The sequence below is a fragment of the Pagrus pagrus genome, assembly GCF_965226575.1.
Source record: "Pagrus pagrus genome assembly, chromosome: 5".
Classification (NCBI taxonomy): Eukaryota; Metazoa; Chordata; class Actinopteri; order Spariformes; family Sparidae; genus Pagrus; species Pagrus pagrus.
This window is the reverse complement of record NC_140189.1, coordinates 3,448,233-3,591,962: the sequence shown is the minus strand read 5'-3', so window position 1 is coordinate 3,591,962 and position 143,730 is coordinate 3,448,233. Positions and strand designations below refer to the sequence as shown.

General features: G+C 39.5%; 8 protein-coding genes across 10 annotated transcripts in view; 4 read left to right on the top strand and 4 right to left on the bottom strand.

Annotated features, from left to right (window-relative positions):
* Window positions 1–27,712, top strand: part of sec24b (SEC24 homolog B, COPII coat complex component) — a 30,204-nt gene extending 2,492 nt beyond the window's left edge. The window contains exons 4-24 of one of the 2 annotated variants that reach the window (XM_084353159.1): window positions 2,010–2,141; window positions 7,752–7,835; window positions 8,951–9,114; window positions 9,613–9,797; window positions 10,224–10,326; window positions 12,856–12,982; window positions 13,076–13,185; window positions 13,423–13,535; window positions 13,696–13,814; window positions 14,219–14,274; window positions 14,401–14,607; window positions 15,442–15,565; window positions 16,158–16,316; window positions 16,743–16,916; window positions 17,691–17,801; window positions 18,037–18,212; window positions 18,772–18,909; window positions 19,234–19,338; window positions 22,402–22,494; window positions 23,103–23,206; window positions 26,707–27,712. In XM_084353159.1, the coding sequence (XP_084209285.1) occupies window positions 2,010–2,141; window positions 7,752–7,835; window positions 8,951–9,114; window positions 9,613–9,797; window positions 10,224–10,326; window positions 12,856–12,982; window positions 13,076–13,185; window positions 13,423–13,535; window positions 13,696–13,814; window positions 14,219–14,274; window positions 14,401–14,607; window positions 15,442–15,565; window positions 16,158–16,316; window positions 16,743–16,916; window positions 17,691–17,801; window positions 18,037–18,212; window positions 18,772–18,909; window positions 19,234–19,338; window positions 22,402–22,494; window positions 23,103–23,206; window positions 26,707–26,821 (2,699 nt within the window). In that variant the 3' untranslated portion in view covers window positions 26,822–27,712. The remainder of the gene's footprint in view (window positions 1–2,009; window positions 2,142–7,751; window positions 7,836–8,950; window positions 9,115–9,612; window positions 9,798–10,223; window positions 10,327–12,855; window positions 12,983–13,075; window positions 13,186–13,422; window positions 13,536–13,695; window positions 13,815–14,218; window positions 14,275–14,400; window positions 14,608–15,441; window positions 15,566–16,157; window positions 16,317–16,742; window positions 16,917–17,690; window positions 17,802–18,036; window positions 18,213–18,771; window positions 18,910–19,233; window positions 19,339–22,401; window positions 22,495–23,102; window positions 23,207–26,706) is intronic. The other variant, XM_084353160.1, reaches the window with a different exon arrangement.
* Window positions 27,713–43,804: 16,092 nt separating this feature from the next.
* Window positions 43,805–52,983, top strand: hopx (HOP homeobox). The gene is made up of 2 exons (XM_084352994.1): window positions 43,805–44,164; window positions 52,710–52,983. Exons 1-2 carry the CDS (start codon window positions 44,015–44,017, stop codon window positions 52,785–52,787), a joined length of 228 nt encoding a protein of 75 aa, XP_084209120.1. The 5' UTR covers window positions 43,805–44,014; the 3' UTR covers window positions 52,788–52,983.
* A 6,992-nt stretch (window positions 52,984–59,975) lies between these two features.
* spmap2l (sperm microtubule associated protein 2 like) lies at window positions 59,976–68,395 on the bottom strand. Its single transcript, XM_084352637.1, has 7 exons — window positions 68,332–68,395; window positions 67,029–67,085; window positions 66,426–66,560; window positions 64,270–64,392; window positions 61,615–61,777; window positions 61,086–61,220; window positions 59,976–60,622 (listed from the first exon to the last, which is right to left on the bottom strand). Exons 4-7 carry the CDS (start codon window positions 64,389–64,391, stop codon window positions 60,491–60,493), a joined length of 552 nt encoding a protein of 183 aa, XP_084208763.1. The 5' UTR covers window position 64,392; window positions 66,426–66,560; window positions 67,029–67,085; window positions 68,332–68,395; the 3' UTR covers window positions 59,976–60,490.
* A 398-nt stretch (window positions 68,396–68,793) lies between these two features.
* On the bottom strand, window positions 68,794–75,889 carry arl9 (ADP-ribosylation factor-like 9). The gene is made up of 4 exons (XM_084352599.1): window positions 75,428–75,889; window positions 71,777–71,954; window positions 71,508–71,683; window positions 68,794–70,561 (listed from the first exon to the last, which is right to left on the bottom strand). The coding sequence occupies exons 1-4, from the start codon at window positions 75,665–75,667 to the stop codon at window positions 70,385–70,387; spliced, it is 771 nt and encodes a 256-aa protein (XP_084208725.1). The 5' UTR covers window positions 75,668–75,889; the 3' UTR covers window positions 68,794–70,384.
* A 787-nt stretch (window positions 75,890–76,676) lies between these two features.
* LOC311257746 (snRNA-activating protein complex subunit 1-like) lies at window positions 76,677–78,009 on the bottom strand. Its single transcript, XM_084353593.1, has one exon. The coding sequence runs from the start codon at window positions 77,937–77,939 to the stop codon at window positions 76,857–76,859; it is 1,083 nt and encodes a 360-aa protein (XP_084209719.1). The 5' UTR covers window positions 77,940–78,009; the 3' UTR covers window positions 76,677–76,856.
* Window positions 78,010–79,340: 1,331 nt separating this feature from the next.
* On the bottom strand, window positions 79,341–90,326 carry srp72 (signal recognition particle 72). The gene is made up of 19 exons (XM_084353592.1): window positions 90,203–90,326; window positions 89,579–89,699; window positions 88,726–88,846; window positions 88,410–88,553; window positions 88,059–88,170; window positions 87,934–87,965; window positions 87,170–87,294; window positions 86,924–86,981; window positions 86,635–86,766; window positions 86,394–86,522; window positions 85,936–86,008; window positions 85,460–85,524; window positions 85,192–85,287; window positions 84,697–84,800; window positions 84,312–84,389; window positions 83,612–83,749; window positions 83,425–83,462; window positions 81,976–82,135; window positions 79,341–80,428 (listed from the first exon to the last, which is right to left on the bottom strand). Exons 1-19 carry the CDS (start codon window positions 90,300–90,302, stop codon window positions 80,248–80,250), a joined length of 2,007 nt encoding a protein of 668 aa, XP_084209718.1. The 5' UTR covers window positions 90,303–90,326; the 3' UTR covers window positions 79,341–80,247.
* A 759-nt stretch (window positions 90,327–91,085) lies between these two features.
* LOC311257645 (leptin receptor overlapping transcript-like 1) lies at window positions 91,086–98,818 on the top strand. Its single transcript, XM_084353388.1, has 4 exons — window positions 91,086–91,192; window positions 91,880–91,955; window positions 93,726–93,912; window positions 95,382–98,818. Exons 1-4 carry the CDS (start codon window positions 91,177–91,179, stop codon window positions 95,496–95,498), a joined length of 396 nt encoding a protein of 131 aa, XP_084209514.1. The 5' UTR covers window positions 91,086–91,176; the 3' UTR covers window positions 95,499–98,818.
* Window positions 98,819–101,057: 2,239 nt separating this feature from the next.
* On the top strand, window positions 101,058–114,440 carry LOC311257281 (uncharacterized protein). 2 transcript variants are annotated; one of them, XM_084352822.1, is made up of 8 exons: window positions 101,058–101,249; window positions 102,747–102,904; window positions 104,760–105,016; window positions 106,122–106,209; window positions 107,384–107,496; window positions 108,118–108,270; window positions 108,487–108,571; window positions 114,203–114,440. In XM_084352822.1, exons 1-8 carry the CDS (start codon window positions 101,159–101,161, stop codon window positions 114,239–114,241), a joined length of 984 nt encoding a protein of 327 aa, XP_084208948.1. In that variant the 5' UTR covers window positions 101,058–101,158; the 3' UTR covers window positions 114,242–114,440. The 2 variants fall into 2 exon arrangements, with proteins under 2 accessions (XP_084208948.1, XP_084208947.1); XM_084352821.1 differs by having other exon boundaries at window positions 108,484–108,571.
* The last annotated feature ends 29,290 nt before the right edge of the window (window positions 114,441–143,730 follow it).

Below are 143,730 nucleotides of genomic sequence, written 5' to 3'. Positions count from 1 at the left end.
TATGTATGCATTTGTATGTACAAAGTTCACAAACTGCCATTGTGCAGTTAATCTTCTAAATAAAATATGCATTGCAGCTGTTGTGAAGGAATCATTTAATGTAGTATAAAGTAAAGCTGTAAGTCCTCTGTTGTGATTTTTGTAAAAATGTTCGGACCAAAAAACCTTTTTTACAGTTAAAAGGTCAACATGAAATGCTGAGGACACACTAATGCAGTAGTTTTAGAAGTTGTCCTTTCATTTAATCTTTTATTTGGTTGGATGTGTTTCTTTTTTTCTAACCTGCTTGACTTTTCTGTTTAAACATAATGTTTTTATAGAGAAAATGACATTTGCTGGTGCAGATTCTCCAAGGAGCCTTTTGTTTAGATATACAGTTTGAATGAGTGGAATTGTGCTCTAAATTTGCAGTGCATGTGAATGGCTTACATGGTTCACAGCTGCACTACACGTTATCTGTTGCACACATGCACACACTTTCAAAAGTGCAGGTGTGAGTGTCTATACAAATTTGAGGCGTTCAGGTTCTAACCAGCCAGCTGCTGGTTTACTTTTGCCATGACCTCTGAATTTTTTTTCCACTGTCTCTCTGACACCAGCAGCACCTGCATTAAATCATAATTTGAGTTGCAAAAACCAAATGACTTTGAAGATTTGCATAGTTTCGCCAAGAACAAGAAAGGAAGTATATTTTAAGAAGTGTTAAAGGACCAATGGCCATAACATTTCTCCAGATTTTTCACTCTCTGTGGCCTTTAAAATGTGTTTACCTAAATCAGTTTCCTCTGTCCCAGTAATACTGGCCTGAGGCAAGAGAAACAGGTTATACAATAGCGAGAGATTAACAGGACAAAAAAGGACACACCTCTCTTATACACATGTATTAAAAGGGACAGTGTGTTGTTAAGTATTTGTACTGGTGGTTAATTAGTGTTAAATCAAGTGGTCTAATTATTTTAAGCTGGGTTAAAGCTATACGGTAAAACTGAAAGCAATAGTTGATTATTATGGCCAGTTATTGTGGTGCAAATAGAATTTTTTATTGTGATACATTTCAGTAAAAAAAATAAAAATAAACTGCCCTTATACAGCCTGTCTGGCATAATCCAAGCCCAGAGATCAGATGTTATTTACACCCTTGACACACGGTGGAGCTCGTGTGCACACTTCAGACAGGGTGCGTCCTAGCGCTTTTAGTTTAGTAGCTACTTTAAAGATTTCGGCTTAAAAATTTGAGACCTCAGGGCTTGGACTAGGATTATCCCAGACAAGCTGTACTTAGCCATTTTATGTTTTTTATGGTTTAATTTACTTTTTAAAACAAGTCTCATGCTACTCTAGGTGATCACATCAGCTGTTTTCCTTCCTCCTTTTCCTTCCTTTTTAGGTGAATTTTTATTTATCTGCAGCCACTCCAATCACTTTGACACATATATGATGCTTTTTTAAAATACTTCTTAAAATACAACTTCTCAGTTGGCCTAAGATTTTACTGGTTTCATATGTAGACTTGGATATAGAGTTATCGCTAAGCAACACACCTTGTTGCAAAGTAGGCTGTGACTCACCCTTTTCTCAGTACCTTTTTCAGTTTTGCTGGAGGGTCTTTAACTCTTGTTAAATAATAATCGATAATATTGGTTTTGACTGGCAAAACTGGTCTACCACCTGCTACTTTTATCAAAGAATAGAAGTTATAGAGACTGTCCTTACTGTCACTTCAATCATATACAGCTAGTACACAAGGGAATGAGACAATGTTCCTCCTCGAACATGGTGCTACATAGCCTGCACAAAACTACAGAAAGTGCTTGTGTGTGACCATGTACAAGACCTTGCAAAAATATTAGTTGTACCAAAAGATAAAAGTTAATTCATGGCTTCAACACATGCGTGCACACACATCTCATGGAATGAAATTTACTGCCCCTCCTCCGCTGCTCTTTCTGCCGTCGATTACTTCGTCTTGACAGTTTTCTTCTGTACTTTCCCACTCCCCCTTCCAACAGGCATGCAGTATGGATATGTTGCTAATAGTGGAGCTAGCTCTGCCTCTGCCACCACCTCAGGCCCAGCCGCAGCCCCCTCGTCATCCAGCTCTGATGATGATGATGATGAGGAGGAGGAGGATGAGGAAGCAGGTCTGCTTGAGCTTTTTCCCCCCCACAACTTATCCCCATAAACTCCTTCAGCTCTTTGTATCCCCTCTAAACGAACCTCCATCCATCGTGTTTACCTTTGGGTGTGTTTCCATCCCCAACCCAGGCAGCGTATTCTTCTGTGTCTGATGGCCATCTGTCACTACCAACACGCTTAATCAGTTTGCCGCTCATCATTCGTACCTTCCGCTTTCTAATGGGCTAATCAGATTTTTTCCCTCCCCTTCCTGCTGCCTCCTCTACAGCTTTCCAAAGTTCACCCAGTGCTCACCGTCTTTCACCCTCACACTCATCAGTACTGACACTGAATCATATTTTAAATCTGTGCATACACTGCTGCTCTTCTGTTCCATCACTGAAAACTGAAATTCTGTCTCTCAGAGAGGTAAGAGGGTTAGCATTTCAGTTTGACTTCTGCCAGATTCTGCTCGTCTTCATTGTCATGCAGTGGAGGGAGTCATCCTTGCATGCTGTCTAGCTCTGTCTCACTCAGTGGCCTCTGGGATATGATGATCCCTCTGTAGTGCACCTCCAATTATCCCTACAGATGATGGAAAAAGAATCAATAAGTTGTGTTCTTTCTTCTGATCGTCTTACAACCCCAGAGCTCTGGTAGCAGTGAATCTCAAGGCTGTGGATATGAGTAGGAATTTGTTGTTGTTGTCTTATTTTAAGCTCACATTTAAGTGTTTCGTAACACTTGTTTTTAAGTGAGTTAGTTCTGAAACAAATAGTTCATCAACAGGAACAACAATTTTTTTCACACGATTAATGACTAGTGCTGCAACAATTAATCGATTAGTTGTCAATTACATTAATCATAATCAATAATCGATCAATCAGTTTGAGTAATTTGTAGAAGAATTTGTTTTTAAATTCTCAGATTCCATCTTCTTAAATGTGAATATATTCTGGTTTCTTTGCTGCTATATGACAGTAAACTGAATATGCTTTGGGTTGTGGACAAAACAAGATATTTGAGGATGTCGATCGAAATTTTCACTATTTTCTTACATTTTATAGACCAAACAACGTATCTATTACTCGAGAAAATAATCAACAAATCATCGACAATATGAATATTTGTCAGCTGCTGCTTTATGAGTGACAGATGAGTAATAGTTTAAGATTAATAGTGAGGTCATTGGGCTTCTAGAATGTGAGGAGTTGCTTCTTTTCTTGGTCTTCATATTGTTGTTAATTGAATATGGATTGTTGGTCAAACAAAATGAAAAAATGTGCTGAACATTTCTCTCAAAAATACTTAAGAGAATAACCTCCAGACAATGGGTGCACCTCCAAGTGTGAATGTGCAGAGCTGTGTGTTGAAGGTGCTGACAAAGAGAACTTTGCTCTCAGGGAAACTCACTTGAGCAGATAAAGGTCGATATAACTAATGAAAATAATCAGTGTCCACCTTTAAAAATGATTTTTATATCCTAGTGGCACAATGCTTTAAAATGACATAACATCAAAGTTGCACTCAAATTGAATTAGTATGCTTACGATCAATAATGATAAAGTTAAGTACTTGATATGATTTAAAAGAGATTTAAATGTAAAAAAAAAAAAGTAACTTCTTTACTTCTTAAATATCTGGACCACATAATACAGTACTGAGCTGAAACTCTCCTGCATGTATGTGTTATGTACCTCTCAGGTGTTCTACTGATGAATGTCCCTCAGGAGCTGTGTCATCAGCTCAGGTTAACAAGTTTTTAAATATAGTCACTCCCCTGCCAGCAGGTCCTGGCTCTGTGTGTGTTTTCTGACTTGCCTGCTCCCCAAGAGAGAGATGGCTGAAGATTTAGTCTCCGCAGTTAGCACTCATTTACACCTCTGTTAATAAAGACAGAAGTTTGTTTTGGCTTTCAGCTTTTTCCCCTCGTGATTATTTCAATTCCCCTTCAGTCTGTCTCACGAGTCACCTGCTGCAATAGATTACGTTGTTGATTTCTCGATGCCATGCTAATATCTGAATCAGACCTGTGATATAAAGTTATTCAAAATTACATATAAATTAACATCCTGTGTTTAAGTGTTATGCATTACTTAATCTACTTAACCTAATGGTGAAAAATAGAAACCGAAATCGACCGATAATATCATAACATTTATATCGGTGCCGGTGTATATGTTGTCCGATATGATTTTTTTTTTTTTTCACGGAACATAAAGTAGAATAAGAAGCTTGGGTTCATTTATAATAATTGAATTCCCAGTGAGATTTGCTGTTTCATTGCACTAACAAGTTTATTGATAAACTATTGTAATCCTGTTTTGTAACCGCATTTAAGGGATCATTGCAAAAACTTTTTTATATATAGGTATACTTTATATCAGCCGATGTACAATATGTTTTGCATATGTATTTATATGAATATATATTTATGTTTTTTAACTCCCTAATAATGCAATACTTTTAATGTTTTTAGCACTTTTAGCGCTAATTATTTATCTATTATAGACTATTTTTTTATATACATAATTATCTACAGATTATGTATGTGTGATGCTGCTATTTTATGGATTTCTGCCGAACATAGTTTCGTTGTATTTTAATATCCAATGACAATAAAGTATCTATCTAATATGGGTTTCAGTATCAGCCCAAAAGTCAAGTCAAGCCAAAAATTGGTACTAGTGAAAACAAAACCTTCAATAACTTTTTTTTTTGGAATCAATATTTTTGATTGTAAAATAAAAATACAACATGATCATATTATTAGGAGATGGTACCTCTAAAAGTCTATAAATGATATCATCAAAATGTTGCTCACTCCTAATGGACAAAAATCAAAGTTTAACCTGTGTTTTAAGATAGTAATGGAGTTGATAATTCTTGTTATCAAATGAGAGTCAAGGTGGTTCAGTCTCTTTTTGGTAAAAGGGCTTTTTTTGGGGCAAGTTTTTCCTCACTGAATCGAGGGTCGAAGGACAGAGGGTGTCGTCTCTGTACAGATTGTAAAGCCCTCTGAGGCAAACTGTGATTTGTGAATTTGGGCTATACAAATAAAATTTGATTTGATTTGATTAAAACATTAAACTTTTCTACCAAGGTTTAATTCACTAACAAAGGATGAAAAGGCAAAGATGCCTGTCAAAATGTCCTGAAGCCCAAGGCAACATCTTCAAGTTTGTTTTGTCAGACTAACTGTCTAGAAGGCAAAGACATTCAATTTACAAAGCTGTAAAACACAGAAAAGCAGAAAATCCTCACATTAGAAAAGCTGGAACCATCAAATGTATGGAGCTTCTGCTAGTAAAAATTGTTTAGTTTTAAGTAGAGCAGTGTCGTTCAAGTCACATACAGTATGTTCTTTTCTTTGCTTTGTCTTCTTGTGTCCTCTTTGCTGAGTCACCCTGCCACTTATACCAAAATGTCTCAAGAAGATGTACTCGTTGTCATGGCAGTGCTGAGGCAAGTCTCAGCTGATTGTTGCAGCACATGTTGCATCTTGAAGCACAAACTATAGACATGTGGTCTTCACACTGATCGTAGATAATCAGATCAGTATCACTTGTGAGAAACGGATTAGAAGGGGGACCCTGTTGGCCTCAGTATGATTGAATCTTCCTTAATTTTCAGTTGTAAGGATCGGCAACAGCCCGGAAGCAAAGCAGAGTCGTCTTGTGACTAAAAATCTTAGAAGGGTTAGAAGAAAAAGGGAAATTATGCTGAATAATGTTTTACTCTCAAAACCTCTGAGTAGCATCCTCTTTATTAATCTATGAGCTGACAGAACAAAGCAGGAGAGACGAAGAGGAGGAGGAGGAAGTGTCAAAAGAATATTGGAAGAGGAGGAGGAAGAAGGCTAAGCTGTCCTGGTGTCCTCCTCCTCCAGAGCAGATAATCCAGTAGTCTGCTGGTCCGATTTAGTTGGAGATAATTGGATCCCGTCCCGTCCAATGAGTTCTCTGCCAGAGGCCTGTCGTGTCTTGGTTTGCTGCTGTTGATCCCTCCTTTTGGCCCGCATGGATTAATGGCTTCATTCAAATATTCTGCCCTTGTAATCCTTTTGGAAACCAATTCGTTATTGGACACGAGAGGGAAAACAGTAGCAGCAGTAGACCAGAATGCCATGCAACTGCAAGACATTTTTTAAACAGTTTTTCCTGTATTTGATGGAGTACAGTAGAAAAGAAGATGGGAAGTGTGAACCCAGAAGGCTGTTTATCCACTAATAGATGCAACTTATCAATTTGGTGCCCCTTTTCTGACTTGTTGATTGCTGATTGTTTGGCATTCTGGGAAATGAATGAAATCACCAACATAGTGGAAAAATGAAGAAGCAGCTTAAAAGAAAGTGTGTAAAAGAATGACAACAGTCACAAATGAATAGTCTGCTGTGGAGTTTTCTTGTGAATAAGCAGTTATGCATTTAAAGATACTCACCAATATACGGTTTGTGTATGCTTGAGGAAACAATGTGTTGAATGCATTTCCTTCCTTGTATACGGAAGAAAATCAATTTTCAGACCTGAAATGACCTGCAGTGACTTTGAATAATTTGAATAATCTATGCATGTAAACAGTGTCTTGCCCTTATTTCTAAAATGACAACATACCTACTAAGCTGTTTACATGGCTAATGGTAATGAATATTGCACTAATATTCCTGTTTACATGCAGCACTGCATACTCCAGTTAATGCATCCAAAAACCTGTTGATATCCACTATTACAGTACATAATGCTGAAAAGTAGGGATCTTCTGTGTGCGTCTCTACCCCTGTGGTAAGAACCAGGTTAAGACACGTATTCAAATAATTGCTCCTTTAAAACCTGAATTATATTGTCATTTCTCACAAGGCTACATTCGAAATTGGGCGTAATTCAGAATATCCAAACGGAATATTCTGTTTACATGACCTGTTTCAAATCCTGAATAATAATGTAGAATTAGTGTGCATGGAAACAATCATTATTTACACTGGCTAGACATCCTACTCTTCACCACCTTTTGCTTGCTACAGTAATGCTGGCCATTTCATGGCATATTTGAAGTTATGAGTTAAGAAAATGTTGATATATGAGGATATTAATAACTGCCATTCTTTACCATCACACAATCTCTGTAATCTTTTGCTATTCTCATATTTCTATACTCCATATTCATCCTCCGTTCCTTCGATGTTTTCTATCCTCGGAGGCCTGTGCTCTCCACCAAACATTCGTCTGCTTAAGTGCATCCTTTCATCCTGTTCTCTTTCCTGTACTCACGCTGCCTCGTCTCTTTTTTTCTCTGAGGCCTGAAGGAGGCCAAACGCAGCGCTCTTCATGGCCAACCAAAGAAAAACTGCCTTTTATTTAGCTTTTAATGTTTTTTCTTTTGTTCTTTGCCGCTTTAGCTCGTTTTTTTTTTATTTTTTTTATTTGACCCTCCTTCTTTCTCTCTTTTTACCTTTCAATGTTATCTTTCAACCTTTGCCTCTTCAGTTGTACTTTGTTATGCTTTTTATTTTGCCATTTCAGTGGATCTTTTGTTAAACTATATTAATTTCATTCATTACTCTTCCAGTCCTCCAACCAGTCTTTGCCATTTTTATTTGTGTTTTTAACTCTTTCTATGTTCCTCTCTGCCTCTCTCAGGTGGTGACACTTCCTCTTCCTCTACCGGCAGTGCCTCTCCGGTGCCCAACAGCTATGATTCCCTGGAAGGGGGCAACTATCCAGGTATGTTTCGATCACAAACACATTGTTCATCTAAACAATAGGCATACAGACCGATATATCACAGTGCAAAGTTTCTTTTCTGGGGCCTGCTCTCTTCCTTGTGTTTTATTAAAGTCGCTGCACTTATTGAGACAGAAGATGAAGCTGTCTGTTAACTTTACTAAAGTAATTTATTAAATGGTATATATGAAGCAGAGCAACAATTAAGCAGATTATTAAATTAATTGGCAACTATTTTTGTAATCGATTGATTGGTTTGAGTTCATTTTAATACAAAATGTATTGATTCCACCTCCTGCAATGTGAATATTTCCTGATTTCTTTCCTCCTCTATGATGGTAAAATGAATATCTTTGTGTTGTGGACAAAACAAGATATTTGATGATGTGATGTTGGACTTTAGGAAACACTTATGTTTTCCACCATTTTCTGATATTACATAGACCAAGCAACTAATTGATTAATTATGAAAATAATCAACAGATTGATGGGAAAATAAAAAGTTGCAGCTTAAATGAGAAGCAGCATTTCCCCAAATATATAATTTGTAACTCTATTCTAAGTATTTGAGAATTTGATTATGTTTGATGAAAGAAAATATCTCATGTCCTATTTTGATGCGGCAACGATCACAGATAAACTGCAACATAGTCATGCTCTTACTCACGTCATCAAATGTTAAGAGGTTGATGGAAAGTAGGGAACATAAATAATAAATGGTGGGGAATGTAAAAGTTATCATATCAAAACCAAATAACAACATTTTTTTCTGCTTAGAAATAAAAACTCGTCCTCTGAGTAGAGATCTGGGAGAGGAGATATATATGTGCAGTGAAAGGATGATGAAATGCACTTCTCAAATTATGTAAAAGCCTCTGATGGAAATGGGACACAGACACACACACACACACACACACACACACACACACACACACACACACACACACACACACACACACACACACACACACACACTTCCCACATAAATATCATACTTCCAAAATGCACTAAGCAGCTACACTGATCTTTGCACTGCCATAATCATGTAAACCATAAAAAAAACACCTGTCTTGCAAACATCAGACTTCTTTAATACTAAGCTCTCTTGCGTTCAGATTCCATGCCACCTTCCAATGACATGACCAACCAGGCTGCGCCCTATGGTAACTATGGTTACTCCAACATGCAACCAGCCTATCGACAAGGGCCGCCCTCCCACGCTGACTCTTCCCCCTCTCATGACCTGTACAGCCAGTCCGGCTACCAGCAGTACTCTCAGGTGAGACCACAGCTGGAATAAAATAGATCCTGAGAGTTATGTTGATGCCATCATTTCTCATTTGCAAGTGAGAAACATTTGACCCGCTTCCAGATGTCTGAGTGATTCAGAGGTTTGTTTTTCTTCTTGTGATTGGCTGTTTCTTCAGTTGGAGAAAGAACCGAACCAATCAGAGCCTTTGTGGGCAGGACTTAAGCTTGAGTCAAAGAAACAACATAGGAGATCAACATAGGCTTCATATTTTGTCTCTCAGCATGTCAGACTTTTAAAATAACTTGATGCAGAGATTCAACAAAATACTGCCAGTTTTATCTTTTAACAACTGTTGATAAAGTTGCAACAGAAATTTTGTCTCAACACTGATCTTTTCAATGCAGTGTGAGTTTGGCCTGAAGACTAAATTCTTATCCTCTTGTAGTGTCAGGAATGTTCTTGCTGTATGAGTCCTAATTTATCACAAGAATAAAGACTAAATATGTCACTGTGCCTCGTCTGCAGCCATTCCCGAACCTGTCCCAGCTGTCCGCTGCACTCGGGGGGCTGAGCGGGGTGCCGGAGCTGGAAGTGGAGGCCCTGAGGCCAGTCAACCTGCTGCAGGAGAGGAACCTACTGCCCCCCAGGCCCATCGAAGCCCCCGAACCCAACCTCAGCCCCGACCTCAAGAAGGTCAACTGTAGTCCACAGTAAGTAGAGTAATATGCCATTTTTCAAGCAAAAAATGCTGGTTCCAGCTCCTCAAAATGTGAGGATTTTGCTGGTTGTTTTTTTAATTTGTGATAATAAATGAAGAGTCTATTGTACATATTGTGAAAATACATTTTTTTTAATTGATTATGAAAACAATCGTTAGTTGGAGGCCAAAAAGTGAGTGACATGAACTGTAATGAACCTAATTGAAAGACCTTAGGAGCTAAGAAATAAATAAATGCTTAAATATATGAAAAATAACATAATTATCAAGGGTTAAAACTTACTATTTATTTTCTCATACATCATCTCTGTTATTTAAATTAATTCTTTTGAGATTTCTCTTTCTTGCATACACACATTGAGTCTCTCACTCTGTCATTGTCTAATCTGTGGATGTGTTTTGTTTCCCTGCTGATCAGGACATTCAGGTGTACCCTGACCAGCATCCCCCAGACCCAGGCGTTACTCAACAAGGCCAGGCTCCCTCTGGGCCTCCTCCTCCACCCCTTCAGAGACTTGCAGGTAAGACTTGGTGCTTAGAACCCAACAAAAATCAACATACACTGGAATATACAGACACAAACTGTCTTTGTCTCATCTCCTATGCATTTCTTTGTTTCTGTACATAAGTACAGTGTAAGTGTGTACTCTTAGTATGTTGTGTTTTTTTTTACTTAATTTTAAGCTGTTGCTAAGGGGTGTTTCTGAGGACCAGCAGTAAATACTTAGAGCTGAAGGTGACAATACTGTGCTGTTTGCCTAGAAAAAAATCTTTAAAACAACAGTTGTATTATTACTGTATATGAAAATTCATGGTGGTGTTACTACTATTACTGCTGTTACCTAAAGCAGTTGTACTGTTAAGTTTTATCCGTTAATGGTTGAAAATGTCCTTGATTTTTCAGGACAACTTTGCTGTTAGCACCAGCCCAGTACAACTCCACCTTTTCTAATCCGAAAAGGTTTATTTTGTGCAGAAAGGGATGATAAAAGAGGATGAAGAGAACAGCAAATAAAGATTGTGATTAGATTAATGTCAGTTGATTGAGTATTTGATAGAATACAATATAGAGGATTAAGTGATTTATATGAATAAGTCATTCATTAAAAATACAATTTAACTAACTGAAGATGGGGGAAGAATACTGTACATGTACAAAAAACTTGAGTGGTGTTTGTCCTCATGTCATAATGAATCTGTTATAAATCTGTGCTCATCGTTACAAAGAACCGTATGAGAAGTAGCAGAACAGACAGCAGGAGGAGAATAACGATGAGGTGCAGGAAGATGAGTGAGTGTATTTATAGAGGTGTCAGTCGATGTGGTGTCAGAGGGTATGAACCGACAGAGAGCAGGGATACAACATAAGAAACAAATAGCTGACACAAGCGAAATGGTTGTAAAAGTTTGAAGGTGGCTGGAAACTTTTTCAAGTTCTTGTAGGTTGCAAAAACATGTGAGGGGGTCAAGTATATTTGAAGTGAATTTTCAAAGGGACTCACTGATTAAAATGGGATTTTTTCTTCATTTATATTCACGCAGTAAAACAGATTGACAGCCTAGAAGCAGCCAAGTGCATCCACAGTCCCTGATAGACTTGGCAGCAAAGACACTTTCAGATCTGCAATAGTTGTCAGTGCTCAGTTGCTTTCATAGTAGATGACTGTAACGCCATGGATGCAGGTTTAACACTTGCCATGTGCTTCACACTGCTCCTCTCGCCAAGTTCACACTACACACCTCTGCGCTTGTGATAATCTGTGTTTGATTTCTAAAGCAGACATTCGTTCTCCTCCACAGTTCCACCAGTAACCTCTCAATCCTGGCACCACTGATAGTTATTAAAAAATAAAAACAGCTATGAATATGGTTTACCACCTCATAATCTGTGCTAGACAGCCTCACACACATGCTAGACAGCCTTGTATTGGATACCAAATTCAGTGTTAATTTTCAAAACTAGTGACCAGTGGTTTTAACTAAAAAAGACATTCTGGGGTATGCAATACATTAGGAATGCAAAGTTATGTACCTTGGAAATATAAATGATTTTATCATTGATAATGATGGATAGTTGTAGATGTAACAGCGGTTTAAAATTGTAAGAGATTTATACTATGGAAAAATAACCTGTCAGCTCAGAGTGTGAGAAAATGTTTTTGTTGGTAAATGGAAGAAGATACTGGATTTATAAGCACTTCTTAGATAATGGACACTTGTAAAAATGGCTGTTTTGTTTTAGTTTCTTGTGTTTTATCTGTTTTGTTTTATTTTTGGGATTGTAAAAGAAAATCTAAATATCTAATAAAACAATCTGATATCAGCGAATATCCGACAAGATGTACTCCAATACTGAGCAATATATATAAAGTAGTATAATGCAGAACAACTCCTTTCAAAGTATTTAGTTACATCATATAAGCATATTATATGTTTTCTATGTTACTAGTAACTGTTAGTGTTAATTAATGTAGTCTAGTAAAAGTCGAGTAAAGTAGAAGTATTGAATGAGAATTTTGACATACTTTCATTAAACTTAATAACAGTAGTTGAGTAAATGTATTTAGTTAATTTCCACCACTGCCGGTAACTAGAAATGTGGAACAAAATTTAGTTTTCTAAAAAGTTTGCCGGTGTTCAGCAAATTGTTAAAAATAAAACGATAAGATAATTTGTGGAATAATGTTCCGTGTAGCTGCCAGGTGAGAATAAACAGCCTAGATTCTAACATAAAAGTGTATAAAGTTCTCAGGTGACCCTGGTCCACCAGCAGAAGTTTTTGAGAACACACTCGTAGAAACTTGAGAGACAGAGACAGAAAAGTGGCTCAAACAAAGCTTTGTGTAACCACATTCCCCGAGAAACAAAGCTTCTTCTCTCCAGTCGTCAGCTGAGGCTTTGGCAGAAGAATGTTTTGAAAAGGTCATGAATGAGACAAAACCTGAAAAGATGCATGAAATTTCAAATATTCAACTCACAAGACACATTTGAACTTTCCTCAGTATTTACTCCATATTTCTCTCCTTCTTTCCTTCTTCCTCTCCCTGCAGCAGCTACCGGTGATCACGTCGAACACGATAGTGCGCTGTCGCTCCTGTCGCACCTACATCAACCCGTTTGTCACCTTCCTGGACCAGCGCAGGTGGAAATGCAACCTGTGTTACCGGGTCAATGATGGTACGAGTCCAATCCAGAAAGTGTCCAGTCCTATAATTGTTTCATTATCTAATCATTTTGTCAAACACACTCTCTTTGTCCTTCCTCGTTCAGTTCCAGATGAGTTCATGTACAACCCGGTCACCAGATCGTATGGTGAGCCCCATAAGAGACCAGAGGTCCAAAACTCCACTGTGGAGTTCATCGCCTCCTCAGACTACATGGTGAGCTGCTTCTTCTGTTCCTGTGGAGTTTACATGTAATACAAATGTGTGTCCACTACAGGGCAGTGTTGTATCGGTGCTGCAAAATCTGGTGGAATCTTAGATGTAATAGACCAGAGAAAAAGACACGACAGACAAACTGTACCACTTTCACATTCTGTCCGTCTGTCCGTTTTAAGACCATCTCAATTTCTCCCAAATCACGTGCGTTTTGTTTTACCTTTTGTGTGTTATCAGTTGCGGCCTCCTCAGCCAGCTGCCTACCTGTTTGTTCTTGATGTGTCTCACAATGCTGTGGAAGCGGGCTACCTTAAGTACTTCTGTGAATCACTACTGGATAACCTTGATAAGTGAGTGCCAGTCAACCATCATATGTTATAATAGTTGTAGTATTCTCTTTTCATAAAACAGATCAACGAGAAGATGTGATGATAAGCTGATGGTCATGAACAGCTGATGGTTTTGGTTTTACCTAAACTAGTTCTGATAAAGGGTTGTTTTGTGCCTCAGGTTGCCCGGGGACACGCGCACCAGGGTGGGCTTCCTCACCTTCGACAACACCATCCACTTCTACAACCTGCAGGAGGGACTGTCACAGCCGCAGATGCTGGTGGTGTCGGACATTGACGGTACTTCTGCTCAATAAAATCAGGAGTTAGAATGCTTTGTTTTTAACAATTGACAAACAACAAACAATTAACAAACATTGTTAAACAATGAAGACATCAACTCCACTGAACGCACGCTACTTTGTTCCTTTTGTTTTGATTTAAAAAACATTAGTGGCAGAAATTAAAAGAGTTTAATTTTTTTTCAGTTTGTCAATTTTTTTTACTTGGAGGATAAATTGCAAAAGAAAAATCAATATGATCGCCTCTAATGTCATTATTTCTTCAATTATTTTAATGCAAAACACTGTCCACATCTTTCTGAAAACTGTTGCAGTCACCCGTCCATTCTTTATGCGCCTTTCTTAATTTTAAAATACTCCGCTGTGATTCAGATGTTTGTTTTCCTCTTTGTCTTTTCCCAGACGTCTTCATACCGTCTCATGACAGTCTAATGGTGAACCTAAAGGAAAGCAAAGAGGTGCAACCTTTTGTTTTTGTGAACATTAATAGCTTCTACTGCTTGTTGTGTAATTACTCTTTCCTCCCTTTCCTTCATTACTGTCATTATTTACTCAAGCCTACATTTTATTCCTCCCTCATCCAGCTGGTGAAGGACCTGCTGACATCGCTGCCGACCATGTTCAGCCAGAGCAGAGAGACCCACAGCGCCCTCGGCCCGGCGCTACAAGCGGCCTTCAAGCTCATGTCGCCCACTGGGGGCCGTGTCACTGTGTTTCAGACCCAGCTGCCGACGCTGGGGGCCGGAGCGCTGCAGTCAAGGGAAGACCCCAACCAGCGCTCGAGCACGAAGGTAAGGATGACACTTTATGGTATTGTGAGCACCTCTCCTTTTTGAGTTTGTGTGGTTGTTGCAGTGTTTTAAAATTTTTACCACCATCTTTTGCCATTTTTACCAGCCTACTTAATTTTTCAAATAAAACGTGACTTCTAAAGATGGTGGTGCGGCCTAAACCAAACCATATGATGAAATATAAAAAGAAAAATGACTTGCACACTCCCTGTCATGCTTATTTATACATATTGTCCTGGCACGTCAGAACTGTGTTATATTTATATCCCTGCCACAACTCACTTTTATCACCCGCCACAACGTCATAATTGGATCTCACGTTTCAGTTCATTGCATCTGTGGAAGATTCTGAGCTGAAGCGTGCGTTTTTGTCATCTCAGGACTGTGATTTATTCAGCTTCATCATCTGTGTTCCATTTTTGATCTGAATAAATTGCCAAGAAGTTTCAGCAATGATGTCCAAATATCCTGAATAAAACAAACTCAGAACAGATGTGCTTTCTTTCTCCGAGAAGTGATTTTGTGCTCTTTGGCTTCTGTGATTTTAGGAGGATTTTGGTTTGAAAAGACAAGGAAATTAAGGAAAATATACTCTTGACAGTTCCAGCAAGAAGTGACACATTACATGCACTCATACTGCATTCTTTCCATTTCATACAACATTTAATTGACACTTTAATCCTCAAAACCAAAATGACACAAGTCTTATCTAATAGCTCAAGATGCTTTAAGGAAAGTAAAACTCCCTGAATCAGATGAAGGTTATTTCTTTCTCTCAAGAGCAGAACACAGAGGATTTCTTTTTCTAATAATAATACGTCTGTATCTTTCCAGGGAGTTCAGCATCTCGGCCCGGCTACAGACTTCTATAAGAAACTTGCACTGGACTGCTCAGGTCAACAGATTGGGGTGGATCTTTTCATGCTCAGCTCCCAGTATACTGACCTCGCATCACTATGTAAGAACACCCAACGTTAAACCTCTGTGTCCGTCTCTGTTGCTACAAAAGTTTTGCGGTTCTTGGGAATGTCTGTCAGTTTGTTTGTCTACTTGTAATGAATACAAAATTAGAATCTGTCTTTTGATTATATAAACAGTGAGTTTGGGCTTGAAGTTGGTAGCAGCAGTTTTGATTTACAACAGTAACAATCAGTTCTAATAGAGGCAGATTTATGGCACAAAAGCATTAAAACATCAGCTGAAACTTTTCAAACGGCTCCTGCAGCATTATCCTCTTTTCCATTGTTGATCCCTTTGGTCAGAAGTTATGGGTCATTGTTGCAATGCATTGAAACTGCTGTGAAATCAAGATTACCACAGTTGCCGTCCTCAGAGAGAGCAATATAGAAAATTTGAAAATCCAGACTTCCCATAGAGTATTCCTTTGAGCTTAATGCTAGCATGAAGCATGAAAACATTTTAAAATGTTAGCATGCTAAAATCTTTTGCATGACAGAAACTGTTTCAAACAACTCAGGAAGTTATCTCTCTAATTTAAAGTAATTGATTTGTAAATTAATAGTTTTCCTCTTCTTTCTCCTCTTCTTCAGCATGTATGTCTAAGTATTCAGCAGGCAGCATCTTTTACTACCCCTCCTTCCATTACATCCACAACCCGGCTCAACTGGAGAAGTTCCAGAGAGATCTGGAGCGCTACCTCTCCAGGAAGATCGGCTTTGAGGCGGTCATGAGAATACGATGCACTAAAGGTAACTGGAGTCAGACGCACACAGAAGCTCTGTTTTCAGGTGTGAAAACCACGTTTGTTGTGGACAGAAGACCAAAACCTTTTAGATTTAGCCTTTACAACTAAATACATAGAAAAGAGGAGAGCTTACAATTAATTGCCAGCTATTTTGATAATTGATCCAGTTTTAAAGAAAACAATCCCACAATTCTCTGATTCCAGCTTATATGTGAATGTTTTCTGGTTTCTTTACTCCTCTGTGGCAGTAAACTGAATATCTGTGGGCTGGGGACAAAACAAGACATTTGAGGACGTCATCTTAGGCTTTGGGAAACACTGATCTCCATGTCTCACCGGCATTTTATAGATCAAACAACTAATCAATTGTCATCTTTAACTTGTTTTCTATTGAATTTTCAAACATTGATTTTTCTCTCCTCATCCTTAGGTTTATCCATCCACACGTTCCACGGTAACTTCTTTGTGCGCTCCACCGACCTGCTCTCCCTGGCAAATGTGAACCCAGACTCTGCCTTCGCTGTCCAGATGTCGATTGAAGACTCTCTGGCAGACTCCTCTCTGGCCTGTTTCCAGGCTGCTCTGCTCTACACCTCCAGTAAAGGTACACAAACTCACAAACACGCACTTAGATTGTGGTGAGAAAATCTGTGTGGTTCCATGAGCTTGTGGTTTTGTTGGCTGATTCTCATGTTTTAACATGTGGGGAGGTGTTACTGTGAAACAGTACTGCTACTCTCCAAATCCCCAATTCCATTTGATTTCTGATTTAAACATATTTTTTTCAGCACTGATGGCTATGTCATTGTTAGACTATTGCATCTGGTTTTGTAACAATCAACATATATAATTTTTTTATGCTGTGACAACTGTCATTTACATTTTCAAATTCTTCAATAAAAAGATTAGGGTATTTTACAGCAACAGCTTGAATTTATCCTGGTGGCTTTTTGCAGGGTAGGGTTACAATGTGCGCTATCTCAAATCAACTAAATCATCTTCCGAAAGAATTAAATAAAGGATCTTTTGAAAATCTTGAAAACGAAAATAATCCCAACATGTCTGATACATGTCTGATACTGTTGGAGTTTCCTCTGGTCAGTTGATCATCTCTGTGCACACAGGATAAGTGTCCGGAAGTGAAGCTGCAAGCTAGCTGTGTCAACTTTAAGATTTTCTTTTTGTTTTACCTCCGGACATGCGCAAGTAGGCGAATGTGGAGAGAAAAATTATACTGTGAGAAGCACAAGAATTTATTTTGATGAAGGAAATTGAAAGCTCATTTCTATCTACTTTCTATTTAGAATCGAATCGGTGACACCTTTAACTATTTGCAAACTATCACTTTCTCTGAGTGTTCATCCTTCTGTCCCTGTAGGAAAAAGAAGAATCAGGGTCCACACTCTGTGTCTGCCGGTGGTCAACCAGCTGAGTGATGTGTATGCTGGAGCGGATGTTCAGGCCATCACTTGTCTATTAGCGAACATGGGTGAGCTGTATTTTTAAAAGTATTGCTTTATACTATAGGGAAACGATGGAAATACTTATAGAGAATTAGTAGAGTGGAAAAAAAACACTGCAGTGGCTCGGTGTCATTGTTGTTTTAATTTGTAGAAACTGTTTGTCCTCCGCAGGAGATGCAGGCATTTCATATTATTAACATCTGTATAAGGGGGGCCTGTGAAACCCCTCTTCATCTAATGTTTTCCACATTGGTGTTTCAGCCATTGACCGGTCAATATCATCCAGCCTGTCGGATGCTCGTGACGCTCTGGTGAACGCGGTCGTGGATTTTGCGACTGCCTACAAAAGCAACGTGTCAAACCTGCAGCAGTCCGGCCTGATCGTCCCTGCTGCCATGCGCCTCTTCCCCGTGTACATCCTGGCTCTGCTCAAACAGGTGTGGCTGCTCGACAGGCATCAACACACACACACACACACACACACACACACACACATTCCATACTAACACCTAATAGTCCAGCCCTACATCAATTTTACACATCCTAAAATGTGAACTGCTTTTAAATCATCACCACCACTCCCTCTACACACAAAACCTTTACAGTCATACGGACTCTCTATATGTTCAATGGCTGTAGTCATCCACCCAGGACGTGTTCATTCATACTGTCAGGGTTTGTCCACTTTCAAACACACCCTCACACTCTCTTTGAGTCATCTGAGATGAATACCCCTTAGGTCTGTTAGACAACGCCTTACTTGAATCCACCCTCATTACAATAAAATTATTTCAATTAGTGTTTCTGTAGTAAATGAGAATTGAACTCTATCAGCTGCTCTGTAACTGATAGAAAACTGTGTTGCAGCAGCTCCCAAGTGTGAAGTCACTGCGAAGCAACATAAGGCTGAAAACTAGGAAACGGCAAAATACAAACAAATGGAAAATGATAAAGATTAAAACACACATTAAAGTAAATGTTTGTATTTCTTTGCAGAAAGCCTTGCGGACGGGCACCAGCACACGACTGGACGAGCGCGTCTTCGCCATGTGTGACTTCAAGACGCAGCCGCTGCAGCAGCTGATGCGAATGGTTCATCCTGACTTGTACCGGCTGGACAACATGTCTGACCAGGTAGGAGACGGACGAGACTGAACAAGACGAGACGAGATTATACTTCATGAGTCAGTTGAGTCAGAGAGAAGTGAATTCAAAGTGTGGGAGTGGAGAACTGAAGCTGAAATTGAATTGTTTGGGTGTGTCCGTAAATACTGTAATTAGTATTTTTTATTTTTTTTGTCTTTTTGAAATCTTATTTTCAAATGTCAGGTTTTCTTGTTGAATTATTATATAACATTATATTATATAATTGCAGGAATAAATAAATAAATGAATATAAATAAGCAAATTTGAGAGTCTTAAAACTAAGTCGTTGCACTATTTGTGTGACACCTGCAGGGGGCGCTCCATTTGAATGACACAGTGGTTCCTCAACCTCCTCTGCTCCACCTGTCTGCTGAGAGGCTGAGTAGGGATGGAGCTTTCCTCATGGACTGTGGCAACGTGAGTTTTCAGTATTATTCATTCATAACACACACACATTAGTCTAGTTGTCTTTCTTACCTTAACAAGTGTAGATAATTGTACATTTTTTCTAGTAAATTAAAGCCGAGTAAAGTATTATTACTGGCCTGTTGAAGGGATACCATAATGACGGAGCCAAGTTTTTGATGAGTTTACGTGTCACATAAGTAAATTTAAAGGGGTTCTCCACCCTGATATATATACACTACCAGTCAAAAGTTTGGACACACCTTCTTATTCAATAGTTTTTCTTTATTTTTATTATTTTCTACATTGTAGATCAATACTGAAGACATCCAAACTAAGGAAGAACACATAGAATTATGTAGTAATCATAAAAGTGTTAAACGAACCAGAATACGATTTATATTTTATATTCTTAGCCACCTTTTGCTTTAATGACAGCTTTGCACACTTCTGGCATTCTCTCAGTCAGCTTCATGAGGTAGCCACCTGGAATGGTTTTCAATTAATAGGTGTGCCTTGTCAAGAGTTCATTTGTGGAATTTCTTGCCTTCTTAATGTGTTGGAGACCATCAGTTGTGTTGTGCAGAGCTAGGGTTGGTACACAGTTCAATACAGTGAATAGCCCTATTCGACTACTGTTCTTATCCATATTATGGCAAGAACCACTCAACTAAGTAAAGAGAAATGACAGTCCATCATTACTTTAAGACATGAAGGTCAGTCAATCCGGAAAATATCAAGACCCTGAATGTATCCTCAAGTGCAGTCGCGAAAACCATCAAATGCTATGATGAAAACTGGCTCTCATGAGGACCACCCCAGGACAGGAAGACCAAGAGTTACCTCTGCTGCAGAGGAAAAGTTCATTAGAGTTACCAGAATCAGGAACCACAAATTAACATCACCTCAGATTAGACACATCTCAACATCAACTGTTCAGGGGTGACTGTGTAAAACAGGCCTTTATGGTCGAATTGCTGCAAAGAAGCCACTACTGAGGAAGAACAAGAAGAAGAGAAGTGCTTGTGCCAAGAAACACAAGGATTGGACATTGGACAGGTGTGATGGTGTGGGGGTGCTTTGCTGATGACACTGTTGGTGATTTATTCAAAATTCAAGGCACACTTAACCAGCATGGCGACCACAGCATTCTGCAGCGACATGCCACCCCCTCTGGTTTGCCATAGTGGGACCATCATTTGTTTTTCAACTGGACAATGACCCCAAACACACCTCTAGGCTTTGTAATGGCTATCTGACCAAGAAGGAGAGTGATGGAGTGCTGCGTCAGATGATCTGGCCTCCACAATGACCCAACCTAAACCCAACTGAGATGGTTTTGGATGAGCTGGACCGCAGAGTGAAGGCAAAGCAGCCAACAAGTGCTCAGCACCTCTGGGAACTCCTTCAAGACTGTCTGCTGACTACCTCATGAATCTGATTGAGAGAATGCCAAGAGTGTGCAAAACTGTCAGCAAAGCAAAAGGTGGCTACTTTGAAGAACATCAAATATAAAACATATTCTGCTTTGTTTAACACTTTTTTTGTTTGCTGCATAATTCCATGTGTTCCTTCATAGTTTTGATGTCTTCAGTATTGATTTACAATGTAGAAAATAATAAAAATAAAGAAAAACCATTGAATTATATACAATACAGAGAAAACTGAATCATTGTAGCTTTTTCCTTAACATTTGTTCATTGGTGTTTATAGTTAACAAACAGTAAGCCCTGTATAACCTATAAATTACATGAAATATTACATAAACGGTACAGTATTAAAATGCTCAGACAGGTAGAGTAGATATACTGTACAGTGTAAATGTTAACAGAGGTACAAAGCTCCTTTCCATGGTAATTACTGACAGCTCACATGACCCAGTTATTGTAGCAGGGACATCCGAGGAACAAGTTTTATGGAATTTCTGAAACCTTGTAAAGTGAGTCTGATATTTTCCAGTTTCAGGTGTTCCTCACTTCTGAATCATTGTAGTTTTTGGACAAGAATACGTAATCTAAAGTCACTGAAAATATAAGTTATGAACGGTTAAATCCCTCGACAGTAATTGTCAGAGGTGGCAAAAGTCCACACATTCTTAACTCAAGTAGAAGTACAGATACTTGTGTAAAAAAAAAAAAAAAAAGTACTGATTCAACTTCTGTACTCAAGGAAAAGTAAGAAAGTACAGGCTCTGAAATGTACTCAAAGAATAAAAGTAAAAAGTATACCTCTGAAGGACATTTCTATCAGCCATTTCTGGTCAAAGCCAGCTGAAGCTCATCTCATATTAACATAAGTTCCCACCACTATGTTAATTCCCACCTCTGGTGATAGTAGATATTTGAATGTGTTTGAGTTGTGATACTGTGTAAACTGTGCCATGATAAAATTCATCAAAAATAAAGAAATTAAATAAAACTCTTGATTTAGTTCCTCAAAGGCCCTGGAAATTTCCCAATCAGCTTCTTTGAGCGACATATATTTCAATCCATCAATCAGAGTTTTTGAGAATTTAACTCTGAACAAACAATATCTTGAATTATTTACTTTCTGAAAAAGGGACAGTGTACATCCATCAACATTCATACAAATGTAAATGCACCAAAGTTAGCTGAACGGCTAGTTTTCATCTGCAGCTCCTTCGCCTGATGTTAATAGTCATCCTAGAATAAATAAAAAGGGTACAACAGGTGTAAAACATATTAAGTTATTAAAAACTCCTATAATACAGTTAAATAACATAAGAAGGCAAAATCAGTCACCAGATGTTAAAGGTAGATAGGAAATAGCATCAGTGTTCACATTTGTGGATGTCAGCAAGTATTTTCTTGGCATTTTCTGAGCCTTTTATTATTATTATTTTTTGCTTATTTAGTGGTGAATATGTGGTATAGAGAAATACTTTGAAACCAAGCTAATCTGTGTCAGGAAGATTAGAAAGGATCAACACTTCTCTTTGTTTCTGTCTCTTTTCTTTTAATTGTGTGTTATTATAAAAGCACACAATTTAAAGTAATTCCACCAGAGTTAGCCAAGAGCTAATTTGCATCTGTTGTGTTGTTGTCTAATATGCAGGTGTTTTATCTGTGGATCGGCAAATGCTGCAACGACATGTTCATCCGGGATGTTCTGGGCTGCCCCAACTATGCTTCAATACCCCCCAACATGGTAAGTAAGACACAAACTGTATGTAAGCAACAGGTCAGTTCAAAATGTGATGTTTAGCATTTGAGAGGTAGATGAAAGTCAAGTCAGGAGGAGCTTTTCACCCACGCCCAACATGACTGTGATCAGGGAAATGGTAGTATTGTTTTGCATGTGACACATACCACCGCCCAGTCGTTAGATGAGTGATGCAATGCAGCGTTGTGCACAGTTCTCTTGCAAATTAGTCACACATTTGCCTCACAATAAAAGAGCGCTGCATTTCTTCTCAAACATGTCATACAGCAAAACAGGTTTGCTGGTGTAGCTTTTTTAACAAACCGTGCATCTCCCTCGAAAGCTCTGTCACGACCACAGCGTGGGCGTGACGGTAACGGCCAGAACAAACAGCGGCTGTCAGCTCTTGTTTATGCTGCTTATTGTGTTTTTCTAGAAAGGGTTCGATGCATCAGAGAGCCACCTACAAACCTCACTCTCCGGACCACAGGCATATTTCTGTTAACCACTCTGTGTGGCCGACATGACTGTGTGAATCCACATTATCTGCCTTCTATCTGAAACAATGTTGTTGATGTTTTTGGTTCTCGTGTCTTTCCCTTTATGAATCCCAGAGTCACATTCCTGAGCTGGAGACTCCGCTGTCTGAGAGAGTGCGAGCGCTCCTCGACTGGCTGCAGGATAACAGAGCGTTCAGCTCCATGATACAAGTCATCAAGTAAGCATCGCCGCACATCTGGAGTAACATCTGACTTTTACTAACACTCAGGGTCCAGAGTGACTGTAGTACAAATCTTCTGACATCCAGATGCTGGATTTTAGTCTTAAAAATATGTTTACATTCATCAGCGGGGACCTTAAATGACCATAACGACTAAAGAGTTTCACTTCCTCAACTACCAACGATATCAGAGGCCCAAAATTTAGGAGGGTCTTGCGTCAGAAGACAGAGAGAAGGTTAAGATTGAAGTTTAGTAGAAAGGAGAACATTTAAGAACCAAGTTTGTTTGTTGCCTTTACTGCTTCTTCTGCTGCTGTAATCCCTTTTGTGGAAGCACTAAAATTAATCTCCTCAGTAAAGAGCTGAGATGTGGACGAGGAAATATGAAAAACCCTCAGGTTATTTATTTTTGTTCCTTTTTAGAACACTCAAGCCACACAATGCTTACTTTGTTCTTCACTCCGCCTGAAAGGAATGTAAAACCAAGAGGTTTTTGTCAGGAAACAATGCCAAGATATACTGAAAACAGTCAACAAGCCTGTAGAAGTCAGAGGTCATGGGTAGTAGTCTGAAATGATTAATCGGTAAATAAAAGATCAACAGCAAATATCAACATTTTTGTGGTTTCAGCTTCTCAAATGTGAGAATTTGCTGCTTTTCTCTGTTTTATGACATTTCAAATTGAATATCAGTCAAACAAAACCAGACAGCAACTTGGCCTCTTGGGAATAGTGACATGTTTCCCTATTTTTAATGTATTTATTGTTTTCTTTCTTTTTTACTAACTTTTCATAAAAGACAAGTCGACAGAGGTTGAGAGACAGGAGTGATGACAAACGTCCACAAATCCACCAACAGATGAATCTTCATGAAATTAATCATTTGTTGCAGCTGTGCTTTACACAGTGTCCTGCATGCGAGCAGCCGATGCGATGAGATGTCGGACGTTGGCTGTCCGCACTGAATCCCTTAAATATGCATTCTGTTGTGTCAAATAAACAAACCACGTACCTATCAGCTGTGCGGTGGAGATCAGACTTAACCGCTCACGTAAAAGATGGGAGAGTTCACTGAGGGTGCCATCACACAGCTTGTACTTTGATATCTAGATGTCTCTACAGTGGACATGACGTACAGTATAGCCAACAGCAAGTAGAGACAGTGTGATTTCTCACCAGAAACTTTCAGCTCCCTGATGATCTCCCTTCAGCCAGCTGGCACCTTATTTAAGTTTTTTTTTAGTCGAAGGAGATATTATTGTTCAGATAACTCCTCATTTCAACTTCATGAATCAACCATTCCTCATAATTGCACGCTTTCAGCGCAAGTTACAGGAATGAAAAGAGAAACAGGATGTCGGGCTCAAAAAGGCCCGCTGGCAGTTAGGACACTCGTATAGGAAGCAGTGAAGTCAAGCTGATCATGTTGCTGACACTCACTCTTGTCATATGCAGTTAGGACACGGTGTTGGTGTTGAATTCACAGGACTGCCACATCACATCACATCACATCACCTGTGACTATCTGACTTAGAGCCGCAACAATTAATCAATCAGTTGTCAACTTTAATGTTAATCACCAACTAGTTTGAGTAATTTCTAAAGAAAAAAAAGTCACTTAATATCTTTAGGTTGTGGACAAAACAACATTTGAGGACGTCATCTTGAACTTTAGGAAACACTGATCAACATTTTCTGACATTTTATAGACCAAACAAGTAATCGCTTAATAGAGAAAATAATGGGAAGATTAATTGATTAAAGAAATTAATTTTTAGATGCAGCACTAATCTGAGTACTTTATCTGTTTTAAGTCAAAAAGCAAACCGCACCATGGATGTTTTTTGACGATGGCTTTCTGGAAAATGTACTCATGTACTATAGAAACAGGGTGTGGCCGGTTTCATGTTAAAGTGGAATTTGTCTCTCAGCAGACATCGTTGTGAGGTTGACAGAAAAATATTTCCAGTGTAAACACATAGTAAGCAGTGAGGTCACTGATTGACAGCGTTGGTAAAAGCTTCCACAGGGAACGCATTGTTTCTGTTTCCTGTCGCTCCTCCTCTGTGGCATGCCATTGTTACTCAACCACATGTTTACACCGCAGTGTTGTTGTGGAAGATGGCTTATGTCAGGACAAATGGACTGAGAGGTATCTGGACGGATGTTTGCTTCACTCTGACAGATGAGGAATATATGTCACGGGTTAAATGAGATTTCTTGCCCCAGGCAAACCAAAAGTAGATTCAGTTAGATTAGAAACTGAAACTAGAAGTTTTAGTGCTGTAAAGCTTTCAATTTCAACTCATTTTAGGACAGCGCATTATTCTATGAATGACATGAGAGCCACAATTAACAATTATTTTCATTATCAACTAATCTAATCACCTTAAGTAATTGATTATCTCATCTCATCTCATTTTCTTTCCGCTATTTCCCTATTGGGGTCGCGGGGTGTTGCCGCTTTTATCCCCCCTTTCGGGGGGTTGCAGGGCTACTGGGGCCAAATCCAGCTCTCACCGGGCGAAGGCCAGGGTACACCCCTGGATGAGACGCCAGTTCATCCAGGGCCATCTGATGGCAGAGGCTGCCTCGCAGCTTGCAAGGTGCCAACTGCACATCAGGAGCAGTTTAGGGGTTCAGCATCTTGCTCAAGGATGCTTCGGCACGTAGCTCAGTTCCGCCCAGGGGTTTGAACCAGCAACCTTCTGGCTGCTGGTCACCTGCTCTACCCACTGAGCTACAGCCGCCCCTTAACTGATTATTTTGTTAAATTAAAATTCAGAAAACAGAGAAAATAGTTCCATAATGTCCCAGAGCCCAAGTGTAAGATGTCTTGTTTTTACAAAAGAAATTCAGTTGGGGAGTGAATGTTGTTTGTACACATTCACACTGAAGACAAAAGCCAGATGTTAGCGGGTGTTAGTGGGTCATTTGGACCATTGTGAAAGGAATGTGACTTACAGGATGTAGGCTGTTGCTATGAGCCTGCCATTAGATGCCCTTTTAAGACAGCATTCTACATGCTTAAAAAAGAACTACAAGTTAGCCTACCCTAACCTCGTCGCTAATGGTACGAGCTTAAACAAGCTACCAGCTGTCACCTTTTCTTCTGCGAAGATTTTGCCATTGTAGTGCCACACTGCCTACCCACATTGAAGAAAAAGTTGCTCCTGACATTATTTTGCAGGGGCAAAGACTCAGCATCCTCAGCTTAGTGCCGCCCAAGACGATTTTGATTGGATTGAAGAAACAAACAAACCCATTAGCATAATGAGAATTGGTGCAGCCAGACCTTTCTCAAGCACTGACGGAGCACTTGCATAGATTATGCGAGACTGCATCTCAACCAACCTGAAAATAAAATGATCACATTTGAGATGTTTCTATATTTGGTAACAGCACCCAGCCTTACATAGGATCCAAAATTACAAACCAAGCGCTGCTCTCTCTTTAACCCTCTTCTCTTTGTTTTTCTTCTTTTCTTCCCTCCTGCAGGGATGAAGCTTCGGCTAAATCTGCATTCTTCCAGCACCTGGTGGAGGATCGGTCTGAGTCGGCTTCTTCCTATTATGAATTCCTGCAGCACATTCAGCAGCAAATGTCTAAATAGGCACACTGAGAGAAACTTCGGTCTTCAAACCCGAGCGTGAAAAAGGATTTCAGCCTCGTAGAGTGAAAACTAGCGTTAGCCACTGACGGACACCCATCGCTCCTTCAGACAGGTTTTAGCGAGGTCGGTCAAATCCGACACAGTTAAACAAATCCACCCTCAAAGCTCATTGGTCAGCCGGGACCTGACTATCAGAAAGGGAAGGAGGGGGATAGTTGTAGTAAAGTTTAAAAGTACAGAAAATACGAATGAGGGAGGAGGATTTGTTCCACTTCAAAATGAAATATTGAGCGTCTCCTCGCTGCCTCTTAACCACTGTCAGACCCCCGTTTATCCTCCCGTCAATCCATCGCTGCTCCAAGAAGATGCCACTTCAACACGTTTAGTTCGAGTTGTTTTTCGTGAGCCTCACATGTAGCTTGTGCTGTTTTGTTTTTTGTTTAATTTTTATAATTTATTCCCCTCCTCACTCCCCCCGAGACTATTTTGAATACACTGGTGAACAGAACCGTGCATTCCTTCTGTTGTTATTTTTTTACTGGCATGTGCTTTGAAATCCGGAACGCATGTCACCGTTTGACCGTTTGCTGCTAGTCTGAGGAAAGACGACTGTGTAACGGGAAGATAATCGGACAGTGGTTGGATGTTGAAAACCCCCTGTGTCGGCTCTTCCCTCCTCCGCTCTGTGAACTCCTGATTTGTTGAGATCAAACTTCAAGCCCCCAACCCCCCCCCCCCCTTTCCACCACCACTGTCAACAATCTTCTTCTCATTTGTTTTATTTTTTCCAGGCGCTAACTGAAGTTGCTACTCACTTTGTAACTATTGAAAAGAATCTTTTATGTGCGATAATTTATGAACCAGCTTATTAAATAAAAAACAAAAACAGAATCTGCTTGTTTCATGTCATGTGACATTAACCAGGAATTTATTATGCTGCTGTTTTACATCCCAGTCCACATGTTCCCACAGTTTCAGTGCACAAACAAACATTTGGTGGCCTTTGCTCTGATTCAGGGGATGATGTAATGTCACTCTCTCACTCAGACAGCATGTGACTTTTCAGGACTTTGACTAATTGCTTTCACGTTTCGACACATTTACATCATCTGTCACTCCCTCCACTTCACATCTCAGTGGATTTTATGACTCCTCACATGTTTTTTAGCTGCATTAGACCTCAACCAGGAAGATTTTTTGTCTTCATAAATCAGATACGCTTTTGGAGGGTTTGATGTCTGAATTGCTCATCAAAATAACTAAAAACATGCCTGTTTAAGGAACCAGTAAGAGATTTTACTAATAACTTTTGTCAGCTCTGGGTGAATCTTTTTATACATAATAATCACAGAATGTCTTTTCAACAATATTGGTCAGTGTTCATTTGTGTCCAGACGGCCACCTTGTCCTCCCGCCAAAATAAAGTACAGAGAGCACAGAGTTTGGTTTTAGTTTGAAAAGTTTGAAAAAAAAAATCATTTAATTCTTTTAATTTTACAGAAATGTTTCAACTAATTTTAGTAACAGTGGCTTCTAACCACTGAGCTGCAGAAGATTAGCTACCAGGCCAAAATAAAATTATATGATCCAGTAAAAAATAACTTCACAGGCTGTTATTTGGCTAGGTTACTAGTTTGAACTGGATGCAATCTTCAGTGCTGCATCTTCTCTTCATCATTACCTTTCATGCACACAACAACAACAGGATATCATATGTTTTGTTATTTTTAAAACGGGTCTGTGGGTTCCCCTGTGTTACAGTGTCCATTAAACCTTAAGAGAACTAAATTCTTAAAAATGGGTATCCTGGCAGTTGCCAGTTGCAGTTACCTTCCACTGTGGTGGACAACTGAACTGTGATTTTATTCAGTTAGAATTAATTAAAATTTGTATCACTAGAAATATGTTTACAATGTGCACGATTTAAAAAATAAATTTGAAGTAAAAAAACATAATAAAATTGTAGGCAATTAGAAGCATGATGTACATTTAAAAGGTAAGTATTGATTTTATTGCTGTATTTTATAGGTCCTCATTTTTCTGATGAGGTTCTAGAAAGTTATTTGGTGCAAATTAAAATTTGTATTATCCTGTTTTCTAGATAATTTGTTCAAAATTCCATACGTCCACACTCACAATACATATGATGAAGTGTTGCCACATAAATATAAAAGACAAAGATGTTGAAAGGTGCAGCAAAAATGACATAAAATATAATTCAAAATCGGGGCTGACACTCAGCATTTTCCCATTATCGGTATCGGTGATTTTTCTGTCAGATTGCCGCTAAAATAAACTAATTTTAAAAACTGAGCTACTTTGGCTCTGATGCAGCATCCTCTCACACAATGCCCCGCCCACAACAAAATCTGATTGGTAACACATCACAGTTAATAGCCTATAAACACTGAATAACCTGAATCTGCAAAGTAACTAGTAACTACATTTATGATGTGAGGAAATTATGTTAGTTGTCAATTCTTTGCTTACTTACTGTGATGTATGCAGCCTCACAGACCGTCACCGTCTACAACGCTGCCTCTTTAAAGGATGCATGGGAGTATGTGGGCAGTTGCATTTACATCGTTTCAGATCCGTTTTCATACGTAAACGGGGCATAAATGAGCCTTAAACGTATACACTGAATCTAACGTTAAACAAACTCTTTTATCAGTAAACGCTGCTCTTTGGTTCATGGACATAATTTAAACAAACTTTCCCATACTCTTCCAGACTTGTTCTGTGTTTTTCTTAAACTTCTCAACAACAGGAAATAATAAAAACATCCTTTCAGACTTCACAGACCTGCAGAGGACCCTTTTCTTAAACTGAGTCGAGCTGCTTAAGAAGGAGCTGCAAAATGCTCTGAGGCTAATCGCCTGTACTGTAGTAAACACACAAACAGCCTGTGAACGGCTCTCTGCTCCATTTACAAACAGATCTGGCTTCCATATGGTCTCACTGCTGCTGTTTTCATGGAAAACTGCACCCCGGACCTCAAATATTTTAGCCAGTCACGCTTTCAGTGCCAGCCAGGCAGAAGGCAAAAAGTTGCACATTTACAAAGTCTATCTAGTTTTCATTAGTGAAAAACTTAAGATGGCACAGTCTACCATATGAGTTGGAGAAGTCTTGCCACACACTTCAAAGCAGCAGTGTTTTACACACTTTTCACTTTTTTTTTACAAATGTAAACGTTGACATGTGAAGCCAGATGTTCGTCTTTGCTCCTCTCTCACACTCATACATGTGCGCAGACCAGAACAAATCGAGCTCCGAGGCTTTCTTTGCGTTTTAAAAGCCGTCACTGTTTCAGTCAACAACACGTTGAGCCAGTTCTCCTTTCTCTTTTTTCACCCAACAAACAACAAGTGGGTGCTGTTCTGCAGCTATATTTAAACTCCAGCTTCGACTGGTCCAACCCTTCACACTCCCACTTCCATCGTTCCAACCCATTCCCCCCGTCCATCCCCCCTCTCACCCACCTCAGCCATAGCTCTGGTCCAACTTTCCTTCTCACTACAGACCCTCTTTGATAAATTCATGATCATGAAGTCACAGTTTCCCCAACTGGCTGCTGAACATGTTACCTCAAGTATTTTACTCTGCTGTGAATGGCCAGAGAAGACAAAGAGCTAAATAGTGAAAACCACAGCGAGAGCAGAAGTACTGAAAATCTATAACGTTCCCTTGGTTTGTGTCTGTTTTGGGGTTTATTTTGGTGATTTTTTTTTTTTAGCAGTTGACATGTGGGAACGTTTGAGGGATTGTAAATGTGAACATGTTTCTGACCGGTTCATCAAGTCAGTTGTATGTTGGTTGTGTGTGATGGAATGTAACTAAGGACATTTACTCAAGTACTATGTTTAAGTCCAGTTTTAAGGTACTTGTACTTTACTGCATTTTCTGCTACTTCATACTTCCACCACACTGCAGTTTGGAGGTTAATATTGTACTTTTACAGCACCGCATTTATTAGATTACTTTAGTCACGAGTTATTTTACAGATTGAGTGCTGCCTCAGAGCAAGTAGCGGATTTTAAAATTAATTCAAGTATTTTATCAGCAATCTGATTTTTTTTTAAAAAGAACTGATATGCAGAAAATTGGTTCCTATAATCGATCGACCAACCGTTTAATTTACTCTCACTTGTACTTTTGATACCAAAGTGCATTTATTATCAGACACTATTTGTATGAGTGACTTTCCCTTTAAAGGTGCACTCTGTAGTTTTGGGAAAGAAATTTAAATCAGAAGAGAAAGATCTTCATCTTCATCATTTTCATCACTGATAAACAAACTGACCTTAAAGGACAACACAGTTTCATACTATCTTACTTTGTTTATATGTGGCGGACCCTGCCACCTGTCTAGCTTCAACTAGTGTTCTGGGACCTTATTTTCCTTTAAGAACAGCTTGTTTATTCACTTATGAGTTTGTATTATTACCTCATTGATATTGTAAATGTGAACATTCTAAGAGTAATATTTTAACACCATGTTTTTACTCTAACTCAAATATGTCTGGTGCTTTTCACAACACTGGCTGTGTGAAGGGTTGGATATCACAGCACTATATCCATTAAATCTAGGTTGTAACTTCTGCATTTTGCTGACTTGTGGCATTTTTGTTTGTTTTTCAGGCACAGCTCTTTTATTAGGAGCTAAGTCAGTTGTATTTGAGCTTGAGTTTCGCAGTCTATGACTTTGCTGCTGATTTGAAAGGTCGTTATAATTACTTCCATACCTCATAAACACAGCCTCGGCCTGCATTGCAGAGTTCTGCAGCTCTGTTATTTTCTCTGTCAATCACACAGAGCCAGCAGTGATGCATTTTGAGTTTTGGTATCTTTTCAGTTTGTTCAGCCACAGTGGCAACTGCTGCTTTTTCTATTACTGCTTATGGCAACAGACAATGCATCATTCCCTGAGGAGATGCCTTTATTTGTGTCCTGTTAAAATATTTTTTAACAAGGAGTTTATTTCGTTTCTTCGTCTTCTTGATCTTCTTCATCTTTGTCTTCTTGCTCTTCTTCTTTTTCTTCTTCCTGCTCTTCTTCTTTTTCTTCTTGCTCTTCTTCTTTTTCTTCTTGCTCTCCTTCTTCTTCTTGCTCTCCAACTTAAGGTGCAATCAGCCATCTACAGTATCAGAGTTTGTAAATGCTGTGCTTGTTAAGTCAATGAAAGCTCTATTTATTTATTGTTCCTTAAAACCCCCCAAATGTAAGAACTTGTCAGAGACAGCATTTCACAAAGTTTATAAAGTTTCTCCAAACACAGCAACTCCTGAAAGGAGCAACTCTTTTGAGGTAGTCTGTACTGGATTTGTAAAATCTGACATGTTTATGGTCAATAAAATGTTCATACATTTGGTATAAGTGCTGAAATCAGTCTTCAGTCAGTGCATCAACGCTCAGTCGACCTCTGAAACAAATCTCAATCTATCGTTTAGCTTAGTTTTCCAGCTGTCTGACGAGCATTATCACTGACTTCTGCACAGTTTGTTCAGTTATGATTTGAGGCAGCCGTGAGAAGATAAGCCCCCTGCCTCCCCTCCACATCTTCCTTTTCACCATCCCTGAAATCCAAATGAGATTGTCAGACACGTACTCGGCTCCGGTCCTGTGCTCTCTGAGGTTATCTGCCACTGATACGCTGCTCTGCAGTTTGTGGGAGCTTCTATGGGAATCGACTGTTGGCTTCAATCAAAAGCAGTTTCTGTGTTCGTCCTGTAAGCAAACAATGGGGTATTGTTACACCGGATGTACTTCAGATAGTCGCAGGCTGCAGTCAAAATAGAGAGAGGACTTCTTTTGTAGTCGTTGAGGGAAAATATTTGAGTCAGGGGCCAGATAAGGACCTCATGTGCCTTGTTTTCATCCCCGTGGTTTTGTCTTCATGAAGGAGACCTGTATCCTCTTCACCAAGATTTATTCTGAGTTCATTACTCCTGGTTCAAACATGACTTGAACTCCAGAGTTCGACAAACAAAAGCCTGCTCTCATAACATCTGTCCGTCAAAGCATCATTAATGTCCTTAGCTCTCATCGTGTCTTTATCACAAACAAACGCCGTTGTTTGTTCAGCTTTCCTGCAGCTTGACGCAGCAACACGCCAGCTCTCTGCAGAATAACCTCTCCGCCTCCTGACGGAGCTTTTCAACTGCCAGGAGGAAGAAACGGAGAAGCCCAGCTGAGTTTATTTTGATGAGCATTCCTCCTCAGAGTCCTCAACTTGAACCACATGCAGAACGACTTCAGAGAGAGGGAACTCCGCGAGGCCTCGAAACACACCACAGACACCAGCAGTGTGTTAAAACTGGAGGGATACCATGTAAGAGTGGTGTTTTCCACTCAGCCAGTCAGACTCAGGCAAACTTTACTCCCACTTCCTCCATGTTTCATTAATGAGCTTACAGGAATGAATACACATGTTGCAGTTAAATTAGATTTTAAGGTCAGTGGTTGATGGGAGACAGGCTGAGGATCAGGAAATTTATTTTAATGATTTTTTTCCCCTCCTAAATTTATGTGAAAGTTTAATCACTCCAAATTAGCAAAATGAGAAATGCCAATGACTTGTTGGGGGATTTCCTACAAAATTCCACTTTAAAAATAGATAGAAATCAATAAATACAATGTGATTCTTACTTGTACAAAAAAAAACTGCAGAGGGAACAAGTGAAGAATTGTCTAAAAACCTCAATAATAACCTTATTTTATAAAGCACCTTTCAAAAACAAATTTACACAGTGATTTACAGTAAAAACATATGATAATAACCCAACAAGGAACAAGATACAAAGATAGAAAAAGAAATGCTGCTTTCTAGGTAATTTTGTGACATAGTAAGTGCAAATATATATTTTTGACAAGAAATAAGACAAATATACTGAGTAAGATTTTGAGTTTTTACAATGTAATTAGGTTTTGGACTGTTAGTCAGACAAAACAAACATTTTGAGAGGCAGTTTTCTGACATTTCATAAACTAAATAATTAAACTAGAGGCACTGAGTAGAGTGTATACATCTACCAAGGCCCCACAGTCCCCTGTTATTATCACTCACAGCCACCTAAATACACCTGATTGTTCATTTCATGCATTATTTCCTGAGAAATTAATGAAAATGTCAACAAACATTCAATCTCACAATGTTTACAGCTGTAACTGTAAAGTATAAAACATAACCTGTTCCACGGTTTTCGTATTACACTGAGGTGACGTCCACACTAAGCCATCCTTCTGTTAAACCATGTGATTTTCATGTAAAAGTGTTGTGTACGCACAAAAAAATGTCCGGGCTGATACTGTAAAAAAAATGATCCTGCTCCTTCTACAACGCCTGCACAACAAGAAAAATGGCTGAAACTCTGCTTCATCTTCACCTTCTCTGTCGACAAACTTACCGCAGACGACATCTGGCGTGAGTAACCATCCTCTGTTCAGCCCCTCCTGCTCGCTGTGATCAACTGTACTGAGTTTGATAGTAGTCGTTTACATATTTTTCTGTTTCAATAATGAAATAGTGATTTGTATTACATGTTAACCAGCAGTCATTGCCAAGTCATCTGACAAACTAAACATAAACATAAACAGAAAGGCGGCTAAAGGATGTCTCATTATCTCTCTTTTCCCTCTACACTCAAAATGCCCAGGTGACTTTTTAAAATCTTTCTACTCTGGTGACTGTTGTGATTCACTGTCTTGGTGAGAAAGTGCTCTCTCAGCGTGGATGTAGGGCTGAAAGACAGAGAAAAGGTTGCATTTTTAACCCTAACCCTTACTGGCTTAATCTGGATAATCTCTGAGATATTAAACAAACTCAGCAACATCAAACACCTTCTAGTTCTCCCACCCTTGGTCTCATGAGGCCTTTTGAAAATTCACAAAAAACACCAAAAAAGTGTGACACTGCTGTTTCTTCTATGATTCCTTCTTCTGAACATTTTGTACAATCCCCAAAGCCGAGGTGTTAAATACTAAAGAGGAGGATTTGCTGCTCTTCAGTGTTGCCTAAATGGACAAAATGCTGGTTTAACGGCTTTGTTTTTGGACTTCAGTTTAATTCTCCTCCATAAAAAGGTGGCAGTTCTTCATCTGATGCTCTGGACTGTTGTGCTTGGCCAGCAGCACCAGCAGGGTTTCTAGTCTCAACCCTTTCCCCAGAGAAGACCGTTACCTACTGAGGGCCCCCTGTGCTTGACGTGAATCGTATAAATCCACCCCGTTACGTAAGAGATCCTGCCTTTATGCTGCTCGGAGAACAGCTCCTCTGAAGCATTGTGCTTCCTCCAAACCGACTCAGGAAGTTGTTTCCTGCTGTCAAGTCTTGGCTTCCCCTTCTGGCTGTTTGAAACGTCTTTAGCACTTCCTCTATGACGGCCTGCCCGAGTGTCGGAGGAGAACAAACGGAAAATATCCGGATAGTAATCTCTCTGTCGCCATTCCTGTTCCTATATGACTTCAACACTGCTCTTATAGTATGAGAGTTCCCATCCCAGTGGAGAAAACATGCTAAAAATATCCACACATGGTGCTGAGACCCAGTTCGGATCTGAAAACAGATGTTGAAGCTGCAGTTTTTCCGGCATTACTTGTAAGAATCAAAATCCCAGTCTGTGATGTCCCCCACTTTCATATTGATGGAGTGATACTGTTAATATACAGACCAACACTGTCAAACACGATCCTCCTTCATGCTGAAGGGAGCCATCTGAAGTGGTTTGGCTGTTCAAACTGCCAGCCCATATCTGTTTTTTGTCATATCCAGAAGGGTTTTAGAAAGTCTAGACTGCATTTTATCCAAACTGGATCCAAACCGCATCTGGAGGTGGCTCCAATTGATTTCTACAGATGTGACTCAGTCGTGATGTTCTGGCCATTCAAATAATATTATAGGCTTTGTTCAGATTGCAGACATACCAGATTTGTTTCTCAAATAATATCTTTAAAGGGTAACTCCAACAATTTTACTCATTAAAGTGTGTTTACAGGTCTTGGGGGAGTGCTTCTGCATATGTGAATAAAGTAGTATTTTTTGTGGCTTCAGAGGAAGCTGCACGTAATCTGATTTAATTGCCTCCGGTGATGTCACTCAGTGGCTAAACTGTATTGTGGGTAATGTAGGCACCAGCTTTTGAAAAGCAGTCCACTGGTCTCCTACAACACTGTTGGACTCATCATGGACAGTTTAAAAACAAATGATTTTGCACATCCGGTCCCCTCGTCTAAAAGTCGGAGTTTTGGGAATTTTTCAGTCAAATGCCTGGAATAAGGTCTGTGGTTACCACAGGCTGGAGATATTTACACGTTTTGTTTCACGACATAAAATACATCATTAAATGTCCCACAATTAGATTATAAGGCGCTAACGTGTTTTTAAAATGGCGGTTGCTAACAAGTGTCTAAATGAGACTTCAGAGGTTGTCGGGGACATTAAAACGTCATCATGCCGAACACAGAGGGCCGACTTCAGATGCAAACTCTAACTTTACAACTTGTACATTGATCAGTTTATAGAAAAAGAGTATAGTAATTGTGTTGAAAGATGCTTAGTGGTGCTGCTTTTAACCTCTAGTGGTGGTGTTCATCTGTGAAGATTATCTTGCTGAACAAAACGGGTAAGTGTCATAAACTTGTGTCTGACACAGAGATTATCTTCGGGGATAATCCAAATCCTTTTTGTCAAGTGAACCAGGGCGATGCTTACTTCTGGGTTGGCCTACAAAAATACCGCATCCCTACACAGCTCTATTGAGTTAGCCTTTAAGACAGACTGTCCACTATGTTATGTTCGAGCTATCGGATCAGAATTGTGTCTCCAGACGTCACCAATCTATCTGCATAGGTTGCCGTGGTAACGACGTAGGCGTCAGTAACGACACACACTCGTGATGCGGCTTTCATATTTTTCTGTACAGAAGGCTTGCCACAATGTGCAAGCAAACAACTTAATTCAGTGCCTGTCCACAGACTGTTCTTTGTGTTGTTGTCCTCCATACTGAGCCGCTCTGATGCACCTCTGTCATCTTGGATTTGATGTTATGGAACATCTGGACTCACATTTCAAACCACTTCCAAATGTGGTTTGGATCCAATTTGCAAATGTTTTTTATGCTGTTCAGTCTTTCTAAAATCAATCTGGATACAATCTCGATATGCTAAAAATGGATTTGGTCTGGCAGTCTGAACTTAGCCAAAAAGTCTTTTGCGTCACTCGCAACACAAGACAAAGTCGAATCTGTTTTTTTATTAGGAAGGCATTCATGAATTCTTACAGTTACTTACGCCTGTCTCGTTACCACAGCAAACGGTGCACACAGGATTGTGATGTCTGGACACACAAATCTGATCGCCTGCAAATATCAGTGCAGACAGTGCTGACTTTCAAAGATCATAAAAGTCCTCTTCATGTACGCAAATCTGCAAAACTGGTTTTCATCTTATCTGCTGAAAGATAATATACCGCCCACAAACGACATGCGGCCGTCTCAATCAGCGGTCTGTTGTGAGCAGCCTCTCTCAGGTCAATGTGACTCTGAGTCTTCATTCCCAGATGTTTCTGTTTGATGAGGGAGTGGTTGAGTGGGTGGGCAGCTGGGGGCTGAGACTTACATAAGGGCCATGTGCCGACCACGAACCTTGGCCAATAATGAGCTCTGTCTTCCAGGCGTCGGTGGTGACTCGCGGCCTCTCTTTAATGAAAACAAGTCTCTGTGAATTACGAGGGTTAAACGGTGAGGACACTGCTGGTGAGACGACCAGAGGTCTGTTGGCCCCGTTTCCCACAGGACTCAGAGATTTATTAATAGTAACCTACTGCACATATCAGATTCTCCATGGATTTACTGTCTCATGTGGAGGACGAAGCTCCTGTTCTCAACACAAAACACAGTGTTTGTCTTGGATTCTCCTTTTCTCCGAGTGGTTAGACACCCTTGTTGCTGTTGTAGCCTTATTTTTGACGGACAGAACAATCTATGAATTTGTGATGTCATGTCTGCCAATGTGCCAATGTGCTTAAATCAGTTTACTGATATCATGACATCATCAGCCTCTGACTCAGAAGTCAACAGCTGTATTCAGGTGGCCTGACTGTGAGGAATCACAGGAGCAGCAGTGATGAGAGTTCGTGACAGGACTTTGACACTCGCACCTGTAATTATGTGTAAAAACAACACTTTACCAGCTGCATGCCTGCGTGGTGCAATAATCCGTCTCACCTTGTGAGGAGATGATCCCGTGTCTCGCTGCGGGGACGCCACATGGGATCATCATGATTCAGAGTTTGTCACGAGTTTGATTTCCTCAGGGTTGTTTTATTCTCCCAACAGAAATCACATCCTGAAGGAACAGAAGGCTGCTTCTCATCCGGACAGTAATGTTTTTATGAAAGGTCGGTTATGCTGGGCCAACGCTGGTCCTAAGAGCCAGAATTGAACGCATCGTGAAACTAATAAAATTTACATAAATGGTCATTTTATTCTTACATACGAGGCTGAAAGGTCACTTTGTTGGACAAAGTGAGATACTGCCAGTCTTCATGTCCATGTGGAGCTGAACAACAACAATAACAGCCTTTGACTTCTATCCTAATGTCACAACAGCTGAAGTGCAAGACGATATCCAGCCTCCTGTCACTAAATTAATTTAATAATGACACCTATATCTCGCACCTTTTAGCCAATGTACCAGTTTTAAATAGGCTAGAAGTTAGTGTAGGAAGTTAATGTTTGTTCTAAGACCCGAAACACCCAAAGACCCCAAGAAACAACACTGAAGAAGATGATCATTAAAATCCGTAATTATAAAGACTACACAGCCACATTAGTGACGTCATCTCGTTGAACTGTCACGAAAACCCGTAACTTAAACATTGTAGAGCTGCTCCTGTTTGTTAGCTCTCCTGTCACATAACTGCAGTTGTCAATATGACCAGAATTATTGTGATTTTCGTCTTTTTTTAACCTTTCCTGAGCCATGTTGGTGTTGTAACGTGTGCTGAGTGAGACGATGTAGTTCACTGAGCGCTTTAACACAAAACTAGATGATATCTAACTTCAATTACAACAAACTTTTCTTGACGTGGAACATTATCTTTTAAATTGACAAACATCATATTTGTAGTTCATGGCACAATTCAAACGGGATTAAAAAATTATTATTATTATTTGTCTCTCTCCATTCATTACCATACAGTTTCTTTCCGGGTTCACTGGAAGCGGCGTGACTCCGGCTCTCTATTCAGTTATTTGGGTTTCAGGATGTGTTGTTTTATATGGATGTCAGACACAGTTTAAAACGATAGTGTTTCTCATCTTCAACCAAGTGAGTGAAGACTGTTCTATATACAGTACAGTGTTTCAGACTTATCTGGACAGTTTGTGAATGAGATGACTCGCTGGGGAGACCGTCACCAGATAGTGTTAGAAAGATAGAGTAGGTGATAGAGGCAGAGAGCAAACTGTACTAAAGATAAAGTAGCGGGAAAAAAAGGGAAAGACAGGAAGTTGGATCAACCGATTAACTTTCTTGACGTACGGGTCTTCACTGCATGTTGCTTTTGGAGTGTAATTGTGATATTACACGTTCAGGAAGGGGACAGCATGACTCATTCGCTGATAAATTCACTGATGGCCATCAGGACGAAAACCTTTGGCTCAGAAATGATTGTACTGACTGGAAACAAAGGTCATGACCTGTGATATTTTTACTCTCATATCCACTGTGGACTCACAGCCACTCACTCTTATCACGGTGTTTCTCTATTTCAGGCTCTTTATAAGTCCTGTTATCCCACACCTGCAGTAGAAGGAAAAACTCCTGACCTGTTGACTGTGTCAGCAGTCTGTCAGATATCTGTGTTTATTTATCTGAACATTCAGAGTTTTCGGACACAACAGTTCCCTCAGTAGCTGCAGGACGCCAACTGTTGCCAAAATACACTACTCCTGTGTGATACAAGTGCTGAAAATCTCATTTGTATTTTATTCTTAGTCAGGAAAACATGATGTAACGTGTACAGGGAGAAAGGAAGATTTTCTGAGATTCTTATTCCAAACAAAGATCTTCTTTTCTTACGTTTAAAAGTCAATTATTTTATTAACATGAACAATCCTCTCAAGTCGAAGTCTCTTATGTAAAACCGCTTTTGGATGCTTTCTGATCATTGTACAACAGGTGGAATTGATCGCTTCTCCAGTTTACAGTACATTTAATGGCTTGTTCAAACAGTGAAAGTAAGGTGACGTACTGCTCGTATCATTTCCAAATGATCATGTGTATGATCAGGCCGTCAGGGTGAACTTTGGATCGACAAGACCAGGATTTACCTTTCTTATCACTGAATACGACCTGCATGGACCAATCATCAGCAGCCAATCAGTATGTACAGGACGTTTCCACAGAACTGTATATTATGTTTGTCCGTCATAAACTGACATCTTGTTATCAGCAGGATCACCATATGCTGTGTTAGCCCAGGATAATACTCAGTGGCCCTCTGCTTGTTACGTACATCTCTGTCAGACTGTCTGTTCTGATCAGCCTGACATGCTTGCAAACAGTCAAACATCTTGAACCTTGTTGCTGCTGAACAGTTTTGTATTTATGTGTTATGTTTTTAGAAATTCATGACACAAAAAATGAGAAATAAATATACATAAACCGTTGTGGGAGTGGCAGCGTTTTTAAGGATTGTTACTGACTACCTGATGTGTTTTTGTTGATGCGATCAGATGCTTACAATTCTTTTCTGTTTGTCTACTATTTACTAGTTAAAATATTGACAATGTCATGTTGAGATCTGGTGAGAGATCTGTGAAATGTAAACACTTTTGAGAAGTTTGGACACAGTTTGGCGGCACCATAATTGTTACGTTTCAGTCACTGCCAGCCATTGTATCTGGGTTACTTTTGTTTTGACCAAAATAACGAAGATTTCAGTCAGATCTTGTCAAATGTATTGATAACCATTCCCATACTTGTTCGCTTGTGTCCTCAGTGCAGAGCAGTGGGTGGTAAAGGAAGTCAGTGGCAGTCTCAACCCAGCTGCCAGGCTAAAAGTTGGAAATGTGCATTTCTGCAATATGTTGAAACTTCACATTTCTTTATGTTGCAACTTCTTGCTTTTTAGGTTCATTTTTTTAATCTTATGGTGTGATGACATTGAGCTTATTGTTAGGTTAAGACACCAAAATCACTTCGTCAGTGTTGGGAAAAGATCACGTTTTGTCTTGAAATACTTAAAAAATGTCCAGTTGTTTCACTCTTACAAATGTTTAAAGGTCGTTTCGAACAGTGGTCTCTGGCTTGGCAGCATTCTCATCTGGCTGTCACACCATAATAATCCCCTCCTGACATGAAAATCAGCTCATATACATGTAATGTAATGTGACTGTGATATGACGTATGAAACAAATCTGAAGGGGAAATTCAGTCATTATCTACTCACCCTCAGGCCGATGCAAAGTTTGGCGAAGCTTTGAAGTCCACAAAACATTTTTTGGAGCTACCCAGCAAAATAGCATTCTCCTTAACAACTAAAGTAGCTGGAGACTACCTCCAGAAAACATAAAATGCTTCCATACAGCTTGTCTGGAGTAGCCCAGAGATCCCAAATTGATTTGAAAAGACTTTATTTGCACCTGTTTTAAGCCGTACACTGTAGCTGCAAAGCTAAAAGCATTCGCACACACTCCGTCTAAAGTGGGTGCAAGAGCTCGACCGTGTCATGGGTGTAAATCACGTCTTTTCAAATCAATCTGGGATCTCAGCGCTTCCAAAGACTTGGATTATTATGCAGGCCAAGCTGTATGGAGCAATTTATGGGGTTTGTTTTTGGTTGTTTTTATAACATTTTAAAACAAGTTAGTGACTATCAAACTACTTCAGTTGTTAAGGAGAATGCTGCAGCGCTGTTTTGATGTGACGATCCAGAAATGTTTTGCGGACTACGTGAATTCACCTTACTTTCCATTGGCTTTTCATTTTCATTTTCTAGAGTGTAAATAAACGGTTCCAAACATGCCTGAAAGACTGAGTGTACACGATAAAGCTTACATCCTAAACAACAGTGCAAATACGACTGCATTAAAGGATATTAATCAATCTAAAAGGGCTGAATATGTTTGGACTTGTCCGAGCTTGCTGTCTGTATCACTGGTGAGATTTCTGTGGGCAAGATGTTATTTTCCACCAAAATCCAGGCTGTAGGAAATCACCCAGCAAGCTTTGCAGTCGATTAAGTCAAGCTTTCAGTGAGAGTACCGCATAATTATGGGTCTAATCAAATCCAAAGATAGCATCAAAAGGAACTTTTTGTGTGTGTGTTGAGGCTGTGGGAGCGTTATCAGACCCGTATTTACTGTTTCTACCCTGTGAAATTCAACAGCAGACTCGCCACGACAGTCGGCATCTCTCTGATCAGAGTCAGTCCAGTGAGGGTTGTAAATAATCCACTTATTATTGTGAAGATAGCATAATAACATTCACTAGAGAGAAGTGCATTTCAAGGGTGTGTGTATATGACGGAGTGAGGAGGTTTATGATTTAAAAAAAAGTATCTTATCTTTGTAATCATGCTTGAACAGGTGCCTCCCAAATAACTGAGCTCTCCTTGAGTCAGTCAACATGTTCAGTAAATGGATAAGATTTATAAACAGGAACAGAGAAAGATTAAGGTACAGTAGGACTTTTTTTTCTCTGCTGCATAAGAGTTTCACCCTAATTTTCCTGTTAGCACATCAACGTCTGTTGCAGTAAATTATTGATTTATTTATAGCTTATTTTTAGACAGCTTTTAGTTTTATATAGCACAAGGCACACAGCCCCTGAGCTGAGGAAAAGAGCTGTGGCAGCAGCAACAGCCTTCCTCAGAGGCTAACGTTAACACAAAGCACACAGCACCTGAGCCAAGCTTACCCAGTGAGCACAAAGCACACAGCACCTGAGCCAAGCTTACCCAGTGAGCACACAGCACACAGCACCTGAGCCAAGCTTACCCAGTGAGCACAAAGCACACAGCCCCTGAGCCAAGTTCATCACAGGGCTGAGTCTCAGTCCCAGATTGTCAAATACCAGCACTTTGGGTTCACGTCTCGGGTCCGACACCAACGAAGAGTGTCAGTATTTGATGAGCTGAACAATCAACTATCTTTGTCCAGAATCTTACACAGTGTTGCTTTAAATTCAGTTTAATTCAGGTACCAACATAAAAAAATATGGAATCCTATTTCTGCCAGTTAAAGAAAAAAAAAGATGAAAACTTACTTATGATTGAAATAATAGTAATCCCAGTGTACATCATAATTATGAAAAAAGTCTAAATGATGAGAAGAATCTTGACTTTTTTTTTTTTTAAATCTCCTAATTATGACTTTTTTCCTTATAATTTTGATTGTTTTTATCTCACAATTATGCCATTTTATTTCATAAATATGACTTTTTAAATCTAATAATTACGACTTCTTTGTCACTTAATTATGACTTACCCTGGGAAATTAATTTTCGTTATTTATCTCAGGGTTTTTCTCTAATGGGTGGAAATGGGCTTCAATTAAAAAATAGACTCTATAGCTTGAACAATTCCAGTTTTGGCGCCCCCCAGTGACGGTATGACGGTATCAATAAAGAAACTGAGATTGATCATAATAATTATAATGTGAAAGACTGCTGTTTTGCTTTACTTCCTGTTATGGAATATCATTTATTGTTTAAACTCTCCTATATCACTTTGACAGTGTATTAGTAGGTGGTAGGCCTAAGTAGTAGGCCTACATCACTTTATCAATAAAGTTCATTTATTTCTGATCATTTTCAAGTGACTGTCAGTAGTTTTCTAGTTTTTGCTGTGATCATCCTCCAGAATGTTCCTTTAACGCTCTTGCGTTTGGAGCTGTGTTCGGGGGAGGGCCCAGCTGGTGGGAACGGCCTCATGACGTACCTCTGTTGACAGTAGTAAAACCTCCACACACACACACACACACTCAGTCCCCCACCCACACACACACGCACACACACACTCTCTCCCGCCGAGCTGCCAGTGAGCCGCAGCCGCTCCACGCTTCTCCATCCCCGCGTCCTCTGCGCACCGCGGTGCCTCTCTGCTCTGCGCGTCCAGCTGTGCGCACATCACCGGACCTGAAACTGAACTGTTTAAACCCCGGACTGACTTTAACGGGAAACGGGAATATGGCTTCTAAAGCGCTGGAGTGTCTGAATCTCTCGGAGGAGCAGACTAAAATTCTGGAGGAGAGTTTCTGCAAATGTAGCAGGCATCCGGACGGGACGACGCTCATGTTGATCGCAGCGGAGTGCGGACTGTCGGAGCAGGAAACACTAGTGAGTACAAACCTGATGTCAGTAATAACACAAAGTCTAATGTGTCGCTTTAACTGGTAGAGAATGAGTGGGTCTAAGTTTTACTCATGTCAGTAGGTTTCTGATAGTGGTGGTTGTCCTGATCAGATGGTGTCCTGCATGTCTAGAGATCTATTCCTTTGGTGACTGATAACATGTTTAATGCTTAAAAGTAAGACGATTTTATGATTTGTTGTGATTTCCTTTGGAATCACTTTACATTTTAGGATGATTTAATGTATTGTAATGAATTTTCAGTGAAATTCAGGTCATACCAGTGATGGAAGTGTTGTAAAATGTAGCAGGTACCTTATACTTCTACTCCACTACATTTATTTGATAGCTTTAGTTACTAGATACTAATTTATTTCATTTGCAATCAGATTTTTCAACAAAATCAGAATAATGCTGAATATTGTATCCGATAATCAGTCGACCATAGTGCACAGTGCATACCAGAGGTGGAGGAAGTACTCACGTCTTGTACTGAAGTGAAAGTGTAGAAATACTCTGTTATAAGTAAAAGTACTGAAGTAAAAGTACAAAAGTATGAGCATCAAAATAAAGTACCAAAAGTAAAAGTACTCACAATGCAGAATGGCATATTTCAGCCTAACGTATATTATATTAGTCGATTAGACTTCTTGCTGCATTAATGTGTTCATGTCTTTAATATTGAAGCTGGTAAAGGTGGTTTAATATCTGCTCCGGGATCAGTAAAGTTTATCTTAATCTTTATTATTACGTAACAGTTTATTAGTAAATAATATTATGGAATACTAAAATAAATCTACAAAGTAACTAGTAACTTAAGTTGTACAAGAAAAGTAGTGGAGTCTTGCCTCTGAACTGCAGAGAAGTAGCAGAAAATAGAAATACTCAAGTATCTCAACATTGTACTTAAGAACAGTACTTGAGTAAATGCACTTAATTACTTTTCCTCACTGTTGCCTTCATATAAATATATATTCTGTATATAATTTACTTGTACTTGGTATTTCAGTATATTTATTGCCAGAGAAATACTTTTGATACTTAAGTACATTTAATATCAGATACTTTAAGTACTATTCGCATGGATGACTTTCACAAATATTTTAAAACGTAAAACTTTACTTGCAATACAAAATATTTTATTTGTGAAGTTACAAGTAGTGTTTTACTCCCAAATGTAGGGAAGCACAAGTTTAATGTCTAAAAGTACTTGAGTAAACTACCTATAAACTGTTCTGAAATACAGTACTTGAGTAAATGTACTTTGTCACTTCTTTCCATCTTTTTATTGAATTCACCAGCACTGACAAAAAAACCAGCTGATCTAGACTCAGGAAACTTGACTTTAAGGCTTCAATTTAGTGTCAATACAGTTTACAAGTTGTCTTTTTATTACCACTGATATCTCCCAGAAATAACCACAAACTGATTCGAGAAGAAAAACAAAAAGTACATCTGTTTATCTAAAGGTCAAAAAAGAGTGATGTGAAACTTGGAGCTGCTGCACTGACAGAGAATAGAGCAGGTTTGTGAATGATCTCAGTATTCCTGTTAAAAGATGTGATGAAGTAATCCTCCTCTGAGCGTAAACACTGACCACAGAGGCAGCAGCGCCCCGTTGATCGTCAATGGAGCGGCTCCAGGTTGTATTTCCTGATGAAGTCGTGTCAGAGTCGAGTTTCCTGATCCAACGTCCATTCAGCACTGATTCATCTGCACAGGGTACTTAAAGTGTAAAGACAGGACTTTAAGGGAAGATCATCAGTTGGTCAAACAGTGAGGGTGTGACTGTGACGTCACTTCTGATGGTGCAGTTTGTGTAGCTGGTGATGCGGTCGCTGTCGCTGCTCGTGATTCTGCGGCTTTCATATTTGGTCGGATGTGGGAAACACGTTTTTACTGAGCTGTGAGGAGAAAAGAAAAAAAACTGAAAACACATCAGCTCAAGTGTTTGTTAGTCTCCAAATCTGCCGCAGAACTTTAATGCACAGATGAAACCATTTGTCAGTCTAATCTAGAAATCTAATCTTTTGATAATAAATGCATAGTTAATAAACATTTTCAAGCAGCTTTTGAATGTGAGAGTTTATCGCATTTCTTTGTCTTATCTGAAACTGAATATCTTCATGTTTTTTACTGTTGTTCCTGCAAAACAAACATTTTAAACTACTATCTGACATTTTAAAGACCAAAACAACTGTCAGTTCAATTGGTAGATTAAAAGTTAATGACGAACGTTTGCAGTTGAAGTCGGTTTTAATCATTGAATTTATTTTAAAACATTTTGAGCTTGAGAACAGTACTTTCACAAAATAATCTTAACTCTGAGTCCGCTCGCAAGTTTTTTCCAGAGCTTTCAACCACATATTCATCAGCAGGAGTTTGCTCTGACTCCAAACTTAAAAATGACAAAGTTTGAAAGTGAGACTAACAGCAGCCATTTTGATTGAAAGGTCCAATTTATTAAGAGCTTATTAACTTAACAACTTATTAAGACTTCCCCACTCAAATACTGAAGAGTGTTGGTATTTGAAACTCAAAAATCAACTTTCTTACAAACTGGACCTTTGACGTCAGACCAGGGTTTGAGGTAAAACATCTGCTTTCTAAATCTTGATCAGTTTTAATTTGTTATTGCTTGTAGGACAGGTTGAGTCAAGGAAATAAAGCTGATTATTAACTCTGCCCAGGAGGTTATGTTTTACCCTTGTTTGTTTGTTTGTTGGTTGGTTTGTCAGCAGGATTACACAAAAACTGCTGAACAAATTTACACAAAACTTGGATAGATAATGGGTCTCTGTCCAAAATAGACCCCATTCATTTTAAGTGTAGATCCAGATAAAGGGACGGCTCCAGGATTTTTTTTCTCACTTTCTTTAACATTGAGAGATTTACAACATTTTGGTTAATTTGCGGGGAATAATGCATGACTCTTGATTAAAATAATCAGGTTTAAGGAGGTATGCTCTCCAATGAGGACCATTCTAGTTCTCTAGATTAACCAATTAATCGTTTTGTTTATAAAATGTTATAAAACAGTGTAAATGTCCATCCCAGTCTCTCAAAATCCAAGGTGATGTCTTTGAATGTCTTGTTGTCAGTCCAAAACCAAAAGATATTCAGTTTAATATGATATAAAACTGAGGAAATAAGGAATTCTCCACATTTTAGAGGCCAGAAAACAGCTTGTTATGATCAACATAGTTGGCAATTATTTTTCTGACGATAAGTTGACTCGTCGTTGCACAGCAGGAACAGCAGCAACTTTCCCCAAATGAGAAACAGGTAGATCATCGCAGCTCCAGAGCTCATAAATAAACACATTACTATTAAAATCAAACCAGAAACACATCCACTCCAGCAGCAAAGAGCCGGCAGATAGCGTTTGTTAAGTTTGTTGTTACAGGCATGAATTGGGAGGGAAAAAATGCCAATTATACAAAACATCACATTATCACTTCTATGTAAGGTATTTAATCTCTCCCACATGTAAACACTCCCACCTCCTCCTCTATCTGAGGAATGTCTTGGACCTACTGTAAAGTCTGTCCAGCTGTCACATCAGGAGCCAGATGTGAAGCTTCAGAGTGCAGATAACGACCAACATGAGAGTGAACTAAAGTTACGCAGATACTGTACCTCCAGCAGCATTCCTCTGAGAGACACATCATTGTGAAAACACTGAGAACTTTAAGTTGTCATGCATTAAAGAAAAATGGTGTTTGTCACTCAGGTGGGTTTTCCTCCTCAGGCTCCTGCAGGCAGACAACAACAGGACTGTTTGCTTAGCTGTACTCAGCAGGAGGTAAAACCCTACATGCAAATTCTGTCATTTGAGTTGACGCAGCATCAGGTTCGTTTTGTAGGCAAATTTCTGCTCGTGCTTGTGCTCGTGAGGCTGACAGACGGGTTAACAGAGCGATCACATGGTAGGGAACGTGTCCTTTTCATGAGCTCTTTCAGTACATTTAATCAATTCATAACTCATCGTCACACTCATGCTTGTCACTGGTTTTTCCACTTTGACTGCACCAACCAGTTCCTCTAGATTTCTCAGTGCTGAGGTTACACAGGCACTGGAACAGTCTGCAGCTGCTCTGATCTTCATGTGTCAGCGGGTACATCAGCTGAAGTATTTTGTAGTAGAAGTGCAGGTGTCACCTCTTTTACACCGTATCTACGCTGGCTGTGTAGCAAAATACCTGAAGCCTAAGAATATGCTTTTATGTGCATGAAGAGTAAGTGAAACAGGAGCTGTCACGCGGCTGCTCATCAAATTGTGTCTTTTGTCCAACCAACGAACAAAACCCAAAGACTCTTCATTTACTTGCATAAATGACAAAGTATTGCAGCAAATCCTCACATTTAAGAAGCTGGCACCAGTAAAAGTTTGACATTTTTAAATGTCCATGAATTGATTTTTACTAATCGATTAATGGACTGATCGTTGCAGCTGCAGTGTAAGATGGATGAGTGTAAAAGAGGACAAAACATGACCTGTGTAGGGATCCTGTAAAGCGGAAATAATGCTTCTGCAAACATACACATAAACGTCTCAGAGGACCCAATGTGCACACCCTCCAAACCCCCACTGAGCAAAAACATATCCAAAATACGTCCTTTCAGCGTCTTTGCTGACATTGACGTTCTTCAACTACAGCTACAGATGTCTAAAGAACTTCTTGTGGTTCAAAATGAAAGTTTTGATGACAGCCATGTTTTAGTCCATGCAGCAAAAACTACAGGGTGGATTTGAACCCCAGGCCTCAACCTCAGTAGCATGATGAGGCATGTACTTTACCAGGAGAGCTATTTATCAGCTTTATTACATTATGGTCATCAAGTAGGTTAATGTTCCAAGGTCCTGACCACAATGATAACAGTAAAGCTCACCTTCTTGTGTAATATTGCTGGATCAATCCGATAGTCACTTATCTGAGTATCATATTAGTAAAGGTTGAAAGTATTATTGGTAGGTGTAAGCATTACTGTCCATAAAATGATCCCCCGCTAACATGGCAAGGCTGCGTAAGACAAGATCCAGTCCTCAGTCCGCGTACAATTCTGTTAGCCGAAGCTAACTAGCTAACAAGGCTTTAGCAGCTGGAGTTAGCCAAACCAAGTGTGGGTATAGTCATTATTTTGCAGCAACACACCTACATGAAACGATAATGATCGACACAGCACCAAAAAACACAAAGAGGTTGTCATATAAGAAAGCACTGTAACTTTGACACCCACTTTATTGAATGACTACTATAACAGCCAAGCTCCATCTTTAGCCTGTCATTGCTACAACAGCAGAAGTGTTTCATTATCTGACTGGGTCCACTGAGGTTTATATATCAGCCTTTTCTGCCTCCAGAGAGGCCATGATAACTGCACGCTGCTGCTTCCTAATTCCTCCCCCAGTGTTAGTGACTGTTTCCATTCATAGTATACAAAGGTGGGAGAAGCCGGGCCGACCTGACAGGGGAAGCCTGGTCCGGGGTGAGGTAAAGGTCTGGCCCCTCATCAAAAGACCTGACTTCATTTCCAGCTGATGTGTGGCTTTTCTTTTCTTTTTTTTTTTTCTGGCTTTATTTTTCTTCCTGCCGCCCCCCCTGTCGAGTATTAACAAAGCTGTCATTGGAGAAGGTTTAGCTGAAGAAACACGCCCGGCTACCACTCCCCGTTTCACATTAACAACATTTACAACTTGCTTCAACCTTTGTGCGGCATGTTTGAGCTCCTTTCATGGACAGTTTTATTTGTTTTTCTGTCAATGACATAAAGGTAGAGTCAAGTTTGAAAGACCTCATTATGTAACCCAGAGCTAGTCAAAAGGGAAAAAACTACACAGGCGGTAATGTATGGGTCAGCAAGATTATAAATCTCACCATTAATGTCCTGAAGTGGCATGTGTGCTTTATAAGACATTCAAAGAGCAGAAACAAAACAAAGTTCAAAACAACTGCCTTCCATTCAAAACCTGGTAGAGAAAATGAGCGTTTTGAAAGACTAAACCTTTACAGACTGGATCTTCTTAGAAATATCTGCTGATGAACTAGTAACTTAAGTATCTCCAAAAATTTATATCCTGCACCATGAGAAATGAGAGTATGAAATCCCAAAACACAGAATGCAGCATGAACAGCCAATTCTTGAATTGATTTAGTCTCAAACCCAGATGACTGCAAATGAGAATCTCATGTGTTTTCAGTACAAAATGTGGAAACTGTCCCTCCTGCCAGGCATGTCTCACACAGCCAGCCAGGGTCTCGTGTCTTAAGGCCGCCGATCAGAATCCCTCCCTTTCCCCTCGGCGTTATCGAGATGATGTAAGCATTGTTGTGAATCCCCTGACAACATGAACCGCAAAACAGCAATGCGCCGGGTCACGGGTGTGTGTCAAGGCACTCGGCACAGTCATCATGTGGTCAGAGGCTCAGTGATGCAGTGTTGGGTGCAGCGGTCAGAGAGCAGTCGGCTTTTGCAGGGAACTGGATCAGATCCAGTCAGTCCAACATTCTCTTATTAAATGAGACGGAAACATTCGTCTTCTGCGGTTTCTCTGATACGACTTAGCCTCAGGGTCACTGCTGTGCCTGAATGAGTCAGTGACCACATTTACATGCACCAAGAAATGTGACTGTATGTCTTCATGGAGGTAATGAGAGGAACATAGCTACATTCAATGACTCTTTTAATCATAGATTTTATATTTGGGGTTTCTGTGTTGGTGATTGACTGCGCTGTAAACACAGAAATAACAAACAAAAACAGAAAAACTAAAAACAGCTGGTGTGAAGATCCATGATGCTAACAGACCATCAACTCAGACCAGAAACCTTTTCATGAGTTAACCTGAACAAAACCTAAATTCTGGGTTAAGTTGGTATTTTAGGTTTACTTTCAGGCATCCAGTAAATGTTTTTCTAACATCTCTCATGCGTCCTGTATGATATCCTACAGATAGCATATTGTTACATGCTAAACATTAACATGTTAACGCATCCACTGTAGTCACACTAATTTTAATAGTAGGCTATAGTAACAAGTTAACAAGTGACATATTAGGCTACATTTATTGTATTGTGAAAATGTTAAATAGCTAATGGCAGCATGCTAAAATGCTAAACGTTACATGCTAAAATGTCAGGATATGTTAAATTCAATAGCTGCTTGCATGTTGTAGTTAACATGCTTACATTGGAACACTAAAGTACACAATGTAACATGCTAAATGTTAGCGTATGTTAAATTTAAATGTTAAATTTCTCTGTAGCCTACTGATGCACAGACATTAACATGCTAACAAGCAAAATGTATGTTATGTTAAATGTTAGCATATTTTAAATGAAATTGCTTGTTGCAATGCTAAAATGTTACATGCTAAATGTTACCATATTTTAAATGAAATAGCATGTTTCAATGGTAAAATGTTACATGCTAACTCTTAGCATATTTTAATGAAATAGCTTGTTTCAATGCTAAAATGTTACATGCTAAATCCTGCTAACTTCAATAGCTGTGAACCGGTGTGTGGATGTTAACAGCATATTTTAAATTCAATAGCTAGTTACATGGATGTCAACATGCTAATGTTAGAATGCTAAATGTTAGCGTATGTTATATTTGATAGCTGTTAAACGGTGCATGGATGTTATCCTGCTAATGCTAGAATTCTAAATGTTACATGCTATATGTCAACATATATTAAATTATGTAGCAGTTAGCATGTGGTTTAGCATTTTTTTAATGCTGAAACATGCTAAACCACAACATAGGCCCTAAATTAAATTTACATGGTTGGTAACATGCTAATGCTAGATTTGCAAGATGGAAAACATAGTAGGTAGATGTAAGTGCATGTTTAATTAAATAGCTGCTAGCATGCTAACTTTAGCCATGTTAACATACTAGTGGCAGGCCTATGTTATTCAGTGAATAACATGTTGCTCATGACATTGTTAGCTTGATAACATGCTATGGCCAAGTAGCCTCCACTTAGGGGGCTGGAAGTGTGCAAGTTCACTGTTAATGTTATGAAAATGTTGGATATTTTTGGCTTTGGGGATTTCGGGCTATCATGATCTGACTACAGCGTCTTATTAGACTGATATAGGTCCTCTAATTTCTAAACTATTCCTTTCTCCAAGCATGTCACATCAGCTTCATATAGACTTACACATTAGTAGTACCACGGTTGTTGTAGTGTATCATGTGTCTTGCTTGAATACTCTCAGTAACAGCACATGTAAACAAAAATATTAGGTTGCCTTCGCTGAGCTTAAGTCTCAGTGAGGGTTAAATAATTGTTGTGTATGTAAATATAACCTGTCACCTGAGGATGAGGAAAGTATAACAATGAATCTGGAGAGCCCAGTATTTTGTTCAAATCATTCAACTCCACCTGTGTAACTTCTCAGGAGTATTCATGTCAGCCGGACCAGTTACCTCATCGCTCTCGTGTTTCAGGCAACCAAAACCTTAACCTGCTGTTAACTGTTTTTAACACCTCCCTCCGTCCTGTCTTTCTTGTTTCCTCCAGGTATGGTTCAAGCATCGTAACGAACAGTGGAGGAAGGCGGAGGGTCTTCCAGCTAAACTCGGATCGGTGTTGGACTGAAGAATCTGCTGGATGCCTGAAGATCTGAGCTGACCCTGTTTCTCCTGGACAAACTGAACCCTACCCACCCATGATCTCTCTTTTTGTATCTATGAAGCTATTCTAACTTTCTGTACGTTATGTGAAGGTGTTTGTGTTGCTGCCAATATAACCGCTATGTTTACAGAAATAAACATATTGTTATTATGAGTTAAAACGACTCGAGTGTGCTTTGAGGCTGCTGAACTGTACGTCTGGGGTTCAAATTCACTGAGGAAGCAGAGTTATACAATGGTGGGATGAAGTTCAGAAGGGGTGGGGGGGGGGGGTTTGGGGTCAGTGTGCTTTTGTTTTCAGGCTTTGTTTACATGTACGTCTGTCAGCAGGGAGCGGAGCTGGACGCCGGGAATATAAAAGATGTAAGGAAGCGCTGCGATCACAATAGATGCTGCTGGAATCAGCTGCGGCTGTCCAGGAACTTTCAGGGACAAATCTGGAACAAGTCCAGTAGTACAGGAGGGAGGGAGGGAGGGAGGGAGGGGGTGGATATGTGAGCCGGCTGAGCTGAGTGGCATCATGGGCTAAACAAATAACAGGTGATGTCATTTCATTGTCTCTTTTTTTCTGTGACCGCTCTCTTTAAAAAAGGATGTGATCTCAGCAGCCAGCGAGAGTTCAACACCTCAAAAAGATATTTTGTGTTTTTCTTTCCGCCGAGAAATTTGAAGTCAAACAAAAGTAAGACTTTAAACTAAAAGAAAGAGAGTGTGCTTTGTTTACTTTGTTAATACTGACAGTACAGGGTGTCCATTAGCTCAGTTGGTAGAGCGGGCGTCCCATGCACAGAGGCTTGGTCCTCGCTGCAGCAGCCCCAGATTCGAGTCCGATCTGAGGCCCTTTGCTGCACGTCAACCCCCCACCCCCCTAAAGATCAGGTTTTGCTGTCAGTCCTTCGGATAAAAAACCAAATGATGGCTTCTTTCTTAAGCTGCCAGAAATAAGTCCAATGAAACAAAAAGAAAAAAACAAAGGCCAGTTTCTAGACTACCAGGAGGTGAGAGACATGTTAAGTTTAACTGAGGTAAAATGAATTCTGTAAAAATGAAGGAAGTTGCTATTTACAACAGAAACAACTGAGGTAAGTTTGCAGGAAATTGGGAACAAAAATCTGAAGTAGTTTGACCGAATATCCTTCTACTGTGAGAATGAGCCTGTAATAGATGTTTATTGGAAGCTTAAATTAGGTTAAATTTGTCCTGAAATCAGAACACTCAGGCTGAAAAAGTGGAGCGAGAGTGAGAGTGAGACGGGCTACAGTTGCTCATTTTACAAGACAGAATAGAAATCCTGACCCCTGTGTGTGTGTGTGTGTGTGTGTGTGTGTGTGTGTGAGGAGACTGAAGAAGGTGGGAGAAAGAGAGAGAGGATGATGTTTCCTGCCAAAGAGCCTGGAGTGAAAACTCAGCTTGTGGGAACTGTCTGTATGGCGAGTTTGACAGAAACCGACACTGAGCCAACAGGTAGTTCAACCACTCATAAAACACACACTGCGGCTTTTTTACCAGGAGTGTTTACACTGGCAGCTGCTGCACACACACACACACACACACACACACACACACATTCATAAAATATGAACTGTGATGTTCATGTTCACCGACATTTTATTTGTTTACTCTTGAAACTGCAATTTTAACGGTCAAACTCCACTAAATCCCCTCACTTTGCTTTTCTATTTGCTTTTTAGGTAGAAAAAGAGAACACACACACACACACACACACACACACACACACACACACAGTGGTGTCTGTTTCCTGAGCCTGGGGCTGTTTTCCTCTGTTCATCTGAAAAACAAGCATATTTGTGTACAGTATGTGCACACACAGTTGCTCAAGCTGAAAACACATTTTATGCCACACCCTGCCCCTCTCCTCGCTCATAAATCATCATTTTGATTGCTTAACACTGTACATAGGTTACATCATGATGTGGCAGGTTGCTAGTGTCTCCTATAGTGTTACAACGATCATGATATTGAGCGTCTCCTTCAGCTAATGGTGTGGATTATGGATTAATACATGACTGAACAGTTTCTCCACCATCTGATGTTTGGCTCTGCACTGTTTTGAAACAAAAATGAACAAAGTAGAGATGCTCAATTACATTTCTTTACTGATATCTGATGTGCTGATATTCTCCAACTCGTTTTATTCTGATAACCCCATATGCACAGATTTCTTTCCACCTAAATGCAGAGAACATTCAGACTCTCGTAGTGGATTGAAAACTGTTATCGTGATGGCCCACCAGCAGATGCAGACACAAGATTGTTTTTAAACGTACACATTTGAGGGGCAAAATAAGAAAAATATGAATTTCATGTGTGCATTATCGAAGCGCCTTCTTATCGCTCCGATGCCAATATTTTATTTTAAAGCCTTTATCGGTCACTCACTACAGATGACAAGTTGATATTGTCGTGCAGCTTTAGTAAAATCTTCTGAGTTTTGTACATCAGATCTGTTTAGACCTCAAATCAAACTTACAAGCACATTCTCAGCTTGTCAAATACAGAAACTTCGGTCAAGTTAGCAATAATAAATATTCAAAGTCCAGCTAGACTTTCAAAATAAAGCTTGACAAAAGTTCCTGCTTTCCTGATCTGATCACACATGACAGAAAATGTTCCTCAGCTCTCTCCGTCTTCGAGTCACTCTTGTTAAAGGATGATCTGAGTGTCTGATGTTTTGCCATAAGAGCCTATGAGAGTGTGTGCAGAATTTGAATGGAGTCTGGTTTTGTCTGTTGCTAAGAGGACTCAGCAGAGCTGTGAGGAATCTGCCATTTAGAAACTGCCAGGCTCAGTCTGCGTCACTTTCTGCAACCTGACTTTTAGTTACACTTAATGTGACGCTGTGATCATTTCATCACTATTTCCTGATTTCTCACCTAGTCTTCCTCTGTGGTTGGCTGACTTTTTATTGCAATGTCTTCAACAGTTTTTATTCGTCTTTAAAGTAAAACAAAAAAAAAAATCTTTTTCTTTTCAGAGTGAAAAATATGTTTTCGGGGGAAACATTTGCAGAAGAAAAGAAACGTTTCTTTCAGGATAAGATTTTTTTTCATGTGTGAAACGAAGTGAAATAAAAGGTTTTTTTGCAGAAAAATCATTTATGTCAAGAGCAATTTTTTCTCACGTTTGAAACAGTGAAAAAAGAGTGGAAAAAAAATTTGCAGGAAAAAATATTTTTATTGTGTGACACTGACTGAGGAAAGACTTTAGGGGGGGAAAAATTATTTTTTTCTCTCTTCTGTGAAATTGGGAAAAATGTTGAGAAAAAATTTTCAGGAGAAATTTTTTTTTTTTTTTGGGACAATATTTTCTCATGTGTGAAACCAAATTCAGGGGAAATTTTTTTTTCCACGTGTGAACCGGAGTGAAAAATAAAAAATTACTTGTGAAAAAAAATGACAGTAGAAATGTTTGTTTCTTTCATGTGTGAAAAAAAACATCTTTGTCAGAAAAAAAAACATTATCAGAAAAAATGAAAAAATTCTCCTGATTGTTCTTTTCCATTCGGTTTCACACATGAGTTTTTCCCCCCACATTTTTCACAGATGGAAAATAATTAAGTAGTTTAGAAAGATTATTTTGGCAGAACTTTTCTTCTCCAACCAGTTCTCAAGTAATAAACACAAGAGAAAAAACAATTAAGATAAGACTTAGAAAAACACATTTCTTCACTTGCCCCTCAGGGCTTCCATAAGTAATATTTACGTGTGCTATTAATGACATAAAATAGCCAAAAAAGTACCCTCCCTCATTTCATTTTAGCATCCAGCACTACTCCCGTATCCAAAAATTTCACTGGTAATGTTTTGAAAGTCAACACAGTTCAAAGTTGACTTTGGAAACATCAACACTGAGAGGAAATGTGAGGACGTGGGAAGTGCTACATTGACTCTGTAAATTAAAATACAGCCAAAACAGATCCATCACACACCCACGTGTACATAGTAAATTTAGATTTTTGATAAGTCCTCTTCATGAACATACAGACCACTGATCTGCTCTCAACTTCTTCTGAATCTGTTCCCAAGGCCTTAAATTTCTCGTTTTGTCCACAACCCAAAGATATTCAGTTTACTGCCATAGAGGAGGAAAGAAACCAGAAAATATTCACATTGGAGGCTGGAATCAGAAAATGTTGACTACTGCCTACTCAAATCAATCAATGGATTATCAAAATAGTTTGCCATTTATTAGTCGACGACTCAGTGCCTTCAAACTAAAAGCTGACCTTCCCTGGAAGCCTTTCAGACACCTTTGGATAAACTCTGACACGCTTGCCGTCCCTTTAATAACATTTCTTTCCTCCTGAAAAGTTGACATGTTGTAGATTCTCATTTTTCAACCATCTGTTTCTCCAGTTTTGGACCATTTACTGAAACGAATAAACCAAAGTAAAACCATATGTCTGTTCTGGTTTAACCTCATCTCACACAGCACAAATGGTGGTTAATTAAGTAAATACTGAGTTTGAAGAGTGAGGTCCAGCAGATGCATTGGTCCAACTGGTTCTAGTTCCAAACCACAGCAGCATCAGACACAGTGCTGCTGCAGCGTCCAGCATCTCTCAGCTCAGGAAATGTTTAGCAAAGGGTTTGTGTTTGGAGAGAGTTCCTGCAGCTCCACCCTGACGCGGCTGTTTGCAGAGTTCCACCATGCAAACAAAAAATTAAACCAGAGATAATTCTGTTGAATATTTGTTATATCACTCAGGTGTAAAGCAGGAAGGTATCAAAACAAGAACATCTTTAAACACACCTGTACATCATGCTGAATATTATAAACAAAGGCTAAGTGACTGTATTTATCTGACAGAGCAGGAGGGTGATGAGAGCTGCTTGTTTTAACTATTTCCTGTGTTTAACAGAAGGTGTGGGCTGACTGCACTACATCCTGTGTGAAGCTGCTGGCACAGAACACATGACAAACAAGTGTAAAGAAAAACAGCTCAGATAATAAGACAGTGAACTACACCACTGAGTACAAAGAAGGAAATGAAACTGAGCTGCTAATTATCTATACTGCAACTTATCAAGTAACAATCTTTTGCATAAACAGTATGTGGGTGTGGACGGAGTAAAAGAAACATCCTGATACCAAAATGCAAAACAGCAGTCTTAAAAATACCAATTCGACCTACATGCCCTACAGACCAAGGTGATATTCATATTGGCAGATGTTCAATGTACAGTACTATAAAGGAGAGAAAAGCAGAAATTACATTCCAGATGTTAGAACTAGAGAGTATTCGACATTTTTCGTTGATTAGTTATTTTAAGGGCAGCACAGCGGCGCAGTGGTTAGCGCTGTTGCCCCACAGCAAAAAGGTTGTGGGTTTGAGACCTGGCTCACACAGGGCCTTTCTGTGCGGAGTTTACATGTGTCAGCGTGGCTTCCTCCCACAATCCAAAGACATGCAAAAAAAAAAGTTAGGTTAGGTTCATTGGTTACTCTAAATTGTCCATGAGTGTGAATGGTGTACCCCGCCATTAGCTCCAGCCCCCCTGTGACACTGAAAAGGATTAGCAGTTTCAGTTGATGGATCGATAGTTATTTAATTATTATCAAAATGTTGTGTTCTGTTGATTGACTTAATGAACTTGACTATTAACTATACACACTATTATTCAAACTACTTTATACTACTTTTATGGCTACAATGGTTAAAAAGTAACATAATATTGATTAAATATAGCCAACCACTAGTGGTGCTATAGAGCAATGTTTTGATGATTGGGTCCTGATTTAGTTTGTGTCTTTGTATGTATTTGGACCAAAAAACCTTTTGCACTGGCCAAAAGACATAACACCAACAAACATTTGGCTTTTGTCTCAACTGGGAAAGGGTACAATCAAGATTCATTCCCAGGTAAAATGACTCTACAGTAATCATGGGTGTTTATCAACTCCAGCTTCGATCGGCAGTGATCGGACCATGATACTCAGGTGGAAACGCTAATTTTGACGGATTTTCTGACGCAATGCAATGACATGTGTTGACGTAGCCGCATAAATTGTTTTCAATCCGCATCCACTCAAGCAGCACACAAACAACGTTCACAGTTTGAAAGAGACTGAAGTAAAAGACAGAAAAAAAGTAACCACTGTAACATCGTCACTGGCCTTCATGCTGCTTTCAACTGTTCGCTGTTTTCCAGTGTTCATGACACTGAACGTGAAACGCAAACAGAAAGGCAAACTCATCTACCTTCAATGGGTTTACCTGTTTTAAATAAACCCGCATATCTGTGCAAATATTGGTCTTAGATGGTAAATGATAACAAAGATCCTGTGTCTCCGTCTGTTTACAGTAAGTCAAATGTTTGTACATGTAAGAAATGTTTGTTTGTCTTAAACTCAGCTTTCTCCCCTCCTCCTCCTCCTCCTCTTCTTCCTCCTCCTCCTCGCTACCTTGCAGTTCGGTCCCAGGTCACGATCACAGCAGGCTAATCCCAGATTACCCTCCCAGCACGTCGTGGGTTCAATCTCCTTTCATGTCTAGCCGAGCCGGGCCGGGCCACAAACCTGCGCTGGTCTAAAGCCCACACGGGCTGCCACTGACAAATCAAATTACAGTACAGAGCCTCCACCTCAACACATCTACTGTGACTATTCTCTATGTAACACTCACTTACAGGCAGTGTAAGTGGGATTACAGTGGATTTCCAAACTGAGGCCCTGGCACCCTTTGTGGACTAAACTGTGGCCAGATTGTGGTATTTTCACCAAGTCGTGACCTCTAACAGGAGAAAGTTGAGCTTCTGAAAGGCTTTGGTACATTTTCTCACACTCTTCCTGCACATGCATACACACTGTATCATAACTGGATTGTCTGAAATCTGTACAGTGAGAAAACGCTCAGGGCACATACACCCATCTGTCCTCAAGCAAAAAACTGGTTGGATTGCTTCAGAGAGACGTAGTGAAACTGACAAAGAAGAAAACACATCGCCTCAGTGGAGAAGTGACTCTTTTAACTCTTTCAACCACCTGAACAAAAATCAGATGATTGACGCCTTCTGTGTGTAAGAATCTGAAAAGTAAAAACCCTTTGGATCATCACATCATAGTTAAACTCACACAACGGCTCCAGATCTGAAAAATATTTTTATTCCTGACATTATTCATTAATATTTATATCAACAAACAACTAGAATGACAAAACTGCAAAGAAACAGACAGAACGATTTCAGTTGTTTCTTACTCACATTTCTCCTCCAGATGTCTCAAACAGACTTTTATAATCTTTTAGCTTTGTTTTCTAAAAGTTTAGGAATTCTTATCATATTATAATTACAGTATTTGTTTTTAGTTTATTTCCATGCTGTCATTTAGATCCTGTCACTTGTTTGGAGTTTGCAGCTAGATGAAGGTCTTTCCCTATTTCTTGGTTTTACTGTTTTATTTCATTACTCGACAAACTGCCATTTTTTTTTCTCAGCAAACAAAAGCTTTATCATGATTGTCACCTCAAAAGAACTTTAAAAAATGTGCGTATACATGTGTTGTAGTTTCCTGGTTATGAGTTAGCATGTAAACATCATATCCCAGTTTAGAGAAACCTGGACATAGTACCGCGAGCACTCCTACAGAAACCATGAAACTGGCATGTAAACAAACAGTGGTTAAGACGGTGACGTTGATGGATGAAGTTCAGATGGACTGGATGTTTCTTCGGCTCCACTCTGGCTCTTGTGGAGGGATGTAGTCCTTGGAAAGCTGTTTGGGTGCTGCCAGCGTTTCAACACGAGCACTTGCCGTGGCTCTCGCCGCTGCCCTTGGAACCTGATTTTACAGATTCAGACATTTGGGATATATTTTAAGTACTGACAAAGCCAAACTCTTGAAAAATCTTAATCATTTTGCTGCCATTCAAGCAAATGATCTTTCATCAACATACATGTTTCTGTCTGTTGGTGTTTGATCCATCAATATAAAAGCATGACTGTAAAACTACAGATCATAAGGAAATCTGGCTATTATTAGCAAGCAGAAGATCCATTGATCCAGCTATTTCAACTACAAAGATCAGAAAATTCCTTTATTAATTGAAAGAACTATTCATCATGTGAAAACTCTGTGATGTTAGCGTACAGCCAGATGTTTGTTTCATCCAAGAAAGTTAGAATCCCTCAACTCTGAGTCCTTTGCTGTTGTTTCATCGGCATCACTGAAATCTTTTATTGAGAGAGTTCAAACTAAATTGGACCAATAAATAATAAAGTGATCTATCAGTAGGTGCTCTTACAGTCCAGATCGGTTCCTCTGGGCGTCCGAGCTCGCTGCAGATGTTGCTCTGCTTCAGTCTGGGCAGTGACAGCTGGACCAGTCGCTGAGAGATCTGAGCCGACTTGGAAGCAAAGGAGACGATTGATTCAACACTCTGTGGAGCACAAACAGACGGAGGAAATTCAGACTTTGAAACATGAAAGTTAATGTTATTCATACAGCTCAATATCAAAAATCACAATCTGTACAGCAATTAGTCGTCACTTTGCAGATTGCAAGCGGCATCATAGCCAAAGCAGCACATTTTGCTAAATTGCCAACACTTTTTCTGGCGACTGGGTTGAGAGTGTCGAGGATGTTGACATCACAATCACATGAAAGAGGCTGAAAGCTTCTTTTAACAATGATACAAATTGACAAGGTCAAGAATCCACTCTATTTAGGTCTATTCCAAATCCTGTTTAATCAGTGCAACAGTACTGATGCATGCCATCAGCTGACATTACCGATTAGCATCGCCTGCTGGTTTTCCCTCTTTAGGATGGTACCTGTCTGTTGCTCTGGAAGTCTGGATGGTTCAGTCTGGGGTTGGAGAGCTGCAGCAGTCGCAGTGTGACCACAGCAGTTTTCAGTCTGGGGTCAACATGCCAGATGGGACAGTTACTCTCACATTGAGTTGTGTGAAGAGGCCTGTGGGAGATGAAGAAAGACCTGCTAGAAATAAATGTGTAAAGAGTCAAGTGGTTTGTGTCTGATTGGAAAATGACTTTTCTTGTAAAGTGATATGTTTACTCTCAAGAGATCCTCACAATCTCCACTGGCATCACTCTGTGGTACAGCTCCATGCAACATTTTGTGTCTAGAAACTCTGATGGAAGTACATTAACGTCACGTCAAACACGTCAACACTGCAGACATCGTCATCTGTGATCGTGACGAACAACACAGGTATTTTAAGCCAAACCATGACGTTTTCCAAACCCTAACCAAGTGGTTTAATGTGCTTAAAGTTAACCAGAGCATAAGCAGAGTGTTGTGACAAGAGAGAAATAGAAAGTTCAACCTAAACAAATGTAAAGTTGCAAAATAAAGAAACATTCAGTTTCCATTTATCTGTGGTTTAGTAGAAACAGTGGGATGGTAACAGAGTCATTGACTGGTTCATAGTTTAACGATAACACAATTAGCTGTTACTTCAGTATTTGAGTATATTATTTTACTTCCCTTTACAACACATGTCTCATTTGTGAGGACATGTTGTATAAATAAAGTGATTAGCAACACATAAAGTTAAAAAGGGAAAAAGGTAAACACATACAACTTTCATTTTGTCAAGGTAGGCACTTTTATTCCCCGAGGGCCCATGTGTCTAATTTGAGAAGGAAAAGAATTTGACTCATCTGCCACATGGCTCATGACGTCTTGTCTTTTATCTGCTTTATTTATTTATTTTGCTTTTTTGTGTTGTTTTTTTGGAGCAACAAGATGAGAGGATTAAGTTTTGACTGCTGATGATTATTAGTTTTTGTGTGTGGTTTTAAAACAGCAATCAATGTAATGTCTTCTATTTTAATCCCCAAAACAAATATTCATTTTGTGTACTGACTTCAGTAAAGCCTGTATAAATCTGTCTCCATGCCCAACATGTTCTGCTGCTGCGTTCAGGATTTATAAAAAGACTTCCGCGGCTGTCTGCGAGCGTCCCAGGGGTCCTGAACTTTGGACAATAAGCTCTATTGTCTCGACTCCTCGCTCTCCCACAGTCTGACACTGAAATAACAGATGTCCAAACGTTGGCTTCCTCATGCAGCGTGGAGACGTTAGTGTTGGACCGCAGCCTTCTCATATTTAACTCTATGATATGTTATATTCTGCTGTGATTCAATTCTAGACTTTGGTTTGTACATGGACTCACTGAGGGAGAATAAAAAGCTTTGGAGTTTGAGTCACAAATCTGTCAAGATCTAGTGACATGGAGGTCTACTGGAGGGTAATCTCTAAAACAGAAACCTCAGAGTGTTTGTCATGATGCTGGTGGACATACTGTGCACATTTCTTATGTTTAAAGCAGTAATAAGAAGAACTACTACTGACTTACATGGTCCTTTACACCACTACATGGAACTTTCATTTTTTTTAAATTCTGGTGGCCTCTGTGGACAAAAGATGACAATGGAGAAACAAAGTTAACTTTTAGTGCCGACCACCAGACTATAAATCAGCTTCTCTCTTTAGGCTGTGGACTCCTCAATTCATCCTCAGAACTCCGCCTTACAAGATAGCTTCAAACTTATCAGAACCAAGTCAGAATCAGACCCGGTGACAGGCATAAAATACTGGAAATGAGTATAAAAAGTCTATAGAACTGTTCTTGCTGATGGTTGATGTTTGTTTATATAGGTCATATAGAGGCATCTGTATTAAAGTGAGACTATTTCATAACCAGTTAGAGGCTCCTTGTAGTATGTTTAAGTTACACTTGGGGCCGCAACTACTAATTATTAACCAATACAATGGTCTGTTCACAAAATGTCGAACAAATTCTGAAAAATGTTCATTACAAATTGCCGGAGCCTGTGGTGACATCTTCAGATGTTTGTTTTGTCTGATTAACCCCCGAAACACAACCATGTTTAATATACATGGTTATAGGTTATAGCTTTAGTGTGAGCAGTTCAACCAGAAACAGGTTTTTCCTTCAGAACGTTTCCTTGGAAAGATTTCTCGAGGCCAGCAGTGCTGAAAATAAACACATTTATATTTTTATTATAAAAAACATTCACCTTTTAACCAAATATATCCCAGTTATGATCTAAGGATCGAGATGTCTTTTGACCTGCAAATCACCAAAACACGACCCCAACACAACATGATTACAGTATATTGGGCCTATTTGCTCAGAGCATTGACGTAGAAGCCAGTGTTTATCAGTAGAAGATGAGGAATTATTTACTGTAATTCTCTAATTGTCTAAATTTAACCTATTTACTGATTTAACATATCAAATTAAATAACTTCTGTAATGATAGTGAGTATTTCCACCAGCACCAGAAAAAGCTCTTATATGGTTTCAGTGGTGATTACTAAGATGCTTAATGAGACTCAAAGCTTCCGCTCACATAATGGACATCCAAACACCCATTTAACCCGTTTGTTTGCTTCTCACTTTACTTGTTGTGTTTGATGCCTAATGAGGCTTTTACCCTGCTTCCTGGGAGCTGCGGCTCCTGGTTCTGGGTGTTGAAAGGCGGACAATGTGCTCATACTGGGACGCCCTGGAGGAAGGACGCTGGATCTTCCTGAAGAAGCTGGCCTCCTCCTCCATCCTGCAGGAAAATGGAAGCTATTACCACGTCCATTATATGTTGTGTTGTGTGACTAGGACAAAAGAATGTCTTCAGCCAGAGGGGGTTGAAGGAGGAGGGGGGTGCAGAACAATGGATAAGTTTTGTGTGTGGCTGATGAGGGAGGTATGAGTGGAAAATCACCTGGAATCACAAAACATTTACGTTTGTTAAACGCTCAGTTGAGACAGAGGGAAGACACAGCAAAAAGGTCAACTGCTCCCTGCTGACAAATTCATTGTGACTCATTGTTTTGTTCTTGTATAGTCAAATATGAGGAAAATGTTTGAGGAATGTCGCATCTCTGAATCACCTTCCTGAGTGATTCAAGTTGTAAAGGATAAGACTGGTGATAATCTATATTTAGCTTATTGTCAACAAATCCAAGACCAAATCAACTATGAAAGTAACAAGCATTGTTGTGTGGTTCATTTTCAGCTCAATCCCACTGAAAATACCCTCATTGTCTGTCTGGAGATACACATAAAACTATAGTGTGCAACCTTTTTGGATAACCTTGGATAAGTGAAAGTTTATATTTGAGATCAATTTAAGATTAACGCCGTCAGTAGAAAGCAAAAGGATTCGTGCTGAGGGCAACAGACATTAAAATGATCTAAAACAGAAAAGCTGCAACTTCTCACGAATGATGCATGATATGGATTTTTTTCAGCTGATGCCGATAGGATAACCAATAATTTCACATTTCACAACAAAAATGTTCCTAACCTGTAGTTTATAAGGTTTTGAGAGGCTAAGAAAGGCTGAGATGTAGAGAGTGAAGATGGATGATTGTTAAAACTGAAACTGAAGTAATTTACTCTAGTTCGTATAGATTATCATCCATAAAAACAGGATGTGCATTCTTGTTTTTTTCCTACTTTTTGTTTGTATTTACAGCAGTTATTGTGTACATTAAGATATGCAGAGTAGTATATGACTGATAAAGCTATATCTCTTAAAATTCAAAATGAAAACACTGTGGAAGATTAAACAATTATACTTAAGATATGGTATCAACATCCATGTAACTATCTGTATAGCTTTGTATGTTTACAAGTACATTTACTGTGCACATTTTGCTGCTACATCTTGGAGAGTGTTAGTCTGTATATGTGTGAATGTGTTGTTGTGTTTTATGTATATTTGTGTTGGGGATCTCTTGAAAACGAGATTGTCCTTCTCAAGGTGTTTTTCCTTCAAATAAATGTCTAACAATACAAGCCCCACCTAGCATACCCTCTTTTTATCCACACACATTTGTAACTGAGGCATTACACCAGTGAAATTGCGATATTTGATTTTACGTTACACTAGCGGAGCAGAACCAGACAGTCTGCAACATAATCAGATTAGAAATTAACCAAATGGACTAGACCTCTTGACTGCAGAGTGATGTGATTAGATGTGGAACAGAAGTGTAATTATCAGGCCTCAGACTACATTTATCACAAATTTAATTCAGTATTCAACTAATCAATGCAAAACAAGCCAATATACACATACTGTATGTATTCAACAGCCCATACTGTGAATCTCTTATGAACCAAACCAGCAGGTGAAAACTGTCATCTTCAGTTACAGTAAATTACTGTTATTTGTTCTGGGAGGTGCACTTCCTGTGTGGGCTTCTGATTGAATTTCACTGCATGATACTGTGCTTTTAATCTGACAGCTGACGCGGGTAAACAACAAACAATATCACAATGAAAGCCCCTGCAGCTGTAACTACTACCACAGCCTCTCATGCACTAATTGAGTCTGACAGCTCCCAGGGGGAATCACCTCTGATCGGGATGCAACTGGCATCAGTCCTGAACATCACTTTGCAGTTTCCTGAATCAACTCTGTGCCAAAGAGCATCAAATCATTACCCTTCAGCTTTGCAAACATTTCCATGAATATGTCGATGCAGCACAACATAAAAAGCTTGTTCACACAAACAGCTCTCCCCCTCTCATCTCTTTTTGATGGAGTCATCAATAATGTTCGGGGTGCAGACAGGTTACAGTTACCTCCGGTGGTCCTCCCTTGCTGAGAAGTCTCTTTTGTGCCTGGATAGGTATTGGATTCTTGCGCTTGGAATGGCTCCGAGCGCTGAAGCAGAGACGGGCCATATTGGCTGCTGGTCGCCCCAGCTCAGCTTCTCACTGATCAATGAAAAGATGAAACGTTTCCAATAAGGAGACGGTGATGAAAATGTTGGTGTAGAAGCAGAATAAATATTTTCCAACTTTCCAATATTTGCCAAATGAAAGAAAGACACTTTTAATCAAAAGGGACCTCTGTTCATTCCTCCATTGTTTTGTCCTTTTAACCAAACGTCCAAAGTGTGCCAGACATCTGTATTTAATTATGTAGTTAAGAAAAATTGCACTCAGGGAAGGAAACAGTGACCACAGAGGCTCCTGAATTCTTGAGGCAATTTCACACTAGATCAATGAACAAACATGCAATTTCATATGATGTAACAACTGGACTGTGAAAACTGAACAGAAATGAGCCGAGGTCACTGTGATACTTTGTGTGGTATCAGGAATGCTGTGTTTGTTTTTACATATGTAAGAAAGAATCAGATTTTAATCAAGAAGAAAACTTCGTATGACTCAGCTACTCACCAAGGAGTTGTGGCCCAAACAGTTTTTGAAGTTTTGTGCTGCGCCAGCTCCAGGATTCTGCCAAATAACACAATATTCCCGACCCAAAAAAAACAGAAATCAGCATTACATATGAGTGTAATTCAGAGACTGTAGGCCCAGGGGGAATAGCAATCACTCAGCGGGTTTCCCGGGTTTTCTTTTTTCTTGGCAGCGCTGTGACATTCAAAAACTGGTCTTACTCTTCAGTTGAAAAGTTGGCTTCAAATTCTAAACCTCACTGTGACCACCAATCAAATGTAAAGACACAATTGTCGAAGTTTATCTGTGAGCTGGACATTTTCATGAAAGAGGGTTTTCATTTGGCAGGACTGACTGAGAGAGAAATTTTTAGATTTTTGTCTTGAGCTTTTTTTCTACTGTGGCCCTTCCAGGAGATGCTGTATAGGAATACAACAAGAAAAAACATGTCACACATCCTCCATTTATCACTAAGCAAGAGGCAGCAGCCTGTACAAACATATCATATATTGTTCATACACACTGTAATGTGTTAGCTATGCAGCTAACCTTTCAACTGTTAGCAGGGTGTTTCAACTGTCAATTTTAGCTATTTCAGCGGTTACTCTAATACTTTTTACTATTTCAACCGTCACTTAGCTAACTAGCCTATTTCAACTGATAATTCGCCACTCAGCTAACTATTCTATTTCAACTGTTCATTACTTTTAGCTATTTCAACTGTTTTCGTTAACCATTTCAACTGTACAAGCTTATTGTTAATTTTATTTATTTTCTGTTTTTTTATCTTTTGAAATATGTAACTATTTCAAAACATTTGTTACTTTGAGATAACTATTTGAACTATGCTGATGACTTTTGAATATCCGTTTCAACCGTTTATCCATAACCATCTGTTTCAAATTGTTTCTTTAAACTGTATAATTCTTTATCCATTATTTTCACTAAGTGATTTTTCAAGTTTATCACCTTTAGCTAATTATAAATGTATAATTTTACACATATTATACAGTAAATACATTATTATGAAATGTATACAAAGGATAAGTAACGTAAAGAAATAAAGTACAGTAAAGTACACTGGAAAATATTCAATAGTAACTCAAAAGTAGCCATTACGATTTTACATCAGACTCATTAAGATTGGACTTTGTAATAAATTCATATAAATGATGTTAGATACTTCACCTGTTTGTTGGACCAAATCGAGACTGAATCCCTGTAAGAATAAACAACTAAACAAATTAGACTGAAAATAATAAATAGAACTCTTTTGAAGACTGTGTTGCACATAAAGGTTTACCTTGTTTTCCAGACACCATCTCGACAGTAGCAGCAGCAGGCTGGATGTGTCGTCTCGCTGCCTGTTGATGGTGTCACACTGATCTCCTACTGTTGCTATGGAGCCAGGAGCCCTTGGCGACCAACTCCACACCTGAGGACTCCTTGAAACTGGAGTCTACACACTCAACCCATCCATCTTGCTGTCTCAAGATTTCCATTGCAGGATGTTAAAAGGAAAGTGATACGTCGAGGTCAGTGTTGAGGGCGGCTGCTGCAGTATTTCTGGAGAGCTGCTGTGTGTTTGGATCAGATTCCAGAAATAAACGTGCTTTGACGAGTAAATGTCAGGCGCTATGTTAGGACAAAGCTTTTATGTTAGACAGTCTACACATAAATTTGGCACTGCCGGGTGTCTATAGAGACTATATGTGGACGGTCATGTGCTCAATTCTCACGACTACAATGAAAGCACAAGAAGTCATCAATTTAGAGAAAACAATTTATTGTATACAAACACCTGTTTACAAGACTACATCAAACGGGGAGGAATCTGTTCACACAATACTGTATGTTGGACATGTTTTGATATTGGAAAAAGTGGAAAATTTAGAAAAATGTGCTCTCTCAAAAATGGTACATGTAAAGGCTTTGCACACTTCAACAACATAGTTCAGAGGTCACAGTGAATTCAACAGATTCCATCAAATAAAACATTTTTAAGACAAAACAACAAGCAAGTAGCTGTGTGCAGACATCTCTCTGAACAGCAAGAACACAAGCTTATTCACACTTTTTTAAGATGAAGTAAATTCCCTTTTTAAGATTAAGACAATACACTCATCAAAGAACGCAACAATGAACTTGTGTCATGAAAGCAATGATATGTTTAAAGCTCTAATCCAAGAATTACACCCCTGCAGTAAGAAATCATTTGGTAGTGTTACAGTTTGGTGACAGGGTCTGATCATTTAATAATAAAATTACAATATAACAGATAATTATTAAAGCAAACAGCCTTCAATATCTACTCTGCCTGCCCCACTCAACAACTGTTTTACTTAGACGTTAAATAGTTGTGGTGTCCTGTTGTTTATTAACGGCACAGGAGAAAGCTTCAACAGGTCAACAGGTCTCACAAGTTTGATGCTTTTATTCTTCTTAAAGCCTAGACAGTTGGCGGCCCCAAATGGCAGAAAGAGGCACTGTTTAAAATGTTTCATATTTTTAATATCCAGAAATCATGTCAAGCACCTTCACTGACCTGAATGCAGCAGATACTACTTACATTTTGTGTTTTACTTTGAGATTTGGAGGCCAAAAAGTGGACAAATAGTAAGTGAATGTAACAGATCTTTATGAGCTCTTTGTACTCTTAAATTGATATGCTTGAATGTATTTTCTCATGAAAATCTTGCCAGGTTTAGCTCTTTCTGTTGAGGTATTAAATATCCTATGGATCATCACACACAAAGAACATCGTGATACAGTTTAAGTAACTAGAAAACTAACAGGTGGTTACATTTATGTTTGCTAAGACAATAAAACTGAGTATGATGATAACAGACTGTTACAAGATGGGCCTAGAGAATCTACAGTGTGAAATAAATCCACTGTGATTCTGTACCGTCTGACACTCTGCATTAAAACCTGAAGGCAGCACCTGAACTGCCTCTACAGTCACTCATGTATCATCATCTACAAAAGCCTACAATCTTGTAAAGAGAAATTTTTACGGATCTATTTAATTGGTGAATTGACCCACTTGGATGTAAAGAATATGAATCTTTGGTTTTTGGGAGTGTCCTTTAGGCAGCCAGCTTAAGTAGAGATTAAGATCTGGTCATTTGGTAACAGTGAAACAAGGAAATGTTTCTCAAAGTCAGTGGAGTTTTTACACTGTCACATAACTACATATACCACACCAAAACAAGAAAAGAGTTTTAATTTCCTCAAAAAATAAATAAAAGACTTCCAGCCAACCTGGTGTAGTGAGAACAGTTAAGAGAAAAGGTGCAAACAGCCTATTAGATTTTCTCAAAAACACAGGATTAAGTGATCACTGACAGATGATTTTATCTGCCGTCACAAACCATCTGGGTGATCAGGTCTCGAGCATCTTGAACACCTGAGCTGAGCTCTGCCTCTCCTTTCCTCACATATGTGCCAATGAGGAACAACTTGCGGTCTCCGACCTCAGACAGGGACAGACCGTCGTGGAGGTCAGTGATGCTGCAGGCTCCTGGAAGGTCCTGGAAACATGAGACAAACAAGAGGAAACATCAGGGATCATGGACCTCAAAGATGATCCCCTTACTTTATAACAAAAATACATCAGAGGATACTCAGTATGAAATTAAACTTTTAGATATTTTTTTTAGATCATGTTAGTTAAGCATCCTCTTGTCTTTTCTTTCAGACTTTAGCTCCAATGAATTTTAGGCATTCCCACACACCAAAATCCAAGGAGATAAAAGACATTCATGTAAAAAATCTGCAGCTATAAGATCTGACGGACAAAAACTTATGTTTTGATCAAATCGTTTCCCACTGACGCAAGTTAAAGCTCAAAGGGTGTGCATGTTTTCTCACTAAATATTCGGTTTATTTGGATAAGTAACATCATTTCCAATGTCCTGATGACATTAGAGAAATAAAACACATAGACCACAGACAAGAATCTCAAATAATCAGATTTTTCGAACATTTTGTTTTAGAACAGTCTGTTCAAAAATGCAAGTCTTAGCTTTTAAAATACCCTTTCACTCTCCAGTGAATTCTTGTGTGTAATGTGACTCTTTATCCATTTCCAATCTGTACAACTATTTTGATAACCGATTTAAGAAAAAAATTGATGAAAACGTTCTGGCTACATCTTCTGTTCTGGCACCAAATGTGATTACATGCTTGCTTTCTTCATATTTTAAAATAACAAACTGAAGATATTTGGCTTATAGAGTTTTTAATGAGACAAAATAAGAGATTTTAAGAAACTGTGATGGGCACTTCTCACCATGTTTTGCACATTTTTGCACTTTATCATTTAATCAAGAAACATTCTATACATTAATCAATAATAAAATCATTAGTTGCAGTCAATCCCAACATAGACTGAGACATGTGCGAGGTTCTTTAAGAACAACAGGCCCACAGGCTTTTGTTGGAAACAATCTGGAGTGATTTTTCTGTCACACTCACCTGTTTGTTGGCCAGGACCATTAAAGGCAGGCGGGGGTCAGAGACCAGCAGCTCATGTAAATGTCTCTTAGCGACGGGGAAAAGCTGTGGGTTGGAGGAGTCGACCACAAACACCAGCAGAAGAGCCTTGGACATGTACTTCTGCCAGTACGGCCGCAGCTCCTCTTTACCTCCAACTGACACAGACAGACAGACAGACAGACAGATGACTATGACACCAACTCATTGACTTTTGTTTCCTTCAGATGTGAATAAGAGGTCAGACTCACTTTCAAGGAACTCGATGTGCAGGTCCTCTCTGTTGATGGAGACGGCGTTGAAGCCCTGCGTCGGCTGCATGTCATCCTCCAGGCTGCCAGTGGCCAAACAGTGAAGCAGGCTGGTCTTACCGGCTCCATCCAGACCCAGAACCAGAACCTGGGTCCCAGCTGACTGTACAGGCCGGGACTGCAGCACACACAGAACAATCCACATCAGATTAGGCTTTAGACACTATCATTTATCTATTTGGCAAAAGAAGCCTAATTTTAAAAATGAAAACAGTTAATTTTGACAAAATGCAGTTGAATACACACTTGTAAACTAAAACATAGTCTAAAATATCAAAATTACTATTACATCATCGAAACAGCAACAGTTTTGACAATTGACTTTTTTAAAGCTCGCCTCAACCTCCCATGCAGTGGCTGCTAAAAATGCAAAACATGCAAGAGGCTGTCACTAGAGCGAGTGGTTGGTTTGTCCGTGCTGAGCTACTGTAGAAACATGACTATGTGGAAGATCAAGCCTTTTATATCTACTTCTGTCGACATAAAAGGCCCAAACAACTAAAAAACGCAACTATTCTTAATTTCAGGTGATTACACACTAATTAAAACATAATGTTGAATATCGTATCCATTTCTGCCTCTGAATTCTACACACTGGACTTTTAAATCAATGGAAAAGCAAAAATGGCCTCATCTTCTCAAACGTGATATAATAAATGTACCTTATTTCAGTGTCTTGTTGAATGTAATGTCTCACTACTATTTATGTTGTCATGATGCCTATGTCCTTTGTTTTGTATTGCTACCGTATCATTGATGTATGAAAGCCCATTTCCACCCGTGTGATGAAAAAAAAAAGATCCTGTAAGTCATTGAGATAGTATCTCAAAATAATGAGATAGTATCTCAAAATAATGAGATAGTTTTGACTTAGTATCTCAAAATATTGACTTAGTATCTCAAAATAATTAGATAGTATCTCAAAATGATGACTTGATATCTCAAAATAATGAGATAGCATCTCAAAATATTAGTATCTCAAAATAATGACTTAGTATCGCAAAATAATGAGATAGCATCTCAAAATAATGAGATAGCACTCAAAATAATGACTTAATATCTGAAAATGATGAGATAGTATCTCAAAATAATGAGATAGTATCTCAAAATAATGACTTGATATCTCAAAATAATGAGATAGCATCTCAAAATATTAGTATCTCAAAATAATGACTTAGTATCTCAAAATAATGAGATAGCATCTCAAAATAATGACTTAGGCCCACGTCTTGTGCCTCATATGTGCCAAAGCAACAGAAGCAAGTGGGTGAGACAAGGCAAGAAAAATGATGTGGCTAGAAGCATACAAAACCAACAGTGACTCTCGTATTATCGCAGGTTATTTTATAGATGCTGTGACCGAAAACAATGGATGTCCACAAAAAGTCAGGTTAAATCTCGGTACTGGGAATACACATGTTGCAGTGATGCAAAAGTTTCTGCAGAACAGTGAGGATGACAATGGTGTGTCACTTTAGGTCCAAGTACTGGCAATCAAAGCATTGAACGTTGGTGGTGCACCTTGAGAAGTGAATGCGTCCAGTTTTGGATAGATCACTTCGACCAGCTGAAAGCAGATGGCTATTTTGTTGACAGCTTCATTGACAAATCACTGATCCAGTTTTGCTTCCAAAATACTATACAGGTATTAGTATCCTCAAAATATTGTTTATCAACACAAATGTAACTTTGAGATATAACGGCATAAACATGGATTATTTTCACACAACCGTTTCACTCCTTTTCTATAGGAGGAGCTAGATGAAGATGAACTGTCTGGAATGATCATTGCATAAGAACAACCAACAATCCTCGGGCTCCAAATGGCCGCCCTTCAATAATCTATGTGGTTCCCAATCTTTATGGGTCTCAGAATTTCTTGCAGCCAGCTGATCAAATGAAGATAGAAATATGTCTAGAGGACTGTGTTTTTAAGGACTATCCTTGTGATGAGGATGTGTTTCACTTATGTATGGAATTCCATACGGCTGAGCACAACCTTGCAATGTCTGATGATGTGTATGAAATTACTGACCTTTATCTAAGACTTCGTCAAATGATTATTAATGGGTTGGGGGAATAGAGAAAAAGCTTCAGCTAAATCGGCCTACCATTGTATACAAATATGTCCTTAATTGGTTATTGTACATGGCATCTGAAATACAGGCTGCATACATTAGTGACACTGTCTTTAAATTATAGGTTGATGTTTTTGTAGCTCCATATTGCCTTAACAACAAAGGTATAAAAGAGCAGCATGAGTAGATAATCATTTTTACATTTTAATTTTGAGCAAGCTCACACGCAGGTGTTGCATCTCTTTGAGTGTCATTCTAGCTAGTTATTATGCTGATAAAGCCATTTTGTAATATAGACTGGCGAGCGAGATGCAATAAAACATAACACACGGAGAAGAAAAAAAGCGTCTTAAATTTTTCCAAACCTGATTTTGAAATTCTTACAATGCTGGTTGTTAAGAATAAATATCTAGTAAAGTTGGCAAAGGTGGATGCTGTCACTTGTTACATTTAATGATTTTTTAGTAGTGAGAAGATGTCCTTATCGGTCAAAGGACATGGTTTCAGTGCTCCTAAAATGAAACAAAATAATTAAAATCAAAGTACATCAGTGATTCTTTTCTCATTCTTAATTGATAGTCTGATATTTTTGGATATATATATTATTTTATACAATACTATCTTATTATTTTGAAATACTGAGTCAATATATTGAGATACTAAGTCAATATTTTGACATACTTTCTCATTATTTTGAGATACTAAGTCAATATTTTGAGATACTAAGTCATTATAATGAATTACAGGATCTTTTTTTTCATCACACTGGCGGAAATGGGCTTCGATATTGATGAATGATAAATAAAGCGTTAGAAAAAAAAACCTTCTCAAACATGATAATTCACATTCGACATTCAATGACACTACCTTGGACTCGACTGTATTGAACTTTAATGGGCATTTCTTACTATTTTGATTCATCTGATACATCATACAATTAACTATTCATCAAGAAAATGATGTGCAGAATAATCAGAAATGAAAAATGGTCAGTATTGTACTGTATTGTACAGTAGTTAGTGATAAATCAGCATTTATTTTTATTAAATGGTGGAAAAATCAATGTCCATCACAGGATATAGATATAGTGTAATCTGGCATTTTCGCTTACTGCGCAGTTAAAGGATTCACCTAAACCTATTCCTTAAATAGTATGGTCTAGACCTGCTCTAAATAAAACTGGCATCACAGTTAGTTTGACCGCTAATCTATTTCAGTCAGTAAGCTCCTACATTTCCCAGCATGCCCCCACAGGAACCTCAAGAGATCTTGCTTCGACTTGTTGCTGTTTTAACCATACAAATAAAAGCATTTAGATGCTTGTAGTGATACTCTAAACTCTTGATGATGTTTAGAATAAATACAAACTTAACAAAATCATAAAATATGTTCTGTAGAAGCTCTTTAATCTGGTGTAAAGTCAGAAATGTGTTTCTTCTTCTACGGTTATTTTAGATGTACACACTCCACCACGGTTCCCATGAAGGTGTGTCGGCTAAACTTAATGTTTTACCTCTGGTGCTTTCTGAGCTTCAGCAGCTACAACTGGCGCAGCAGCGACCACGACTGTTTGTTCAGCTGCCTCTCTTCTCTCCTCGTTCTTCCCCTCTCTCGCACTTGTACCGTCCTGTTTCGGCGGTGTTCCACGCTTCTTCTCCCCGAAGGAGGACGCGTAGTTCCAGATAAGATAGGCGACTCCCCCCGCCAGAGCGGCGGAGGCGCCGAGGACACCGGCTTCTCTCAGACCGAACATGGCGCTCAACCGCCGGGTTCTGTTTTTCAAACTGCCGCTTCTTTTATCTGTCCGTTTCCACCATTGTTCGACTTTTTTGATGAAGATCTCCAACCTCTTCGTCTTCTTCTTCTCATCAACAAGTGGATTAGCTGACAGGAAGCTCAGGAGGAACTTCTACAAACGATATTTCCGGGCTGCTTTCTGTTGATGCAGTGCTACAGTCTCACCGCATGATGGCGCCCTTATACCCAGTATACATTATACATTTAAATATCTTCTGAACGCTTAGGTTTTTAAAAAAATATTATTATTTCAATAAATAATTATATAATAACAGTTCACTTAATACATAATACTATATAGGAATGAATATTAACTATATAGTTAGTTACATCCCAAAAGACCCATATGTCTAAATACTTTTACAGGAAATAAATGAAAAGATGTTGGCGTCATGGCTTTTCCCACTGTAAATAATAAATACATTTTAAAATATTTAGGGAAAATTAAAAAAAAAAATCTGTTGGAGATACTCAGAAGTATCTTTGTTGAACTTTCAGTAATTCTCCCACATCATGTAAATGTATGTATACCAGAATATTTTGCACATATGAAGACCACTTTTAGAGTATTGATTGTGATTCAGTTGTTTATTTTACGCAGTAAATAAACATATGATAAAATTATATCATGAAAAATTATATCATGAAATAACGGTATCCAAAATCTCAGACGATACATAGTCTCATGTCACAATAACGACATATATTGTATATATCACCCACCCTAGTTATAATATTCTCCCTGGTGGGATTTTTGAAACGAATTCAGGCCTTATTACCTCTGGTAATATTAAGTACGGACTCAATAGCTGCCATTCTTTATTGTATATTTCCTCCAATCACTACTCAGTGAACTGCTCTTTATATTTCTACTGGCTCTTAAACTTCACTTTTTTGACACCACACAAAGGAAGAAAAAGCTTAGCATTTTTTTCCCCCAGTGTACAGGAGTGAAAACAAGAAGGTGAGATAATTATGATTTCATTTATTAACAAATAAAAGGATTCCAGTTTAATAACCAACTCAAATTTCACTGCATCTCAAATTATAAATGTCATTTTCCAAATGAACTTGCTTTAACCTGGAGGAACAAAAACAAATGACAGAACTTCTCTGTGGAGCCGATGGTCCTCCTTCTTCGCCTCCTATGCGGGTTTGAGAGGTGCGACCTGGTTCATCCTCTTTATTAGTAACCTCTGTCTCTGCTCAGGAGCACTCAGGAGCCAGGACTGGAGCCTGCTCTCCTCCTTGGTCCTCCCCAGACTCTCCCAGGTCCGAGCCCGCAGTGAGGGAGGCCTCTTCTTCTGCAGTGCTGCCTCTTGGACCTGCTCCGGCCCCGAGCTGGACGACTCCACCACCTGGGCCTGCCGGTGCCTTCTGGACTTGGATGCCTCCTGGCAGCTTCCATAGCTCTTCTGCTTGATGGAGGCCAGGAGCCGGGCCCTGCTGCTGGACTCTTTCTCAGCTCGATCCTCCTCATCATCTTCATCACTGGAGTTCCTGTCTTTGTTCTCCTGTGAGAAAATCTTCTGCTGCCAGGTGATGAACTCTGACATGCACTTCTCCAGGCTGGTGGTTAAGTCTCGACGGGTCATGTTGACCTCGGAGCCGACCTCCACCGTGGCCTCCTTCATCTTCTCGTAGCAGCTCTGGATGTTACTCACCTCCTCCAGGACGTCTGCAGTCATGAGCTCTTGGACGGCTGTGGTCCTCCCAAGAAACTCAGCACACACAGGCTCTCTCTTTGGTTTCCTCTGCTTCTGGAAGGTGAGGAAATGTGGCATGGCGGTGTAGTGTATGGCTTTGTTTGTGACAAGCTTCTGATATATGTAAACAACATCCTGATGTCCAGCATCCACAGAGTCCTTGAGAAACTTCTGAACCTGATCCCAGTACCTCAGAGCGAGTCTGATATTCACAGGTGGAACAGCAGGTTGTATGTGGTAAAAAGCAAACATCAGATACAAGCCTCCCACTCTGATCTGGTAGCTGTATGGAGGCAGGAAGTACTTCACAGCTGTGGCCAATGCTATTCTGAGGAATCTCTTCATTTCAGCCACATGGATGATTCCTAAAAACACATCCGAGAGGCCCATCTCCCTCCAAATGGCTGAAAACTGCTCATACCTGACTGAGTCAGTCTGCTGGAAACGAGCCAGTAGTTCCTCCACATCTTCAGTCAGAGGACTGTAGAAGAATTCAGAGTAAACGGGCGGCACACGAGGCATCTCCTCCACGAAGTAAACACCTCAGATAACAGTGAAAGTGTTTGTCAGTCGTCTGAAGGAGCTATGAACGCGTTCCATGCAGGTGAGACTCGTCATTGGCTAATTGGAAAATAACCACGCCCACAACAGGTGGAAGGAGCGATTAACCGATCAAACTCTGCAGAAGTAAAATGAAAATATTGAAATATGCAATCAAGACGAGTTCATTTAATTGCCACAAGAGCTGGAGTTGTATTTCTCTGTGCACGACTGGAACAAATGGACACAATGTTTTTTACACAAAGATAGAAATATTTCAACATTTGCTGAATTAACAAGAAGGGCCAAATAGTTAAGAATTTGTTGTAGGCAGCATTTCACAAAATTATAAATGTTTTCCCTAACAACTTACAAAATTGAGCGTTTTCTCTGGGGACTTCACGAGCACCAAAGAAGTTGCCTATAGGCCCATTTACTGTTCACTGTATTTGTGAAATGTTGCCTTCTTTCTTAAACAGTCAGCTGTAACAGTGTGTTCAAACAGCTGCTTTATGTTGACAGCTAAGACACACTAATGACACAGAAGCAGACAAGCTGGTGCAACGCTGCCGTGACAAACTGACCATTTTACTAGGAAAGAAACAACTGAATGTGATTTACAAGAAGCCACAATTTAGAATTTGCATTTCATAATGTTCATAAAGTACGTCCTAACTCAACAACTCTCAAAATTGAGAGATTTTTAAGGGAGTCTGGTGACTTTGTCCACGTCAACAAAGAGAAGCAATACTTATATATAACAATCGCCAAATTAACAAGGAGTCCCAAATAGCTAAGACTTTGTTGAAACAGCGTTTCACAAAGTTATGTTTCTCTTAACTCAACAACTTCCAAAACTGAGTGATTTTTTAAGGGGGACTGGGGATTTCACGAGCGACAAAAAAGTTGACCATAGGCCTGTTTACTGCATTTGTAGAATTTGATATTAATAAATTGCTGTCTTCTTTCATAAATGAGTGTAAATGGTGAAATCAGTTATAGCAGTGTTTAAACAGCTGTGTGCAGGGTAGACACACTTTAGACACAGAAGCAGACAGGCTGGTACAGCGATGCCGAGACAAACTGACCGTTTTTTCAGGGGAGTCTGCTGACTTTCTCCACTTCGACATAACATTCGCCGAATTATCAAGGAGGCCATATTTGTTGTAGACAGCGTTTCACAAAATTATAAAGTTTCTCCTAGAAGCTCCTAACTTACAAAACTGAGCCATTTCTTAAGGAGTCTTGGAACTTTCTCCACGTCAGCAAAGAAATTGCCTATATCAGTTACTGATACCTGCAATTTCAAATTTGATTTTCAAAAAACAGAAGGTATTTTATCTATTCAGATTACAATGTTATAGGAAACACAGGGGTCACATGTCGCTGTAAAGACTTTTATTAAGACTTAACAAAATGGGACACCTGTTTGGTCTTTCATTTCCTGAAACATGCAGCTGACAAAACTTAATTCAAGAATTAAAATCCTTTTGCTTGAATTTAAACCAACACAGGGACTGAAAAATAAATAATTCTCTAGCATTGCATCTTTGCAGCTGATTGAAAGTAAAGGGACAATTTAAGGATGCATGAATGACGTGTGACATCCTAATACTCAGACACAAGAAACATTATGGACAATTCTCTAAAGTGTATCTTCAAGTTACTTTGCAAAAGCAGTATGTTTTTGAAACAACTATCATTAGAGCTAATCTGTGGTTGTATCTAAATGAAAATGAAAGGTCCCACAAAATGGCTTTCATGTCAAGTGGGTCATGATTTCAAGAATTTAATTAAAACTTTATTGAACAGAGGTTTGCTGAATCAAAAATCTATGATCACATTTTATTACAGAATTGTACAGATGTAAACTTGGCATATAATGATAAAACAATACAGCCAATAACACCATGTAACAGTAGAGAAGAGGCATGTTTCCATTCTCTGGACCTTCCATTAAAAAACATGAAGTGGCTTCAGTTTTCTTCTTTTAACTGTGACCATAAAAGGTCACAAGTCAAAACCAAGTAAAAAACCTTCTTTTGCAGAGCAACAAAAAGTTAATTTGAGCAGAACTGTCCTTTGAATATTCTCTCTTCTGTACTTCAAAACACAAATTAATGACAGAGGATCAAAGGGGAACTTTTGGTTTCATGTTAAAATGAAAGGCCAGACCGAAAAAAAGGTGAAACTGAACATAAAAAAGTGAAAAGCTTATGATTTCTTGGCGATGTCTCAGCCACACAGACATCAGTGTATTCTCTGTTCCCTCCGCCTCGCGTGCCCCTGACTACCAGCCTCCTTTGCCTCCTTTCTTCTTCTTCTGTGGTGCCTTCTTGCGCGTGGCCCCCGAGGCTGCAGGTTTCTGCTGTCGAGGGGGGACCACGTTGCTGGCTGGAGCTGTAGATGAGCCGGAGGCAGACCCTGGTCTAGGGGAGGTAGGGGGGCTGCTGGCCGTCTTACTGGCATCACTGGAACAGAGGAAGAGCCAAAAATCAGACATGAGAGATCAATCTCAAGGAAATGTCTCTTTTACTGTAACTTTTAAAACAAGTTGAAATGCGACGTTTGGAAAACCTTGTACCATCTGTGCCCTGCAAGTGGTTAAAAGGAATTAGGGCTGAAACTAACGATTACATTAATTGTTGACTAATCTGTTGATTATTTTATCGATTAATTGCTTAGTTTTTTGTTCCATAAAATGTCAGAAAATGGTGAAAAATGTGGATCAGTGTTTCCCAAAGCACAAGAGGACGTCCTCTAACGTCTCGTTTTGTCCACAACCCAAAGATATTCAGGTTACTGTCATAGAAGAGGAGAGAAACAATATATGTTGTTATATTCACATTTAAGAAGCTGGAATCGGAAAATTGTCTTTTTTCATTTTCAGAAATGACTCAAAATTATTAATTGATTAGCAAAATACCTGGCCAATAATTTAATAGTTTACAACTCAGTAAATAACAATTGCAGCTCTAAAAGGAATAGTTTGAAATTTTTGGAAATATGTTTATCTGTTTTCTTGAAGAGATTTAGATGAGAGGAGCCAATTCCCCTTTAACTTCAGCCCCAAACATGAGGTGTGTATTGATCCTATTATCCAACTCAGAGCAAAAAAGCTAATTCCTCAAATTAACAACTCAGGCTAAGTTTTTAAATATTTGTCCCTCAACATTAATACTGCAACTCAAAAAACATCAATTTATGGGGGAAAATACTGTTTGTTTTGCATATACATATATTTCCTTGTGATCTTTCTAAATTTCTAGCAAAAGTTATGATGAAGAGTCATCTGCAGCTAAGGTATGTTATATCAAAACAATAGAATCATCATTAAAAGCTAGGGGTGTCAGGATTTTTCCAGCACATATGGCTACGTAATTGTTATATGATATGATCACATCTGGATGTGTAAAGATCTGATCAGATCATTGGTTGTATGCCCTATGCCCGTCATTTACAAATACTTCATTAAAAAGAGAGTAAAGAGTAGTAGAGTATTTTACAACAACAGCTTGACTTTATCCTGGTGGCTTTTTGCAATTTAGGGTTGGACAAGTTAACAAAAAAGATTCCAGAGGTCAACAAAGGTACCATCCTTCAGTGATTGTGAGGGTCAGTTTCTTAAATCAGTCCAGAGTAAACCCCCTCTTCTTTAAATAAATAAAGGATCTCCGAAAAAGAAAATAAACCAAACATCTCTGTGCAACCCCTCATAAAGGCATGCCTCACTCTCCCAAATGTAGAAGCATTTCTGATAGTCCTAACATGTGGGTTTAAACTTTGGCTGAGACTGAGTGTATTTTTTATTTTGGCCTAAATAACACAGAAGCTGTTTCTCCTGCACAGCAGCTGGACAGCTCCACTGAGGATTCACTGGCAGGGAAACACAAGGACAATCCCAGGGAGCTTTTTCCTCCATTAGTGGTGAAAATTACTACGGTTCAATTACAGGAAATTGCACCCAGACAGCTCTACTCGCAGGTGACATGCATATGTGAGTCTGGAGTTTACTCACAGCTCGGCTGAAGCTCCTGCCGTTGCTCCCTGTGTGCCTTTTCCGATCTGCTCCTTCTTCTTGCCCTTCTTCTTGCCTCTGTAGTAAGAACGCTCCCTCATGGGCAGCCACCTCTCAGGGTCAGGGGTCGCTTTGGGGTCGCAGTTTTTGGGCAGTTTGCCTGAAAAGATGATCAGAAGGAAACATGAAAAGTAGCACTCAGCTTAGCATAGCTTAAGTAAAGATATGAGGTTAATCCGTGGTCAGAAGTTCAGTATCTACAGTGCCTATAAAAAATATTCTCCCCTTTTATTACTTTTAGAAATGGAATCATGGTCAATATAATTTGTTTTCTTGACAAGAATTCAAGTGAAAACAGATTTCTACAAAGTAATGTCAATTAATTAAAACATATATCATGTAAAATAATTGATTGCACAAGTATTCACTCCCTTCTAGTCAGTATTTAGTAGATGCATCTCTGGTCGCAATCACAGCACTAAGGCTGTGTGGACAGGTCTCAATCAGGCTTGCACATCTGGACACTGCTATTTTACTCCATTCTTTGCAAAACTGCTGAAGCTCTGTCAGGTTGCACAGGGATCGGACATGAACAGCCCTTTTCAAGTCCAGCCACAAATTCTCTATTGGATCGAGGTCTGGGCTTTGACCCAACCACATCCACCTTGCTGTCTTTAAACCATTTATGTGTAGATCTCGCTGTTTGCTTCGGGTCATTGTCTTGCTGGAAAAGACACTTCTCCCAAGTTGTAGTTCTCTTGCAGACTGAATCAGGTTGTCCTCCAGGATTTCCCTATATTTTGGTGCATTCATTTTACCCTCTACCTTAACAAGCCTTCCAGGGCCTTCTGCAGAGAAGCATCCCCACAGCATGATGCTGCCACCACCATGCTTCACAGTGGGGATGGTGTGTTTGTGGTGATGTGCAGTGTTTGGTGTCTGCCAAACATAGCGTCTAGTCTGATGGCCAAAAAGCCTTTGCCAGTTGACCTTGGAGTCTCCCACAGGCTTTTGGGTGAACTCTAGTTGAGATTTAATGAGCTTTCTTCAACAGTGGCTTTCTCTTTGCCACCCTCCCATAAAGCTTTGACTGGTGAAGAACCCGGGCAACAGTTGTTGTATGCAGAGTCTCTCCCATCTCAGCTGCAGAGGCTTTAAATCACTTATTTTACATTATATTTTTCAATTAATTGACATTACTTTGAAATTGAAGAGTTTTTTTGTAAATTCTTGTCAAAAATGCCAAATTATATTGACCATGATACCATGATTTATAAAAGCAATAAAACAGGAAAACATCCAAGGGGGTGAATACTATCTATAAGCACTGTAAATTAAACAGACCTTCTGAACAGTAATAATCTGTTTTAGGATGTGTTATTTTCCCCCAAAAAACCTATTTTGGAAAGAAACTATCCAACAAACAAGATTTGATTATTAATGGCTTGCCTTTCTTCTTCTTCCTCTTCTTTTTGATCTCGCCTTGGCTGTGAAGACAAATGTAAACATTTTTGCATAAATAAGGTGATAAAGTACCCTACCTCAAGACATTCTCAACAAAAAATCCAAGTCGTTAAATTAAAAAAATGTTTTGAACATCATAAAGCTGATATGGAAGACAGTGATGAGGGTTTACCCTTGTTCTTTGGGAAGGTTTTCTCCTGTGACCTTTGCAGCTTTTTTCCTGACATAGGTCGCTCCGTGAGAGTTCTCCAGCTCGTCCACGTCCACATTGAAGGCCATTGTGTCTGCAGAAGGTAGGTGTTTGCTGAGGCTGGAGAGGAACGCTAAGGAAGTAGCGCATTTAAAATGTGCACCTTCATAACATCAAGAGGTCTAGCCTCGCTCTTCTGCCTGCAAAATTTTCGTTCGTTGCAGCCTGAATATTTTTTGTCGGAGCAAAGTTACATCCGGCATAAGAGTCTGTATAGATAGTCCAAGCATACAGATATATTTTGTTTGTATTAAATTTGGTCATATCCATGGAATCAGCAGGTTTCACTCGCTACCCCGTGCCTGATCAATGGTTAGCCAACCAAGGCCGCATATAACTCTAGAAGTGCACGAGAAAGTGGACTTAATAAGCCACATGAGTCAGAACCCTTAACATCCTACATGAAGTGGCAAGAAGGGTTATTAACAAGTTGTCACTAAATTTCCACATTCATTGAGTTATCCATCATCAATCGGAAAAAAACAAATATGTTCATATACCACATAAAAAAAGGCAAGGCTCAAAGGCTCAAATTTAAAAAAATAAAATGCCTAAAACGATAAATTGAGTACCAAATTACTAATCATTTCAGCTTTATTCATTTCAGTAGAGCAAAGGATACGATTTGGCTTTATCTGTGTCCACCAGAGAATACGCCGAGATAAGTTGTGCCAGTGTGTGGATGTCATTGGTGTTTTGCCTGTTTCAAGAAAAGAATAAACCAGTCATTGTTGTGAAAGGAGGAAGGTTAAAGGTTGAGCGTGCACTCATTGATGTGCTGTATAAATGTATTTTTCTTCTACTCTATAAGTCCCTCGTAATGATGTCTATCAAGCTGTTTAAGAAGTTGAAAAACATTTGAGCTACTTGACTTCATGCAGACAAGAGTGAACAGAAAACAGAAACAGCAGCCGTTAGAAAACCTCTAAGGAGCACATTATGTGTTTTTATCCTCAAACACTCCACACATGTTAAACCTGAGAGTGTTTTTCAGGGCTGTAACTCACTTCCACAGCTGCTCCAGGTCACTAATGGCTTCTTTTTTCCGTCCGTACTTCAGTTTGAAATTGGCTGCTTCTCGTACGAGTGCCAAGTGTGCAGCAGATCCGGGCTGTGGAGAAGAAGGACAGACTGATTACACGTTTAGATATGACTAACTACTCCATGTGTTGGCTTGTCTTGTCAGATGAAAGTATTACTGGCGATTAACTCAACTCCATCTTTGTTTTGACTTTTTTTCTTTGAAGCAGTAGAAGCTGTAATGCTTCTGCATTGCACTTCCTTCAGATTACCAATCAAATGCAGAGTGTTGTAGTTACAGAGCGAGTGCTCTGTTGGGGGCTATAGCTGCCTGTTAGCTACCAAGCTCTTTTTCAGTTTTTTTTTCATTTGCATCACCAGAGAATTTCCCATAAAAAGGGACATAAAATGTTGAAAAGCTTTCACTGATTAACATGGGAAGAAGTAGATTTTTGTGAGACCAAAACTAAATAGACACAAACCTGTTCAGACTGGTAGTGCTCAATAGCTTGTTTGAAAATGTCGATAGCGCTGTCAATGTCTTCTTCATGGGAGTACATCGTGACCAGAGCTGAAATCTGAGGAGGCAATGACACACTTGAGATGAATCGTTTGACAAAACTAAAAGAGTTCACACAGTTTCTGTAACCAACAATTCATTATTGAAAGTGTCAACTTTAGACAACAGTTCAGTTCAGTATCAGTTGTGGAAAACTCCCAAGTTAAACACTGCTTTCATTCCAGACTCACCATCCCTGATTTGTGCTTGAACTCTTCAATGGACCTCAGGACATCACAAGCTTTTGTTACGTGACCTGAGGATGAAAAAAAAAAAACAAAAGCTCTTTATCATTCAAGTCCCTCAAAACAAAGTATTATGACACAGATACAGCACATGTGTGACCCTGCAAAAATGCATACTGTTATTTTTATAAGTTCAAATCACTGGAAACTAAATCTTATTTCTGGGAAACTAATAGTTGAGGAATCAAAATGTCATTCTTTCATTGTTTAAGCTGTTTCAAATGTTTAAGCCCTTCAATGATTATGTACAAAAAATTGACAAAAACTGATGAAACTACTGAGACAGTAAAAATGATTTCATCTGACACACAGTCATGTGTTTATTACAAGAAACTGGAACATTTTTAACCGATAATACATAAATGTACCCGCTCCTTGTAAATGAACCCTGTACCTTGCATTATGTAAAAACAGACCAGTACCTTGTACTAAATAGAGTTGTGCCATTGTTAATTTAATGCCAGATGCACTCTCTGGATGTTGGTCTGAGAATTGCTGGAAAACAAAAGAATCATCAGTTAGTGCGGTCTAAGAAAAAACACATCACACACTACTATCATACACATGTCACTTTTCACTATAGGAGAACTATATCATTTTATAGAATCATACTAAACAGACCAAATAAGCTTGATTACATATTAGATTTCATCACTCTTTTTAAGAGATACAGACAGTCGGCACAGCAGTAAAATTAGCTCAAATTCGTGACTAGAGTGAACAATTCAAATGTGTGAAATGAGTCTGTGTTCCCGAGCAAAGTTGGGTTCTTACTCTACCCTCTGACTTTTACACAATCAGAAAGAAAAGGAGGGACATTTCGTCTGTTTTAAAGCTAAGAGTCAGATTGAAAGCAAGCAGCAGTGTTTGTGACGTCTACCTGCAGCAGCTCTATGGCCCTGCTGTGCTGCTTCTCCCGGCACAACTGAGCAACCTGGATGAGGACTGGCCGCGGGTGACCCGGATTCTGAGACTGAAGACTGGATGACAGTTTCCTGCACTGGTCAGCCTGTTGGCAGTGAACAGCAGTGTACCAACAAATCATGATTAGTAATGAAGGCAGCAGCCATGACTGTATCTTCTTAATCTGATTCATAACAGCTTTTTAGCTATCACTGTACCTGGTTAGTGTACATGGCCAGGAGGGCTTTGTTGAGGTCGATGGCCTGCAGCTGCTTCTTCGCCAGCTTGTATTCAACACCTTCAGCGTTTGTCAGTTTCACCTTTTTCTTTGAGTCAAACACGTTTTGGTCCTGTGAACACAGACGGCGCTTTAATGAAAACATCTGATGCAGTTTGAGTTTTGCATTTGACATCTTTTAGGCAGTAGTTTGGACATGGTGGTGCTCAGTTAGAAGCACAATGATACTTTTACAATGAGATTTTACTTGATAATTGTCAAACGCCTACCTTGTTTATTGTGATGATATTGTTGGCAGTCACAGCAAGCAGGCCCACATCTGATGGCCTGAATTAGGAGCATATTATGGATTATCTATTTGACAACAATGCTGTTGGCACAATAAAACTGTGCCACTTCTGGAAAGCCTTTGGAATGCCTGCTAAACTGTTAAAAAGTAAATTCAAAACAGATACAAAAACATTATCTCAAGCTGCTTTTGGGAGTGAATTTAATGTGATGAACCCTGAACTCACTTGAGCTTGATGACCTGGTTGTAGAGTTGCAGTGCCTCGTCTGTCCGACCTTGTAATTGCATGATGTACGCCATCTGAGAATGGATGACTGCCAGCTCTGACTCGATGTCCTCCTCAGTCACATCCTGAAAAGGAACAAACCATTAATGATAGTGATTATCCTTGGAAAAGTGGAAATGCAACAGCTGGGGGACACAAGGGAGTTAAAGCAAACATGGGCACTGTTGTATATTTATTAAAATTAAAAACACTAATATAATAATTGCTACTAGATGAATCTGTAGTTTCTTCTAATGTTAATATTGTTCGCCTACTTTGGTGACACCTACAATCAAAAAAAGATCAATTTTAAAAGCCCAATCTTTGTCCAGATTATTTCTGGGAATTTAAACTTTTGGATGCTGTTCACTAAGATTTAACAACGAAACTTTGACTTGAACACAGTCCAGACAATATTTACAACAAGATTAATGCTTTCCATAACTGCTTGTGACTTTACCAAACACATTTAGTTGTAAAATTGGGAAATTGTCAGAGGCCATACTCTATTAGCCATTTGTACTATACTATTATACTATTTCAGAATCTTTAAAGATCGATTTACAATAATATAATGTTCCACAAAGTGCATCGAATCATCATTGAAGCATCTTGCACTGTCTTGAGGATGAAAATGTTCCAAAATAAAAATCGATTTCGTTTAAAATATATGACACTTAATCAAAGATGCTTAAATGTTATAGAAAAAACAAAGTAACACTCACAGAATCATCAGCCAAAGAGACTCTGCAGAGCTCTGTGAAAGAAAACAACCAGTTGTGTCATATAAAGAATGAATATAGTGTGAAAAAACAAATTGATAGAGAAGGTAGAACAGAGTACAACTGACCCTCTGCTTGTCGTAGTTTATTGAGGGCCTCTGTAAACTGTCCTTGGCCAATCAGAGCGCAGGCAGCATTGTAACACAGCTCATACGTGGACTCGGGAAGACCAAGATCTTCCTGCAAGAGAAAATACAATACAACATCTTAAGAAACATAAAACAAAAGCACAGTAATTGGCCTTGTGACACTTCCTGGGATATTTACACAAACATATCCAGTACGAGCTTGGCTTCTTTCTAATTCATACTAGTTAAAAACATAAAAAAAAGTAGGTAAACATAAAAAGCATAAAAGACAAACTACGGTCAACATCACAGGTATCAAAAAACTAAACATTTTTGTAGAGGAGTGCTTACCAATGGAGCATTCTCCCACTGACTCATAGAAGCCACCACAGCAGCAAGGTTGGTCTTCCTCTCCTCCTCGTACTCATCCTGGGAGTTCCTGATCAGATCTGTGTAGACAGACTTGCAGTCATCGTAGCGCTCCAGTCTGTACAACTAGACGATAAAAAGACAGACGGCTCCAGTCAGCAGAAGAATAATGTCAAACATCAAAATATCACAGATATTATGGACAAAGTGTGTTATTGTGAGATGCTCCAGAAAACAACTTCACAAATTAAAATCATGCAGTAATAATACAATTTCCCTCATGGTCAGACGGCCTTACCACTTGACCGTAGAGCTCCTTCAGCTTGTCTGTTTGTTCAGCGGCACCTTCAATGGTCTTCAGGGCACTTTCCACTCTGTTCAGCCGGTACTCACAGTACGCCTTCTCAAACACAACATCACTGAGAAATGAAAATAATTCTAATTAGGAAAGTGCCAACTGCGAGGTGATCAACAAGTTATTTGTTACTTGCATATGTACAGCACAAAACTAAACAAAATAACTATTTTAACAGTTATTTCAGCATCATACATATGCCATTATTTCATATAAAACAAGCCTGGAACTACTGTTTATTTTCATTGATAATATTTTGATTGATAATTGTTCAAATTTGATAATATCAGACAAAACTTCCCTGCTTTTCCTCCTATGGTAACAGACTATCAGCTGATTTGAAGTTTACACATACACTTTGTTGTTTTAAGAAAAATTCAAGCCATTTTTGTTTTGTTTATTTTGAGTCTGTATGCAAGTATCCATGCTATCTGCTTGTATCCATGTATGGCTTATATTATCTATTGCTTCATACTATAAAGCATGTTGAAATGCTTTTATAAAAGACTGTGCTCTAAAAATAAACTCACTTGAGTAATCACTAAAACATTTAGTCAATGGTCAAGATTGTCCCGTCTGTCCAGCAGTCCAAACACACAGATAGTAAACTCTAATATTTGAGAAGCATTTTCTATTAATTGATTATTCAAAACCTTTGCCAGTTAAATTTCAGTGTATCTACTGTCTCTGCAGATGATTGTTCCAGTGCCAATATTAAGAACGCACATTTGCAAGCAATAATCAACACATTTAAGAGTTGTAAACAAGAGAATAACCAAGACAAGTAGCTGATTACCTGCCGAGCAATTTTGAGTGGGTGTTCATGACATTCAGCGCCTCTTTGAAGGTGCCATTCTGAATAAGGCAAACAATTTTACAGTGAAGGGCCGTCACATCATCCCTGTTTTCGTGCAAAACTGCAACAGAAGATGAGACACACATATAGCAAACACTTAATTAGTAATGCAGATTAAAGAACACAGTATTGACTGAAAACAGGAGAATTAAGAGTTTTCAAAAAGGGTGACAGCTGACTGAAAGCTGATTAGCTGCCCACCATAAGTTAGCTGTAATGCTAGGGACACGTCACTCATCAGGGCGCATTTTTGGGGCATAATATTATTTTAACTCTCCACATAAAACCTACATAAACCAGTAAGCTTTGTAGCTGCATCACTTCAGTATACTATTATGAGTGAATGTTTGGTACACGAAGCTAAGTCGGTGTTTGTGAGACCTGAGAATTAGGTGTCTAAATGCGGTTAGCATAGCCACATGCTAACAGCTGGTCATGCAGCTGGCCCTAGCTTAGCTAGTGAACTCCGCTAACTGGAGCCACGAGAAACGGGCCGGTCTGTCTACTGTCTGACCGCAGCTCCAGTTCCGTCTGAGGGTAACGGTGAAAGACACGAATGCCTACTTTTAGTCAATGCTTTCAGCGCTCTTGTGAAGTCTCCATTCTGTCCGCAGCGGTTCACTTCGGTCCACAGCGAAGCCACCGAGACCCCCGCATTCGCCATCTTCGCTGAATGAGCTCTGACGGGACCGCGGAAGCAGAAGGTGAGCACATCCGGGTTAACAAAATATGTATTAATTAATTAATTTTGAAATAAAATAAATGCACAAACTGACGATTAGCGATACGCTACGACGTGTTTTGAGTGTTAATAAAAAACATTAGATATTGAAAATATACGCTAGCTTGAGGATTTCTTACTTGGCTGTGACGCAGCAAATGATGCCTTCACTGCCGAAGAGCAGCCGTAAAAGGCACAACCGTTGTGCTGCAGCAGTTAATGTTGTTACTAGGGAAGTTTTCTACACATAATGCAAATACCTCAAGACTAAATTGAAGTTTAAGTAAATTTGAGATAGCCCAGTTTTTTTTTTTTTAATTTAAAGTCAGATTTCTTTTATTTTAAGTATTTATTTTTTATATTTCTGTTATTCCTGTAAATTGTTCTGTTCTTGCTCGACATTAAGGAAGACGATTTTTATCGGTGTGATATGAAGATGTGTAATGCTTGTTTGTATTTGCTTTACTATTTAAAACGTTTTGACAATGTTTTATGCATTTTTGCCTGTATTTGACAAGTGATATCACATATACTTGTACTTTTTCCTCCACTACATTTTGTTAATCACGATTTTACATACAGATTATAGACATAGGGCTAAAATGTGTGGTTTTTAAAAATAAATAAATAAATAAATTAAACTACCAAACAGTATAGAGTTTTTATCTGTGTGATCAGAGTGTATTTGTAATATTTCCGATAGCCCATGAAGGCAGCAGTACAGGCAGGGTTGGAGGTTCGGTCGGACTCGACGGCCGAGGAGGGGGGCACTGTTGTCATTCGTCAGGGCTGTGTGTCGAGCTTTTGTCCAGGAGAAATGGCTGGGATTAAAGGTAAGACATTTACACTTTTTATTTCGTTTATAACGCCTCTGAAATCCGGCTCAGTTAATATAACTGTGTATGAATATCCTGAAGAGAGATGGATGCGTTGGTGATGTCCAGCTAGCTAACGGTAACGTGAGAGTAGTTAGCCGCAGGGCCAGTACACTCGTTAGCATGTAGCTGAATAGCCTGCATTCACTGGGCTAGAAGGAGGCGCTACTTAGTCAACACAATTAAGCGCACATTTGCTTCAGCTAGTTGAGACTACAGCCCTGTTATATTGCTATTACTATTATAATACAGTATTTAATGCAATTCCCTTTGAGTTGTATAACAACGTAGTAGTTACCGTTATAATGCTAATGCTAGCCGCACCTGACTTCAGTAATTACTCAGCCGCTGACTGAGATGCTGTGCTTGTTCCAGTGAGCTGCCGGGATTAATTGCTGTTAACAAGCACCCACATTGACTGTATTACAATCAGAATTAAACATGAGCTCCTGATGGCATGGCTTAGCTGGCTAATGTAGCTGTTACACGTGAAATCAGCTGATTCATCACATGATAGCTTCAGTAGCCAGGGGCCCTGCTGTTGCTAAGATGTGATTGAGGGTCTCTGGATCAACACGCACAAATTGAGAAAGAAGCTATGTGACTTTATCCATGCTGATATCCTCCCTTCTGTCTGTGTTGTAGCTCTCATCAGCCTGTCCTTTGGAGGGGCCATTGGCCTCATGTTCCTCATGCTAGGATGTGCCCTCCCTGTGTACGAGTAAGTACCACCAGCACACACCCTGTGAGCCTGCTAATGTGTGTGTCTGAAGGACACTGTTCATACTTGGCACTCAAACACACCTTGGGTGATCCCAGATCAGGTTAACAACTTTAAATGCATGGCTGGATTATCCTGCATGGGGGCTCCAGGTCAAAAATGAACTGCTGGGTCCTGAATACAAACTGCCACATGAGACAAAGACAGTTTTCCATCTTTGTGAGCAATAAGCCCAGTTCCCCCCTGTTTCTGTTGTTTAGTACTGATATTGTGGAATATGACGTGGCCCCCAGCTTGATTGTGTTGTGGTTTGTGATGGATTTTCAGTGTCAGAGGCTGCAGAGGTGGGAGTTTGCTCTTAACCATGAAAGAGTAAGGCAGTAACAAACAATATTGTATTGCATCTAAACACTTGACTAAAATATGTTTTTAAAGGTGAGATATAGACAGTGAAAAAGACCGTGGCTCATTTTTGGTCACCAGAGTTATCAGAGTTCTTTCAGCTTCCATTTTCACAGTACAGAAACAATATGGCCATTTCCAGTTCATGATCTTTTGCTAAAATATGTTTCTGAAAACATTTTAGGCAAGAAATGGGCAGTTTAGTAACAGAATCTTGGTTTACAGTTTATCAGCGTTGCCTAGTTTTGACAGTTTGATTGGAGTTTGGTGAGACGCCCCTCACTGGATCCAAGAGAGAGAAAGAGGGGCGGCTCTTGATCTTGACACCCTACTGGAGCACAGTTTTTGACGATAAACCTGCGTTTATTTTTGTCGCCCCCCAATTGCGTCATATCCCTTTTACCCTCTCTGGTTTCTATAACTTCCAAAGAACAGATGGCGATACAACAGATGATACGTCGAACAAGCTAGCAAGTTACTCTGTTGCTTACTATTGTTTGTGTCTCCTTCTTATGTTATTGTTTTGACTGAGAGACTCTTGCAGTGTATGAAATTACCACTAACCTGTAGTCAAACAGAAAAACTTGGGCTTTTAGCTCACTGGACGGTTGCCTGCTTTGTATGTGCATGAATGTACAAAAACATCAAAGATCAATTCAGGGTGGAATATAAGTAAATTTCTGAGATCGTGTCAAATGAGAGCCTGGTTTATTTGAAACACACCACACCTCTCCAGTGTAGTTGCATACAGTTGATTTGCCTATTCAAAACAAGTCTGACTAGGTTTTTACAGTCACTGCATGAGATACATGGAGCTGCTGCCTCAGAGCAGGCTGTTGTAATCCAATCTCATTTCCATTTCAGCCATTGTCATCATACGAAATGATTCTACAGAATGTACGAGAAGATGGTGGTTAGGAAATCAATTAGTGATGATTATTAGCAGAGCCTGACTGATATTATCAGCTAATTTTATCTTATCACAGATAAATCATGATCGGTAGCCAGCCAATGAACAAAAAGAAATGAAGACAGAAACTAATTTAATTATAGGTTTAATGTTAAAAATGCGCTGTTCTATATTCTGTTACTGTTAACTGTAAAATGTCTCATATCTTGGCCACAACACCATGATAATAGGTGATGTATTATGTAAAAAAAATATTGGTGGATATATGATCAGATTTTTATTGGTTATGTCAAGTTTTGGTAAGGCTGCATCAATATATAGTTAATAGGTTGTAGAAATGTGGCTCCCTCTTATAACACACCTGTGAAGTTAGATAAAGTGCTGAGTGCTGAACAGTCTTGGACCCTTTTTCCTTCAGTTCACTTGACTACATTTTTCTCTCTTTTCACTCTCTGCAGCAAATACTGGCCTTTGTTCCTCCTCTTCTTCTACATCCTCTCTCCCATCCCTTACTGCATCTCGCGGAGGGTGGTCGACGACACAGACTCGGCCAGTAACGCCTGCAAAGAGCTGGCCATCTTCCTCACGACGGGCATCGTCATTTCAGCCTTCGGCCTGCCCATCGTCTTCGCAAGAGCAGAAGTGGTGAGTTACAGCAGCTTCTTAGTGCTTCATATTACTTTCATCACTTCCTGGAAAACTGGTAATAGAAAGCATCTATAGAGTGAAGCACAACACATTTTGAAATAGTCCACATCTCCCTTCTTTAACCTCAAACATTACCTCTTAATCTGTCAACAGACAGGATGGATTACACACTGTCTGATTTTGTTTGGGCTCCTTAACTTGCCAATGTTTGTGAACACACTGTTAAAACTGATCCTACTATTTAACTAGAAACTGCAATATCTCCAGATTCCTTTGAAAACTTTTTTCTTGAAAAAAGTGTTGGTTTGTCATCAATGGACCATCCTGTCTACTGTTATTGCATTTTACCTGCCAACATTTAGCAGCGGTTTCAACTGATTTCACCATTTACACTACATTTATGAAAGAAGACAACATTTTATGGATGGTAAACATGTCAGATTTTACAAATACAGTAAGAAGTAACCTATATAGTTGACTTCTTTGTTCCCCACAGAGAAAGACCCCAGACTCCCTTTAAAAAATGCTAAAGTTTGTGAGTTTTTGAGGTAGCATAAACTTAATAAACCTTTCTAAATACGTCTGACAAATTCTGAACTATTTTAGCTTTCGTATAAATTCAGCAAAGGTCATACATCAAGAAATTTCTTAAAAACATTGTGTCTGTTTGTCCTAGTGATGTGGATGTTTATTTGCATATAGAGCGGGGAAGTGATCAAATCACTCAGGACGGATGTTAATACCAGGTCTGAACAGACTCTCTCTGTTTATTCTGGTGAAACACACCCACTTTTTTACTCTCTCTCCTCATGTTTACAAGAGCGTAATTTAATTACAGAAACAATATTTGCCCCCGACAAATCCACTATTTACTCCTGTTTCAGGAGCATCTGCCAAAAATTACAGTGACCAGATGTTATTTGGCCTTTTTAAAAAACAAACTATATAATAAAACTATATATTTCTAACCATTTTTTAGTCTTCTAGTCTTCATTAGGAACCGATGGGTGTCAGCCTTAAAGCCGTAGACAGGGAAGAGATGTCTGTAACCAAAAGATTTTCAGTATTTCTGTTTTTAAGGGTTATCTCTGCCTCCCCACCAGGTTTGGTTTTGGCAGCCGATGTAGAAGCAGACGTACTAATTTGACAAGGAAGAATATTAAAATAAAAAGTGAAAGCAAACCAGTGAGACAATTAGTAAAAATTACTTTAAAAAAATCATGTTTGTCTCCCTCGCTGACAGATGCTCCAGCTGCAGCGAGGACATGATTAGCATTTAGCTCCTGGCTGCTGTAAACATCCCTTCTTACTGTGTCCTGAATACACAACAGAGGAGCAGCGTGTGGAAATGATTCTGTAAACTGTTGCTGTTGACACCCACTTGATTTTGGCCTAAATATGCTGTGCAGTCTGGCAGCACACAGGCAGCATTTGTTAACCTGAATTATTGATGCGTTGGTTTACAGATCGCCTGGGGGGCGTGTGCGCTCGTGCTAACGGGTAACGTAGTCATCTTCGGGACCATCCTGGGCTTCTTCCTGGTCTTTGGATCCAACGACGACTTCAGTTGGCAGCAGTGGTAAAACAGCAGAGAGGGGGACCTTAGTCTGAACTGTTTTTATTAGCGTTACAACTTATTATTATTATTATGGTATTACTGTTTGGTTCTTGTTGTTGTTATTTATATGATGACCGCCCATCCATAGACTCACACCAAACCAGTGCAATACTTTCTTTTTTTTTACCGCCTGCATCATATTGAACTGACACATGTGGGATTGAAAATGCTGACTTTGAGTTGGATTGTTTTCTCATTTTAGTTTCGCTCTCCAACTTTGGCTGTCTGACTGTGTTTGTCAGTTTTCTCCATTTGCGTGTCGAGCATTGTAAGCTGTCGAGCGCTGGTGAACAAATACGTGAAAAAGATTCTGATTGATGTCGAATAAGACTTAATCTGACCAAACAGGCAGGGTCATACTTTGTCTGGGCTCCGTTCTCTATTTAGTAGACACACTGGAAGAAGCTTTTGCTACACTCAGTTGAGTGTAAATCAGCAGAAAACTGATGGAAAATCTGTAGAGCACAAGCTCAGATTTCACCAATCCTGATGACAAAGAGGTCCATTTCCAGTCGGCACGGGTGTTATTGATTGAAACTGTGTCTATTTTTTATTTTTGTCACAATGAAAGGTGAAAATTCAGCTGAAAGAATGCAGATTTTTAATTAGTTTTCTGCTAATGTTGCTAAGCTGTGAAAGTAAACAAGTCTAAAAGATCAGTGTCATCCTTCAAACCCTGTTACATGTGTAAATGTGATTTAAATCCAGCCGTATGTTCTTTCTTTCTGTTTGAAGGTTGTTTTTTTTTTTTTTTTAATGTCTGCACTCCATAAAAATCATTTGTCATCACACTTAATAAGGAGACAAGGTTCAGGAGCAGCGAGAGGAGAGGATTCATTCAAACGCCCTCACCACCACCGCAGAGATCAAATTAAGCTGACTTGGTGATTTCCCAGGTGCCAACTGGATGCAGGCTGCTTATTCACCCTGTTTTTTTTTGCACATGATAGCTCGTACCTCACTCTCAGTATGGGTAAGCCTCGCCTCGTCAGGTCAAGACAGCATGGAAAGCCGTACAGTAGCCGCCAGCTAGCGTAGGATTAGCTCGAGGACAGCAGCCTTGTTGGACGCTCAAGCCAAGCTAAGAATATAAAGGCCTGGTTGGTCACTAACAGCTCTTAAGCTTTTCAATGTGACTCCTTCAAAATAAAAGAATCCAGCGTCTATGCTCAGTGTTAATGTTGTATTTCTCTCTAGAAGCACACACCGTCGCATTTCCTCACACCAGCATTTTCATGATACAAACACTGTTATGTTTTATGATTTGTTTTGGAGAGTTTCTATGATCTCTGGCCTGTGTGAAGGAAAGTTTGTACACTGGTTTGCTTAATCTGTTGGCAGCTTTGGGATCAGCACAGCCTGCAGTCAGGTGCTGCCCTCCTGTCGGCTGTTTAACTGCATTAGTGGAGGCTAAACTAAAGGAACTTAGCATCTGCTGCCTCGTTGAAGCACTGGTGTGTTGAGTGTCTACTATTTCCTGTTTTTTGTTTGATGGCTCAGTTTGAATATGTGCTCTCTGGAAGAGGAATTAAGTGGTACTGAAGTTCTATAATTTGTTTTAAATGTGACTAATAATTTCAAGACAGCCCAGATGATTCTTTCCAGTTAGTAGTAGTTCCGTAGGTAGCTTTATGGTCTTTCGACAAAGCTCATTAAGTAACGTACCTCTGAGTGAACATAGCTAACAAAAGGTTTTCAAACTAGAAAGACAGAAAAAGCAATTAAATACAGTCCATGTAGCTGAATTAAACAAATACAGTACAGTGCATCACTAACAGTTGATCTGAAGCACAAATTAATATTGAATGATGAAATAAGGACTTAATTAGACGACAGTGGTGAGGCGTAAACTGTTATGTTATTTGGTTGAACTGACCCTTTAATGTTAAGGAATCATCTACTGAGGGTAGGATGGATTTCCATGCAGAGCAGATTTCCAATGAAAGTTTATAACACTCATAATATCCACATGTTTTGTCCCACAGTGTAATTTCTACTTTCAGAACAACATTTTCTGACTTAAAATCATAAATACAGTAAATAAAACTTTTAAAGGAGTACATTTTCTTTCAAGAGTTAGATGAAAAAATTGCTGGTCTGTAGCATATTTTACATTGTGCAGTACCCTGCAACGAAGACGCTTTACCACGCTGGATTTGTTTTTGTTTTGTTTACACTGAATCAAACAATGGCGGCATAATGACGCCCCATTGTGTGATTTTTGGATAGCATACCGCTGTTCCACGAAAGGGGGAATTTGTAACACAATAAATGTAACATTTTACGTACACTTCAGGCCACACTTTCTACAATGGAATAACAACAGTCATTTACCCTGTCTGTTATTATGGTGGGTCTCTGACTCTTGGTATAAGCCTGATTTTGGGCGCCTATTTCACGTGACATTCCCTTCTTCTTTCTGCTATCTGCATGTTACTGTTTGCAAAACCCTGCCGCCACAGGAGACAACAACAACCATCTCTGAGGTAACAACTTACATGCAAAACATGTGCATGTGCCCCACCCCCGACACTGTCTTCTCATATAACTCTCATCTAACAATTGGTTTCTTCTGCCTGAATCACACTAACAGCTACACTTTATAAAGAAGAACAGCTACACTTTATAAAGAAGAACAGCTACACTTTATAAAGAAGAACAAAAAGTTCCCACATTAATTAAAAACTGTGGGAAGCGGAAAAAAACAAAACATTGGAAATCTGCCTCAGGAGCCGGTCTCTAAAAGCACTAACCGACATCTGCATTAACACTTCACACTCAGCTATAATATTTTTGTACTTCCTCATCTGTCACATGACTCTTCCAGAGATCACAAACTCAGTGAAGGCAGCGATTGTATTAAAATGTATTTAACGAAGTTACTGAATATTGAAAACTACTGACAAGATTTGTGCATATTATTATGTGACACCACTCTGAATCTAAACGAACATGAACATGCTCTCATCAGTAGATTTACCCACTGGTGGTGGTCTGTAAACCAGTCTGTGTTTGGACAAGCAGGGTAACTCCATATTGTGTTCCCGTATGACGCTATGTTTTCCGTTTTCTCCCTGATGTGAAGAATCTGGTCTGTAGACAGGTTTTTTTCTCTGTTTCTGTTTTAAGAGAGATGTTACGCTGTGTTTCTCACACGTTTGGGGGGATATTGTATTTATTTATTTCATGTACAACGCCATTTTCTATCTACAACTTTTGTGTTCAAGAGGCAGAAGTCAGCATGGTGGTTTTCTTTTTTTTAATAAACGCCATTTTTGAACATCCTCTCCTTTGAATGACTACAAATACATTTGCTCTGCTGCTGAGACTGGATCAGATCAGACACACATGCTCACTGTGAGACTATGACACCTGACAGGAAATAAACTTAACTGATATCATCGGCATGGCCTAGTTAGTTTGTCCTGCTGGTGAGCGGCACTCAGGAGAATCAGCACATTTCTAGACAGAAAGAACAGAGTCAAAACATCTCAACATGTCAGGCGGAATGGAGGTGAGGATTTTTGATTTTGAAGGGAAGTCAACTTGATTTTCACCAATTTACTCATTGTTTGAAAGGGTGCTGGAAATCCTTGGTGTTTTCAGAAGTGCTTGGAATTGTAGCTGCATTACTTTAATAATAACAACACTTAAATTTTGGTACGACCAAGTCTACTTACAGACAGGTGACACATTTTTAAATGTGAAACTTGTTTTGTGCTTTCCTTTAATCTGGTACCCCTCTGTCGATATAGCACAAAAACATCTGATATAATGTGATGAAGTCAAACACTCATTTTGAGTACGGTATATGTATATAAATATGTAGGGTATAACATCTGTGTCAGATGTCAGGTGTCTAAAAAGCTTGAAAATTTCCCTTGAAAAGTGCTTAAATTTGACTGGATAAAGGTGTATGAACCCTGTTTCAGAAATTGTTACATGGGTTTGGCTCTAGCAGGAAGTTTGAACATCTCTTTATTGTTAGGTTTAATTTGGGTGGATAACTGCCTTTATGTAAACAACAACTTAATGTATTTCACAAAGAAATTCATTATAACATATTTATATGTACAGTATACAAAGTAGGAAAACAAGGTTTTCCTGGCAGGAGACTGAGAGGAGCAGCTGTGTTTTGTCTCCCTCTGCTGGTATAAATATAATAGTAACTGGAACAGCAGCATGCAAAGTTAAACACACTGTCAACACCTCTATATGAAGAGAGAAGAAAAAGATCAAAGTGAGAAAATGTTTCATTTATAGACATGTTTGGCACCAACGAGCCCCAACTTCACACTGATGAGAACATTTAAAAAGTTAAGACCGTCTCTTCTTTTATCACCAAAACTTTTTACTGGTTTTTATTATCACTTTACATTTTTTGTTGTGCTTCATGTGCTTCAGGTGTAATAATACAAGTACACAGCATACTGTACTTTTTTTTTATTTGCAATGTGTTTCTATTATCAAGCAAGAAAACAAAAAGTCCCCGGGATGCTGCTGTGCACCATCCTGATACTGAATAAATAGTTAAACTCAAATAGTAACAAAGAAATCTCTGGGATACATTACGATCTTTAAAGGAATAATTCATAAATTCATAATTAAATTCATATACATATAATGTATAATTAAAGTATAATCACAAGAATGTACTTAAAAGTAAAAAGTACATGTATTAAAAGGAAAAGTACTCAAAGCAGAAAAATATTTCCTGTGACTGTTTATCTATTATGTATTACATCAGTAGATTATTATGACTCATACAGGGTTTTACCATTGTAGCTGGTTGAGATGGAGCTCATTTTGAATGGGACTGTGACTGATCTTTTTTTTTTTTTTCATTCTGGATGAATCTGCTGATTATTTGTTTATGGCACCTTTAAATTCTGCAAGTGTTGAGAAATGCCATCACAATTACCCAGAGCTCAAAATGACACCATCGCAGTGTTTTCTTTGCCCAACGAATGGTTCAAAACTCAAAATAATAAAATAATTGAAATAAAAAACAGCAAATCCTGGCATTTGAGAAGCATGAACTGTTTTTACATGAAAATATTCTGTACATGCAAACTACTGCTACACAATACTGACACATCCGATACAAACGATACAAGCTGTTTTTAAATGTCAGTGGTGTTTTCCTCTGTAAAACCTTTCGTGCTGATCTATATTATAAAAGAACTAACCTGAGGCTGCTGCTTTTGAGATGCTTCCTGCCTGACACAACATGCCCGACTCTATGCAGCTCTCTTCTGCAGGATTCACAGCCTCCGGGCATAAAAACTATATTTGCATATAACATAAGATCAAACCTTCAATTTGTGCATAAAAACAAGTGACGGTGTTCCTGTTTGTTCAAGCAGCGAGCCAAACAAAACACATCAGGCCTTAACACACACACACATAGAGCAGCAGCACACCTCCATGTTATGACAACAGGCGCTCAGATTAATGCTTAAACTTGCCCTCTGATGGCATGCTTCTTTAGGACACACACTTCATGTGCAGGAGAGTAAAACACTGTCCCGTCTGACTTTATGGGACACACCTGCCGAGCCCTGAGGATCCTGGGAAGGTGGAAGAAGCTTTAGATCGAAGAGAGAAATTCAGACTCAGGCGAGCATGAGGAGGTTTTTCAGAGCTCACCGGGACGAGGACTACAGTCAGATCCAGTATCTGACGGCCAAGTGCACCCGGCTGGCTCATGATAAAGGTAAGACGAGGAGGTCGGGACTCTGACCTCTGAGGGGAGAGTTACACATTCACATGTTACTGGAGGTTACTGGTTCAGACTGGTGTGAACTGCCATGTCATGTTGTTTCTGTCTCTAATTCACATCTATTTCGATTAATGTTGCCTTAAAAAGAAAGTTACAAAGTCCCAGATTATATAATAAACTGTACGAGAGAAATGTGATCTAATGTAATGTATAATGGACATACAGTACTGTAGAATCTTAAGGTTCACACCTCTTGCTTTTTGTATGTGTTTATGCTTCATGATGGCTGTCAGTAGTAGGATAAGCATGTCTTTAGAGTGGATAATATAAATTAACTTGGTTCAAACACGAGTTGAAAGTGAAAATGTGCCTCAGACTGTAGACGTGCGTCTGGTTGTATTTATCGCCTTAATGGTGTCGGGGTTAATAGGGAAGAAACAACATAGAGTTATCTGATGAAAACTGTTAGAATACACCACAGTGACATCATCAAACTATATCGTAGCTTCAAGGTAGAGAGAGATGTATAAGGACATTATTATGGAGAACAACAAGGGAAATAATACACTTTTACTTTCTTTGTTGTGCGTTTTTGAGAGTGATTTTTTGGATTGTATTCACATAAACTTTCCAGTTTTCTTTTCTGTTTTTTTTTTTTTAACCGACTGATTTTAAATTTCTTTAATATTGTGTGTTTTAGAGGTAGACCGATTATCAGTCCTTTTTTCGATTATCTCAATACTCAAGTAAATTACCTCAAAATTGTACTTGAGTAAACATCGAAGCTGCAGTTGAAGTAAATTGATCCACTATTCCCTAATACGTAAAGGGACAAAAAATAAATCAAAAAATACATAGTGCTATTTCTCAATCTAGGTTAATGTGCTGTGAGTGTGCTGGATTTTGGTAACATCTCTCTGGCCAATATCTCCAAAACAATAAATCTAGATGGATAAATAGCACCACTGGTAAAGGAAAAATATGTTACTGTCCCTTTAAATAACCACACTATAATTATGGACTACACTAACAATGTACATATTTTTTATTCAAACTGTCAGTTCTGTTTGTCAAGGGTGTCTTTGTTAAGGAGCAAACTGTAGTTAAGATAAGAAACCAAGCAGGAAGAGACGAGGACACGGGAAGAGAGACTGTAAAAACACAATGAAATCTGACCTTTATCAACCTCTGCTGATGATTTGAAAGAGATCTAAGAGAAATGTGTGTAAAACTATATTAGAGACACTAAACTCCGTCGTGACAGCAGTGTTGAGGTGACGTGGTGGGAATGAGAGGAAATTTTTTTGCCAGAAGTGTCAGCGGCTGACATACAACCCCACATTTAAAGTGTTATGGTTTCAAACATTATTTTAAACTGTGGGTAGTAAAAACACACTTTTTCATGTCCAAGTGGCACACAGTCAGCAGATCTTCTGTTTTTAATGAAAATCAGTCCAACCCTGACTCTGGTTCTGTTCTCTGTGGCTGCAGCAGTGCTCGACGGGGAGCTCCTGGTGTCCAGAGACCGGGAGAGGAAGCTGCAGCATGATCTGGAGGCTGCGACCGCTCGACTCCGTCACCAGGAGCAGCTGAACATGGAGCTCAGGATGAAGCAGGATGAGCTCATCAGCAGGATCCACCAGCAACAGGTGGACTGGGTTATAAGATGTCTGTCAGAGGTTTAAGCTGATCTGTAGGCAGGAAGAAAGAAATAATATCATTATTTGCAAGTCAAGGTCGTTTATCTAGTTATGTTACAACTTTCTCTTAAGCAGCTATTCATAACCTTTTTTTTTAACCAGCTAGTATCTAACTCTGTCTGCCATTTGGTGCTAGAAATGTAGACTAGAGCCTTTTTTTCTGAAAAAGCTGCATGCTTCTGCTGAAAATGAGATTGCTGAGATTGAACCAGACAGTAAATGTGCCATAAAACCCAAAACTATTAGTTAAAAAAGACTTAAAAAGCTCCATAGAGCTGCAGATTTAGCTGATAGTTTTCACCAAAACAACACTCGGCTCTATTTTAACCTCCGGTGTTCGTGTGGCAATTACAGGCTTGTTTGGAAACACTTACCTGAAGGAGTGATTTTTTAAATTTGTGTCATTTCATCTTGTAGTGTTTAACCTCATTACAATCCCATAATTTAAATCCATGTAGCCATGACGATACCAGAGGGCCACCTATGCTGCAATTACTGAAATTACACTGGAATTAGGCTACCAGTAAGTGCCAGTGTTAACATACTGTAAATAGGGAGGTTTTGGCAGTGGTTACCAACTTTAAGGGTTTTTGGCTCCTCGAGTTTGATTGAAGAGAGATTTTATTCTTTTCTCACGCTGCACGATTTTAATACAATTAGAGGAAAGATCCAGTCATTCATAGGATATAATGTGTAGCATTTCTGCATTGAAATGAGTTGAAATGTTGAGTTGTACACTTACATTATCCTGAATGTTTCCAACAATGTCCAAGCTTTCAAACCAGAGAAAGCCACAAGGTAACGGTGCGTGTCATTTGGTCGCCTGTCACCATGACTTCCTGGTTAACATCACATGATAAGTCAGTGAGCACGACAAAACATAACTTGACCTCATTCGTGAACATTTCTGCACGAGTCACATGGATTTTCACCCAACACATCCTAATACATAAACGACTGAACAGGTCGAATGCCAGTGAGATCTCAAACGACATACAACACGGTTCCCAAAACAACATGACTGTTGCAGCGTACCAGCAGCAGGCACACTGGACATTCGTCACACTATCGAAGTTTGGTTCGGTTTAGGCAAGAGGCAGACTTTTGGTTACACCCTGGACATAACGACGGTCTCCTGCTGCTCTCTGCTGTCATAATTACTATGGCCACTAGAGGTCGCTGCTTAACAATAAATGTAAATTCAGGTCTTAATAAGTTGTGTGACCTATGTGGTCATTTTCCTGATGAGGATATGTCGTTAATCAACACTGGTGCTTGTCTAACATCTTCAATGATCTCACGCTACTTACGTCATTTGTTTTGATTGAGAGACCCCTAGTGGCAGAATTTACATACTGTTTGTTTATTTTGAACACCTGCTGCAGAGAAACAAATGAGCAACTCTTCTCGATGGTATTTTGTTAGAGATTTGGAGAGTGACTCACTCAGTTTAACAAAGACTTGATGTAGCGTCAGGTTAGGGCTTGTCACAGACTCTTTGACCTTCTGTATAGGTGTGTTTTAATGTCAAGTGTGCAGTCTGTACAAGATGATAATGCTAGGATCAGGACAGCTACAGGGAGATCTTAAGGGGTCAGGAACTATGGAGTAATGGAAGATTAAACAGTAAATATGTGCCTTTATGGAAGCATCTGTATAAGAAGAAATGAAGCTCTTGAATGCATTCACAAGCATGAAGTAGTAGTAAAAAAATAAAGAACAATAAAAGCCATGAAGTAGAATTGTGTGTGTAAAAGCATTCTTCTAAAAAGACTCTCAGTATCTCCATGCTTCTCCCCTGCAGGACCTGGTGGAGCTGCTGCAGCAGCGTGTGGTCCTCCTGGTGGAGGAGAGCGCCCGGGACGGGGAGCTGCTGCAACAGGTCGGCTCAGAGCTGCTGTGTCTGCAGAGCTCTGAGGTGAAGCTGGAGGGCTTGGTGGAGGAGCTGCATGCCGAGGCCCATCACAGAGCTGTGGTGGCAGAGAGGCTCCGGGCAGAGCTGCATGTGGAGGCCCAGCACAGAGCGGAGCTGTCGGAGAGCCTTCATGCAGAGCTCCGCAGGTAGGAGAGAGAATGACAGACAACAGAGGGGTTGTAATGTCAGTGTGTGTTATGCATCTTTACCACCAGGCCACCATAGTCGCAAAGGAGGTTATATTTGTTAGTTGCAGTCCAACTAAATCTATAAATTTAATTTATTGTATAAATACATTCTTATACAAACAAATTAGATCTTTCTGGAAAAAATTTTAAAAGTGTCGCACAAACCTCAACTGTGCTTCAGATGAGGACCTGTTCCAGCTCTGACTTTTGGAAGAAATACATGTGTTAATGTGTCACACTCTTGTTTTTCTTAACCATGTTGAAATGTTGATGGTTTGATTTAAACACATTCCTCCATGTTCCACCCAGCTGTTAAAACTGAGCAAAAAGTAAAAACGAACATTAATGCAGATAAGGCCGCAGACGAAGAAAAGAAACATTTAAATTGATAAAAAAAACAACTGTAAACCTAAAGTTTGATTACCATCTCCGGCAAACTGAAGCCAAGTGAAGCCGCCACCAGCTGCTGCGAACCCACAGAGAAGAACTTCATCTCAAAATGTTTTGTTTCAGTCTCAAGACTGAATAAATACATTGAGTTCAGAGCTGTGATTTGGAGTCAGCAGAAATGTCCTCCCTGCGAGCAGCGCCGTGCCTCAATCTGCTGACTTTACATCTCTGTGGAGAGTTGGCTTAGTCTCAGAATATGTTTTCACATCGTGACTCCAGACCCACAAATCAGGAGATGAAACGAATCTTAACGTCAACAGAGAAGTTCATATAAAAATTCTTATTGACTCAAATATTGAATGTATTGATACAGTCATGAAAATGATTCTCATGTGCTTGTCTGAGACTGATAAATACATACAGTATATCTTCTGTGGAAGAAACACCTGTAAAAATACACAAAAATGGAACATTATTGGAGTAAAGAGAAATCAAAACAACAAAGAGTTGCACTTCGACTCAAAGAATACTTTATATTAAGGTCCTTGTAATTAGTGTTACTTAAAAGATTAGAAAGCCCTTATAGGTTTTTTATAAGTGTTAATAATATTGAAGTCAAATTAAACTGACTACAAGCAAAGTAGTCAAATCTTTTTGTATTTGTCACCAACAGTAAGACGGTGGAGCTGCAGAGGCTACGAGACAAAAACAAAACGTTGACGAAGGAGCTGAAGGAGAAACGCAGCGCTCATCAGAAGGAGGTGAGGGAACAAAGCTGAGGACAGAAAAAAATGCAGCCCGAGGATAATATCATAATTATATTATCATGTATTATATATAATAATATATTATTATAACAAATGGATGTAACTTGGTTAGAAAATGTTGGATGTTGACAAAATGTCTTTTTTTCTGTCTGGGTTTGCAGTAAAAACACAGAATTTGACTGCTGTTTTTTTTTTAAATCTGGTAAATTCATCCAAAATTAAGACTTTCATTGAGCCAGACTGAAACATCAGGTTCTCCTGATACAAATGATCTATGACACTTGATGCTGACTGCCAGAAACGGGGAGGAAAAACAAAATCAAAGGAACAGTTATAGTTAAATCTGCTGCTCAGTGGTTGTAGTTCCACTTCTGTCCAGCAGATGTCAGGATTGGACTAGTTCTGCTTTGGTCTCTCTGGATGAGGATAAATCGATAAATAATGGTCTTTTAATGTTTTTTATAATGAATGTGAAGCGTTTCTCTTTGTCAAACGTGCGGCCAAGAAACGGAGCAGCACAACATCCTCCTGCTGCCAGCTCCTCCAATCAGAAGTAATGGATTAACACCGTTCATGCTTTTCTCAGGCTAGTTTAGGTCACTGTGTCAGCGAGCCAGTTAAAAACAGCGAATAACAAGTCTGATGTTCGATTTCAAACGATTAATTTCATGAAACATTAAACCTCAAGGTTCAAATTTATGTGCAGAGGCCAAATTTGACAAACTACAACCACCCCAGAGAACACAGTAACTCAGATTTACTGGCACCCATTTTGTATTAATGTGTGTTGATTCTGGGCATTAGTGAGACATTCCTACACACTGTCAGGATTTTTTTTTTTTTAATTTACACTTGGCCTCAAAGACTCACTCCCTCCCTGGCCTCTGTTTCAACCAGTCCATCAAACAACAAACTAAAAATCCTGGTCTACAATTATCTCTCCAAGAGAAGAAAACAAGAGGCCGCCGTGTCAGTGAGGAACTTCATGAGAACACTTATTTGTGGTGAATCGAGTCGGTGAATTATCATGAAAGTCGGGTGGGTCGGAGATTAAGTCAGACCCTTTTGGATTCACTCGTCTTTCCAGATGAAGGACTTGAAAATTCAAGTCAGTACAATCAGTCACACGTGTCCTCATTATTTCCTGTGATGTTGTCTTGTGTTTGAGGTGAGGGAGCTGCAGCAGGAGAACGAGGGGAGTCTGGGGAAACTTCAGGAGACAGCAGAGCAGTTTGAGTGGCTGTGTCAACAGCAACGCCACTGGATGTGTTGTGTCAAGAGGTCGGTACTTCCTCCCTGAACTTTTGACCTGATCGAACTGAGTTTTACAATCACACATGATGATAATTCTGATGATGATGAGCTTTCATATGTGTCTTCATTGACATTCAAGGACACTGAAGTGCCAGAAAACCAACTTTTGGAATTAGAAAAATAAAAATGACTGGTTATTCCACATGAGCAATTTCTGTATTTGTGTTTTGTCTCTTCTCACTTGCGTCAGTTGGACAGGCCTCGGCTGAAAAAATGTGGTAATCTTACGTATTTTCAGTGTAAAGGAAAAGATCAACATTTGTATTTATTCACTAACTCCTTCAACCTCAACCTCATGATGGAGAAAACAGCCGTGATTAACAGTTGGATGATGGATGGGCAGCTTTATTTGTTGTTAAAGTAGTTGGCGTTAGCTAGTTAGCTCAGTTAGTGGTCTTATGGAGTGCCAATGCTCAGACTCAGAGCTTGGAGCACTGGGGGGAGTGTGAGTGTTAACACTGTGTTGTTTTTAGGGCTGGGGCGGGGAGATCAGTTAATAGGACCGCTAACTGCACGGCTAACTGAGCTTAGTAGACAACAGCTGCTGCTGTCACTGGCCACTGTGTGTAAATACTTCTATTTCTACAGTTTCAAAAACTGCCTGGTGGAGGAGAGAGAAGCTCTGCTGCGACAGGTCAGCATGTTGGAAAAGAAGGCTGAGAAACTGAAGAAGAGGTTAAACGATGACAGTCCCTCACAGAGTGTCCTCTGTCCTCTGCAGGACACTAAATGCTGTGATAGGTAAGGTCGAAAAAACAACGTATCACTGTGATAAGGCTTCACGTCTTGTGCCAGACATCAGCTCTGGAGTGTTTTAAAAACCTCCCACTGGGCGTTAAATAAAGAAAACAAAATTCCTCTTCATCTCACATAATTTTTATATATATCCCACTTTGGCCCACCCCTACATGCTTTCAGGTCAACATGAATTTACAACCCGCCTTTCTTTTCAAGCAGTATAACATGGGATGCAGATGCAGAGGTTGACCTCAAGTCTCAGGTGGAGAAGTCGAACATGCTGTATGAGGAGCTCTTCAACGAGGTACCACTTTAATTTTTCTCCACAATGTTTCACAAAGTCTTGTTGTAGCCTAAATGTTCAGTGTTTTGGAATCTGTGGGTGGGAGACGCACAAACCTCAGGGGTGAAGTATTAGAGATTTATAAGGGAGGGCTAATATTCATCTGAGAATCGCTGCCAAGTCTCAGAGGAGTTACTGCGCTGTCAGTTCTTCCAGAAATTAGAGGTGCCTCTTGAACCTGGGCGGCTGAGTGTGTTTTTCTGTCTTCTGTAGATTGTTTAAAGTAAAGAGGCTTTGAGGTAACTGCAGGGGTCACCGAGAGCTCTTTGGCAACCAAACACGAAGCCAAAACAGTCCTCCTGACTTCCACAAACCTCTCATATGTGAAGGGCTACAACTAATGATTATTTTTATTAACAAATAATCTACCTATTATTTTTTTTATTCTGAAAAGTCAAATAAGACAAATACAGTAGATATTCAATTTTCTTATCATTCATGACAAAGACGAGCATGAAATCCTCACATTTCGGAAGTCGGAACCAGAAAATGTTTGACGTTTGCTGGAAAAATAACAGAAAAAAGGTTTCAAAATCATTTTCTTTCCATCAGCTCATTCAAAAATCATGCTGCTCTTATGTGAGAAAATCTCGGTGACTCTTGGTTTTAAGAGCGACCACGTCTATATTAAAACATTTCTGGATGAAAGACAAGGACAGATCTGAAGGCTGAAATAGAAGAAGTCCAAAAACACAGGGGTAATACTCATCTGGGTGCGACCGCCAGTCGCTACAGGGGTTGTCATACAGCCAGAACTGTGAAACTTCATGGGTACTGAAAGTCTTGTCTTTGTTTTTGTCTTTAAAACGTTTCTTGAAAGTTTTTAATCGAATCATTGGATAACCGCGGAACGTTCCTTAAAAGAGACCCAAGTGAAAGAACATCTCCTTCGTAAGAGTTTGTGGAGCTAAACGAACATCCAAATCGCCAGAATAAATGTTGGCAATGTACGTTTCTGCAAACCACAGATATGTTGCCACTTTACATTCCTTTATGTTGTGACAACGTTGTGCTTATGATCTGGTTAGGTTTAGGCACAGAAACCACTTAGTTAGGGTCAGGAAAAGATCACGTCTTGGCCTAAAATACCTGATTTTGTCACCACAAACACAACTAAAAAATGTTCCAATGTCCTGCTAAAAACATCTGATCCTGTTGCCAAAAACATGCCACGAAATGTCTCGACATCGTGTTAAAAAAATATCTATTAGCTTCATACTAACCAACGTTGAAACGTCGTCTTGAACAGTGGTTTCTGGCTTTGTAGCCGTCTCGCCCAGCTGTTACACCAGTGCCATTATCTCCACAACTTAAAACATGAGGATATGTCAGTATTGTGTTCACAACTTGTTTCCACGGCCCCCATGTGGCCAAATAAATAGTTACTGCAGGTTTAAAAAGAGCTGTTTTCAACTGTTGAAATAATAAACCAATGCTGCCCTTTTCCTGGAGAGGACAGCCGCCTCCTCCAGGTGTATTTTGTTTCACCTATTGACTACAGTTCATTAAGATTTCAGAAAGGACCAATATCTTTAGAGTGATCAGTTCAGTGTTTTGAAATCTCTGGATTTAAAGAGACGAGTTCAGATCTCTGGGGTGAAATATGAGAAATCCAAAGCACAGAGCCATTATTCATCCAGGCACAGCTGCCAGTCTGCAGTGGGCTTGTTGTAGTGCCAGGATTTTCCCAAAAAATCCTTCAAGGGCATTAAAGTCTCATCAGTGTTTTTATTTTGTCTGTGCAGTGAATTTTAAGGAGAGCTTCATACAGCGTTCAACAGCACTGCATAGATGACACTGCCATATCACTTTACAGCCACAAGGGGGCACATTAGTCAACCATTATTTAAATAGAATATTCTCAAGCATGGAAACTTATTTTACTGTTCAAAATATTTTTTTTTTTTTTATGAATGAAAACACAATTTAAGAAATGCTACAAAATCTGGGTAAGTTACTTGGCTTCCTCTGTCTTCCTCAGAAAACAACCATTTAGGTCGACTGTGCAAGCAGCTTAATGTGACCCATATTTTCATTTATTGTTGGGCGGCGACCTACAGTGGCCGTTTTAATTATCATGGCGCCAAAAGAGGAAGGCAGGAGACTCAGTATAAAGAGCAACGTCTTCACAGTGAGGAGGATGGGGCGGACAAACACAGGATTTTCACCCAGGAGACTGAGTTAATTAAAATTAGTAACAAAGTTAACTGACGTAATGTACATAACGTTATTCCTAACCAAGTTTTGTTGCCTAAAATCAACCAAACTGTGATCGTATGACAACGGTCTGGTACACTGCAACTGTCGCTACAAAGGTCATGTTGTTTTGGGACGAGCTATGCGGATGAGTTGGAGGGAGAGGGCACAATCAGCTGCTTGTTTTCATTTGATTCCATTTTACTCTAAAGTTTGAATCACTGAAATATCTTATGACCTTTCCTTGTTGCATTAGGTCTTTACTTTATTAACCTTACTTTAAACTGGGAGGATCAGTGTCTTTTATAAACTGAAAACACACATTTTTTAGGTACAAAAACAGCTTATTCTGATCAACCCCTTTTCAGAAATCTACAGTTTTTCAATAAAAATGATTACCTCTGAAAGGAGTTCCAGTGTATTACAACTTGGGTCTTATTTTTGTATTTTTTGGCTATTCTGTCCATCAAAAATAATACCGTACACACAAACTTCATTGTGGGGATCAGAAACGCAGCAGTTATCAACACTTTGATGTGCTCATTTTGGGATTTTATTGTAGTGATGTCACCATGTTCACAGATTTCAGCGATTACTTGAGGTAGTAAAATGTTATCATAACTTAAATTATGGCCAAAATGACAAGATTAAGACGCCAGAGAATGATTATCTGAATTTATGGAGATGCTTTTTGATGCTGGTTATTTGATGTCTTTATGTAATAACAGGAGGACCTCATCACAGAGAAATCACACTGTACCTCTGATATGAAGGTTTATTCATGAATCTTTAAGAAATAAAGTGCATAAAATCTTTGGATTTTTAGAACACGTCTACTTTTTAGACCAGTTCGTTTTAAAAGAAAAAATCTTTGGATTGGAGACAAGTGCAAATCTCAGGGGAGAAATAGAAATTCAAAACACAGATATTCATCTGAAGAGGACTGCCAGTCCCCCGTGGACTTGTAGGGCTGCCAGGACATTCATAAAACTACTTCTTGAGCACAGGAGTCTGATCAGTGTTTTAGTTTTTCTGTTTGACGGCTTTAAAAAGTCGGACGCCTTTGAGGAACTATTGATTGCAAAGCCATTTTACGATCAAACAGGAACCCCACAATGTCCCACAAAGGGCTCCTCCAGGAAGTGTTCGCAAATCCTGACAGGCTCTCAACAACGCTTCATCCTCCTGGAGGATTTTTTAGAAACCCAAAAGGTGCTCGCTTTGGGATTTTTAAAAGCTCCCCCGTCTTCGGAGTGACAAGTTCAGTGTGGATAAGAGGAAGTCTGACAGACAGAACATAAGGCTGATACTCGTGTGCTGCCAGTCCCCAGAGGAGCCGCAGTGCTGCCAAAGCCTTGAGAGATTGCTGATACTTTCTGGGCACCAGAGTCACGACAGGCCTTTTCTCTGTCTGTCTGTCGGCTGCACATGGCTTCCTCCCAAGCCGCCCGGGTCCTCTTCCAAAACAGCAGAGAGATGACTAATAATGACTGGAGGGAGGTGATTGCCTCTGTGCTTCATTCCCCTCACCTCTCACAGGCTCTGCAGTGCATTTCTCAAGATAATTATTCTGATTGAGTGCAGATGATGCAGGGTGATGTTTTTTTTTTCAGCCCCTGCAGAGCTGAGACGGGGAGGAAACTTAGCTGGAGGAGCGGCGATCGCCGGAGACAGAGAGGAAATAACCGTGATAAAACGCATTACCAACTTTGTCATGATTTAGATAAACTGCAGACATGGGTGTCGGTCTGAGTTGCTAAAGAGATGAAATAGATACTGATGTCCAAATAGACAATAACGGAGATGTGGGAGTGAGTAAGTGGTAAGGTTTTGGTTATCTGCGAGACATCCATGCATCTGGCCTAAAAATGTGTAACATGTGTTTAACATTTGTTTGTGTTACTAAAATGTGTTCATTAAAATCCTGTAAAACTCTACGTAACCCCGTTGTACACCTCCAATAAATGGCATTAGTTTGCTGGGACTCCAGTTCAACTGCCTTCAAAATAGATTTCACTTTACTCTGGCCTGTCCACAAACATTTGAGTGCTGGGATTTCAAAGTCCCCAGTAAGAGCATCGGGCTTCGAAGCCAATCTTTGTAGCGGTCAAACCGTGTAATATCAGCGCCACGTGATACACGGGGGCCCAAAAATACTTCTTCCCGTAAGCTTACATTGTGAAACAAGTGGCTGTAAAAACGTGGATACATTTATGTGTGCGCCACAGCCCCTGTGAAAAAGGACTTGTTACACTATCCTAATTTGGCCATTTGGAAAGTCTAGAAGAGCTGCATCGCTAAATCATTTTGTCTCAAGTTCAAGTTAGCCGGCTTGGTCGGTGGAAGTCTCTAGTGCGCACGCTCCATGGGCCCCACAACATGGAAAATCTGGGTAACTTTATACCTGGGAAGTTGAGCTTTTTTGGCTGCATGCACCACTGAGCAGCTTTCATATGCATGTATGGGGCTCCGTCTCCAACACTGTATCCAGATTTTAATTGATAGCTTTTGTGTGGCTACATCTAACAAGCTAACAGTAAGTGGAGCCTGCTACCAACTTGCTGCCAAACGTGTTTTTTACACCAAAATTAGCGCATACATGTGATTTTTAAACATATGTTAACGTGCTAAAAATAGGCGACTCCTTTTCCATTGCCACTAGACCAGTTTGCCTTTCTTTTTTTATTCCAGTGTCACATCAATCACTTTTTTATGTCTTTTACTTCAGTCTCTCTTTCAAAGTCAATGCTGACTGAATGCTGCTCGAACGCAGACGAATGGAAAAGTATTTATGCGCTAACGTCCAGAGCTTCAACGTGCGTCATAGTGTTCTTCCAGGTGTCACGTCTCCATCACTGCTTTTCGGAGCCAATAAACATCCATTATTACTGTTGTATCATTTGACCTGGGAATGAATCTCGATTGTACCTGTTCCCACTGAAGACAGAAGCCAGATGTGTTCGTGGGCTTTTTTGTCAAGAGTTTGCTCCATTTGTGATCTCTGCATTCTGTATGTTACTTTGTCATATAATGTCCCCAAAACTTATCCAGAAAGGTGAAACATCATTTTAATACCTACTACATCTAGCAGTGTGATCCATCTTCCAAGTTATTTTCATGATCTCACAGATTTATGCTGTTTGCTTGAAAAAATAAAACATTTACCCAGAGTGAAACCAACAAAGCTTGCGACAAGAAGATAAGTGGATCAGCAATTTTTAGGAAAATATTGGAATTAAATGTGTTTGCTTTTCACCACCCACCCAGTTTTACCTTGATATCTAGAAATCTTTTGACTTGCCATTACTGTATTTCTTCTCTGTTTCCTTTCCTGCAGATACTGAATGTTTATTGTCTTTGTTCATCTTCACTTACCGTTTATTTTTCTGTCCTCAGGCAGGGAGCCCTATCAACAGATACCAAAAACCTCCTTGAGGACAGAAGCCTGGAGCCAGGACTCGTCTTCTTTTTCTCTTCCCACCTTCTGCAAACCAGAAGATAACTAGATGTTTGTGTGTGTGGTTAGCTTCCAATCTTTGTCTAAAAAAACCCACAAAAACTTGGAAAAACATACCTGTGAAGCCATGCATTCAATGTTTTTCTTCCACTATTGTTAACTTGTCTTGAAAAGAATCTGCTTTCATGATATACGACTGAATTAAACTCTGTACAGTTTGCTTCTGTTCTCCTTTCTGCTGTGACACATGCACATCACATGTTCCTCAAGTCACGTCTTCCTGTAATTGTCCATTATTCATACTTTTTAATCAACACCACTAACTAAAGCTGAAGCACCTGAGAATGTTCTCTATTGTTGTTGTGCCAATGAGTCCTCATGGCAGCAGCTGGTACACAGAGGAAACAACAAACGTGCTGTTTAGACCAAAATGAAGCCGTGCTGGTTGACAGTCTGGTACATCTCAGATTTCCTCACTTATCACTTGGCTTTCACTTGTCAGCAAAAATTTAAAAGGGATGTGAGCTGGCTCAGATTGATGATGACAACTCAGAGGACTCAGTATGTGAACCATATGATGCACTCGTGGTGTAAAGGCAACAACAGTTTACGGACAAAGCAAATGTTTGGTCATGTTATAGTTTTAGGTAGTGTAAAATTTGTCAACTGTTGTTTTTTTATTTAGACTTTAGTCTTTCGTCAAATCCCAATTCACCGCTTGCCCCTATCACTTTGCAGGCCCCCTCCCTGAAGTATTAAGGTATGAAAACCCTCTGTTGTCAATGTATTATGGTCCTTTTCTGGACAATGAGCAGAGAACAATCTCTACCAGTTGCAGACATCTCAGTAGCAACTACCGAGCTAACATTACATTGTTATTACTTTTTGTGTGTAACCAGGTCAAAATTACCCTACATTGTAATAAAAATGATGTTGAGATAAAGTTAGGTAACTTTGTTCAAAAACATACAGGAAAGGTTAAATGTTACATCAGGATAGAAATGTTAAAATGGTTTAAAGGTACATTATAAAAATGGTTATACAGCTATTTCATGGATGATTAAAAGGGTATGATGTAATAACTACATTTAAAAAGAACCAGAGGCATTGTTATAAATATTGAGTTTTATTTTGAAGAGTTCATGGTTGTAAAAGGAAGTGGTATTTGTGAACAAGAGTAATTCCGATCATTAATTGGTTGAGGTGGTTGATGGACAGGTGGGCAGTAACAGGAAGTAAAAGCCTGAGCTAAGTTTTTGTGACTTGTGGGATAACACATCACGACAGAGAAAAAGACAGTGAAGAGCTTATGCAACTAGCTTGTAGTTGACGTCTCTTGTACAAGTCCGTGTCAAGATACTCATGCTACATGATTCTGTGAGCAGCTTAAGATATTTATACTCGAAGTGTGTCGTACAGTTGTTCACCTGTGTGCATTAGCTTCACGTGTTTGTTAGCTCATTAGCATACCGAGTATATGTTAGCATTCATTGGCAAAGTGAATGGACTCTTAGCCACTGTTTAGCTAACCCAGCTAACAACTAACTTAAGGCCTTAGTTCATCGTTTCTGGCGTGGAAACCCTGAAGATTTATCAGAGACTGCTTTGAGCTGACACTACAGTATAACTTAACGCTCAGTGTTCATTGCACTTCTCTGGAGAAGACGACGCTGTCGCTGGACACCTGCGTGCCATCTTGTTCGTAACCAAGACCGAGGGGCTGGTAAAAGCTGCAGACTCCACGGCCGCTGAGGACACCCACCTGCCCTTTTGTTCACCAGAGACTGGGAGACTGGTAAACCTGCAGACTGGAACTATAATACTGGAATCAGGTACCACACTTTTATTTTGCTCAGTTGAGTGAATCGGCCATAAGTTTTGGGCCGCACTGCTGCCAAGCTTCGCATCAGGCCTGCAATGGGGGTTTCTATATTTTATGTTATTATATGTGGGCTTAGGTGTGTAGTGAATGAGTGTGGGCCCACTGAGTTCAATGTGCATGTGGATTAAGGTAACTTGAACTTGGTTACATTGTGTGTTGCAGTTGAAAGGAAATATTGCTGTGACATCTGAAGTTGTTGAGATGTGTAAAAGTAAATAAGAAGTTCATTATTTTTCAAAACGCATTTCAGTCTGGTGATTTATTATTATTTAATACAATTTAAAGAGTGTATTAGCACAAGAGAAATATACATTATCTTATTATTCATTATTAGTAGGAAATTTAAGTGATTTAAAGAACTCAGGGCTTATTTACAAGTAGCATTACCCCCCCTTGATAGTATATGACGCCTAAAAAGCACAGGTGGCTAATGTGAGCCTATAAAGCACCGCCGACGTTAGTGTCCAGTAACAAAGCAGCATTTATTTTTTATTTGATGACTTGATCGATAGTCTGAAGTTTTCAACGAATTGCGAGTGTCCATGCTTTTCTATCTCCATTAGATAATACCAGGATTATCACAGTAACGCGAGAGAAACCACCACAGCTGAAGACGGCAGGTTGGAATGTCCGGTTGTAACGTAAATGCCATCAATGTCAACTGAAGACATGATAGTCCTGAAGGGTTGTTCACTTGAAAATGAGGGGAAGGGGTCAAATTTGGAAATGAAAGATTGGAACGGGATTTCTCTGTTGGTAATGATTCGTCAACAACAATACAGAGAGAGTTGGAGTTTTAATTTTTTTAACCTTGTCTTTTATTGTCAACAATATTGTAAGGCAAGGCAAGGCAAGTTTATCTGTATAGCACAATTCAGACACAAGGCAACTCAAAGTGCTTTACAGGCGCATAAACATTACATTAAAAGCATTTTTAAACAGGTTGAGAAATAGGAAAGTAGGCTGAAATGGAAAAATTACATTAACAGCATTTAAAATACATTAAAACAAAACATTTGCAGTTCAAAGCCTTAAAATTGCTTCAGTGAAAGGCAGTGGCAAACAGAAAGGGTTTCAGCCTTGATTTAAAAGAGGTGAGAGTCGGAGCAGACCTGCAGTTTTCTGGAAGTTTGTTCCAAATATGTGGCGCATAATATCTGAACGCTGCTTTTGTATGTTGATATAGACATGTCAGTGCCGTCTCGTGTGCCTCTTGTCTGTGTCATTCGTTGTTGACAAACATATTTTGTCATAGTGTTCGTTAACAAAATCATCATTTGTCTCAGGCTGTAGGTGTTGCTCACCTCCTGTGTCTTCTCCTTTAAAGCATCTTATTTATATTCATTACAAAATACTTGACTACAAGGTGTGTTGATTGATCTTTTAAGGTATATATATTTACTGTAAGTTATGGTGATATAAAACATTGCAGGACCATTTTGGAATGTTTGCTGCCAATTTAAATGTCCAAGATGGTAGATTTATTAAAAGGAGACATATTATGCTGATTTTCAGGTTCATAATTTTATTTTGTGTTACTACTAGAATAGGTTTAAATGCTTTAATGCTGAAAAAACACATCAGTTTTCTCATGCTGTCCAGTGCTGCAGCACTGTATTTCCCCCTCTGTCGGAAACGCTCTGTTTTAGCTCCTGTCTCCTCTGATTGGTCAGCTCACACATGCCTGACCCAGCACCACTAACAACAACAGAGCAGCTGTGCTAAATCAATGCCAAACTAGCTATGCATAAATTATGCAAATGTGTAACATGGTGATGTAGCGTGATGTCACAAAGGCACAGAATTAAAGGCGGGACTACTGACGAGGCGTTTCAGGGGCAGTGCTTTCTGTGGGAGAGAGGAGCTTCTGTTGGTGCAGACTTTGACCTTTTTAACTTACGAGATCTTCAAGAACATAAAACAACACTGAAGGAGAGGACAAAAAAAGAAAAAGCACAACAGATCTGCTTTAACATTACTCGTAACAATTACAACAAAGTTCTCGCACACAGGACTTATTGACTGGTGCATTGAATCAAAACAAAATCCTGCGCACTTTCGCGCCACATGGTTGAAAAAGTACTAGTGACTGCTTTTTCACATCGAAACAAACCATGTCCAAAGTGAAAGTAGAGGCAGAACATTCACTGTCAACACATTTAATTTGTTTTCCTTCAGTATTAACCAAAACTCGATACTTCTGGATCTAAAAGAGCTCTGGTATCAACTCCTGGCAACTAAAGTATGATTAATGTTTTATGGTCTTTTTTTAGGCGCTTCAAGGTCAGGAAAAGATTGTGGTTTTTATAAAATACTGAGATATTCAACATGGACTTGAAACATGAAAAACAGGATGCACTGACTTAATAAATATTTAAGAAAACCACAACCTTTTTCCTACCCTCAATCAAAAGTTTTAAAAGTTCGAACCAGAGGGGATTCAGGATGCAGATTCTGGTCTCAGGTGTCCTGTATGTTGCGTTTATAATCCAGTGTCTCTACCTTTTATAATAAGTCATGTTAAATTGCATTAACTTTAAAGTGATAATCAATACAGTGAGACACATGAAATAAATTTGTTTTATGGTTAGGCAAAGCCTTTAAAAAGTTTTTCAAATACTTTCCACTTGCTCTTGTAAAGTTTTTCTGCCGGAGGGTTGGTTCAGACATGTTGTCTACCAAAACAATGAATTCCATTAACTCTCCCTGTGCGATAATGAGGGCGAACAACTAAGTTAATCCCAGATATTAAGGTGGGAGTGTACTCGCAATGAAGCTGACTTTGCATGAAAGCACACTCCATGTTTTGTTCATTTACACCTTGGGTCACACACCTATTAAACATAAACCTGTGGGGTAATTTGAGGATTTAGAAATGGTTCGATGGGTCATGAAGGTGCAAATATCGTCTAACAACAATACCTGCTCATTTGAAAGACATGAACACAATGAATGAGGAAAGGAAATGAAGATGCTTCCATTAACTTTTGTTGACGGCAGATTAGGTTTTAGGAAAAGAGGAACGTTACGTATGCGATGCAAATTAAACACATTCTTTCTGGTAACTTACGGACATGTTACAGCGTAGGTTATTTTAACGTTCTGGTTTTTAAATGTGACACAAACACCATTCTCCTGGGACGAAAGTCCATCAACGCTCATATACGGTAATGTTAGCTAGGAAGTGGTTGAATGCTGACTTTAGCTGATGGGTTTCCTCAGGAATTTCTCTATCCATGTTCACAGTTTTTCAGATTTCTTCCGTTTATACGATTTAAAAAATGGGACACAGGAGTACAACATTTCAGCTTCCCACCCTGAGCTTGACTACGGTTTATGTGATTTGACATTTTATACGTGTGGTATTTGGACAGAACTTAATTGTAAGGATTAGCCTATGTACTGCCTGCAATTCAAAAGTTGAAATCCATGTTATCTGTACACAGACTGAAGTGCTGTGTCAGACCAAACCATTTTTTAAAATCCAGTATTTTGAAGATTGTCAAGGTGAGTAAGGTTTGCCCTTGAGGGTCAGGTCTCTGGTCAGATTCAAGGTCACAATAACACTTTTTTCCTTAAACATCAGTTTATTTTCCATGAAACTAGATCCCCTTGAAACCTCCTTTTTGTAAAATAGGTGATTTTTGAGACTCATTCCCAACACGTCTAATATTGCCGCTCTGGGCTCGTAAACTGCGACAACTGCCATCTAAAAAAGTGGCAGCATTTGATGAGCTGAGAACTCAATCAGAAATTTAAAATCCACAACATTTTTGTTCTTCTGGAACTGTACTGACATAATTGTACTACAATTGCGGTACCCATCAACCTAACCCAGAGGCGGAGGTGAGCATGTGTGAACAAACTGGCCTGACGTGGATCACTCGAAACTTTAAATGGATGAAAAAGGTCCTAACAAGAAGACTATGCTTCCACATTTCACCCCACTTCACACAAGCCCTTTCCCTTTTGTAATGTAAATTTGAGATGCTGCAAATTGACTACTTTTTGTTATGTATTTTACTGTGACCTATGAATTTAAGATTAATTAAACGTCAAATCTCCTCCTTTTGTACAGCCTAATGTTGGCACTTATGTGAGAAAGTGGAAGAAGTTTCTCTTGAGTTGGACACTTGTAATGAACAATCAGATCACCTGATATTGTAAAAAAGAGTAACTGCACCTGAATTTACTACCTCAAGAAAATTGAGAAATGGATTTAGTAGTGAGCTAACTCTCAGAAATGGATGAAATGAAGCAAAAATATAACTTCTGATATCGGGCGGAGGTTTAGAAATTTGGTATTTCCTAGTTGGGATCACAGGCCGGGTCCAGGTCTGAGTTCTTGAACTATCAAGAGCCACTCCAGGTGGTCCATGCACCTTTGCCCCTGAAAGAGCACGAACAACACAAGAAAGGAATGTGTACATGTATTTGAGGGTGGTGTAATACTTTAAAGCATTGGATCGAGGTTGAGGGTTCAGAGGTAACGGAGGCAAGGTGATGCTGTAGGACTAGCCGCCACGTCTTGTCAGAAAGGTTTGGCCCCAGATTTGCGGCGGCGCCCCCGATCACGAGGGACACCAGTGGCAGCAGCAGCAGCAGCTTGCCCTCTGACTGCCAAGCGCTAAAGGAGTCTGACCTAAATGGGCTGTGAATGGCAGAGGTGTAGCCAGAGATTAACAACGTGTGGCAGCTGGAAACAGGTCGCGTTTGCACACAATAAATACTGTTGCACCCGACCATGCAGAACGAGACTCAGACATTATAGGTGTTATTAATAGAACAATTATAGGCAGAGCAAGAATAGCATGTTTATGTCCAGTGGTCGTCACAGCCAGGGAAAACACATTACAGATATTTAACACCAGGATATACCCATTAAAAAAGTGAGACTTGTTAAAATGGAGACCAGGAGGCTTGTGTTTCCACGTGTGACTTTTGTCTGTGCACTTGCTTGTACAAACACAGATTATGTGGTGCAACTATGTACAGTACGCAGCTTAAATGGATTATAAATAGCACCACATGGGTTTGGAAAAGGTTCAATTATTGTGAATAGAACGCGTTCATTAAACATTTATGAGAGCTGGAGCCCATTTCGAGAAAAATCCCTCTGTCTCTGCTCACAAAACAAACCCCGAGATGTTGTTTGTGGTTCAGGGTTTAAACCAAAAGACAAAATGTTAGTGAAACATGGAGTCACGTCTTATTCGCTCCTTGTGGACGTGAGACTTCAATCCAGCTGAGTTAAAAGTTGTTTACTCCCATGTCCTCGGTGTATACTGCTGTTTGGTTACATCAGATTGATTACTATGGATGTTTTGGGACTCTTCCTCCCTCTCGAAGGAAGAGGCGAACTGCTCGGCCGCATGCTAATGTAAAACAGAGCGGCATGATGCGGTTTTCCCTCTGACACTGTTTGGATGGGTATGTAAATGTTTAACAGTGGCGTGAGTAAACACACACAAGGGTTAGGTGTCAGGATTTTGAGAGGACCTTGTTTGGCGGCAGACAATCTGAGCTGCTAACGCCCGTGATGCGTCGGCACGGCGCTGTATGTAAACACAAAACTAATCTTACCTTAGAGAAACATTGAGATCACATTTAAAAGAATCCTCACCGTAAACAAAATGAATTGCTGAGTGAAAATGCAAACCTGGCAGTTTGCTAAAGAGCTGCAGTTTCTTTACTTTGTACTCGGGCAGCAATAAAGCAAACACAGCAGATATTTGGAGTTTGTGACGTGCGCTTTGTTTCAGAGTCAGAGCTTTTAAAGTGCATTTTTTAAAGTTCCACACGTTCACTATTATTAAAAATATATCTCAAAGTTTCATGAATGCAAAAAGCTATATATTGAAGCCTTAATTCATGTTCCAATGAAATGTCAAACATGTTTGCTGCACATTTTGTTGCAGTAATAGAGGAACTTGTTTTCTTTGTCCTATCTGTCGACTAGATATTTTCTTTCTTGCAAGTGCATAATGGTAGTCACTTTTAAAGGGTGCACCTTTTAAAAGCTAATGTGAATCAGTGGTTGGCTTTTCCACTTTTCCCTGTTAAAGGGGTTTTAATGAGGAGTTTTTCCTTTCCTCTATCGTACAGATTGTAAGACCCTGAGGCAAAATGTGTTTTTGTAACACTGGGCTATAAAACGAAACCGACTTTACTTGAGGTAATGTGACCAGAAATAATTTTCTCTTTTGCATGTTACCATTGTATAGTACAACATACATACATACATACACAACATGTGAATTTACCAGAACACGCTGAAGAAGGACGTCTTGCCCCAAACTTCTGTGTGGCAAGAATAAACAGTTTCATGGGAGTGCTGTCCTTTATTTTTATTTTTACTCATTCACTACAAGAGGGATTTAAGTTATATATGTAAGTCGAGCGTGTTTATTTATAGCACAACATATCCTCATACCTAAACAACCGACTAGGTTGACTGTCAGTAACTCACAAAACATCATGACCATTGCAGTCAACAACGAGCGCATCAGACCTTTGTCATATGGTCGCAGTTTGGTTAGGTTATGGCAAGAAAACTACTTGGTTAGGTTTAGGAAACATTGTGGTTTGGGTTAATTAAGTTAAGGGTCCATTGGGCAGAAATGAGTGGCATCCAGCAATGAGGTTTCAGATTGAAACCAACTGAATACCCATTGCCTCGCCCTCTGTTGGCCACTAAAAATGTTGTCTGGTTTGTCCATTGTAGGCTCCTGTAGAGACATGGTGGTGCCACATGGCGGACTTCACTGAACCTTTAATGACGCAAGTTTAAGGAACTCACCGTTAGAGCTGAAACGATTACTCGAGTAACTCATATAATTCGATTACAAAAAATGGTCGAAGCAGATTCTCTGCCTCGAGGCTTTGTTTAATTCCTATCACCCGTGTTATGTGGCCTGCTTAGCTCAGGGATAATTTTTCCACACGGACCGTTATTGCGGACACACACCACTACGTTCAGAATTGAGTGGGCGCGATGGCGGAGAGCCAAGAAACTAAAAACTAAAAGACAGAGAAAGAATCAGCCTAACCCGAAAGCATCCAGTTGTTAACACCAGCTCACCAAGTATCGCCGACACAAGCTAACGTAAACATTGATGTTAGCTAATTCAACGTACTGTAGCCTACCATCGCTAGTTAGAGCTTATGGTATTTGTAGAGGCTGTAGCCTGATGTCGCTATGACTAGATATCATGTTAGGATGTGGAAACTAATTCGTGTTAAATTGCAAGAGAGTAATAGCCTACACCAAATAACTCCTTTCCACACACACACACACACACACACACACACACACACACACACTCGGCTCGTCTCTCGTCTCAACCTATATGGGTTTTTGGGGGATTTTGATGAGGATGAGCTGTACAGCATGCATGTTGTTTTCATCTACGGTCCTGGCTTCCTGCTTCCTGACTGTAACTGTGTTGTCATAAAATTAGGTAGATATTAGATACTATCAGGAGAACAGAAGACCCATCCAAACACCAAAGTCTGTCTCTTTTAAGACTTTAAAAATATTTGACAATGCTGAGCTTCTCTAAAGAGCAGTCAGTGTCACTGTATGTATGCTAACCAATCCACTGCTTCCTGGCATGTAGCCTCCTCTTTTGTATAGATTAAATAGGCTCTCTTCACACAGTGATTGATGTAAGCACCATCTGAGTGTGAGTTTTCATTCTCCAGTGAGGTCGATTTGGCTGCTCTTCGCTTCTTTAAGGAGCGTTTATGGGTTCAGACTTGGGTTTAGTTTAAGGTGAAAGTTGTGGTTTAGCATGTGGAGCTGGAGGGAAACAGTTTGAGGTTTAGGGGAATGACAATAAAGGCCCTCCAAGCTGTAGTAACACAAACCTGTGTGCATGTGTGTTTTCTTGCCTGACAGTGGTAAGATGTTGACACACCATTGACCCCTGGTTGGCATGTGGCGGCAGCTTATTTTACAGTCCATGGGGTGACTGAAAGGTGAGTGTGTGTGTGGCGGCAGCCTCAGCCGTCCGCACCATCGAGTGCACAGGTGAAGCACAGCGACAAGGTCGTTCCAGCGTCAGCCGGCTGGGAGGTAAAGCCTCCCTTTACTGTCGTATGAAGCCTAATATCAATGGTCTGGAAGACAGATGTGCTTTATGTCGAGAAATATACTTTCCACTCTGTGGAGTGTTTACACTGGCAGAGCTGCGTGAACGATATTATGATGGCTGTTTCTCATTGTTATTAGATTGTCAATATTGCCAGTGTTCTTTGCTAAAGTTTGATAAATTGCTCTAAAGAAGATTTCCAGGATGACCCAATTGATGGAGGTGAAAGCTGTAACCTTAACTTGATTTTCAGCCATCAAAACCACTTTGCATGATCTCACTCATGAAGCGACAGAAAGATTTTCTATAAACCCAGAGATGCATAAATTGTGCAAAAGAGGGTGAAAGTTAAACTTCAGTTCGCATCATGGATTGGATGATTCTTACATATGCATAGACATTTTTTACACATTGGCTAATAGAATGTTTTTGCCAAGAAATGAGAAAATCAAACCAATTGAAAAGCAGCAGTACGAAATCAAATGTCGTACTGCTGTGTTCTCGGGTGCACATCGTATAAACGTAGGGAATCTGACAAACTGAGACCATTTCCATGTTACTGATTGATCAGCAACTGTACAGACAACAGACAGTTTATTCAGTAGGGACATCGGACCATAATTCAAGGTGAAACCACAGGTTTGTTAACCGATTAGCTTCCATTAGACAACAGCTGTTGCTGTTTGATATGATACTATTTTGAAGCTATAAGATTAGGAAAGGTGTAAATTAATTCAGAAATATCAACACACGTCAGAGACATTTGTCTAAACCTGGGAGTCAAACAAACAGGATGTAATCAAACTGTAATGTTAGCTAGGAAGTTGTTGAATGCTACCATCAGCTAACAAGTTATTGAATATGTTGTTTAACCTTGAAATATCGCCGGATGTGCCTCCGGATTTTTTATCATCCATCACTATCTATGATCTTGTCTCGATTATCTACGTTTATACGACTTGCAACCTGGAACAGAGCAGCATGACATTATCCCAGCCCACCCGGAGCGTGACGGAAGAAAATTACTGCCATGTGAATATAGTTTTAAGCCCTGCCTATTCCTGGTATCGACACCGATGATTTTGCTGACTGAACAAATGCAGATAATGGTGTACTCGCTCAACACTTACTTTGGACAGAGTCAGGCTTGCTGTTTACAGTTTGAGCTAAACTAAGCTAAGCTAACCAGCTGCTGGCCTCAGCTTTATAATTATTATGTATGGACACAAGAGGCAGACAAGTCAACAAACATATTGTCTTTTAAGAGGTTTAAAAAACCTGAATCTTGATGTTAGACTTTGCCTTCAGACTTTGTTTTTGACAGCATTATTGCTTCATGTCTGTGTTTGGAGGTTTTTTTAACTGTTGATTTTCTCCCTCGATGTTTCACCAAGATACGAGGCCGAGCTGCTGGCACCAATTTGGTGTACAAGGTGCACCAGATTGTAAACATTTCCTCTTCAGGTTTTGGCAGCAACATCTGCAGTCCATTTTCTCTCAGACCTGAAGTGCTTTTTGTGTGCCAGGGCAGGATTGTTCCTCTGTTTCTTTTCTTTTCTTTTTTTTTAATCTTCTCTTCACCTCAGAAATTCAGCTTGTCTTTTGGCACCTCGGCAAACAAGAAGAGAGAGAGCTGTGAATGATCCTCAGAGGAATGTCAGAGGGTTTTGTTTTGTCAGATATCTGTACTGAAGGAGGGATGTCTTTCTTTGCCTTTTCTCCGTTTGGCCGTAAAAAACATCCGTCGAGCTGCTGCTGCCTGGCTCCTGGTGGGCATATATCATGTTGTGTGTGGAAGAAAGCCTTGTCAATACTCTTTAAATCAGGACGCTTTCCCTCAGCATGTGTAGCCACGATGAAAGCTTGGGAAAAGCCAGGCATTTAAAAGCTCAGTCAGATCGCTCACAGCCACGCATTTCTAAACGTGTCATGAATCAGAGGAAAGCATTTGTTCAGAAACAGATGCTATCAGTAAATTATCTAAAAAAGGAACAATCACTTTTATTTCATGATGACTAATTCATTATCTTATTTCACATTCAGGATGATCTTTTTTTCTAAAATATAAATAAATGTCTGCTGTATTTTGTTAAATCATATTTTCTGTACTAGTGTAGTTTTTTTTTTAACCTTTTTTCTTAAGTTGAAAGAAGATCAACTGTAGGGATGAGTATGAGTTATCAATTATATTTTACATGTTAACAAGATCAGATGTTTTTTCTGAACGAGAGAGTACTGGTGTAGCCTCACACCGGCTCCCACAGAGTATTGCATTACAGGTTGTTTGTAGATTTCATGTATCCATGTTTACAGTGTGTCTGTTAGAAGTTAGCAATCCCTGAAAGTGTTTCATTAGGGGAGTTTAACCTGCGGGGGTTTCTGACGGATCGTGAAGCATTATTTTGTTGCCACGGAGGAAATAAATTCCTGATGACTCAAACACAAAGGATGATGTGATCACTTGACCTGAAAGTATATCACGTGGCTACTTGAGCTGTGAGAATCAGCATCTTGAGTCTATTGTACGAACGTGTAGCTTCTTGACCTCTCCCGTCACATGGTTTATTTCCGTTATCTCTTCTCTTCTGTTATGCTGTTGTGTACAGTAACTGTGCAAATTAGCCTGTCATCATAGCAAAACCAACCATATATTGACTGTAAATGCAGCTTATTATGACCCACTTCTTATTAGATGGTGACCTCTAGAGACTATTATAATTATTACAGCTGCAAAGGAGGACTTTAGGAGAAGAAATATAAATAATGAGAAAGTCCATACACAGAGGAGGTTGGGGTAGATGGTTGGGTTAAACAAGCACAGGATATTCATTCAGGAGACTGCTGTTCATGTCGGTGTGAAACCAAAACTCAACCACCACTTATTTTTCTGACTTATTTGCTTATTTTTACTTTGTGATGTAGTTAAGTAACATCATGAACATAATGTAACTTAAGTTACATGCGTTATAAAGGCACATATAAAACAAAATTTAGTAAGTTTTCCTAAATCTAACCAAATTGCGAGTGCACGATGGCTGTGCATGATGTGGTGCACCTGTTGATGGTATACCAGAAACAGTCATGTTGTTTTGGGAGTCAATGACAGTTCTCCATTTGCACAATGTAGTTATGTATATATTGTCAGTAGTTTACTGACACGTAAGCTATCCTCACACTAACGTTAGGTCGCTACAGTATGGCTCTTTGTGAATGATGTACACCATCTTGTGGAAGCGAGCAGTGAAGCTCCAACCTCAAAGCTGGAAAAGGGATTCAAATCAGAAATTAGAGAGAAGGGTGCTAGGCTAGCTGACAGGCTAACCTCGCTAGTGAGAAACACCTATGTGATTATCTAAATGATAAAAACATGATATACAAAAATGAACTGTAAACTATACACACCATATACAAAGCAAACTGTGAAAAGTCAAGCATTTTTGGTGGCGTGCGAGTGGAGAATCAACTGATTCAGTCGTTCAGGTATAAGAATGTGTTGCTGACAATACAGAAAAGTTGAATCCCGTCTAATTGAATGCTTTTATTTCAAGTTCCTCTCTAAAATTGAGTTTGTGCAACATAAGACGGATCACCTTTTCACCAGTATTAGTGCAGTGTTGTAGCCATTAATCCATTAATTGAAATGCAAGAATTCACTTATGCTTCACTTTATAATCCACATGTCAAAGTCTCATAAACTGTCAATGAACTTTAACCATCCTGAAATGTATTTACACTTCTATAATTAAAGTCAGAGCAGCTGAGGAGTTAGATATATGTCTGTGTTTGAACTCCACTCAGTTTTAAGTGTTTGCTGTATTTCACACAGTCAGCAGTGCATTTCTTCATGACTCATCCGGCCACTGGAGGTCCCTCTTGCACCAGGATTCCCAGTTCAGTGAAAGTCCATTTGGCACACAGCGAGACATCTCTCAAATGTGTCTTCAATTAGCGGGCTGCAGTCAACACCATCCTCTGACTTGGAATGTCAGCTGAGCTGGAGATAACCTTCCTGGTTTTCTTTTATCTCACCATAAAAACCCCAGTGAAGGACAGCTCTGTTATGGATGTCCTGCACACACATTTGTGAAGCAGATTCAGGGTTCCAGATAACAAAAAAGCCACTTCTGAGGAATACCTCTCACTTTACACTTCACTTTCAATGTGACTCATGTTGGTATGATTGAGTTACTGTTTCTGCATGTGGTGTTTTCAGTGTGCAGCAGCAGGCTGGTTAATGCTTTAGTACCCGGCTGGCAGCCCTGTAATGAAAGGGTAAGATGAGAAGATGAACTGTGTCGGTGCACAGGTGAAGATTCTTCAGCAGCAGGGTGTACGGATGAAACACATGCATGTGTTACGCTTTGACCAGCAGCGGCTTTGAAAGTTGTTACGGCTCTAATGTCCTGATATTCAATATCCATACATGAGGCAAATTGAATGCACAAAACAATTACAGGAATTCAGTGTGTCCCCTGGAATTTTATTCACATCGCCTAGGAAACTTTAAGACCCTTACAGGACACAAAACAACACCAAACTAATAAAGTTATTTTAAGTTTCAGCACTTTTTTTAGAGCAGGAAAACCCACCACGCCTTAAGACGGGGAACTGAGATTCATAAATTAAAGAAACTGTTAGTTAATTAAAAGTTGAACTGAAATTCTCCTTAAGTGTATGTCAGGCAGTATACAATAATGTAACAGAAACAGTACATTTGTTTACTGTAAACAACTGTCAAACATGTACTGATAGATTGCAACAGGTAATTAATATTAGTATTGATTGACGGAAAACACAATAATACATTGGGAAATCTGCCACGAAAGAAACCATGCTCAAACAAATCAATTTGAATTTTGTATTTTTTGTTTTTTTTGCCAACCTACTGCTACACTCCATTCCAGTAGGTGGCAGTAATGCATCTACATGCTGGTTTGGCAACCGCCATTCAAACTCAAAGAAGAAAAACCTTGCGTGGTCACATTTAACTGTAATCCTCAAAGGCCCAGGAAGAGTGCCAGTCTTTGAAGCCAACTTTTGTAGTGGCCAAACTGTGTAAATACAACGTCACGTGAAGCACTGGGGCCCAAATAGACTTAAGCTTACATTGTGAAAGAAAGCGTCTGTAAAACGGTGGCTGCATTTTTTTTGAGCAAAATTGTGGCCATTCGGTCCAAGTCTAGAAGAGTCACAAGAATAAGTCAAGCTTTTTTTGGCTTCATGCGCCACCGAGCAGCCTTTATAAGAACGCATGAGGCTGTTTGCATGTTTTAATTGTTAAATCCATGCAGTTCCCTTTGTAATGTAATGTTTTATGCTCCTCTGATCTGAAACTCTCAGTCCTGATGTGTGTTTAACGCCGTTAGCTGTTGCTCTGTTCACCAAACACAGCCAAGGACTCTACATATATTATACATATACATATATATTAACACATCATATTTGACGGGACCTTCCTGGCCGGCTACATCCTGGATGGATGGGAAAAGTGGAGAGTCGTGTGCCTAATAATCAAATCACTGAAATGATCTCTGTCGATTGGACCACTTTGTGACTTTGTGACATGCCAGGCAACAAGTCGAAACTGTTGTTCACTCATGACGGACTAATATGGACATGTGCAGACACACACGTAGTCTGTTTGACTGTCTAGAGCTAGATTGCAGCTCTGATTGCTACCTGCTGTTGAATCATGTTATGTCAAAATGTCATAAGAAAAATAGTATGATGAAAATATTGTATTCTGTGGGTAACGGGGGCGGGACTAGATAAGCTTTTGCTTCTCCCGCTTTCCCTTTCGGCCATGTGTATTGTATGATTTAAACTAAGATGATGTGTGATGATGATTGATCTAACTGACATGCCCGAAATAAATAAATAAACAATAGACTTAGGTCTCGCAATGAGTAGCCAGTCTTGTCTTGAGTTGACTCAAGTCACTGTTTTGATGACTCGTAACTTGACTTGACAAATAAATGACTTGAGGCTCGACTTGGATGTTAAAGTCTCTGGACTTGTCTTGAGACACAAATACTCCAATGACTTGTCTGTGTTCATTTGATGTTAAAAAAAATAAAAAAGTATGGCTCTCAGTATTTGATAGGGATAGCTTGATGCAACTTTTTCATGTCCGATACCGATACCGATATTGCAACTTAGAGTATCTGCCGATACCGATATCAATCCGATACCGTCTTTTCTCCTGTTCATGTGAAAAATACATATAATTTGTATAGACGTACTTTGCTTAATATGGACATCTAAAAACACCATGTTCAAACTGTGCAACAAATATTCTGCTCCCCTAAAGGAAGAAATAAAATCCAGGGTTTCCCCCAGAAAACTTGTTAAGCCCGGTGGTAGGGTGGCCCACCAGCGGCCCACCGGTGCCCAAGCTTGTTTTTTTGTGTCAGGGGCCTGACCCTGACCATTGACTGATGGCAGGGCCCTATAGGTAACAGATTCATTAATGGAGTAGTATAATTTAGAAGGAGTGATTCCATAAGGCTTTAAGATCAATGTTAAAAGTTGACTGGAAATTTGAAAATATTTTCATTATCATGTGTTATTATAAGACATTTATGTAACACGAGGTCTTACAGATTTTATGCGCGACGAAGTTGTGACGTTGTCAGGTGATGAAAAAGACACCTGATCATGTGTTGATGGAGCGCAAAAACTGATTAAAAAAAATAAAATAAACGATGCTTAGCCTGGCGGGGGTGGGGAGTAAGACCTGGTGGCCTGCCAGGCTTATAATACACTGGGGGAAACCCTGCTTGTGTGCAAAGTAATTCCACACAGCTGACATGATAAAATCGCTAGGTTGTCACTCACGACGTTCTGTTTACACATGTTGCAGCGGCTGCATCTCTGTTTACGGCACGCCGCGCAACAGCACGTCGCACGTCGCGCCACTGCTGTTGCGATAGTGTCTTACGGCATGTAGTTGAGCGAAGTTGAGCATTTGGGCTTAGGTATCGGATCGGACGGGCTATAGTTGTTTTTTTCGATGGTCGATCCTGAAATTTTGACCAATATCGGACCGATACCGATCCTGAGTATCGTATCAAGCCACCCCTAGTATTAACTGTTTAAAAGTGATGGGGAGGGAATAATATTTTATCGAAGACATTAAGAAATAAATAAGCTTTAATAAAATTATTTGTTCTTTGTTTGATTACATTTATTTCACTGATTATCAGTTATAATACAAATACAATTCATTGCCATACTTTATTTTACTACTGATACCTTGTCTTTTCTCTTGATTAAGGTTGAAAACTGCAGGTGAGACTACAGACTCTTTGGCAGTAAAGGGACTTGGCATCCCTAAGAAAAAATAACTTGGGACTTACTTGAGATTCGGACCAAATGACTTGACTCACTGACTGATGAATACACATGCATATAGAGCATGTACATATATGCCCTCTCTGTCTCACACCCTTCCCTTAACTCCCGTGTATTATTATTGTAAGGTTTCCCACCTGTCTGCAGCTGTCAGCGGGGTCTTTTTGCCACAGATACCTCCCACCTACTGTGTCTGCAATGCTAACACACACACACACACACACACACACACACGAACAGTGGTCTCCACCACAACAGGCGAGGTGCCTCGATGAGCGCGATGACCGAGTCGTCCACCGCAGGAATGCAGATAGCCCTTCTACCAAAATTAGGTATGACAACAAACCTTAAAACATTCAGCAAACAATTATTGAACCGAACTGTCCTCCAACTGTAACACGGACCATTTAATGAAAACAAACTAAAATAAAAAATCAAAAGAACATCAGTTCAACCAAAACTCTTTTTCTCTCCAAAGTAACTTTGGTGTTTTTCCAAAAGCATCCTCCCAAGCAGTCACATCACTTCCAGAAGTATGTTTTGAATAAAGTGCAAATGTGGTGCGAGGCACGGTCACCGTTGATTTAATGTGAAAAATATGCTTCTAATTAGGTAAATATTAATAGGTTTCAGGGATGTGTGCATGACTCACTGCTAAGTTGTGTTGGAAGCAGGAGGTTATTGCTTTTAGGGGCACTGAGAGAGTGATAAGGCAAATAGTTTATTGAGAGAACATTAATTGGCAACTACTTTCAGAACCATTTAAATCATTTATCATGCAAAAAATGCCAAACATCTGCCTGCTCCAGCATCTGGGAAAATGTGATGGATATTTTTTATTTCTATATGTTTATTTTTGTTACGATTTAAGTCCATCGATTAATCAAGCCCTAGCGTGAGCCCATAGTCAAGTATTTTTTTTGCTGCTGCCTGTCAATTAAAGTTGAGAGATTAATCAATCGTTTTTATATTTTTGACCTACATAAGCAAATGAGACCATCAGCGAGAACATTGGCTATTTCTGTGAGGTTATTATAGTGATTCTTAATGCCTGTCACCTGGTCTGATTATAACTTATCCAGGTAGGATGTAGAGCTGTGCGATATTACGATATATATCATAGTGCTTTGTGGTAGCATTTTTACATCACCCGCAAGGACTCGTTTATGGCACCGGTCGCCCGGGAGTAAACAGAGGCAAAGCAGCATGGCGGAGACGGAGGAGAGCGCAATGGAAGACGAAAATAACGTTACAAGTAACTAGGGGTGTTCCAACAAGGGTACCTCACGATTCGATTCGATTATGATTATGGGAGCTTCGATTCGATTATTGGCCAGGATTCTTCGATTATTGCAATTTTTAATGCTTTTTTCCATACAAGATTGATTTTGTCTTCATCTGTGGCTATATTTGTAAATAAATAAATCAATTAACTCAGTTCCTCTAAAACTACACTCATAAAGTAAATAACAAGGTTTTTTGAACATCTGACTTGTATTTTTCAAAGACACAAAATATTTTATTTTATGACTATGTAAACATTTGCACTTTGACCTACTTAACTTTGACCAGGGAAAGCTCCACTTGCAGGAGAGCCCCCTCTATTGGCGGAAAACACTGAAAACAGTCAAGCCCTGGATTTAATGAGGCGTGAACATGTGACGTGACGTGGCGTGAAGCACGAAGTTGGGCAGTGATCAGTGACAACAAAGTTGTCTTCAAAATAAGAGCTTTACATTGCACCCCATTGGATTTTAGAACTGGGTTCTTAGCGGGGGGCTTTTAATTTGAAAGTAGCGACCGTTCGTAGCTTGCCGCTACACAACAAGCTGACAGCAGCTACTAGCTGTTTGGTTGTGTCCGCTAGCTGTCAGCTACAGAGACCGAGGAGACGGTAGCATCTCCCGGATCTCAGCGGCTTTCCAGTTGCTCATCTTGACATCCGCGGATGAAGTGATGAACTGACTGCTGTGATCAGCTGTTTCCTGGTTTTAAGACTCCCGGCTGCGGGTCGCACAACAGTGCACGTTATCGACACCTCCGCCCATGTCCCGCAATTGCCGGCATATTGACACCTCGGATTTAGATAGCAATGGAGGCGGCAGTAAGTGTACCCTCAGAGGCGTCAAATTGGCGGACCAAAACAGACCGCCAATTTGCCGCCTTCTGTCTAAATGCGCGGACCTAGCAAAGCATCGACGTTAATTAATCGATGCCGAATCGTCACGTGAAGCATCGCGATGCATCGCCACATCGATGAATTGCACCCACCTCTACAAGTAACGTTACATCAGACGCGGATACAGAAGTAGACCCCCAAGAAGATTTGGTGCGTGTTATATTTCGTTATTGGGATATAAAATTAGCTATATCAAGATATAAAATGTTGTCCATATCGCCCAGCACTAGTAGGATGTATAACTGTACATAGCCACAAAGAGATGCACTGCCTCAACACTAGGCATGACGCAAACAGCTATGATTTTAAAAACAAAAGTAGTATAATGAAATGTTTCTTCTGTCTTTCAGATAACGATCTTTATACCACAGGAGGCTGTGGCACTCGTACTGTTTTTGTTCACAGGGGGCGTCAGAATCACCAAAAAATTTAAGTTCCTTGTAGCTGCTTTAAATCACACGAGCCACAAATTACCAGCGAATTTACCAGCCCATTGAAAATTACCATTTCAAGTTGGGAGCGACCCGAATTAACTCCAAGCTGTCCTAAAAGCCAAAATAAATAAATCAACAAAAACATCTTTAAAGCGTAACTCTTCTTGGGGATTACTTCTGCATAAGTGAAAATATAGTATGAAGCCTTTGTTGCTCCACAGGAAGCTGTATATTGTGTTTATATTGTTAAATTCCTTTTTAGACCACCAGCACGATTTAAATCACCAACACAATATTTGTGTATGTCCTTTGTGTTTCTGTAACTTTTTCACTCTGAAAAGCAGTGATGTAATGTGACTAAGTACATATACTCAGGTATTGTACTAAAGTACAATTTTGAAGTCATTGTACTTTGACAGATCCACTACATTTATTTGATAACTTTATTTACTAATTACCAGTCAGCACACTTTTGAATTTATTTATTCATTTTATCGGTAATCTGATGAAAATAACACTGATTCCAATAATAAAAAAATACTGAATATAGAATCTGATAATCGGTCATACATGTAAATATATGTATAATTTACTTTTACTTTTGATACTTGAGTACATTTATTACCAGAAAATTACTTTTAATACTAAACATGGGATACTTGAAAAAGACTTTTACTCAAGTACCATTTGTGTGGTTGACTCTCACCTTTACTAAAGTACTATCTTTTACTCAAGTATGACTTTTGGGTACTTTTTACAACACTGCTGAAAAGAATACATTTGTGTGGTTTGTGTACACTCTGTTCACATTCATACCTTTCTATTTTTGTGCATGTATTTGTATTCCTTATGTGAGTGTGTTGAACTGAAGCTTATTCTACTGCCTCACTCTGTATAAGTGTCTGTGGACGAGAGTGTCGAGTAAAAGTCTCCAATGTAAATGGAAAAAATGTGTGTGAAAGCTCCCCACACATACATGCGTGACTGTGTATGCACTGGATCCTATTTGTGTGTGCATCTGTATGTGTATGTATATATATGTTCAGTGTGTGTGTGAGTAAATCCTCCTCCACTTGCTCCCCGACGTCTCTGCCAAGCAGACGGGGTGACATGAGAATTGAACCATCTGCGCCTCCCCCCGCTGGCCCGATGGCCAAACAGCCAGTAACTCGCTCCAGCTGTCTGGGAATGGAAAAGACGATCCCGAGGCGTTCCAAACGAATGGCAACCGCGATACAAAAGGATGAAGGATGGAGAAAAATGAGAGCGATGTGAGACAAGGCAGATGTAAGATGGTACTTTCTTCAGAGGCTACTCATCTTAAGTCCTTCTTGCTGACTGACTCAGCTGTACTAGCCTCCTCAAATACCAGACCAGACAGGGTGGCAGGTTTAACCCACGTTCGTATGATGCCTCCATGTCAGGACTGTCAGAAACATAGCAGGCTCACAATCGCTGGGAAACATGACGAGTTTGACGAGTTCAAGGCCATAATATTGAAGATACACATGTCCATGTCACTGCAGATGTGTTTTATATCACTGTAATGCTTCACTGGACAGTAACGACCTGGATTAAAAACATTCTTTTTCTCTGCTATTAAATACAAGTGACTTTCAGTATCATAACAGCAAAAATATAATACGTTTTATGACCCTGATTTACTGTGATGGAAAAAAGCATCCCATCGCTTTTATATTTGGCACACATTACGGGCACTTTTCAGTCTACAAGGAGTGAAAATTTGGCAACTTAAAGGAGCAGACTGTTGATTTAGGTTGTTCTCACCCCATTACAACTAACTTAAAACTTGCGGTTAAGTAACAAATTTGCAATCAATGTCATCATGAATTTTAAATGCATTTTTTCACATTTCCTGGCTGCCATTGATTCCCATTCATTCAGCACAGATTAATAATCAACTAGCAGACTGTTGATCTACAACATTTGACCATTAGTAGCGCAATGGAGCAATGTTTTGAAATAACGTAATAAAAATAATGCATTAATTGATTATAAAATGTGACATAAATCCTACAGCTGTTTTTTGTGCTGCTCTGGCAAACATGGATGTAAACATGAACAAGACTTGTAAAATTTAAAATATGTTTAAAAAGCAGCTCTGAAGTCAAGAAAATAAATGCATTCATCACAAATTCAAAGATCTTAAACGTACCCACAACGCCAAACACTATATGTAAACATAACAAGAAAACTTGACAGGGCACTTTTACAGGTTAAAGCAACACTAGGTAGTTTTTCGACCTTAAAATAATATTTCTAAACTCAGTTAAGTGGTAGAATAACGGTTAATAGGATGTATGGTGACGCCTCTGCAGCCTGAGGGGGGTCGCGCCGGCAGAAACCGCACTGCGTAACTTCTCAGAGCGGGTAGCTACATACCTGACGTAAAGAAGTCTAGTGCGACCTGCTTTACGACGCGTTTATTCGTCGGTGGATTTAGCCAGCAGGTACTTGGATTTTTTGTAAACCAACGCCATGGCCAAGCCAGCTGAAAAAAACAAGAAGGTATTGTCTGAGGAGGCGAAGAAAAGAAAAAGAGAAAGTGATATATATGTGCCGGACACGGATAAATATTAGACCATCTTACACTCGGTGGTGCGAGCTGAAAGAACTGATGGTGACCTAGCCTAGATGCTACTGGATTTGTAAGTCATATATAACATATATACATATTTATTATCTTACCGACTTTTACTTTGAGTTGATTTGTTGTTATGTGGTGTTCATTGGGGCTCTATTTGTCCACAGTTTATAACCGTAATAAAGCCGGGAGATAATCTAATGCTGTCTGTTTCGATAGCTTGCCCGTTTTCATGTAGTGACTGTAAACGATGACTAACTTACTACTCAGGTTAGCATGCTACTTAGCTACTGTTGTCGTACCGAGTTGGTTGTAGTTATTACACCAAACACAACGTCAGCTTGCACATTTTCATGTAGTGACTGTAAACGATGACTAACTTACTGAAACACTATGAACGTCTTGTCTTGAAAAGTTGCAGATTCCTTAGTTCATGCAGATAATCAACGTAATAGTTGAGCAGTGTAATTGGGAGGTAACGCTAGCATGCTACTTAGCTACTGTTGTACCGAGTTGGTTGTAGTTATTACACCAAACACAACATCAGCTTGCACGTTTTCATGTAGTGACTGTAGACGATGACTAACTTACTAAAACACTATGAACGTCTTGTCTTAAAAAGTTGCGGATTCCTTAGTTCATGCAGATAATCAACGTAATTATTGAACAGTGTGATCGGGAGGTAACGTTAGCATGCTACTTACTGTTGTCATACCGAGTTGGTTGTAGTTTTTACGTCGAACACAACGTCAACTTGCGATTGAATTCAGTAACTCCTGAAAACGTAGTTATATTTTCAGACGTTACTAAACACATTCAGGCCCAAGCGTCGAGTTTTGGAAGTAACTTAGTCGGTGCAATCACTATAACCAACTCGGTATGAGAATAATTCTAGCATGCTAATGTACTGTGCAAGCCTATATGCTAACAAACTACCAACTGCTATCTCTGAATCTAGCTTGTTGTTGGCACTTGGTTGAGGTTTTTTCAGACGATTTCGTGATTCGCCGGCTCCGTCAACAAATTCACGTGTATTCATTTTCCCCATGGATGCTCATACAGTGACAATATTTACGACTCTAGTAACAGGTAATTGCGCTTCTCAAGCAGCCGGGGGTAGTAATGAGTCCAAACTACAGTACCTAGTGTTGCTTTAAGAGAAGCTTTGAGTTGGTGTTCAGGACAGAGCCAGACCCACTCACCAACCCAAAGCGTTGGTATTTGAAGACCTGGGAATTAGACTCGACAATCAACCATCTTTCTGCAGAATTGCTTTTTGTATCTCAAAGTGATGACCGGCTCTGTCCAGAGACTGAATTCCTGATCTTCACTGGCTGTCAACACCAAGAATATTATTTTAAAAATCATCCTCCACACCACAACTATATCGACAATGACAGTGAGGAAAAATATCATTGGGCTCACTTTCAGAGTGATTAGAGCAATAGAGACACTGACAGCAAGTCAAAATCCATCAAGATTTACAGGACGTCACATTCACAACTTTTTAAAACGCTTATATATCGTTTATTATATATCTGATAGTCACCAGGAGAACTGATGATGACTCTCATGAAAGACTGAATAAAGTTTGTCTTCATTGTTGAAAGACAACCCTCTTAACCGAGTGCTGGGTTCTCCTAACTCCTCTCATCTTTGAAGAACTTCAAGAACCACATTTCCTTCTGCTTTTGTAATCTGTTCTCTGCGCAACATACAGAAGTAACACGTCATTAAAATCCATTTTTCTAAGCTGCCAGCACATCTGGAGCATGCAGCAAGTGCTTGGCGCCACTGTTTACAGAGCATTATCATTTTTCAGTGTAGATTCTCACATTGTTATCATTATAGTTCTTGGTGTGGACAGCTCTTCACTCTCATCTCTTCCTTGAGTTCAGTATGAACATGCTATTTGTACTTTTATTAAGAGGAGCCGCCCAACATGTGCAAAGTTGATCAATGTAGAATAAAAAAAACAATAAAGCTATTGGCGCCAGTGCAGTTTGATAAGCAGTTGATCCTCCTGCAGACAGAAAATGGAAAAAGAGCTGGATGGTTGAAAAGTTTAGTTCAGCTGAGCCTCTGTCAAAACAGTTGACGCAATGCTGTCAAAACAATCAGCTGTGAGTAAACCCTTGATTACAGAGAGGGAGATGTGTATCTGCAGTATTGTCATGGAAACAAAGACCACGTTTAACCCCTTTGGTTAAAAAAAGGCAAAGTGCTGCATTAGATTTTGTTTACCCACCATCCAAAAATAAGTGGTTTGGATGAGGATCCACATACATCACGTCTGTGTGTGTTTCAATTTTCTGCTTGGTTTGTTAATTCGATCCATGAGCTGAATCTTTGGGGTGGTAATGCAAATCCTGGTCGCTGCAAAAGAACAACACTTTCAGCATCAGGCAAGAAAACTGAGCCACAGGACCATAAATCAGCTCCGCTGTTTCCTGGCTACAAAATGTTTTTCAGTGATTGAAAGAGGCAAGTGCTCGGATACCGTGGCCAAAAAAATCTGCTTCGTGTGTCACTGTAGAAGGCAGGTTTTACGCCACTGATGCACACTGTGCGCTTGCCTCAAGCCTCAATTTGGTATCAAAACACAAGGAACATATTTTAATACTATTTTCTGCACAGTGCGGCTTCTGTACATCCATTAAACTGCCTCAGAGCTGAGGTCCAAAGCACCTCAAGACCACAAAGAAAAACAACACACTCGAGAAGAAGAAAGAATACCTATTCATCTGTAGATATTTTCTTTGCGGCGTGCCCGTGACTTTTTTTTAATAATCCTATATGGCCAGGTTTAAATTTTGAGTTCATAAACGGCTGTTTTCCCTCCAGGTATTTTCATTGTCAATTAACCCGTATGGATTGGTGTCAAGGGGTGCTGGTTGACTCTGGGACCCCAGACAGGTTGGAGAATGTCTGGCTGTAAAAGAGAGGAAGAGGCGTCTGGGTGTGGAGCTGGGAGTCGTGGTTTTGGAGTCTGGAGGTAAACTTGTATGATCCACAATGCTGGTTTTCACAGCTTTTGCAAAGAGTAGAAACAAAAAATAAAAAGCTTTCTCATGTACTTTTTGGAGGGGTTAAACAAATAAATGAGCATGTAGACAAGAGGTTATTACTCAATGAACCACATCTGATTGTTATCCAAGGTCAGGGGTCTGGAACAACTGGCAATAACAAAATAAGATTGAATTTTCAACTAATCTTTCACATCTCAACTCTTTGGTAATTAATTATTTAAAAATGCTGCAGTAAAACAACTTGGAAAATTATAAGCTACTTCGGGGACCTGTTGTACAAGACCATGGTTTAGTTTGTCAAAAACAATTAGATTTTTAAAGATTTTTTATTTATTATATTACATCTAATTATTTAAAGTAGTAGTGAAAGAACAAGACAGTTATAGCAGATGGGCCTAAATATTTAACATAAAATAAGAAAAAGAATAGAAACTCATTTTAAACAACCTTCATAGCGGTTTCTGAGTTTATGAGATGCACTTGAATGCACCATGACTTCCCTGTTGGCGCACCTTTGCCATATGAAGCGCTGTAGATTTCAAAGTCTAAGTCATGTACCTGAATGCACCGTGAGGTTCCTCTGAGTGTGACAGACTCCGACAGTAGAGGAGAGCCGCATAGATACATTCATGGAGATAAACGGCACCAAAACGTGGCAGGACTTTTTATTAAATGACTTTCAGTAAAAAGCCTTATGAGATTTACTCGCCAAACGGAAATAGCGCCTACATTTGGAGATGGCAGACATTGTTTCTGACCCAGACATGCTCTTTCAACTACATTATGGTAGAAACTGTGTACAAGAGAAAACAAAGCACATTATGTATCTGCGATTTAGGAGTTGACAGCAAATTCTCCGGTATATCACTCATGAACTCCGCAACAACAACACACAACACAACATTGTCTGTGCTCTCTCGAGCAGTTAACTCACCACAGTGTCATCAATGAGGAAATAAGCCTTTGAGAGGCCCTGACGTAGACTTTTCTTTTCGCTGAGCAAAACATCAAATTAAAAATGACGAATCCACTTGTTCTCTGAATGTACACAACGAGGAAATTCAACATTTACAAGCTGTATTTCTTCCTGAGTTCCTGTGAGAACTGCACTCACTGATACTGTTAATATTCTCCTCTCAGTAATGAACTCCACTTGTACTGTACTTGGACTCTGTCCAAAACTCTCCAAGGAACACTTTTGCTGAGAAAAAAAAATCAAATCTGATTACGAATCCTTGAGCATGGAGGGTAATTTCCACAATCTGATCTCCAGTCTGTAATCTGCTGTTGCACATCTATCAGAGAGTTTTGCGTTGTTTAGTTTAGCACACCATACATGGTGTGCACAGTTACCAAAGAAACAACTGTTTTCAAACAACAGACCATCCCTGCTAACCTTTGGAGGTAATTAGTGGGGGTTTGAATAAAGGCCAGTGTGTACTGTAGCATGCTGTACACTGGCGAGGGGTAGAGGACACGCCACTTTGATGTAACATGGATTGGAGAGGACTAAAGGGTGGCTGCATTCCCAACATACGATGTGACCTCTATAAAGAGTCCAGTAAGAGCCTGTCTTCAATCTGCTCTGGGATCAGTGTGGGTCACAAGCCTGATGATTGTAGCTACTAAGGCCAAAAATGATCTTGGATCAAAATGTCTTTCTTCAATTTGTCTCCTTCAACTCCAGTTGAAGCATGAAGTGGATGTTTACAAGAGGGTTTGTCAGGTGTCCTTGTAGCTGGAAGGTCACAGGTTCAAATGTACAGGTCAGCTGGGAAACCCGATTATCTCCAGTTACTTTGCCCTAACTCAAGTTGAGCACTTTCAAACAGTCAATTAGTTAAACTGCAGTTGATGGTGGAAACATGGACGTATAATAAGACAGTGTTGGAGATGGAGCCCCATTCATTCCTATGAAATCTGCTCAGTGATGCTTGAAGCCACATAAGCTCGACTTCCTGGGTATGAAAATATCTGGATCTTCCGTGTTGTGTGGCCCATGGAGCATGCGCACTAGAAACTTCAGTGGACCGAGCCGGCTAACTTCTGGTTTAGCTTGAATAGAGATAAAATGATTCAATCTTGCGGCTCGTCTAGACTTTCCAATATTATCGGACCAAATGGATCAAATTATGATAGTGGAAAGAAACATTTTACAGGGGCTCCACCGTTTATCCACCGTTTTGTAAACGTTTTTTTCACAATTTAAGCTTACGGAAAAATGTGTTTTTGGGCCCCGATGCATCACGTGACATTGTTATTACACGGTTTGGCCACTATGAAAACTCTTCGTGGGGTTTGGGTGGAAAGACAGGTTGAGCTGACCCGTGCTGAACTTGAAGACGCAATGAATTTGGAAACAGCTTACAGATGGAGATCTCAAAGTCTCTCAGGAGCGCAAAGGAGTTCTGATTAAAGCCAATGGTCACTGACAGACATACGGGTGTCTATAAGTTCTTAGGAATGACTGAGTGTGTCTTAAAATCTGGTGTTTGGTTGCTCTTAAAAGAAGAGCACTAGTTGGTAACCTTATTTTTTCTATTTCAGTTTATTTCTTTCTTGGTCCAAAAGTGTGGATTATTGGAAACAGCTACATCCAGCTTATCCAAAGAGCTAGACAACCCACTGGGAACAACCTCGGGCTGGATGGACGGGTCTTGACTGGGTTAGTCTGAGATGGAGGAACCTCCTTCTCTTTTTCCAAATCCCGGATGTTCTGCTCATCCACCGAGGTGCCAACGATCTTGCAAACATCAAATGTGTGCAGCTCATCACAATGATGAAGCAGCACTCGCTGCACCTCCATGACAACTTCACAGAAATGAAGATCATCCTCTCATCCATCAACGGGCGACATCGTTGGAGGAAAGCAGATCCAGGAAAGCTCAACACAGCCAGAATGTGGGTGAATAGAGTCTTGCAGACAGTGTAAGGCATCTTTGCATGAAGTTGGACTGTCCTGGTATATTTCTGAGAGATAATTTCATCAATTAGAGAAATTATATTTTTCAACTATGATCACACAGTCTCTTGAGGCTTCAATCCAAAGTGGGTAAAGCTCAAATTTCAAGTTTTCTTTGTATGAATTTTGTCCCGGTTGTATCTTTTTGGGATTTAGCCTCAATAGCATCTGCAATTTCACCGATAAAAGAACTGTTAAATAGCAGTTTTCTTCATCTCACCATTGCTTGTTGCTATTTCCTGTCACTATATGTTGTGGATGTAGCTCAGTAGCAGACATCCCCATGCCTCCAAAATGGCGTAAACAGCCATTCATGACACACCAGGCCAATTGAAATTACTGATTAAATCTGAGATGTGGGCTCATTTCAGAGGTCTGGTTTGAGATAATGGAATATACTTAAGGTCGAATGATAATTTTTGCTGTTCCAAAATTATGGCACAGCAGGACCAGAACATATGAAAAGAACTGTGCTAGGTTTTTTTTTACAAGAAGGCGATTTTTAAAGAGAAGAACTACAAATTCTTGAAGCCTTTTACCACCAAGCACAGATTTTTGGCCAAAAATCTGAAAGGTAATTTATTAAAACTGAATTTTTGGGTTTTTGTCAGCAGACTTCCAACTGCTGAAATATTCGTTTGACCAGTGAAATCCTTTGTTTCAGCTGGTGTCCAGGTCAAAATGGGAGAAAACCTCATCAATTTGGTTTCATAACATCCAAAACTTTATGACAAACACTGCAACGGCTACCTCAACAACCAAGTTATGGCTTGAGATCACCCTGCAGCCGGGATACAATGAAGCTTGTAATGTGGCTGATATTCACTTGATTACGTTATATGTTGGTCACGGAAACCTGGGGTCCAGGGGGAACTTATTGGGCCTCGTTCAGGAAAGTGAAGTGTACTTCTTAAAATTCCTGCTAACAGA

Excerpts from the sequence above, each read along its gene's own strand:
- spmap2l (XM_084352637.1), bottom strand. The coding sequence starts at position 64,391 with ATGGAGGAGGAGGCCAGCTTCTTCAGGAAGATCCAGCGTCCTTCCTCC. Across the intron at positions 61,778-64,269 it reads CGCAGCTCCCAGGAAGCAGG|GTCTTTCTTCATCTCCCACA; the intron begins GTAAAAGCCTCA and ends TATTTCTAGCAG. Across the intron at positions 61,221-61,614 it reads ACTTCCAGAGCAACAGACAG|AGTGTTGAATCAATCGTCTC; the intron begins GTACCATCCTAA and ends TGTGCTCCACAG.
- LOC311257281 (XM_084352821.1), top strand. The coding sequence starts at position 101,159 with ATGAGGAGGTTTTTCAGAGCTCACCGGGACGAGGACTACAGTCAGATC. Across the intron at positions 108,271-108,483 it reads GACACTAAATGCTGTGATAG|CAGTATAACATGGGATGCAG; the intron begins GTAAGGTCGAAA and ends TTTCTTTTCAAG. Across the intron at positions 108,572-114,202 it reads ATGAGGAGCTCTTCAACGAG|GCAGGGAGCCCTATCAACAG; the intron begins GTACCACTTTAA and ends TTCTGTCCTCAG.
- srp72 (XM_084353592.1), bottom strand. The coding sequence starts at position 90,302 with ATGGCGAATGCGGGGGTCTCGGTGGCTTCGCTGTGGACCGAAGTGAAC. Across the intron at positions 85,288-85,459 it reads TCAAGCACAAATCAGGGATG|ATTTCAGCTCTGGTCACGAT; the intron begins GTGAGTCTGGAA and ends TTGCCTCCTCAG. Across the intron at positions 84,801-85,191 it reads AGCACTACCAGTCTGAACAG|CCCGGATCTGCTGCACACTT; the intron begins GTTTGTGTCTAT and ends TCTTCTCCACAG.
- arl9 (XM_084352599.1), bottom strand. The coding sequence starts at position 75,667 with ATGTTCGGTCTGAGAGAAGCCGGTGTCCTCGGCGCCTCCGCCGCTCTG. Across the intron at positions 71,684-71,776 it reads GCACATCGAGTTCCTTGAAA|TTGGAGGTAAAGAGGAGCTG; the intron begins GTGAGTCTGACC and ends TGTCTGTGTCAG. Across the intron at positions 70,562-71,507 it reads TGGTCCTGGCCAACAAACAG|GACCTTCCAGGAGCCTGCAG; the intron begins GTGAGTGTGACA and ends TCATGTTTCCAG.
- hopx (XM_084352994.1), top strand. The coding sequence starts at position 44,015 with ATGGCTTCTAAAGCGCTGGAGTGTCTGAATCTCTCGGAGGAGCAGACT. Across the intron at positions 44,165-52,709 it reads TGTCGGAGCAGGAAACACTA|GTATGGTTCAAGCATCGTAA; the intron begins GTGAGTACAAAC and ends TGTTTCCTCCAG.
- LOC311257746 (XM_084353593.1), bottom strand. The coding sequence starts at position 77,939 with ATGCCTCGTGTGCCGCCCGTTTACTCTGAATTCTTCTACAGTCCTCTG.
- LOC311257645 (XM_084353388.1), top strand. Across the intron at positions 91,956-93,725 it reads TGTGCCCTCCCTGTGTACGA|CAAATACTGGCCTTTGTTCC; the intron begins GTAAGTACCACC and ends CACTCTCTGCAG. Across the intron at positions 93,913-95,381 it reads TCTTCGCAAGAGCAGAAGTG|ATCGCCTGGGGGGCGTGTGC; the intron begins GTGAGTTACAGC and ends GTTGGTTTACAG.